This window comes from Myotis yumanensis, unplaced genomic scaffold, assembly GCF_028538775.1.
Source record: "Myotis yumanensis isolate MYYU_CA2020_CCGP unplaced genomic scaffold, mMyoYum1.0.hap1 SCAF_21, whole genome shotgun sequence".
In the NCBI taxonomy this organism is placed as follows: domain Eukaryota; kingdom Metazoa; phylum Chordata; class Mammalia; order Chiroptera; family Vespertilionidae; genus Myotis; species Myotis yumanensis.
In genome coordinates, this window is record NW_027223772.1 from 13,409,866 (window position 1) to 13,553,661 (window position 143,796).

A 143,796-nucleotide genomic window follows, 5' to 3' on the forward strand; every position below is an offset into this window, starting at 1 on the left:
CCCACCCAGTTGGGGTGCCTTAGTAACTCTGTAACCTGAGAATCAAAGGGTCTGGGCTGCCTATCACTACTTGAGTCAAGCAGAGACAGGGTTGAATCACACATGAGTGTTTATTCCATTGATGCCGGCAGTATGGGAGAGCAGCAGGTCATCCACAAAAACCTGCTCTCCAACCACCCCCCCTCCCGCCATAAACCAGCTGCTTATATAGGGTAGGACAAGGATTACATGGGGAAGTAGGGATCACAGGTGTGGGGAAGTAGGAGGCTGGGGTGGGACTCCGTTGTTTGGGCAACAAGGTTGTTAATCTTTCCATGATAATAGGCATTTCCATGAGAATGGATGGCATTCAAAGGTTGACTCCCAGGTCCCAGGAGCATACAACTCTCAGCCAGGTCAGAACGTCCTTCTTTAACCAGAACAAGGCAATCACAGTTAACAGAGCATGATTATAGTTCCCATGACCATAGTTAGTACTCAACATTCTATTTTTGCCCCTAACTACCCTGCCTGATTTTACTTCCTCCCCCCCTACTCCCCGCCCCCCACTCCCTAGGGCCCCCATATCTGTCTATCTAGCTTTCTTCTGCCTCCTCAGAATTACATGGAATCTACACTAATAAAAGAGAAACATGGTAATTAGCGTACGACTGCTACCCTTTTCATTGGCTAATCAGTGAGTATATGCAAATTAACTGTCAGCCAAGATGGCGGCAGGCAGCCAGGCAGCTGAGAACAGGATGCTTGGTTGCCCCAGCAATAGAGGAAACCAAGGTTCCCGCCTGCAGCTGCGGGGCTCTGAGCTCCTGAAGCAACAGCTCCAAAAGATACAATGTTTCAATTACAGAAGCTAAAAGATGGCGGTTAATCTGCATACTCAGGCTCCAAGCAGTAGAGGGAAGCCAAACAGCCCTGAAGCCACAGAGCAGAGAGGCCTCACTGCCCGGGGATCAGCAGAGCCGGGAGGCCTCCCGGCCACCTGGATCAACGGAGCCGAGAGGCATCCCGGCCCTGGGATCAGCAGAGCTGAGAGGCCTCCCGGCCCGGGTTTCAGCGGAGCCGAGAGGCCTCCAGGCCCCGGGATCAGCGGGGCCAAGAGGCCTCCAGGCCAAGGGATCAGCGGAGCTGAGAGGCCTCCTGGCCTGGGATCAGCGGAGCCTGATGGAAGCCCTGTGTGTTTATGCACCCTGGGGGTTCAGAGGTTCTGTCCTAGGCAGAGGCCTATGGCGAAATTTTCGACTCTGAGAAGCAGCCTACGGGCTGGAAGGCGGCTCCTCTGACCTCAGTGCTGGAGAAGACCATTAAGCAGAAAACTAAAGAAACTGATTTTACATCATTTCCCAGGTGTAGAACAGTTGGCATGTAAGCCCCTGACCAGTGCCCAGCCTCTCCTCTGTCAGTCTATCTCACTCTTAGGTACCATGTTCTTTGTTCTGTCTTAACTGCAACTCATTTTTAAACTAGATTGCTTTTAAAAGAAGACTAAATAAAGTTTCCCTTAAGTTATTTAGGTGGTGCTGGGGCTGCTGGGGGCCTGATAGAAGACACAAACACACAACGGGGGGCCTGTACCCAGCAGCCCCAAGGCCCGCCACCTTGGTGCTGGGGCTGCTGGGAGTATCAGAGACACAAACCCGCAGGCTCAGCACCCAGCAGACCCAAGGCCTTCGTGGCAGCACTAAGGAGCAGCAAGCCAAGCGGTAGGAAGCAGCAAGCAGGTGGGCAGTAACAAGGGAGGGGTCCCGGACTGCAAGAGGGCACATGCTGGGCTAAGGGACCCCCTACCCATCCCCAGTGCACGAATTTCGTGCACTGGGCCTCTAGTTGTATAATAATCATGCGTGAGTTTGAGACTAGAAGGGGATGCTATTCCTGTGGTGCACTGACCAAACCCTCGGGGCTAATCAAATCCATGGTTTAAGGTCTCCCTTGGGGATTCCCTGTGACTGTCCTTAGTTAGGTATCTCCTGGTTGCTTAGTGACAAAGAAGTCTGCAGTGGCTGCCCCTGAAGAGTGGAAGGAAGTGGGGGAGCTGTTAGGAAGGTGGTTATTCACCTTGCAAACACAGTTCTCTCTGGTTGCAAAAGAGGCAGTCTTCAAGCAGTGTTGAGTAGTTCCCTGACTATTTCTTTTTCTTTTTTTTCATTTCCCTGACTATTTCTACATTTGGGGAATGCAAGCTGGTTTGACCTCATGTGGGATTTTGGTTTTATTTGTTTGATTGGGTTTATCATTACACTAGACCCAGGAAGGGCAGTCCCTTCTTCTTCTATTTTGTTATCAAACCAAATATCACCTATGTCTAGAAACACTGTGCTTTAACCGTTTGAGTCCCAAGCAGCACGATTGCACTGCTGGGATTTTATGTCGAGAAAACATACGATTCGTTTGAGTCCCAGGGGGTATTGAAAAAACACTGTCGAAGAATCCCAAACAGCGCAACCGCGCTTTCTCTAAATGAGTATGAAAAGACCCAAACAGCGTGATAGTGCTTGTTTTATTTTATGTCGAGAAATACCAAGCAGGGCGATCACGCTGCTTGGGACTCAAATGGTTAAACTAAAACTGCTGACAGCCCCTCATCCCAGACCCCAAGCTGCAGATTTTCCTGAAAATCAGCTTCTGGGCCAGTTAATGAAGTTGTCTCTTCATAACTCAGCCTCCCATCCCCCACCTGGCCAGTCACGGTGGAACCAGGAACTCAAGGGACAGATTTCTTTCCTCACTTAACTCAGGCACTGCGGGAAGGAGGGGGATTCCCAGCATCTGCTGGCCACAGTCTCTGCTCCACTTGCTGAACTCTGTTCAGCAGAAACAGTCATTGTGACTACAGGTTCCCTCAAACTATCCCTACTTGTGTTTTAAGGCATACCAGCTCTTCTGTGTAAGGCTCTCTGCTTATAATGAATTATTTTAATTATCCTTACTACTTAAAAAAAAATCTTCTGCCTTAAAGCCCACCCTTGCCTAGCCATTTAGCCCTGAGATGCTGAGAGGGTGGGAATGAGGGCAGAGCCCAATTAACATCAGGGATTCCTGTTGTTGGAGTTGCACTTGATGATGACTTTCAACCCCAGTCCCTCTTTGGATGTTTCTAAGGCCTCCAGCACTTTCTCCAGAGGAAACCTATGGGTCACTAAGGACTTTACATTCACAGACTTGGATGCAAGCATTGAATTCGCCATCGGCCATGTGTTGCAGTATCGAAACACGACTTGATCTCCACCCCTTGGGGGGCTGCATGCACTATGGGCACACTGGCCATCTCAGAACCCAGTCCCACAAGCATCACGTCCCACCAGCACAAGTGGCGTAGATGCCAGCCTGGATGGCGGTCTCCACCCCAGCGTACTCGATGGTGACTTCTGGCTTGTGCCCCAGGAGAGCTTCCACTTTACTGTTGATTTCCTGAGGGTTCTCCTTGGAGATCTGGAGGACAAAGTCAGCCCCAACTTCCTTGGTTTTAGACTACAGAGAGGCAGACAGATTAGTCACCACCATTTGAGCTGCACCCATTGCCTTGGCCACTAGCAAACTGACCAGTCCAACTGGTCCAGCACCACACAGAAAGATCTTGTTCCTCAGGGTGACTCCAGCTCGCTGGCAGGCATGGATCACCACAGACAGTGGCTCAATCAGGGCCTCTTCCTGAAAGAGGACATTGTCAGGAAGCTGGGAGCAGAAGCTGGCATTGTGCTTATAGAACCGGCAGAGGTTCCCATCACGGGGGGCTGTGGCACAGAAGAAGATGGATGGTGACAGGTTAAATTGGCCAATCCTACAGAATTCATTGGTTTCTCAGGAAGCACCAGGCTCAATGGCAACGCAATCACTTGGTTGAAAGTGCTTTACCAATGATCCTACTTTTAAGACTGTTCCTGAAACTTCATGACCCAGAACCATTGGTTTTTTCACAACAAAATCCCCAATTCGACCGTGCTGCCAGTAGTGGACATCTGAGCCACAGATTCCAACAGAATGCATCTTAAGCAGCATCTTGTTTGGGCCTGGTTACGAAATATAGTTCTCCAGGTGCAGGTCCCCAGGTCTGTGTACCACCAGGGACAGGTTCAAGAGCTTGGCCGCCACCATGTCACTCTTCCCTCCTGGGTTAGAGCTGCAGTCCACAGGATGTGTGGAGGTTCTAGTCCAGGGGTGGGCAAACTTTTTGACTCGAGAGCCACAATGGGTTCTTAAACTGGACCGGAGGGCCGGAACAAAAGCATGGATGGAGTGTTTGTGTGAACTAATATAAATTCAAAGTAAACATCATTACATAAAAGGGTACGTACGGTCTTTTTTTTTTTTTTTAGTTTTATTCATTTCAAACGGGCTGGATCCGGCCCGCGGGCCGTAGTTTGCCCACGGCTGTTATAGTCTATTGTTCATATTTTTTATCTTTTATTGCTTCTTCTTCTTAAAAAAGACTCTTTAGCATCTCATGTAATACTGGTTTGGTGGTGATGAACTCATTTAGCTTTTTCTTGTCCGTGGAGCTCTTTATCTGACCTTCAATTCTAAATGATAGCTTTGCTGGGTTGAGTAATCTTGGTTGTAGGTTCTTACTTTTCCTCACTTTGAATATTTATTGCCACTCCCTTTTGGCCTGAAAAGTTTCTGTTGGGAAATCAGCTGGCAGTCGTATGGGTGCTTCCTTGTAGGTAACTAACTGTTTTTCTCTGGTTGCTTTTAAAATTCTCTTTGTCTTTAACCCTTGGCATTTTAATTATGATGTGTCTTGATGTGGGACTCTTCGGGTTCCTCTTGTTTGGGACTCTGCACTTCCTAGACTTGTAAGTCTATTTCTTTCACCAGGTAGGGGAAGTTTTTTGTCATTATTTCTTCAAATAGGTTTTCAATAGCTTGCTCCCTCTCTTCTTCTCCCAGTACCCTGATGATGCAAATGTTGATACTCTTGAAGTTGTCCCAGAGTCTTCTTACACTATCTTCATATTTTTGGATTCTGTTTTCCTTTTGCTGTCCTGATTGGGTGATTTTTGCTTCCTTATATATCAAATTGTTGATTTAATTCTCGGTGTCCTCTACTGTTGAATCCCTGTAAATTATTCTTTATTTCAGTTTGTGCATGCTTCATTTCTGACTGGTCCTTTTTTTATGTTGTTGATGTTCTCATTAATTTCCTTGAAATTCTCACTAAGTTTCTTGAAGTTCTCATTCAGTTTAGCATCCTTATAACCATTGTTTTGAACTCTGTATTTGGTAGTTTGTTTGCTTTCATTTCATTTAGTTCTTTCTCTGGAGATTACTTATGTTCTTTAATTTGTGACATGTTTCTTTGTCTCTGCACTTTGGCTGCTTCCCTGTGTTTGTTTCTATGTATTAGGTAGATCTGCTATGTCTCCCAGAATTGGTAGAGTGGCCATGTGGAGTAGATGTCCTATAGCGCCCAGTGACTCAGCCTCCTCAATCTCCTGGGCTGGGCATTCCAGGTGTGCCCCTGTGTGAGCTGTGTGCACTGTCTTATTGTAGTTGAGCCTTGATTTATGTTGGAGTCACTAGGAGGGATTGACCCCCAGGCCAATCTGTTGCAAGGATCGGCTGCAATTATAGCTGAAGACCCACTCCATAGGTCTCTGAGCCAACCCTATGAAGCAGGACTTGCTTCAGTGGGGCTTTGGTGCTCACTGAGTCTGCCCCCTGCATGTGTCACTTGTGGAGATGGTAGGGTTGTAATCCAGTGTGGTCCAAGTTGAACACTGGGTGCACTGGCTCTGGGGCCTCCCAAGAGGTGGAAAGTCAGCCTCTGCCTTTCCCCTGCCTGGGGCCATACAGCATGAGCTACAAAGCAATCTGCAGATGGCTGCTACTTGTGTTGAGCTTGAAGGTGCCCAGGAGAGGCCAAGCTCTGAACCAGGGTGGGCTGCTGCTAGTGCCAGGCCTAGGGCCACTTATTGAGAGGTATGGGGCACAGCTGCTGCTTGTTTTATTTTAGCAAAGTCCAAAGCATGAGGCAAGATAGGCCAGTTGTATGGAAAAGCCACTGGAAATGGCTTGGATGAGACTGCAAGAAGGGAGGGGCAGGGTCTCAGGGAATCACCAGGGCAGAGCAAAGGGTATGAGCCAGGTTGATGGAGATGCAGATATGGCCCAGCCTGTCAGCTCTGTGACAGGGATGGCTCAGCAAAGGAATGCTGGCTTCTGCCAGCACTTCTGTCTGGGAGCAGGCTGACCTCCAGCTCTTGCCCTGATTCCAGACAAGCTAGTTCATCCCCAAATGTCCCAGGTTCCTTTCAAACTGCTGCCCCAGTGTTGGAGCTCAGAAGGAGTGAGTCCAAGTAAGTCCATGTGCAGGCCCTTTAAGAGGAACTGCCTGGCCAGGCTGATGTGGCTCAGTGGTTGAGCATCGACCTGTGAACCAGGAGGTCACAGTTTGATCCCCAGTCAAGGCACATACCCAGATTGTAGGCTCATCCCTGGTAGAGGGCGTGCAGGAGGCAACTGATTACTGATTCTCTCTCATCATTGGTGTTTCTATCTCTCTCCCTCTCTCTTCCTCTCTGAAATCAATAAAAATATTTTTTTTAAAAGAGGAATTGCCTGGAACTCCAGAAGCATAGGTGTCACTCAGCAACAGTCACCACTGGTTTTTACCGCCGGAAGTTATGGGGACTTCTCTTCACAGCACTGGAACCCTGGCTGGGGTCCTGGTGTGAGGCAGGGACCCCATCTCCTCTGGGAAACCTCCATAGCCAAGTATTTCTTCCCATTTAAAACTGCCTCACGTGGGTGCTGGACCAGCTGGTTCCATGATTCCACCTGGATCTCTGCCCCTCTCCTACCAGTCTCCATGTGCTTCTAATTTAATTCCCTAGTTCAGTGGTTCTCAACCTTGGCTGCACATTAGAATCACCTGGGAATCTTTTTAAAATCCTGATTTCTGGGCCTCATCCTCCGGAAATTCTTTCTTTGTTACTAATGCTGTGGCCCCACCCCATAACAAAGAAACAGAATTTCTGGAGGATGGGGCCCAGAAATCAGGATTTTAAAAAGATTCCCAGGTGATTCTAACGTGCAGCCAAGGTTGAGAACCACTGTCCTAGTTGTAGTGTAGGACTTCTGTCCCGCTAGATTTCAGGTGGTTCTGAGTCATGGTTGTTCTGTATTTTAGTTGTAAATTCTGGTGTCACTGTGGGAGGTGGCGAGTACTGTGCTTACCTATGCTGTCATCTTGTCTGGAATTCAAGTTTACTTTTTTTTTAGGGAAGATTCTAGCCTAGGACATAACCACCTGCCACAAACTGCTTTTAGTTAAAAAGTTCATTTCAGGCCATACTTTGTGGTTACTTTAGGTGTCTGAGTTTATAAGGCTGCCCTCAGGCCTATCCTGAGCTTGTCAGGTTAGCATGTGGCCCCTTTTCATCCACACTTTGTTGAGAGATGTTCTGGGGTGAAAGAGGATTTTATTTGCAGTTATGTTTCCCCCACACTAGCCGAGAACAACTTGCAGGGCACCTGCCTCAAAGCACCTACAGGTGGGTGCAGGCTCTCAGCCCTACCCCAGGGAGCACTCCTCTCCCCAAGGTGCTCTGGAAAAGACCAAGGCCCAGAGGGAGTCCAACCAACTACTACCCATCAGAATCTCTGGGGTATGGCTAGGAAATCAACATGTTTTTAAAAACTTCCCTCTAGATTTCAGGGTACAGGTAGAGCTGAGATTTGTGGCTTTTAGAGACCACACAAACCCACTCTCACCGGAATCAGAGCTTCAGCAGTTATAAAGGGGTTGAAAATTTCCCAGTTCCCATGGGGAGACACCCATCTCTTCCTGCTCCAGGTCTCTCAAGTCTTCTCAGTCTTTATCCTTCCCAAGCCTGGGTCTCACCTTTCCTTCAATTTGGGGAACAATAGATTGCCATTAATTTTATTTCACTAAAGTTAGCTACAAGGGGGAAACCTAATGTAGCTATCCCCAGGAAGCACAGGGAAGGAAAAAAACTTGTCTTTGACCCTCACAGGGTCCCTGGCTTGGTCTGAAAATTAAACTGATAAAGACAGAATAACAGGAGAAAAGTATACATTTTATTTAAGGTAAGTTTTTCTTTCTTTTTTAAAAATATATTTTTGTTGATTTCAGAGAGGAAGGGGGAGGTAGAGAGATAGAAACATCAATGATGAGAGAGAATCATTGATTGGCTGCCTCCTGCACACTCCTACTGGGGATCAAGCTCACAACCCAGTCATGTGCCCTTGACCAGAATCAAACCCGGGACCCTCCACTCCGCAGGGTGATGCTCTATCCACAGAGCCAAACCAGCTAGGGCTGTAAGTTTTTCTTTAAAAATTTAATTATTGATTTGAAAGAGAGAGAGAAGAGGAGAGAAACATTGATTTGTTGTTCTACTTATTTATGCATTCAATGGTTGGTTCTTGTATGTGTTTGGTAATAGATTAGGGAGGTGGGAGAAAGCAAAGGACGGGGTGGGGGAACCTCTGGGATTGGATGAAAAGTAGAATGATATGCACACATCTTTTATATTAGTGGGTACAGGATAAACAGTTAATGATTAACCTTACATGTGGCTTGGGGTGGGAGTGGGGTCAATGGGGAGAAAAGAGGGAATATCTATAATACTTTCAACAATAAAGATAAATGTAAAAAAAATTAACATAAAACAATGAGAGGATTTATGGTCTCTGTCCTGGTGCGCTGGTTGTGTTGTGGACCAACATTTGCGAGAATAAGACCACCGACTCCAATTAGGTCTTAAACAGCAAGCGAGGATTTATTGAGCTGGCCAGTGACTATAGTTACAGAACCCTGCCGAAGCAGAGGCTGAACTGCAGTGACGACTACAGGAGTTACATTTTGTTATTAAATTCTGTGGACGCCCAGAGAAAAATGTGTCTTTCAAATTCTGGGACCCCAATATGGAGGAAACTCTCTTTATTTATACTTTTTCTAGTCCTTTGTCTCCCAAATTTGGAATGAAACTTCTGGGCCTTCTGAGAAAGAAGGCCTGCGTGCTGGGAAGGGGCCATGAGACCATATCTCAAGGCCTGGCCTGATGTCAGACCTTCCTATCTATGTGTTTTAGGAACAGACAGCACAGCATGACCCGTCTGGCCAAAGCACCAGATATGCAGCCCAGCACATCTTGTGCCTTGTGAGGTCTGGAAAAAGGGGAGTTACCCAGACTTTCCAAAGAAATGTTATCCTAGAAGCAAATGACAATAGACAGGATTAGTTAAGATAAAGATGGACCTTCGTCAGGGAAGACACTGATTAACAGGGAGGACATGACTACCCACCATAAACTGCTTTTAGTTTAAAAAGTTTTAATTTTAGATCATCCTTTGTGTTTACTTCAGGTCTCTGAGTTTGCAAGGTCGCCATGCAGGCCTTCCCTGAGCTACTCAGGTTAGCATGTGGCCCCTTTTCATCCCGAGGATCCTTGGTGGGGACAGAACCTACAATCTTGGTATATTGGGATGACACTCTAACCAACTGAGCTACCTGGCCAGAGCTACTTAATGGAAGTTTTACATGACATTGGAGTCTTCATAAATAAATGAAAACCCAAAGGAACCACTAACTTGAGTGTTTTTATGCTGGAGATGAAGAGTGAATGGTCATGGAGGAATATGACAGAACAATGGTAAAAAGTCAGTGTGGTGACCTGGGGGAGACAGCTGGGCCTGCTTCTCAGACTCTTCTCAGCGTCTCCTCTGCCTTGGAGATAAGAGGCTCCTTTCCTCTGGTACAAGGAAGGCACCTCTGATCGAAGAGTCTTATAACCTGTTTCAGGGGGTGGGGAGGCGGGGGGGCGGGGGGAGGGGGGCGGGTTAGAGAATCCTTCCAGGACCTACCCTACCAGTTCTCCAATTTCTTCAGCTTAAAATATTCAAGGTGCCAAGATGTCTTGAACCCCATCAAAAGGAATCATTACTTCAAGCTTTGTACTGAGAAATCCAACCATCAGATTTTTTCTAATGCCTCAAAGATTTAAAAAATTCTTAAGACCATGGCCCTGTTAAAGAAAAAATTATTCTGACACTTGTTAAAACAGCAATGAAAACTTTATTCAGCACTATGGCAATAAGTGTTGAGACTACTGGTATTATAATAGGGGAGAGAACTGTGGCCCAACTCTCAAAGCAGGGTTTAAAGCCAACAAACTGTGTGTGTGTGTGTGTGTGTGTGTGTGTGTGTGTGTATTTGGGGTGGGGGTGGGGGGGATGGTCAATGCTAGGAGAATCCCTAAGAGGAGACATCCAGGGTGGGGAATTCTTGCTAAACTGTCCGAGTAGAGTATATGGGGCGTTATTCAAGGCGTCCCTTGAGATAAACTTAACCGTGCAGGTGTTCAGCATTAAGTAGTTGCTAGCGAAGGGACTACTCTAAGCAAGCAGGACTGAGGGTAGGCATTATCATCTGAACTTATATTAATATAGTTAAGACTGCTGGAGGAATTACGCCACACAAGAATATGCAGTTGCAAATCACACAGCACTTTATTACTCACAAGGTTCCTGGTGCCGTGGGCTCAGACTTAACGGGGTCCCCGGGGAAGAGTGGCGTCCTCTGCGGGCAGCGGCGGATCCGTCTTTGGGTGGCTGGCCGTCTGGTTGGGTCGAGTCAGCGGGAGGAGGGCGACCGAAGTCTCACGATCAGAGGTTTGGCCGTTCTTCTGCCTTCAGGAGTGTGGATCAGGAGGATGATTGATGTCTGAAGTCGGGGACCCATTTTTTAAGCCTGCTCTGGCCCACGGCAGTCCAGGTGGCTATCTGTAACGTATGTCATCACACAAGTGTTAATCAGAGTACAAGCTGGTTATCAGTAACATGTGTCATTCCTATGGGTGGAGTACAGGAGGAATATGGGGTAAGTTTTATCTATGTCACACACACATAGGGAGGTGGTTACCTAAGTGGTCAAGTCTGACCCTTAATATGTCACTCTAGAGTTCACCCTAAAATTACAAACTTATAAACTAGAAAATTATTACTATTACATAAACCTATTTAACAGGATTCTTGCTAAAGACAGACTGGGATGGTCAGAAATCAAGGACACACAGGTAAACAGATACTGAAGAAATTCAAGACATACCACCCAAAATATGCACTTTGGTATATATTGGTTATTTTGAGCTGAAGGCACTTGCAAAACAGCAAATGCTAGGAGAGCCCTTCTCTGAACTTCACTGATTCACCTAAAGACAGATCCTCCAAAAAAAATTTTGTTGTCCTACATCCCCTCCCTGGGAGTTCCACCCACTAGGAGAGGGTACTAGAAGTCACCACTTCATCCAGACAAAGTTTGTCCCAAACTTCCCATCTGTTCTAAGGCCCAGTCATCTTTTTAAAAAATATCCTTGACTCTCTCCTAAGAAGCCCATATCCCCTATGCTTTGGGTGTACAAGCTCTTACTGCTTTTTTGGGGTCTTTATCCTATGATGCCTCCATGCATATAATATTAAAAATGAATACATTTGGACAGTTGTAATACAAATAAAAAATAAAATAAAATAAATGAATACATTTGTATGCCTTTTCTCCTGATAATGTGACAGTATATATATTTCATAGGCCTAGCAATGGAATCTAGGAAAGCAAGGGTGAGGAATTCTCTCCCAACTGACTCAACATGATTTTGGCTATAGCTGGAGTAGGCAGGCCAAGGTCAAGGCCCAAGGACAAGGCATAGTTGAAAAGAGGGCTCAGAGCAGCCTGTCTACAGTTTGGTGTCAATATCTGTTTCTACCACTTCATGTTCTAGCAAAAACTACTTATACCCACCCACCTGAACTCACTCCATACTTCTGACCATGCAACTCTCTATGCTTGAAATGCCTATCCATCTTTTGGTCTATAACCCACATTCAAGACATAAGTCAGCCCTAGCTGGTTTGGCTCAGTGGATAGAGCATCGGCCTGTGGACAGAAGGGTCCTGGGTTTGATTCCAGTCAAGGGCACATGCCCGGGTTGCAGACTCGATCCCCAGTGGGAGGCATGTAGGAGGCAGCCAATTGTTGATTCTCTGTCATCACTGATGTTTCTCTCTTTCTCTCCCTCTCTCAAGCCAATAAAAATATATTTAAAAAAAAAAAAAAGACATGTCAGCTTGGACAAATTCCTTGAAAAATACAATTAGCAAATATGACATAAGAACATCTAAACAGCCCCAAATCTATAAAGAAATATAATTTAGAATCAAATTTCTTCCATTTATTAGAAAGGCCCAGGTCTAGAGGGCTTTATTGGTGAATTCAATAAAATATTTAAGGAAGGAACAATGTCAATGCTACACAAGCACTTTAAAAAAATAGAAGAGAAGGAAATACTTCACAACTTTTTTTTTTTGAGGGCTGTGGGACCGATACCAAAACTTGACTAAGAGATTGCAACAAAATAAAATTCTGTTTGCTAGTATTTTGCATTTCTCTGTTATTTTATGTTGAAAAAAAAATTTTTTCAGAAAAGTTGTAAAGAAATGGCTCAATGAACACACATATACCCATCACCCAATTCTGTTAACCTTTTGCTGCATCTGCTTTATGTCTCTATAAAATAGATGCTTCTGAGTCATTTGAAAGTTGTAGCCAGAACTCTTGACTGAATAATTCAGCACACACGTCTCCGAATAATAAGGCACTCTCATCAACAGCCATCACAACACTGAAACACTTAATGATTGCACAATACTCTCTAATGCATATTCTCACACAAAGTTCTCCAACTGCCCCCATGTCCTTCATAACTTCTTTCCTTCAACCAGCTGTAGGATGATTTGCTAGTGGTCCCCTGTGGAGCAGTTCTCTAACTTTTCTGTTCTCCTTGATACTGACTTTTTAAAGAGTCCGGTGGAACTAGATTACCCAGATAATCTCTCAATCTGGATTTGTCTTATTTTCCCCGTGACTAAATTTATTTTAAACATTATTTTGGCTGATATACTTGGGTGATGTAAAAACCCACTTTTGACATTCAGTATGCTGAGTAAGGCTTCAGAGGGCAGCTGAAATACTTTTATTTTTCCGCTGTGAAAGCCATAACATTTATTGAAGAAAGAACGTATGTTTGTAAATCACAGAGCTGCCTGGGCATACATTCCATTGTTCCTAATGCTGTTCCAACAGCGGAGATACTTCTAGCAGGAACTGTAGTTGCCTCCTGGGGAGTGTGGCCCTTCAAACAAAGGGCTGGCTGAGCTCCTGGGCCTTGAAAGCTCTAACGACCGTTACTAGAGGCGACATTTGAACCAGGGTTCGTCTCCAGACATTTTTGGTTGTGATACCGTTGGGGGGATGGGGGTACTACTGGCATCTGAGTGGGAAGAGGCCAGCGATGCTGTCACACATTCCCCCTGAAAAAGTATTATCTGACCCCGAAAGTCAACAGTGTAGAGGTGGGAAAACCAAGGGAGCTACTGACTCCTTGGCACCATTCCTTCTTGTTCCTGAAAGGCTCCACTATTGTCTGGGCCATCAACACTAAACACACACACGGAAGTAACCATCCCCGATACCTCCCGCTAAGCAGGAGATGCACTGTATGCGGTTGTATCTAAACTGGCCCTCCAGCCGGCCTGGGAGCTTCCTGCGCCTGCCCATGCGTCGTCCGAGATGAGCTCGGTTCCAGCAGGCACAGGGCAGGAGCCATCTTATTGGGAAGAAAAGGTGCCAGTGAAACCCCAAGAGCACTGCTCACGAGCAAGTGAGCTGCAGGTTAGAGCACACAGAGTGCTTTCCAGTAACAAGTCCTGCCACTCAGCCCAACACGACTGGCAGGCTGAGCCTTTGCACTCGAGGAACCGCGTCTGCCCAGGGACTGGCTGGAGGACACCGGCTAGTGTGTGCGTGTGTGTGTGTGTGTGGGGGGGGGGCGGTCAAGAGAAAGCGCTGAAAGGGGGTGTGGGGGTGTGTGGAGGAAAACCAAGTTTGGACGAAGGGGAGAACACTGGCCAGGGTTAGGATTCAAACCGGGAGCCAGCCTCCAGGTCCCGCACTCAACTCCTTAGGAGTCAGAACTGCCCCGCCCTCTCGCTCCTCCTCCTGCAAACACCCACCCTGACGCTCAAAGGGCGCCTGGGGCGAAATAAAGTCAAGCAAGTCCACCCGTGGCCATGGCACGCGTGGCTCCCGGTCTCAGGGGAGACGGGCGTGTACCCCCGTTGCGGTGGCGGCCGGGCACGGGGGGAATGTCGGTCTCGCAGACGCCTCCCTTCACCCCTACTCTCCAGGTAGGGCAGGTGAGCGGACGGGCCCCGGTCAGAGCAGCGGGGCGCCGGGCGGCCGAGGGGTCCGCGTGGGCAGGAGCCGTCGATGGGGGCCACGGCTCAGACCGAGGGCACCCTTGTGCCAGTGTCCGGCCTCAGCCGAAGGGCAGCGAGCGCCGCAGGAGGACTTGCTGCTTTAATCCAAGGACAGGAGAGCTGGCCATTCCGTTATAGGCCTCCCACTGAGCGGAACACCGAAACTTCCCGGGAGGCCTGCCGTCGGCGTCAGTAGCGCCCACTGGGCTCTCGGACCTCCCCCTCCGAATACCGCCCCTTCCCGGCACGCACCTGGGCCCCTGCGGCCCCGCACGGCTAAGTGAGCGGACCCAAGCCCCGCCCCGCCGCCCCGCCATCAGGTGGGCAGCGTCAGGCTGGGCTCCGCTGCAGGTGACGGTCCGTCCCACCGCCCGCCAGGCCCCGCCCCGCCCACCGCTGGGCTTTGCGGTGCTCCGTCCCGCCCCGCCCTGCCCCGCCCACCCTGCCGCCAGGTGAGTAGCTCAGGCCCCGCCCATCGCCTGGGGCGCCTGCGCAGTGTGGCCCGTCGGGCCGAGGCCTGGCGGCGCGGCCGGCGCAATCGACCGGCGCAGTGCGCGTGCGCCGTGCGGCTGAGGACGGGCGGCGGCGGCGGCGGCGGAGCGGGGGCGGGGCGGCGCCGTCTGGCTCGGTCGGGCTGGGGCGGGAGCACGGCGCGGGACGGCGGGGCCCGCGGGCTGAGGACAGCGGCCTCAGTGGCCGGCAGGTAAGGCCGTGTGCCGCAGGGGAGCGGGCGTCGCGAGGGGGGGCGCGGCGGGCTGGTTGAGGGGCGGTGGCGCCCGGGGAGCGGCGGGCCACGGCGCATTGTCCGGGCAGCGAGTGGCGCTGTACAGCGCCCCCTGCCGGCCGGGCCGCGGGCGGGGGCCTCCGGCCGTTCGCCTTTGTTCACCGCCCCCGCCAACATGGCCGCCGCCCCTGGCCCGGCAGCTCCGCGCGCTTTGTTCCGGGCGCCGCGGCCCCGGGCGGGCGGTGCGACCTGGGGAGGGGGCCGATGCGGCGGGCGCTGGCGGGGGCGGGTGGGGTGAGTTGCATAACGCGGGCTGGGCTGCGGCTGGGAAACCGGACCCCCAGGCGGGGGAGGGGCTGGAGGAAGGGGGAAAGGTACGAGTCCCCTGGGTCTTGGGGGGCGGGCGGGAGAGGAAGGGGGGAGGAAAGGATGTGGGGAAGGGGGCAGAGATGTGGGGCGGGGAGGGGCGGGGCGGGGACGGCCTGCGGGGCCCGGGGCTAGGCTGGGCGGGATCCCCGTGGACGCGGTGGGACCCCGTGGGGCCCCGGGAAGGGAGGGGCGGGGAAGAGGTTCTGCGGTGGTAACCTGCAGCCGGCGCGGTCCGCGGGTCTCGGCGGTGGGCCTGGCGGAGAAGGCGGCTGCTCGGGGCTTCCCGTGACGCCCACCGCCCCGTTCCCCGCGCGGCATCCCGCGCCCTCGGCGCCTGGCGCGGGACGGGAGGCGGCGAGGTCGGTGCACTCGCACCCGCCGACACCTCCTCACGATGACCTTGAGCGCATTCCGCAGCGTTTGGGGAAGCCTCCCGTGACGCGGACACTGCGCTGCGCCGTGGGTTCGGGTCCGCCTGCCTCTCCGGGGGAGGGAGCGGCGACCCCTTTCTCTGTAACGAGACCGGGTTTTAGGGACGGTCTCCGCGGTTCTGCAGCTGTTTTGTGCCAATTTGCTGTCTTTGATTTGGGGTTCGGATTCCGGGTTTTGGAGAGGGTTTTTCCTGCATATTGAAGTGGCGAGTGCGGATTATTTTACGTGTACGTCACAAAGCAACTCGAGATAAACATTTCACTGTTTTAAAGGCTTACATTGCTTAACGTGACTTGAGTAGGCATACCTACAGGTATGGTAATAACCTATATAACTTCTGCTGGAATTTTCTGGAAGAAGCGTTGTAAAGGGAGAACACAGTAATTGTTTTCTACATAGCTTTGTTAGGAAGTGAAAATTAAACCTATATTTGGGGATGAATACTAGCGACAGATGGAGTTTGTGAACACTCTTAAGAGGTTATGAACTTTGGTTGCGAAATTACAGATGGGGCTTAAGTGAAATGAGACCTCCAGCTCCCTTCTAGTAAATGGGCAAACGCCAAAAAATTGTAGTATCTTAAGTGATACTAATTTACAGAACGTTTATTATCGGGCTGATAATATATGTAAAGGTTGCACAAAATGCCAGAATTATCAGTAGTAGGCATCAGTTTCTTGTGAGGAATAAAATAGAATTTCTTTATTTCTAATATTTTGAGTGGAGAAATAGTCACTGTTAAAATATTGTGAAGTGGGTAAGGAAAGAGTGTCTCTGGTCATCAATTTACGTTCAATTTAGGATTTTTAAAAAAGACTTTGGATGATCCCGAGAATTTCCCTAGTACTGTTTCTAACCATACCTTTAATTACCAGTTCAGAATACAGTATTTACTTAGTTCTGGACTATCCGAAGCAGTGTTACTTAAGGTGAATTCTTTGTGACTGTACAGATTGTTCCCAATTTATGGTTTTTTGATTTTACAATGACGTGAAAGCAATTCCTGTTCAATAGAAACCGGATTTCAAATTTTGAATTTTGAGTTGTTCTGGGCTAGTGAGCCGCAGCTCCCAGGCAGGCACCTGATCACATCAATACTCTACAGTGAACTATGTTGGCAGTGTTTTTGGAACCTTGTTTTGGGTTTTTGCAATCCATCATGTCTATAAAACATGTGTGTGCCCATCTGTGTGTCCGGTTTCTGGTGAGAAAGATGAAGCTCAAGATAATTGGCCTACTGCCCTACCGGTTTGGCTCAGTGGATAGAGCGTCAGCCTGTGGACTGAAGGGTCCCAGGTTCGTTTGCGGTCCAGGGCACATGCATGGGTTGCAGGCTGATCCCCAGTAGGGGGTGTGCAGGAGGCAGCCGATCAGTGATTCTCTTTCATCATTGATGTTTCTATTTCTCTCTTCCTCTCCCTTCCTCTCTGAAATGAATAAAAATATACTAAAAAAATAATTGGCCTACTGTAGGCTAATGTAAGTGTTGTGTGCACATTTCAGGTAGGCTAGGGTTAGGCTAAGCCATGATGTAGGTTAGGTGTATTGAATGCACTTTCGATTTATGATATTTTCAACTTACAATGGATTCATTGGGATATAACCCCATTGTAACTTTAGGAGCATCTGTAGTTCTAGGAGCTGTTACAGGATAGACGAAAGGTTCCTTGGTCACCTAAGTTTGGGAAACAATGCTATCCCTTTCCTTCTAGGGCAGCGGTTCTCAACCTGGGGGTCGCGACCCCTTTGGCGGTCGAATGACCCTTTCACAGGGGTCGCCTAAGACTATCCTGTGTATCAGATATTTACATTACGATTCATAACAGTAGCAACATTACAGTTATGAAGTAGCAATGAAAATAGTTTTATGGATGGTCACAGCATGAGGAACTGTATTTAAAGGGCCAGAAGGTTGAGAACCACTGTTCTAGGGTCACAATTCACATTTTTACATTTGGGCTGTGAGAAATAGTGCAATAGTGTTTTCCATATTTGGCCTCAGATCTCTTTTTGTTTTGTTTTTAGTGTAATATCTATTAATGCCCTTGAAATCTAGGTAATGTTGGTCATGGGGGTCCTTACAGTGTATTTTATTTTATTTATTTATTTTTTATTTATTTATTTTTTCTTTTTATTTTATTTATTTATTTATTTTTTATTGCTTAAAGCATTACAAAGGGTATTACATAAGTGTCCTTTTTTCCCCTTGGTATGTTAGAAATACATGAAGTTACTAATATGGATTATTTTAGAGAATAAAAATAATGCCGTTTGGTATTTCTTTGGTTTAGCTGTTAGGATTTTAACTGCTGAGAAAGCAGTTAATATATATTCATGTAAATATTTCCTTATGCTTATTAGATGCTTAATTAAATGTGTTTTCTTTCTTCTCTCTTTGAATAAGAATAAATTGGGAGACGGGAATCAATTATTTTGTCCAAGTATTTTGTTCAGTTTGGAAGACATTATGGTATTGTGAAAAGGAGATGAGCTTTGGAGTTGGACATAGAGATAGAATGACCTTTCAACTCAGAAGAGTTGGGTTGAAATCCAGCCCCATTGGTCCAAAGTCACATAGCTGATTCATCATGTAGCCCTTTTTTTAAAAAAAAATATTTTTATTTTTACTTATGGATTTTAAGTATAGAGATAGACATCGATTTGTTTTACTTACGTATACATTCATTGGGTGCTTTTTGTATGTGCCCTGACTGGGCATTGAACCCCCAACCTTTGTTGAGAAATAAAATTTGTGTTGATATTATGCTCTAACCAACTGAGCTACCTGACCAGGGCTCACCTTTCCTTTTTGAACTTCTGATTCCTCATCTGTAAACTGGGATGAAACCTGTTATATAAGGCTTTTATGCGAATTAAATTAAATAGACTGTAGAGTTTACAATTCCTGAAAAAAAAGCAGCTGAAGCCAAACATTGTTGACTTCCTTCTCCTGGAGTCTTTTCCAGAACAAGTTATGTATGGGCATAATAAAGTTGTGCCCTTAGAGACCTTAACAGTTTGTAGGGAAGATACACCTGTATATAAAGAGAACATTTTATGCAGAGGGTATTGTGAAAGAGAAGGTGATGCTTCTACAGAATACAGAGTAGGAGAGGATGGAAGGGATAGCAGGAGAAAAGGCATGAAGAAAGTTTTGAGACAATCCTAGGTTTGAATCCCAGCCAAAACATGGTCCTCGTTATCTTTTACTCCTTTGGATGTTATGTTTATTTGTAGAATGGGATGGGGACACCTACTTCAAGTGTACATTTCAGTAGAGTGGCTCTTGGATAGTAAGTGCCCTATGGGTATTGATCATGATGATGATGTTCACCCCTGCTGATGCCACCCGTAGTTTGGGACAGCCCATGTTTCTAGGAATGAATTTGGGGCCAGATTTTAAATAATTATACATATCACCATAAGGCAGTTGGTGTTTATCCTGTAGGTGGGGGAAACCATGGACAGGCATTGAACAACATGAAGGCGGAGAGGAGGACTTGGAGTGTAGGATATCTTGTCTCCAGAGTCTGGCCTATTGGGGAAGGCCGGTGAAGTCATTTGACGCAGGAGGAATTGGTCTGGAATCACTAGACTGTCAAATGTGTTGACGTTTGAGGGTATTACTTTATTCAGATGTTGGATTAAATATGGGTATGATTTTATCAAAGTGTTGAGAGTGAAAATGAAAAGACTAGTAAAGCATTTTATTCCATTTCAGATGTTTTCAAGTTGCAATAGTGGCTTTAAAAGGCAAAGCAACTTTAAAAAAAACATTACATTTGTTTATAGTAAGTTGATCACTTTGCTTATATTTATATTCTTATAACTTAGGTTTAATTTCTTGATCTGTCCGAAAATAATCTATATGTTTGTAAATGGTCTATATCAGGGGTGGACAACCCCTGGCACACGTGCCAAACATGGCACGCCAGTAACTTTTGCTGGCACGCGAAACCCTCTCTTAAAATCTTCCATTTACAATTTTTTTTCTTAATATCGACTTTTTTATTTTTCAGATAAATTCAGTGTAGGTGCATCTTAGATAAATAATTTTACATAACAAGTTATCTTAAAGACCATAGACATGGATTGACGAGAGAGGGGAAGAGCAATTTCTATGCCTCTGCCTTAACTCTCCCTGCCTTCCTAGATCCGACCAGTGTTTTGGTTTCATCCACAAACGCTTGTGAATCTTTGTTCTCAGTGATGAATTTTGTTAAGTCTCACAGTAGGAGTAGCCTGACGGTGAAAGTAGTAGCTCGTGCATATCTCTGAAGGTCATGAAATATAAACCTGATGTAAATCTCTGTCATCAGTGATGCAGCAGCAAAAGTCCCACTGATAATATCAAAGGGAGTCATAAAGTTTTCTGTCGGACTATCAGTGTACATGTATACATTAAAAAATAAATGTATTTTTCATCATCATATACTGTGTTTTTGTCGCTCGAATGAATTTTATTATTTCTTCAAGGTTCTTCACATACGTACACCTTAAGAGATATCAAGTAGGCGTAACATGTTCTCAAAAAATTAGGGTTAGCACGCAGAAGAATTTTGAGTCAGAGATTTTGCTGGTTTTGGCATGCACTCACAAAAAGGTTGCCCACCCCTGGTCTATATGTTGTATATATGATCTTTATATCTGTCTGTATATCCTGACAGAAGTGATAATATCCTTTTGACTGCGTATGGGTTAGTTCAGTGGTTTTCAACCTCGGCTGCACATTAGAATCACCTGGGAATCTTTTTAAAATCCTGATTTCTGGGCCTCATCCTCCGGAAATTCTGTTTCTTTGTTACGGAGTGGGGCCACAACATTAGTAACAAAGACACAGAATTTCCGGAGGATGAGGCCCAAAAATCAGGATTTTAAAAAGATTCCCAGGTGATTCTAATGTGCAGCCAAGGTTGAGATCCACTGGGTTAGTTGGTTGTGTTTCTTTTTGCTCTTTATCTTTTGAGCATCACTGTAGCACCTGTTTTTGTGTGTGGATCCAGTGCGTTTAGCCAAGTAGTAATCACTCTTTTTCTTCAGTTTGTCTTCACTTGGGTATGGTGGTGTCCTTTCAAGGTAGTTTTCTTGCCTTGGATGCAGCTCCATTCATCTTTGAACTGTTTCTTGCTCCTGACACAAGGTGTCTGAGACACATTTTGTGTTTTTCCTGCCCAGTACCTGTTAGCTGGTTCTTTTTTATTTTTTCAAAGGGGAAGATTTCACTTTATTGTTACACCAATCTCACAAATAAACCCAATACAGCCAGAAACACTGAGCAGATAAAGTGCTATCAGCTGATTCATTTAACCTTTTTTATCTGGAGTGGAATTTAGGTACCAGAACCTAGTGGTATGTGTCCTGATTGCTACTGGGATGCCCCTGTTTTCACCGGACAGACTTGAGATAGATACGTTTTGATTTTATGGATATTTCCATTTTATACCATTGAAAAATTTACATTTTTAGCAATATTAGTTACTTTTCCCTACAATATAAATATAGTAGTTTGAAAACACTAATAAAAATGATTGTAGGTTTATATTTTATTAGTTATTTTTGTTCCTAAAACTTATCCACATAAGGATGTGTAGTTGACATTCTGAATTACAAAATCATTTTAAAATAATTTCTCTCTGATTATGTTACTGGTTTGATTATTTGGTTTATTTGCATGAAATTCTTAACGTTTAAGGATTGTTTTAATTTATGTAATGTATTTAGTATGTAAACATTTATGTGGTTTAGAAGTTAAGGCTGTATTACAAAGGTATGTTTACAGCTTCCCTTCCTGTCCTTTGTACCTGTTCCCCTCCTGCCCCATTTTTATTAGTTTCTGGTTTTTGCAAATATAAGTTTATACATTTATTTTTTATTTCTCTTCCTTTCTTAATCAAAGTCTAGAACTCTGTGTTCACTGTTTCTTCCTTTTTACTTAATGTATTCTGGAGATGACTTCATATGAGCTCTTTTTTTTTCTTTTGTGCTTGTAGTTTGTCTCCTAATGATGAACAGTTGGGTTGTTTATATTCTATCGCTTCAGTGAATACTTTGTGGATATATTGTTTTGTATTTGTGCAAGAATAGCTTTAAGATTTATTTTGGGGTAATAAGTCAATCAATATGTTTGTAATTCTGGTAATGTCAAAAATTATATTTAAAAAAAACATCTCATTATGTCACCCTTTTACTTAAAACTCTCAGTGGCTTCCTATTGCTTTAAAGACAGAACTACATCACATGGCCTCTAGGGCTTTGGGACTTCTGCCTCACTGCGCACTACATCTCCCCTTGCTTTTCTAGCTATAGCCATGCTAGTCCTGCTAGTTCCTGTGCCCATCATCTCCACCAGGGAGTGTGGCACTTGTTCTTTTCCTCTGCCTGGAATGCTTTTCTGTCCTTGTTTCATTATTCCTAGTCTTTAGAGCTTGTCTCAAACATAGCTTTTGCATGAAGTTTTTCTGTGTGAGTTTGTACATTTGTCCAATAAAAGTAGAGACAATAGTCCAGGAAACCCTCATACTCACTAAAACAGCCATCCATTTGCTGAAGATTTTTTTGACCAATAGGAGGAAGTCTAGGCCTCCTATTAGAGACGTTGCTATTCTCCCTGATGCTTATCAAATTTATAGTGCTACATTAGTTTACCTAATTTATGAATTTTTCTTTTATATATATATATTTATTGATTTCAGAGAGTAAGGGAGAGGGAGATAGAAACATCAGTGATGAGACAGAATCATTGATTGGCTGCCTCCTGCACAACCCCTACTGGGGATCGAGCCCACACATGTGCCCTTGACTGGAACCCTTCAGTCTGCAGGCCAACGCTCTATCCATTGAACCAAACCAGCTAGGGCGAGTTTTTATTTTCCAAAAAAGGCTGAGGTTAATGAAAGCAGAGACTGTTCCTGTTTTTGCTCATAATTATTTTATACTACTTTGCTCAATGCCTGGTTTGTGAGTGCTCAAACCCCTTGGACAGTAACTAGAATTGTCCAAGGGAAGGTGGAGGCTGTGTGTTTATGTCTGGTCTTCTGCACAGAGGTCTCTCAGTCGGTGGTTATTAGGGACCCAAGTTAACAAGGTGTAGGAGCTGACGGAGCAGCTTATAGACAATAAGGCTGTTATCTATATGGCTGATCCTGGACTTTGATGTTCACAGAGCAAGCATTTGGGAATGGAAGATGGATGTGTAGTGGGGAAGAGAATATGAACAAGCTAGAGGTCACAGCAGGCCAGATTGATAGCTGTGTTAGTTCTGTTGTCTGTGACCTTGGTTGTGTGGGTGACCTACAAGAGCTGGACCCTTATCATGGAGCTAACTACACACACTTGGCCCAGGAGGCAGAGGAGCTCAGGGAAGGGAAGGTACAAGAAGGTGCTGCAGCTGATGCAGGCCCAATCATGCCTTGAATCAGTGAGGTCGATTGGAAGATCAGTAGGTGCCCCTTTGCCTTGTGCCCTCTGCCTGCTGCACAAGACTCTCTCTTGTGGCCTGCTCAAACCAGAAATAAACAGGAGAGGAAATTCTGGGGAATGTGATTCAGCTAAGTTAAAACATTACAAAGCAAAATGATGAGTTCGGGTTTTAAATTCCCAACTCAGGTTCTACATAAAGTGAGTTTCTGTGTCTGCCCTAAAAGTACAAATTGAACTCCCAATTTGTAAGTGAAAGCATTGATTGGTAAGGAATGGGATCCTGAAAATTGAATTAAGAGCATATGGTCAGATTCTGATTAACCTGGAGACCTTGAAACCCTAAATTCTGCTGGACTACCTTTGCCAATAGCAAGTCTTTACATTTGGTGTCTGAGGAACTTAATCTTCATTCCCTGAAAAACCTGTAATTGGCCTCTCCTAGGATAGTCCAAGCAGATTTCAAAGTGTGAGGTGCAGTGGAGGATGAAGATGGTAAGTAAATGCCAGTACTCATCACCTCCCACAACCACATCAAAATTACTACTAAAATACAAAAGAAACATCATTCAGAATCACCTGAAAGCTGGCTGAATGGAAATCCTACAACTAGAGAAGTAAAGAAGAAAGTATATCAAGACTGGTAGGAGGTGTGGAGGTTCAGAATGGGCTGGTACAACACCCACATGTGCCATATTTTAATCAGGAGGGATATCTCTGTTGCAGAGCCCACCTGAGGGGCAAGAGATCCCAGCCCCACACCAGAGCCCCAGCCCAGGGTTCCAGAGCTGGGAAGAGAAGTCCCTATAACTTTGGGCTGTAAAAACCAGTGAGGATTGTGGCTGAGTGACACAGAGGCTGTTGGAGGCCCAGGTGTTCCTCTTAAAGGGCTGGTCCACAAACTTACTAGGACTCGATCCCTCTGAGTTCCAGCTCTAGGCAGCTTTTGGGGAACCCAGGGATGTATGGGGAGGAACTGGACTGTATGACATCTGAATAGGACTAAGGGCGGCTTTCTCTCAGATGGGGATCCTCGCAGGGGTAATTGCAGAGCTGACTGGCAGCCATATCCAAGTTTCTATCAGCCTGGCTCACACTTGTCTCTCTACCCTAGTGATTCCCTCAGAACCTGCCCCATCCAATTTGCAGCTTCACTCAAGCTGTTTGCAGGAACTTTTCCATATGAATGGCCTGTCCTGACTCAGGCTTCAGACTTTGCTTAAATCTCTCAAACAAGCAGCAGTTGGCGTCAGTGTGCCCCAAACCTATCAATAAAAGGTCCAAGACCTGACACTAGCACCAGCCTGCCTTACTTTATAGCTGGACCTTGCCTGGCACTTCATAAGCCCAATACAAGAAGCAGCCATCTGCTGACCTTTCTGTAGCTCCTTTGGGTGGCCCTAGGCAGTGGCTGACTGCACCTCCTGGGAGGCACCAGAACCAGTGCACCCGGTGGACAGCTTCAGACCATACTAGATTACAGCTCTACACATCCACAAGTGACACACTCAAGGGGCAGACTCAGTGAGCACCAAAGCCCCACTGAACCAAGTTCTGATCCATAAGAGTGTCTCTTGCACAGCTGCTCTCCCACTGTAGTCCCAGTTGGTCCTCACAGCCAATTGGCCTGGAGATCAATTTCTCCTGGTGACACCAACAGCAGTCAAGGCTCAACTACAACAAGACTGTGCACACAGCCCACACAGGGGCACACCTAGAGGCTGAGCTACTGGATCCTACAGGATACCTAATGGATAAGGCTGCTCTACCTAATACATAGAAACAAACACAGGGAAGCATCCAAAATGCGAAGATAAACATGTCAAATGAAAAGAAATGGAAGCAAGCAAACTATTGGGTACAGACTTAACCATTGTTACACGGGTACTCATGAGACCTTCAAGGGACTTAGTGAGACTTTGAAGTATCTTAGTGAGAATTTCAAGAACCTTAGTGAGAACATCAAAGACATGAAAAGGGATCAGTCAGAAATTAAGCACACACTAACTGAAATTAAGAATTATTTACAGGGATTCAACAGTAGAGGATTCTGAGAATCAAATCAATGATTTGGAATGAGGAAGCAGAAAACACCCAATCGGAAGAGCAAAAAATAAAAAAATATGAAGATAGTGTAAGGAGCTTCTGGGACAACTTTAAGCTTATTAACATTAGCATCATGGGGGTGCCAGAATGAGAAGAGAGAGAGTAAGATACTGAAAACCTATTTGAAGAAATAATGACAGAAAACTTATAAGTCCAGGAAGTGCAGATTCCCAAACAAGAGGAACCCAAAGAGGCCCATACCAAGACACATCATAATTAAAATGCCAAGGATTAAAGACAGAGAACCTTAAAAGCAGCAAGAGAAAAGCAGTTAGTTACCTACAAAGGAGCACCCATATGACTGTCAGTTGATTTCTCAACCGAAACTATGCATGCCAGAAGGGAGTGGCAAGAAATATTTAAAGTGATGAAAAGCAGGAACCTGCAACCAAGATTACTCTACCCAGCAAAGCTATCAGCTAAAGAGCTTCACAGACAAGAAAAAGCTAAAGGAATTCATCACCAGCAAACCTGTATTACATGATAAATAAACTGGTGAATAAAATAGAATCAGGTATGGAAACATGGAGTAGACTGATGAATCTCAGAGGGAAGCGGGGATGGGGAAGAGATTAGCCAAAGATCTTACATGCATATATGCATTACCTATGGACACAGACAATAGGGTGGTGAAGGCCTGGGGTGGGGTACGAACCAGGTGAAGGAGGGCATTGGGAGTAATAAGGGGGACATCTGTAATACCCTCAACAATAAAGGTTTGAGAAAAAAAAAGGTGAGTTGCAAAATATGACCCAGGAGGTGTGCTACCTTCTAAAAGGTTGTCTGGTTTGCCACTATATAGTTAGGAACCTGGAGAATATGAATGTTAAGGATGTAGGATAATGGTGGAAGGAGTTAAAGTTGGGTTAGACTGAATTTATTGATAAGGGCCTATAAGCAGAGATTCTGCATTCAGTGTTGTAGCTTGAGGGGTTACAAAGGTCCCCTGTTGCACCTGAAACCTCTCAAAATGTAACCTGTGCTAATTAAGCAAAGTTGAGCTGCTAGAACTACCTTGGTGTACCATAGAGGAAGGGTTCATAAATTTAGGGAGACTGGAGTGTTCGAGTGGATTTGTCATGAAAGACCTGCTTGCCCACCCTGGGCGATTCAGTGCTCATGCCTTATCCCACAGCTATGAGACATTTGTGAGGGGAGTCCAGTATTCTTTTTTTTTTTTTTTAAATATATATATTATTGATTTTTTACAGAGAGGAAGGGAGAAGGAGAGGGATAGAGAGTTAGAAACATTGATGAGAGAGAAGCATCGATCAGCTGCCTCATGCACACTCCCTACTGGGGATGTGCCTGCAACCAAGGTACATGCCCTTGACCAGAATTGAACCCGGGACCCTTCAGTCCGCAGGCCGACACTCTATCCACTGAGCCAAACTAGTTAGGGCCAGTATTCTTTTTTTAAAAAAAAAAAAAAAAAATTTTGATTGCCCTGACCGGTGTAGCTCAGTGGATTAGAGCGTCGGTCTGCGGACTGAAGGGTCCCAGGTTCGATTCCGGTCAAGGGCATGTACCTTGGTTGCAGGCACATCCCCAGTAGGGGGTGTGCAGGAGGCAGCTGATCGATGTTTCTCTCTCATCGATGTTTCTAACTCTCTACCCCTCTCCCTTCCTCTCTGTAAAAAATCAATAAAAGATATTTAAAAAAATATTTTGATTGATTTTCTTTTTTAGAGAGAGAAACATTGATGTGAGAACAGAATATTGATTGGTTGCCTCCTGCGTGCACCCTATTGGGGATCGAGCCCACAATCTGGGCATGTGCCCTGACTAGAAGCAAATCAGCAACCTTTTTGTGCACTGAATTGTGTCCAACCAACTGAGCCACACTGTCAATGGCCAGAGCTCAGTTTTCTTGAGAGCACTGGTCACTGTTTTCTGTAGGGCAGAAATCACAGCGGGAATTAGCTGAACTGAACTGCTGAACTGCAGTGGGGATAGTTGGATCCTAGGGTGGCAGGTCACTTTTTTATTTAGAATTAATCTCTGGGTTACAACTTGGTAATTTTCTTGTTTACTCTGGTGTTTAAAGTTTTCCTTTAAATTGACACAGTAAAAAAATAAATGTAATCTCATATACTTCCCATTTGTAATTATTTTTCAAAATTTTTGGAATATTATTGACGAAGTAAGGTTCACCTAAAATACATGGCCTTTATTTCTTTAAGTATTTTTATTGATTTTTAGAGAGAGAGAAAAGGAGAGGGGGGGACAGAGAAGAAACATCTGCATGACCCCTACCAGAGATTGAGCTCACGGGCATGTGGTCTGATCAGGAATCAAACTGGCAATCTTTCGGTACATGGGACAATGTCCCACCAACTGAGCCACACCATCCAGGGCCATGGCATTTATTATTATTTTTTTAAATATGTTTTTGTTGATTTTAGAGAGAGAGATAGAAACCTTGATGAGCGAGAAGCATCACCCACTACCAGGGACCTAGCCTGAAACCTGGGCTTGTGCCCTGACCTGGAATCAAACTGGTGACCTCTTGGTACATGGAACGACGCTCAATCCACATCAGCCGGGTTTTATTTTTAATTTTAATGTTTTTAATCCTCGACCGAGGGTATGTTTATTGATTTTAGAGAGAGAGGAAGGGAGAAAGAGAAACATCAATGAGAGAACGACACCAATTCATTGTCTCCTGTATGCACCCCAACTAGGGATCTAACCTGCAACCTAGCTAGGTATGTGCCCTGACTGGGAATCAAATCTGCAGCCTTTGGTGTATGGGATGATGCTTCAACTGAGCCACCAGGCCAGGGCACTATATGGCCTTTAAATAATTCATGTCATTGGTGGGACTACAATTTGGTAGAACATTTTTGGAAAGTGACTTCACTATATATACTTAATTTAAAATGCACATACTCTATTTGGCCTAGCAATTCCACTGCTAGGAATTGATTGTATAGATCAGCCGTGGGCAAACTACGGCCCTCGGGCCAGATCCGGCCCGTTTGAAATGAATAAAACTAAAAAAAACAAAACCGTACCCTTTTATGTAATGATGTTTACTTTGAATTTATATTAGTTCACACAAACACTCCATCCATGCTTTTGTTCCGGCCCTCCGGTCCAGTTTAAGAACCCATTGTGGCCCTCGAGTCAAAAAGTTTGCCCACCCCTGGTATAGATGCATTTGTACAAATATGCAAATATGTATGTTTAAGAGTATTGGGGTTAACAGGATAAAATAAATGATCTTTATACCCATTCTAAATTCACTACACTGCATCAAAAACAACATTTAGTATGACAAGCAAGTTGTACAGCACTGTATATTGTCTTGTATGCATGCATATGTGTGTTTTAAGATGTTCGTGTACTTGTAGTATGCTTTAAATATTTGCACAACAATATTTTATTAGATTCGTAGGAGTCTTACCAGTGGTTACCTCTGGGGGATGGGACTGATGGAGAAAGGGGGAGGAGGGCTCTGTGTAAGAAAGTAACACTTTAGCTTCAAACAGCTTCTTAATTTGTGTTAACATAGTAAATTCACCTTTGGGTTGGGGACTGTTGACTTCAGTCCTGTATTTTCTTTTGACGTTCAAAAAAATGTGAAATATATTGTAAGTACAGACGTAGTGACACATTTATGGTGTGTGACACACCAGCTGTGGAACTACCACTAATTTTATCATGCATTTTATTCATGTGGTCACAGTTGTCGTCTCTCTATTAATGTATGATTTATTCACATATTACTCATGGGTACTCATTCTCCTGTTAAGTATTAGCTTGTTTCCAGGTTGAGACTGTTAGTTCAGGTCCCCCTAAAACAAAAAGATGACAAGTTGGGATTAGATTTAGCTGTATTGAGGGAGGTGAGGCCAGGCTTTTTTATTTTATTTTTAATTTATTGATTTCAGAGAGGAAGGGAGAGGGAGAGAGAGATAGAAACATCAAAGAACCATTGATTGGCTGCCTCCTGCATGACCTCTACTGGGGATCAAGCCCGAAACACGGACATGTGCCCTTGACAGGAATTGAACCCGGGACCCTTCAGTCCCCAGGCTGACGCACTTATCCACTGAGCAAAACCAGCTAGGGCTTGAGGCCAGGTTTGATGCATGTGCAGGAGGAAGGGATGGAGAGAAGGTCTGGTGGGAAAAGTCTTATGACCACAGTGCAGTTCTTTTTATTTATTTCAGAGAGGAAGGGAGAGAAAGATTGAAACATCAGGGATGAGACAGAATCATCTATCAACTGCCTCCTGCACTCCCCACACTGGGGATCGAGCCTGTAACTTGGGCATGTGCCCTTGACTGGAATCGAACCCAGGTCCCCTCAGTCCGTAGGATGACGCTCTATCCACTGAGCCAAATCGGCTAGGGCTATGTACAGTTCTGAGAAAGTTTAAGCAAGGCCAGTGAGGAGTCCTTCAGCCAAAGTTGGGTCAGAGGTATCCCCGTATCTTGCTTTAGCATCTCTCCTACTAGAAAGTGTGTGTAAGGGATGCATGGTCTAGGGCAGCGGTTCTCAACCTGTGGATTGCGACCCCTTTGGGGGTCGAACGACCCTTTCACAGGGGTCTTCTAAGACCATTGGAAAACATATATAATTACATATTATTTTTGTGATTAATCACTATGCTTTAATTATGTTCAATTTGTAACAATGAAATTGGGGGTCACCACAACATGAGGAACTGTATGAAAGGGTTGCGGCATTAGGCAGGTTGAGAACCACTGGTCTAGGGGGAGGATGGTGATGGATTCAGCAGAGCAGCTGAGTCATTCACTTAAGCTCGCATGGTAGGTGGTCTAAGGCAGCGGTCGCCAACCTTTCAGACCTCACAAACTAGCATTGGTCGGTGGACCACCGGTTGGCGACCACTGGTCTAAGGGGCTCACCTCATTTCCATTTTCATGCTGGTATGGGACTTAAGTGAGTGGATGGGGCTTGCTGTGAACATTCAGGCACATGTTTCTGGCATGCTTTTCTGTTGTGTAGAATTGCTGGGTCACATTATGCCTGTGTTTAGTCTTCATAGATAGTACCAGACTTTTCCAAAGTAGACATACCAATTTCTGCTACAGTGAATACATTATTGTGGCTCCATACCCTCACCAATACTTGGCATTGTTAGCCCTTTCAATTTTAGTCATCCCAGTGGGTGGTTAGTAGAATCTTACTCTGGTTCCTGCCTCCTAAATTGAGTGTGGCCATGTGATTTGTCTTAGCCAGTGACGTGAGCAGAAAAGACTTGTCACACAAACTTCTAGGAGCAATAGTGAGATTTGCCACATCTTCCTCCTGCCAGTGATGGAGCTTCCTGCAGTGCGGGTCCTTTACCAAGAGCGCAGAGGGAGGAGAGAGGAAGGACGGAGGGAGAAAAGAGGAGGGCGGGGGAGAGCAGGGGAAGAAGGGAGTGGAAATTTGTTTCAAGTAACTAAAATTCCTGGGGTTGTTTATAACCATTGTATACTTATTAACTTAGATAAACCTTAAAAATAATTTAAGACTTTATGTTTCAGAGCAGTTTTAGGGTCTCAACAAAATTGAACAAAAAGTATAAGTTTTCCTGTACTCCCTGACCCCACACAGGCACAGCCTCCCATGTCCTGCACCACATTATACATTTGTTACAATTAGTGGACCTACATTGACACATCATTATTATCCCAAATCCATGGTTTACATTAGGGTTCACTTTAGGTGTGTATATTCAATGGGTTTTTACAAATACATAGTGTGTACTCACCATTGTAGTAAAATACAGAATAGCTTTGCTGCTCTAAGAATCCTCTCTTGTCTGCCTGTTTGTTTTTTTATTGATTTCTAAATTCCATTGTGATCAGAACACTGTTTAATTAAAGTTCATAATATTTTTTGAAGCTTATGACCAAAGAGATGATCAATTTTTGTAAATGTCCTGTGTATCCTTGGAAAGAATGTGGATGCAGTAGTGTCTTATTATTATTTTTATTGATTGATTTGAAAGAGAGAGAGAGAGGGCTTTGTTGTTCCATTTATTTAGGTTTTTAGGGGGGGAGAGAGAGAGAGAGAAAGAGAGAGAGGGAGAGAGAGAGAGAGAGAGAGAGAGAGAGAGAGGGGAACATTGGTGCGAGAGAGAAACACATAGATTACCTGACCAGGGATCAAACTAGCAACCTTTTGGTGCATGGGATGATGCTCTAACCACCTGAGCCACACTGGCCTGGGTGTTGTTCCACTTATTTATGCATTTCATTGGTTGATTTTTGTATATGCCCTGAATGGGGATCAGATATGCAACCTTGGCATATCAGGGTGAGGCTCTAACCAGCTGAGGTACCTGGCCAGGGCAGATGTGACTGTCAGTTCAACTTGACTAATCATGTTAAATTCTTCCACATCCTTAAACTTTTTTTTCCCTTTTGGTCTGCTGCTTGTATTGATTACCAAGATAAATGTATTAATATTCTTAGTTCTGGTAATTTCTGCTTTATATATTTTGAGGTTATGCTATTAGGTGCATATGTGCTTAGAATGACATATCTTTCTCGTCAATTCTGTTTTTTAAAAAAATTCCATTTGTCCTGGCTAGTGTAGCTCAGTTTGTTGAATGTCATCCTGTGCACTAAAAGGTGGCTGGTTTGATTCCTGGTCAGGGCACGTGCTCAGGGCCCATGCCCAGGTTGTGGGATGGGAGGCAACAGATGGATGTTTCTCTCCCCCTCTCTCCCTTTTCCTCTCTCTAAAAATAAATTAAAGGACTTAAAGTCATTGTATTCCTCCTTAAGGCAAAAGTATCATTAGAAGTAAAATTTTATCTTTTTTTAAAAAATCACCTGAGGATATTTTTCCAATGATTTTTTTTTTTTTTACTTTTTTAAGAGAAAGTGGAAGACAGAGAAATATCAATGTGAGAGAAACACATTGGTTGGTTGCCTCTATCAGGAGCTGGACCAGGGCTTGACTGGAATTGAACCTGGGACCCTTCAGTCCTCAGGCCTACGCTCTATCCACTGAGCCAAACTGGCTAGGGCAAGTTTTTTTTTAATCTTAATATTCATGTGGCTGCATTATCTTAGGTTATGTGCAGTGTATATATTTTTGTACCCTTTATTTTCAAACTGTCTTTGTGCTTATGTTTTAGATAATTCTGTTGTCGACAGTTGGAATTTTTAAAATCTTGTCTGATAATATTTCTTAAAATTGGGACAGTTGGTCTGTTGACAACATTTAACAAGATAATGGACATAGTTGGGTTTAATCTGTTAGCTTAGTAAGTGCTTTCTGTTTAGTGTACCTGTTTTATGTGGCTTTTCCTGTCCTTTGGGTGCTAATTTTTATTATTTTTTTCCCTTGTTAATTTGGAAGTTACTTAAAACGTGCATCTTTGACCTCTCAGAATCTAATACTTGGTTCTTTCCCCCTTTCTTTGGCACTTAAACTCTCTCATTTTCACTAATGTTGTGCTGTTATAATTTTCTGTATATTTTATCTTAAGGTATTAATTTGTGCAGTCAATAGCTTGTTTGATTTACCCTCTTCATTGCTCTTCATTCCTTGCTATAATTCCAACCCCTTCATCTTTGAACACTTTTCTCTCCCTGAAGAACACTTTGTTTCCCACCTGTTGTTACTGCTGATAGTGAATTCTCTTGAGTGTATGTTAGTCTAAATATGTCTCAAATTGACCTTCCTTTTGAAGGATGTTTTTGATGTGTATAGGACCCTAACTTGTCAGCTTTCTCCTGAGGCATTGAAAGAGTTCATTGAATTACATTTTCAGCTTCCATTCTTTCTGTAAGTCAGTTTAATATTTGCTCCCATGGTGCAGCTCATTCTTGAGTTAGTCTCTGTCCACTCAGACATGTACTTTTCGCTTATTTCACAGAGTTGCCTGCTCAGTGGCCTCCTTCTCTTTCTCTACTTGAATAAAACTTGCTTTATTCTCACTCCCATTCATCCTTGAGAGTTTTCCTGGGCGAGTGAAGGACAAGCGGAAGTTCCTGACATGGAAGTGGATGCGTAACATACTTCCGTGGCGAGCCAGCCGTGGGTCTTCACTTTCCTTTCTAGGCCCCTTTTCTTGTCACTGTTCTAGGTGTGGAGTTGAGTCTGAATGGAGTAAACCCACCATCAGAGTGTCTAGCCACCACCATTACTGTTGGATACAACAATTCCATGTCAAGATAATGATGCTTCAAGGCTTTGGACCCATCCCTGACTTAGAGGGCCCAGCCAATACCATCAGCGCTGTGCCCCAACTCCCTTTCCCTTGTCTCCCCTAGATCAGGCAGGGAGAGAGACTTCCATAGCCTACATAGGCAGGGACCACAGCTCCTGTCAGCAAGAAGCAGTTACTGAAGACAAACCCTCTTCCCTCATCACCCCTGAAAGATTTGAGGAATGGAAGTCTCTCGGTAGGGAATGAGGCAGGATAGAAAGAAGTTGGGGGTGGGGGGGATCCTCCAAGTGGAGTGAGGAAGTAGGAGTTGACATCCTCTCACCAGAGCCCCAGCCCCTACCTCCAGGCAGGATCAAAGGAGACTGTTAATGGCAGGAAACCCCTGTGGTGGTCCTGGAAGTCTTAACAAGGCCCCAACCAGAAGGCGGAGTCAGAATTTGGCCCCTCAAAACTTGGAGACAACCCCCACCTTTGGAAACACACAGAATCCCAAGACTAAGTGACCATGTGTGCAACTGACTCCTGAGTTGGCCTGTGAACAGGTATTTTTACACGGTGACCTAGCCTCCTCCTTTTTCTCTGTTTAAAATAAAACTTATTTTATCCTCCCTCCAAAATATAAATATTTGCTCCCATGGGTGGAATTTGTCTTTTTTATTTCAGGTGTTTATGATTTTTTTTTGTCTTTAGTTTTCAACTGTTTTATTGTGATGTGTCTAGTTGCATATTTTTACTTATATTTTGTGTTTATAAGTCCTACTGAACCTGTGGAAATGTCTGAGTATTCATTTTAATGTATTAGACCTTCCCAGTCTCTTACCTTCTCCATGCTTCATTCTGGGTATTTTCTTCTGATTTTTCTTTGTTCACTAACATTTAACAAGAGTAGCCAGCCTACTATTACCTTATTTATTGAGTTTACTGTATTTTTTTTACTACTGGAAAATCTGGTTCTTTGATAGTTTTCTACCAGAGCTTACTATCTTAATGTCTTATCTCTGAATATAATACAGCTATTTTATTTTTCATTTAGTAATTTTATTTATTTCTGTACCCTTCTCCCTTCCCCCCAACCTTAAATTACGATTTTGCAACTCCAGTATCTACCTTTTTATTTATTTATTGTTTGTTTGTCCTAGTTTCTATTTTGTCTCTTGCAGCTGGATTGCATGTGTGTGCATGTGTGCACATGCAGTAGATTATATTTTTTAAATAATTTGAAATTATTGGTGTCTAGGATGATATTTTCTAGACAGGATTTGTGCTTGCTTCTGCCAGGCATCTGAGGGAGTGGACAGTCTGGGGTCACCTCAGTTCAGTTCCAGGGTAAAGAGGAGTAGTGGCTGGCTGCAGTTCTTACCTGGTTTCTTTCCATTCCTTCAGCTCCTGAGAGCAATTTAGGATTCCAGCTCACGTGACATGGGTCCACCAGCCCTCTCCTTCCTTTGGTCGTCCCTGGGTTTGGGCTTTGGTCCCTCACCTTGTAAAGCTGTCAGCCTTTCAGCTGTTCCATAACACTTGCCAGTTGCTCTCAGGGATACACATGGTTCTAAATGTGGGGCTTACTTCCCTAGATTGTGCCTTTGTGAGTTCTATCTTCAAGCTCTTTGATGCTTTCAAGCATAGTTGTGGTGGATATGTCAGTATGTGTGCGTTCACATTTATGTTGTGGAAGTTGTTAATCATAAAAAGTCATGAAAATAGTGTAAAACAATCCCCTTTGTCTCTTTGACACAACTCCAGTGTTGTCTTCCTGGCTTTGATAATTTCCTGGCTTCTGGTATGACAAGGTGTTCCAGCCTCTGACTTGGAATTAGCCATTCCAGTAAGAAACCTTGATGTTCCTGATAGTTTTTGTTAGCAGTATTCTTTTAGATTAGTTTTTTTTTTTTTTTTTTTTTTTTTTTAGCTTTTAGAAGAAGTCTAAATTATTAATCCATTCTTACAAGGAGTTAGTTCATTCTTTATCTTGATGCCTGCAGATATTCTTTAAAGACTCATCAAGGATTCAGAGTTGTCTGTTGCCAGTAGCTTTAGGTGAGTGTTGTGCCATGGATCTTTTAGCAGTCTCGTGAATCAATAGTTATAAAAATAAGAAAACAATTTTAATGTAACATGGTATCTTTAGTAATGTGTTAAGTGATAAGACAAATTTTATATTTTAAGATACTAAAACGACACCTTTTGATGCTTATAAAAAACTAGTGGCCTGGTGCACGAAATTCATGCATGGGGGCAGGGGGAGGGTGTCCCTCAGCCTGGCCTGCACCCTCTCCAATCTGGGACCCCCTCAGGGGATGTCCGACTACCGGCAGTCAGACATCCCTCTCGCAATCTGGGACCGCTGGCTCCTAACCGCTCACCTGCCTGCTGGCCTGCTTGCCCCTAACTGCCCCCCTTGCAAGCTTGCTCGCCCCCAGCTGCCCCCCCCCGCCGGCCTGATCGCCCCCTCAACTGCCCCCCACTGAGGGCCTGCTTGCCCCCAACTGTCCCCCCTCCCCCGCCAGCCGGCTTGCCCCCAACTGCCCTCCCTTCCTGGCCTGATCACCCCTAACTGCCTCTGCCTCAGCCCTGCCACCATGGCTTTGTCTGGAAGGATGTCTGGAAGGTCTCCCGGTCTAATTAGCATATTACTCTTTTATTAGTATAGATACTAGAGGCCTGGTGCACGGATTCGTGCATCGGTGGGGTCCCTTGGCCTGGCCTGTGGGGATCAGTGGACCTCGGTGCCGCTGCAGCCCAGCCTTACCTGCCAGCTCGTTGGGCTCTGTCCACGTCGATACCACACAGCACGAAGTAGTGTGGTTAGCAGCAGGCGCCGGGGAGGAGCCCAAGCCCCGGCTGGCGCTGCGCCACTCCCACTCATACTGGCCTTGCTGCACCTGCCGTTCAGGCACACAGGGAGTGTCATGGGCCGAGGCAGTGTCTGGGGCCTGTCAGCTGAGTGGTGCTCCTGCTGTGGGAGCGCTTTGACCACCGTCCAGTCGCTTAGGCTTTTATATATATAGATATTGAGGTTAACATTGATTAACAATAATTGATGATAGGGAATATTAAGAGATTAACTCAGAGTTAGGTCAGACTTCACAGACTGAGGTACCATCCTTCACACAATCGCCCTTACTGCAGACATTAACTGCAAGCTCGGGGGGGTCCCTAGGTCACTACATTTCTGACCAGCTGGCTACAAATTTGGGGTTCCCAAGACTCTCAGGTTTAGCAATTTACTAGAACAACTCAAGTGCTATACTTATGAATTATAGTTTTATTGTAGCAGAAATGGATTGAAATCAGGACCAGCCTAAAGAAGAAATGCACAGGGTGAGGTTAGGGAGGGTCAGCAAGCTTTTTCAGTGGAGTTAGGACTATCACCCTCACGTGGATATGTGACTGCATGGAGTCAGAGCATTGTTGACCAGAGAAGCTCACTCCAGCTTCAGTGTCTAGAATTCTTATTGGGGTTTCCTTATGTAAGCATGTCAATCTCTAGTTTCCCTCCCTGGAAATCCTCTATCCTGTAGTTGGTCTTTCTGGATTGGCCAGCCCCCATCTGAAGTTACCTTGTTAACAGCACCCTGAATTACAAGGACTCCTGTCACTCAGGAAATCCCAAGGATTTAGAGGGTGCTTCCCAAGAACCGGGACAAATGCTAGCCAAATTCTTTGTTTTACAATAGTTGCCAATTTTGTTTTTTACAGGTTGATCACTAATGCCCTGATGGCTCATTCACTCTAGCTTAAGAGCTATTTTGAGAAATAAAATACTGTGTTGGAAAGATCTGTAATTTCTATGATTGAGAAAGTAAAAGGTACTAGTAATAATACTGTGGTATGTTGTGTCGACAAAAGAACATTTGTACTTATCAAAAATTTTATAAGCATTGATTCAAGTCAAGTTTGAGGACATGCCTGGAAGCAGGATCTTACTGATTGAGAAAATGCTCTGGAGAGAATGGCAGTTTCACAGCTCATTTTATACATTGGAATCAAAGGAGAGAACATAGGGAAGGTTACATGAAATCCATTAGTGTTAAATTAAGGACAAAGCAAGATGGGGAAAATCTAGGATTGAATGAAAAAGCAAACTGGAGAGAGAAATCGTTTGCATCGATGGGTGCAGGATAGTTAACATTTAATATTTATAGTAAATAGAGATGGTACGCTGGCAGCAAGATAACAACAAGAAGTCTCATGGTCTTGTACTCTGTGCCAAGATTGTGCCTCGGAGAAGACTGGAAAAGAAAATTATTCTGCCATTTTAAAGGTTTGTTATCCTAGATGCACGAAAACAATGGGCAGGCTTGCTTAAGGTAAAGATTAACCATTTACTAACGAAGCTATAGGCCTGGGGTGTGACTACCTGCCCTGACCTGCCCAGTTAGGAATTTATTATCAGACCATACTGTGTGGGTGCTTTTAGTCACTGAGCTTGTCAGGTTTATTGCATAGCCCTCTTTTGGTTCACAGTTGTATACACTTATGATGGCAGGAAATATGTGAGAATCTTTTGATCCTCTTTGAGATCATTACAGAAAGAGTATTGAGGTTCAAAACTACATTCATAACTGTTGGGAAATTTTTTTCTGGGCTGAGAGACCAAAGAAAGAGGCTGACAACTTGAGCATTACATCAAACGTTTATTAAGGGAACTTACATATGAGGTACATCTTGGGGCTGAGGCAAGAACGGATTTCCATCCTGTGTGCTTCATGGCGGATGCTAAAGGGTTATATATGGCAGGATGGGTAAGGGTGCTGGTGTGTGAGCTACCCCAGAGAAAGGAAGACACCATACATGCTTGCCTGTTCCAGGAACCAGCACCCCTTTGGTACAGGGGTGGGGTTGATTAGATAGGGGATTTACAAAAAGCAAACTGCTCTGGCTCAGCTAGATATGGCTGGAGATCCAGCAGCAGCAGTCATATCATAGAACTGTCAGTGTTTTAAAGATGATTGGGCAAATTGCAAGCCTGGATAGTTCAGTATATATATACTAGTAGCCCGGTGCATGAAATTCGTGCATATTGAAAGGGAATTAATTAGAGGAACATAATTTGGACTCACTATCTAATATCAATAATATGTGAGCGTGAGGCAGTCCGTGTTTCTGAAATTCAATGACATGAATTTTAGCTATTACTTTGCCAAATAAATGGAATTTATAGATATCATTTAAAAGAGCATTCAGTTTCATATTAAAAACTCTGGCTACTGCCCTAACCGGTTTGGCTCAGTGGATAGAGCGTTGGCCTGTGGACTGAAGGGTCCCAGGTTTGATTCTGGTCAAGGGCATGTACCTTGGTTTCGGGCACATCCTCAGTGGGAGGTGTGCAGGAGGCAGCTGATTGATGTTTCTCTCTCATCGATGTTTCTAACTCTCTATCCTTCTCTCTTCCTCTCTGTAAAAAATCAACAAAATATATTTTTAAAAAAACCTCTGGCTACCAAGTCAGGTCTGTTTTCAACTTTTTGCCAGTGTTGTAAATTGTTTGCAGTATCTGCCCATTTGGGGTTGCATGTCATAGTTATGAATAAATAGGGCTTGCCATACTTTGTTACAATTGCCATAGCATCCTGATATCACTGCTGCATATTTCTGGGACTACCCTCAGAAGATGATGGAAGTTTCATTTTACCAATCGGCACATTGTCATTTTCAGATCTAGATTTGAGATAATCCATCAAACCACTATATTTTTCAACTCTCAACTTAGATTGGTTTGCTTTGATGAAATTTATCCAATTGGCCTCCATTTTTGAATATGAATCCACGATAAACTGTTGAGTTAATTTTCCTGCATTTAAAATAGGGTTGAACATGTCCTGCACAGAGAGATGAAATCCATAATACTGCATTTGTGTGACTCGTGTCCTTAAATTTTGTCTAGTATTATTGTCGATTACACTGTTGTCTCTGAGTCTTAATGCAATATCTGTTCCCCAGCCTTTTTCACCATGTGGAAAAAGAACAGGATATGTCATCGCATCTAATGTAGGAAACAGGATATTGATTTGTTTCATTTTAGTGGCATTTGGATTATTGGGATCTCATTTACAATGAATGAACAAGTCCCTTTCAAAAGGAGGTTCTCCATCTTCGTTTCTGAATATGACAGCAACCTCGGTTACACGGGGAGAATTATATCTACCTGGGTCACTGTTAAGATCATATTTAATCGCCATTGTTACCTCTCTGGGAGCAATACCTTTTGCTGCTGCTTCAGATTGGGCTTCCTTTTCTACCTCATGTAGCATCTTGTACGATTTTGTTAATTCACTTATTTCATGCATGAGGTTGTTGATGTTGATCGTGAGTCTTTCTGAGCAGCCCTGGTTTTCTGGCATTGCTAATCTTTTACTTGTAGCTTTAGCTGTATCCAAAATTTAGAGTTGAGCAAACTTCCAAGAAACACCGTCCAAAGGATGTAAAGTTCCAGTATGGTGATAAACTTGTCTGTGTATTCTAAAACAGTATGGCCCATATCCTGATGGCGATGCAATATTTGCACCCATGGAAGCAAAAGCAAAAGAACTATTTATGGAACATATATTTTCTATGAAATTTTTACTGTCAGAATCTTTGTTTGTCATTAATCTTTTTAAATATGCCGGGTAATCTGGAAAATGTATATCATCTGGACAAACTTTCCCTTTGCTACAACATCGAGTAAATTTCCTATTGGATGGTTTTTCATCAGAGAAATTTAGTGATAGGCAAAATTCACATCGAACAGTCATTCCACCACAACTATGTTCAAGAATTGCATCCTCATGTACTCCATTTTCGCTGAGAAGGCAGTTCCTACCGGTATTGGTAGTACTTGTTGATGACTGTTCTCTAGACATTTTCTGTCACCGCCACCACCTTCTTTCAACTTCAAAGGCGCATTGGTCTTTAGACATTTTCTGTCGATAACGCCGGTGTTTTTCGGCATCAGAGCGACATTTTTCCAGTAGCTGGTGTTGATACATCCTGTTGCAGGCGCCGCCTTCTTTCAAGGTCAGACGCACACTGCTCTGCAGACACTTTCTGTCGATAATGCCAGCATCTTTTGGCTGCAGAGCTATGTTGTATCAACAGTTGTTCTTTAGACATAGTCCCACCTCTCTACTGTCATGGTCTGAGATGCAGGTGAATGAGATTCCTGGCTATCAGGCTGCTGAGAGCTGTCTGACCAAAGGCTGATTCTGGTTGATTCTGTGGGGGTGGGACTTCTGCCAAGTCCTCCAAACCTCCCGCTCTCTCCCCTCCTCCCTGGCTCTGCTCTCCACCAGCAAGGTCCCGGGAGCCAGCGAAGGTCCCGGGCGTGGCTACGGCCTCACCTCCCGGGGCCAGCGAAGGTCCTGGGAGCCCGCGGGCGTGGCTGCCGTTGCCTCCTGGCTCGCTTGACACCAGCGTATGCAAATTAACCACCATCTTTGTTGGGTTAATTTGCATAGTCACTCCGATGGGCTGGTGGGTGTGGCTTGAGCATAGGGGATTGGTGGTTAATTTGCACGTTTCTCTTTTATTATGTAGGATATATAAAAGCCTAATATGCAAATTGTTCCTGCAGGAGTTCGACCGAGAGACTGATCACTTGCTATAACGTGCGCTGACCACAGAGCGGATCGCAGAACAAAGGCAGGCCCCAGCCGGCAGCTGGAAGGCCCTGATCTGCCCTAATCACAGGCCAGGAGCAACTTTCCACTTGCTCCTGTATTACCTCTATTTCCTACAAACTGGAAATTAGGTCTAGCAAATCAAGTAGATTTAGGTGCAGCATTGTGGATCAGGGAAGTCTCTGACGTGTGGTTTGCTCGCTGTAGTGGTGCTGAACCGCTTATGCCTTCATCGTGCGGCAGCATTTGTAATCAGGTACTCTGGTGACCTGTGATGCTGGGCAGTATTGTGCTCCATCATCCTAGTGGTGTTGGCATCTGTTGGGCATCTGAATACAGGACTGTCTTTTTTATGGGCTGAAGTTAAACTCCATGTGACAACATTTCTGTAATGCTTGAAAAAAATTTGATAATTCCTACTATCCTGGAAATAATGAGATTTTGCTGTCAGCATGTAAAGTTAAATTGTTTTTCCATTTAGTTTGTCTTTTTTTTTATTTTATTTTACCAGCAGGTAATCTTTTATTTATTTATTTATTTAATTAAATCTTTATTGTTCAGATTATTACATTTGTTCCTCTTTTTTCCCCCCATAACTCTCTTCCTTCCAGTTCCCACCCCACCCTCCGCCCTCACTCCCCACCCACTGTCCTCATCCATAAGTGCACGATTTTTGTCCAGTCTCTTCCTGCATCTCCCACACCCTTTCCCCCTCCCAAGAATAGTCAGTCCATTCCCTTTCTATGTCCCTGATTCTATTATAATCAACAGTTCATTCTGTTCATCAGATTATTTATTCACTTGATTCTTAGATTCACTTGTTGATAGATGCATATTTGTTGTTCATAATTTGTATCTTTACCTTTTTCTTCTTCTTCCTCTTCTTAAAGGATACCTTTCAGCATTTCATATAATACTGGTTTGGTGGTGATGAACTCCTTTAGCTTTTCCTTATCTGTGAAGCTCTTTATCTGACCTTCAATTCTGAATGATAGCTTTGCTGGATAAAGTAATCTTGGTTGTAGGTTCTTGGCATTCATCACTTTGAATATTTCTTGCCACTCCCTTCTGGCCTGCAAAGTTTCTGTTGAGAAATCAGCTGACAGTCGTATGGGTATTCCCTTGTAGGTAACTGAGTTTCTTTCTCTTGCTGCTTTTAAGATTCTCTCTTTGTCTTTTGCTCTCGGCATTTTAATTATGATGTGTCTTGGTGTGGTCCTCTTTGGGTTCCTTTTGTTTGGGGTTCTCTGTGCTTCTTGGACCTGTCAGTCCATTTCTTTCACCAGGTGGGGGAAGTTTTCTGTCATTATTTCTTCAAATAGGTTTTCAATATCTTGCTGTCTCTCATCTTCTGGCACCCCTATAATTCTGATGTTGGTACGCTTGAAGCTGTCCCAGAGGCTCCTTACACTATCTTCGTATTTTCAGGTTCTTTTTTCATTTTGCTTTTCCGGTTGGGTGTTTTTTGCTTCTTTGCATTTCAAATCTTTGACTTGATGCTTGCGCTCTTCTGGTCTACTGTTGGGAGTCTGTATAATATTCTTTATTTCAGTCTGTGTATGCTTAACTTCTAGTTGGTTCTTTATCACAACATCGAGGGTCTCATTAGATTTCTTGTAGATCTCAATAAGTTTATCAGCGGCTTCTAGGTAGTTCTTGAGGGACCTTAAAAGTGTGGTTCTGAACTCAATATCCTCCATTGACAATTTTGTCCTGTTTCTTTGTCTCCGCATTTTTTATGCTTTCTTGGTGCACCCCCTAGTGGTCTTTGTGCACAGTCTTGTTGTAGTTAAGCCTTGATTGTTGTAGTTAATACTAAGGGGATTTGACCTCCAGGCCAACTGGCTGTGATAATCAGCTGTGTCTGCAGTGGGAAAACTTCTGTCATCTGGGGAGGTGCTAATCTAGCTTTTGCCTGAGGCTATCCGGCAAATGGCTCCGTGCGGGGGGGCTTGGGCAGGGCGGGTCCCAGGGAATCTACAGGGCGGGCGGAGCGAGCAGTTATGGCTGCTCTCAGTCCCGTCCCCAGAGGCTCTGCCTCTCAGAGTCCCAGCATCCGCTGCAAATCTCGGAGAGAAAGCTGCCCTCACGTTCCGACCCATGCCAGACAGTCCCGCTTCTCCCGTTTGAGTCTGGGTCCCTAGAGACTCGCCCAGAACTAGAGCTCAGAGCCTGAGACTCCCTCCCGATTGAAAACGACAACCACGCCCTCAGCCACCAGCCTGCTCCGCGCGTACCTCTGCACCTTTGTATTTTCCGCACTGCGCCTCCTCTGAGTCTCGGCACGCTGTTCTCCTTCCTTCTAGTTGAAGAATTTCCCCTCAGCCAGCCTTCCTGTGGTTCTGGGTGATGTCCGTTCTGTCTTTTAGTTGTATTTTTTGAAGTGGTTGTGCAAGGCAGCAAACTCCGGTGTTTACCTATGCTGCCATCTTGGTTTCTCCTAGTTTGTCTTATTTTTAACCACTTAGTAGAATAACATAAGGCAAAACTATTTTGGTTTTTTAAAATATGTACATAAGTTTTGCCCTTTCTAGTCAAAAGAGTGAGAAAGCTCTGAGTGAATTTTCAAAGTCTTATATGGCAACTTGACACAAAACGAAGCCATTGTTTCATTAGTTAATGCTTTTCAGTCTTTTCCTTTGGCTCAGTCTCTGTACATTTCTTTCTGGTCTCAACAGGAGTTGGGATAATATTAGACAGTTGGAATATTAATTGTAACTCAAATGGAGAGGGAATTTCGTCTGAAATTTTGCATTCTTATGTTGTTCAAAAAGCTCCGTGTGACCCAGCCAATATGGCTCAGTGGTTGAGTGTCGACCCATGCACCAAGAGGTCACTGGTTCCATTCCCTGTTAGGGCACATGCCTGGGTGCGGGTTTGATCCCCAGTGGGGAGCATGCAGGAGACAGCTGATTGGTGACGTTTCTCTCTCATCGGTGTTTCTCTCTCTCCCCCTTCCTCTCTAAAATCAATAAAAATACTGTGTTGTTGTTTTTTTAAGCATATTATGTCCTTCCCCTTATTGCAACTCTTCCTTCAACAACTTATATTCTATACTTTTTATTTTATTTATTTTAAATTTTTACTTTTGCCTAATTTTAAAAAATGTTTTTATTTTAGAGAGGGGGGAGGGAGGGAGGGAGGAGAGAGAAAGAACCATTGATGTGAGAGACAAACATGGATCGGCTGCCTCCTGCACTCCCCCTACTAGGGATTGAGCCCACAATCCCCCAGGTATGTGCCCTGACCAGAAATGAACCAGTGACCTTTTGGTGCATGGTACAGTGCTCAACCAACTGGCCATGGTGACCAGGACTATACTTTTTAAAAGTGTAACAAGTTCAACCTGAACATTTTAATGAAGTGATAAGCAGTAGAAAGTGGTAAGCTTAAATATCCTGGAGAGAAGAGTGAATACTTTAGAACAGTGGTCAGCAAACCGCAGCTCGCGAGCCACATGCGGCTCTTTGGCCCCTTGAGTGTGGCTCTTCCACAAAATACCATGTATGGGCGCACACATACAGTGCGATTGAAACTTCGTGGCCCATGCGCAGAAGTCGGTTTTCGGCCTGGACGAGTCTATTTTGAAGAAGTTTTATTCAACGTACCTATAGTTTAAGACTTAAAAGTTTAAAGTTTCTTAAGTTAATTTTAGGGAACGTTGTGGAGTGAAAGAAGATGTAGTGTCGAGGATTGAGAAAGGTATGTTGAGATAGGTTGGACATATAGAGAGGATGAACAAAAGGAGATAGACGAAACAAGTATACAAGACGAGTGTGGATGGGAGAGTTGGAAAGGGTCGACCTCAGCAAATGTACCTCAATCAGATTGAGGACGTTTTTTAGCAAAGGCCACCTTAGGAGTACCCTAATGAAGTTAATAACAATGTACCTACCTATATAGTTTAAGTTTAAAAAATTTGGCTCTCAAAAGAAATTTCTATCATCATACTGTTGATATTTGGCTCTGTTGACTAATGAGTTTGCTGACCACTGCTTTAGAACATTAGTCCTCTAAGTTCTTCTTGTTACAGAACCAGTGTAGCTTACTAAGATAGGCTACATTGATATTTGTGTAGATTAAAATATTCCTAAATTTTGAATTAGCCTTGTAAAGAGAAGTGGATGAAAGGAGTCCTCGGATGTTTTCAAAGTTGAGGAATACAACATCATGTACTAGGTGTGTCAGTTAATAATACGGATTTTGTAATAAAAGAAAACACGATAATTTCAAGAGAAACATTAACAGTGCTTTATTCAAAGTAATGTTCATCGCTAGCTACACATTTCCGCCATCTTTCAGGTAATTTGTGGATACCTTCCCAATAGAACTTTTCTTGTTTTGAGGCAAACCATTCAGAGACCCAATTTTCCTCTTCTTCATACGTTTTGAAGTGCTGCTCAGAAAGTGCGTGTGCCATGTGCCATCGATTGGAACAAGTGGGAATCTGAAGGAGCAAGGTCTGGTGAATACGGTGGGTGGGTTAATACTTCCCAGGCAAGATCTTTTAATGTGTCTTTAACTGGTTTTGAAGCATGTGATGGTGCGTTATCATGAAGCAAAATTACTTTGCCGTGTCTTCTGGCCCATTCTGGTCATTTTACGATCAAAGGGTGATTCAAATTGATTATTTGTTGTCGGTAGCGATCAGTATTAACGGTTTCACCTGGTTTTCACACCTTCCTGATCCCACCAAACGCAGAGCATTGTCTTCTTTCTGAAGTGATTTGGTCTTGCAGTCGATGTTGATGGTTGACCTGGATCAACCCATAATTTTGTGCGTTTTGGATTCTCAAAATAAATCCACTTTTCATCACCAGTCACAATTCGATGCAACAAAATACTTTCATGACGTTGAAGCAACATTTTACTGTTGAGTATTTGTCTTTCGTTCAGTTGATGTGGTACCCATTTTCCTTCCTTTAAAATCTTTCCCCTGCTTATAAATTATCGGAAATTGTTTGCTGAGCATTGTTTAATCTTTCTGCAAGTTGTTTTTGAGTTTGACACACATCTTCATCCAATAATGCTTGTAATTGTTGGTCTTCAAACTTTTTCGGTTGGCCTGGACGTTCTTTGCCTTTCACATCGAAATCATCACGTTTAAAGAGTTTAAGCCAGCGTTCACGAGTATCTTGAGATGGAGCATGTTCACCATAAGCTTCCCGAAGCTTTCAGCAGCACTTTTCTTCAAAATAAAGTAATGAATTAAAACTTCCCACAAATGCTCTTTTTTTGGCACGAAATTCGACATTTTAAGTGTAAAAATATCTATGATGTTAAAACCTTCAGAAAATTTGACATAAGTTTTGAAGCTTGCTGTCACTACAACAAAGTAGCATACATATCAGATCGCATATATATCAACATATGTGTAACTCCATCTATTGAAAAAAATCTGCCTTATTAACTAGTACACATGCTAATTATTGTATACCAATGGGAATTCTATCAAGTGCTAAGAGAGTGGATACAGAAGACAGTGATGGGTTAGATAACACAGTGAAAGGGTTGAATTTAAACAGTTCATCTACTACTGTAGCAGTAGAGGGTAGCAGTTGGTGAATTTGGTGGTGGGAAAGTATTTCTTTTGTTTGCTTCTGTTTTCTTAGCAAATAACAAGCTTATCTGTTGAGATTGGGGTAGTATTCTTGCATGCTTACTTGAGACATGAGATTTTAAATTTACAGTTTTTCAGCCAGGCTGACCAGCTTAAGCTGTGGCATGGTAGGCAGGGAGTTGGGTTAGGGCTTTGCCACAAAATTGACAGGAAGAGGAGGGAGAAAATGGAGAAAAGCAAGGAGTAAACTGAATTGGGACAATGAAAAAGTGGTCATGATGGAGGTAATGGTTACATCAAAGAATTGTTGGTGTGAGATTGTTAGTGTAAGAAAGTAGAATGATCAGAGGTGGTTTCAAGTGTGAGATGCTTGAAACAAAGATTCCGGAGGTATTGCAGTCATTGGCGATGAGTGGTCGAGGTTGTGACCTGGAGACAGGTGGCTTAAAAGGAGGGGTCAATACTTTGAAGTAAGGATTAAAGTTAAAGAATTGAGGGGGCAGGTTGTTGAAAGGATCATATGTTGCCAAGAATGTATGATAGTGGTGGAAAAGGAGGTATAGCAGGTACCAAAGTTCTTAAAGTGTATGCAGACAAGAGGATTAATAGGAAAAGGGGTGGCTGCCATTACTGGTTCACACCAGTCTAAACCTTTTATGACACTCCAGCATCACCCTTTTCTGATCTCTGGCAGCAAAATGCGTTGAGTTACAGTGGGTGAAGTCGGATGCCATATTGTGTTCCAGTTGACTTCTGAGAAACTATACTTTGGGGTCTTGCAAATGACCCAGACTTCCTCTTTGAAAGATCTAGCACTTCCTTTTTTTCCCTGGTTAAGAGCTGTCCTGGCACCCAGGTCTGAGGAAATCAAGTTAATTGCTTCTGGGCAGGGTGTGTTTTAGTTAATGTGATGCTTAAAATGTGATGTCACAGATATGGCTTACTCGGGTTATTTTGCTCTTGTGATGCTGTAGTAATGAACTGTTATTTCACTGTTTTACAGAGTGCTTATGATTTCACGTATTTTCGCTGAATTTGTAAAAGAGGCACGTCGATGATGGATTAACACGAACATTGAATTTCTGTGCACAGTTTCAAATTGGAGCATATTGAATTTTCACCCTAGTTCAGCAGCTCTGCTGCTCACTTAAATGCAGATGAATGAAGACCCCATTCGGGAAGACACCTGGCCAGCGGTCCAGAGCTGATGCAGGTAGGCAGTGCAGTTCTCTGCATACTTTACGTATGATAAACTGAAAATAGTTATAAAGTTGTAGAATACTTTCACATAATTCCTAGTGGTTTGCTCTTCTTAAAGCTTTGTGATTTGCAGTATTTCATACACATACATGCGAGAAACAGGTTTAGTTTTTTGAGAGGTAGGATCATATTAATTGTTGTCCTGTTGTAGATGTCCAGTAAATTTAGCAAGTGAATTGTAAATACCCAGTTAGTAGGATTACAGTCAATAAAGGAATTGTCATTTCATTTTGAAGGAGGAAGTGAAAATGAGACGAATAGATGAGCATTAGATTTACTAAGATTTAGGATATTTATAACAATTTGAAGGAAAAAAGATAAACTGCAGGTTTTGTGACAGCTAATACAACTAGAAGAGAAATTTAGACTTTGCATGATTTTTACCCATCCTCCAATCTTAATAGGCTACACTATAAAATAAGTAAGTGATGTTTTCTGTGGGACCGAGGTTCTTCTCCATTACAGAACACATTTGAAAACAATGTATCATAACATTTTAAGGTTCTTTGATAAAATGAATCTGAGAATTACGCTAGTGAAATTATTAATCTTACAGAAATGGTTGCTCTGTGATTTAGAACTATTTCTTATGTTTATTAACTATAGTATTTGGAATTCCTTTATAAGAGCCACAGGGATTCAGATTTTTATGTACCCTTCATTTCTTTTTTATTTTAGATTCTCTTTTATTGTATTACGTTATAATAATATTGATGTAACTGTTCAATATTTGTCAATAAGATTAACTTTCAGTAGTGATGGCAGACTGAAGTGTAAGTCATCTGAGAGTTTGTTATTCTGTTCCCAGCTCTCATCAGCCCTATCCTGCTCTCATTATTCATATGAACATTGGTGCATTTTGTAACTTCTTGAGTCTTGGTTTTTCTGATCTAAACAATGGAACTGTTAGGGTAGGTACTTGTTGGGGATATTATGAGGTGTAAACGAGCTTATGCATGTTTGGTGCTTAGCTAGGTTCCTGGCACATTATAGCTGCTGTACAAAAAGCATTATGATTGGTGACCATATTGTTTACAATGAAGTATTTTCTTTCTTTTTTTTTTTTTAAATATATTTTATTGATTTTTTACAGAGAGGAAGGGAGAGGGATAGAGAGTTAGAAACACCGATGAGAGAGAAACATCGATCAGCTGCCTCCTGCACACTCCCTACTGGGGATGTGCCCGCAACCAAGGTACATGCCCTTGACCGGAATCAAACCTGGGACCCTTGACTCCACAGGCTGACACTCTATCCAGTGAGCCAAACCGTTAGGGCGTATTTTCTATTTCAGTTTAATAGTTGTAGATACTGCCGTCAGGTTTTTGTTGATCAGTGAAATCTCCCACATTTGTCATTTAAATAGTTTGGTTTTCCTAAGTTCTTTTTATGCACACCATTCCAAATTCAACATTCTTATTTTTTTCATTGAGTTTGAAATCATCTTAGGAGGAAAGTGAGCTAATTAAGGTGACGTGTGTATGGTATAAGTAATTGAAAGAGCTAAACCAGGGGGTGTTACTATATTTGAGGGAGAGATTGTAAATCCTGTCAAGTACGTTGATCTTATAATTTCTGTTTTTATTTTTGGTGTTTTAGGGGTTTTCCAGTATAGTAACTTTTTATGCTTAATATATAGTAAATGAAATATTAGTTACCACTGTACTTCTAAGAAAATGTCTGCATGGCCTCTGCAGCAATCTGGTGATGTATTTATGTTGTTAAAAAATTTGAATTTAAGAGAGTTCACAGAAAGATTTTTATTGAAAGGGGGAAAGGACTGAGGTTAGTAGCCATTGGTGACGAATCATTCATTTCTATAAAGAAATCAAGAAAACTTCACAGTAATTGGCTTTTTGTAACTGAAAACTTAGGATGCCAGAAGCTTTTGCTAATTACTTTTAAGTGTTTTCCATTTTCACATTTCTTACATATGTTTTGGAGTGGTGTCTTCATTTCAGGTGCTTTAGCGGCCAGTGGAAAATTAAGTAAAGCAACAGTCTTTGTCAACACTGCATAAAAAAATGGGTTGATGGATTTTTTTCAATAACAAGACAAGCTCGTTGCTTTTGGTATTGCTAAATACACCTTCAGAATATACAGTTTTAAATAAGTTCATGGGAACATGTACTTTCCAGAAAGGAAGCCACTTTTCTGGAAGTCAGTAGCCCATGTGGTCTACCAAGTTATAAACCTGTTTTCCACTAAGTGTTTTTTGAGCTTTGCATTAAAAAATGATTTAATGGTAGAACAAACAATAATGTGATCTTACATTTTCTGACTCTTCCTTATTTCTTAGAGCATGTGGCATTAAGCTAAAGATAAGTAGGTACTCTATTGGCCTATTGTTAGGCCATGAGGTCATATTGTTTTCCACTTATGTGATAGAACCTATTTTAGAAAGATTGCTGACTCCTTGATCAGTATTGATTATAAAATTGTCTTAATCATTCTTCTTGTTAACAAAGACTAAGAGTCTGTTGCTGTTAAATCCCTGTATCAGTAATGAATGTGCCCTTTACAAATAAAGAAAATTCACGGAAAGAGGGTTGTTGTTTTTTCTTATGTAACAGGAAGCCCAGGTAGGCATTCCAGAGTTGGTATGGTGGTTCAGCCATGCCCTTAGGCTGGTGCCATCCCAAAGGCAAAAGCTTGGGGGCTTCAACAGTCCAGCTCCTTAGTCTTTTTCTAGGTGGATAGCTGGGCTTCTCACATGGAGGTTCTCAGAGGAAGTGTCCTAAGAGGAACTGGAACAGCTGCGTGGTCTCTTCTGTATGAGCCCCAGAAGCCTTACAGGTTCACTTCTGCTGTATTCTGTTCCTTGAGGCAGTCCAGGCGCCTGCCCAAGTTTCAAGGGAGGGAGCATGTGCTGTGCTGAATGAGAGGCATGTCAAAGAATTTAAATTGCCACCATGGTAAATACCGGGTAGTGTTTAACATAGAGTGTGAGTGATTCAATGAAAATTAGAAATGGAATTTTTACATTTTTAAATATAGTTTAATATATTAGTTTTATTTTAAAGATAACAGGTTTATATACCTAATGACATTGGGCAGGAAGTCCTATTGTACGGTATAACTTTTTTCATATATTTTACCTTTAGAGTTAGCCTCCATTTTTACTATTTTACCAAATAGCTGCAATTTTCCTCCTCTTATGGCATCTATATTATAAAAGGCCAGTGACCGTTACGCTGTAACGACCAAACGACTGGTCACCAGGAGGTGCATTGATGGGTCTGGTGGCGCGGCGTGTCTTGGTCTCGCGGCGTGGTGGGTCTAGGGTCCCGCCGGCACGGCGGGTCTGGGGTCTTGTGCGACTTTGCGTGCTGGGCCTCTAGTACTTTAATAAAAATTCACAGTTGAAAATGTCAAATAGTGCCAAAGACTTATAGCAAAAAGGTAGGCACTCCAGCCCTGTCTGGTGTGGTTCAGTTAGTTGGAGTGTCACCTTGTACAACAAAAGGTGGCTGGCTCAATTCCCAGTCTGGGCACATACCCAGGTTGTGGGTCCGATCCCCAATGGGTGCACATGTGGGAGGCATCCAATGGATCTCTCCCTCCCCCACCCTCTTCTCTATAAAGTCATTATTTTAAAAAATTATTCAACAGTTATAAGAGCTATTTTTTTTTAAGTTAGGCACTCCATTTATTCTGATTTTTACCTTCAAAATTTGTAAATAATAAGTATACAAATTTCTCTTGTTTTGACAATTTTAGATATTATATGTTGACATCTATTGAGGATTTTGGCTTGTTCACATAATATCTCCCTCTTCCATTAGACTCCTAATAAAGAGTTTGGCTTAAATTATTATTTTTTAAAAAAAATATATCTTATTGATTTTTTACAAAGAGGAAGGGAGAGAGATAGAGAGTTAGAAACATCGATGAGAGAGAAACATCGATCAGCTGCCTCCTGCACACCTCCTACTGAGGATGTGCCCGAAACCAAGGTACATGCCCCTGACCAGAATCGAACCTGGGACCCTTCAGTCCACAGGCCGACGCTCTATCCACTGAGCAAAACCAGTCAGGGCTTAAATTATTTTTATTGTGTCCAGCCCACGTGGCTCAGTGGTTGAGTGTCAACCTATGACCAGGAGGTCAGGGTTCGATTCCAGGTCAGGACACATGCCCCACTTGTGGGCTCGATCCCCAGTGTGGAGTGTGCAGGAAGCAGCCAATTAATGACTCACTCATCATTGATGTTTCTATCTCTCTCTCCCTTTCCATTCCTCTCTGAAATCAATAAAAATATTTTAAGAAAATATATATTTATTATCTCTTTTATAATCACTGTATAAATACTGAACCCTTTTGAGCCAAGTACATTTTTCAGAAATGCATATAGAAGATGGGTTTGTTTGTTTTTTTGAGACCTTTTGTTCACATTGTCTTTATTCTACTCTCATGCTCAGTCTTTGGTGGGGTATTAGATTCTAGGTTAGAAATGAATTTTTAAAAAATCCTCACCAGAGGATATATTTAGAGAGAGGAAGGGGGAAGGAGAGGGTGGAGTTAAGGAAGTGGGGAGAATGAGGAGAAACATTTATGTGAGAGAGAAACATCGATCTGTTACCTCTCGTATGTGTGCTGACCAGGAATCGAACCCGTGACCTTCCAGTGCATGGGAGGACACTCCAACCAGCTGAGCTACAACATCCAGGGCTATTTTCCAACCTTTTGTCCTGACTGGGAATCGCATCGTGACCTCCTAATTCATAGGTCAATCCTCAATCACTGAGCCACGCCTGCAAGGCTATTTTCCAATCTTTAAAAAAAATTTCAGTAAGGATTTAAAATTTCTTTTTTGTTCTATTTGTTTCTTTTTTTTTAATTTATTAAATTGATTGGGATGACATTGTCAGCATGAATATACAGGTTTCAGGTGTGGGTTTCTATGTTACAAAATCTGCATATTGCACTGTGTGTCCACTACCCAGAGTCAAATATTCTCCTGTCACCTTATATTAGGATCCTAGGATCCCCTTCTCCCCCACCCCCTTCTCAATGGCAACCACCACACTGCTGTTTGTGTTTATGAGTTTTAGTTTTATATCTCACATATGAGTGAAATCATATGGTTTTTAGTTTTTGTGACTGACTTAGTTCACTTAGCATAATCTTTTCAAGGTCCACCCATGTTGTTGCAAATGGCGCTATTTCATTCTTTCTTATGGCTGAGTAGTATTCCACTGTGTATATGTACCACATCTTCTTTACGCAGCCCTCTATCATGGGACACTTTGGTTATTTCCATATCCTGACCACTGTGAATAATGCTGCAGTGAACATAGAGATGCATATATCTTTGTGAGTACATGATTTCAAGTTTTTCGGGAATATACCCAGGAGTGGGATTGCTGAATCTTATGTTAGCTCTGTTCTTAATTTTTTGAGGAATTGCCAGACTGCTTTCCATAGTGGTTGTACCAGTCCACATTCCCACCAGCAGTGAATGAGGGTTCCCTTTTTCCACAATCTCTTCAACACTTGTTATTACTTGTTTTATTATTGGTAATGGCCACTCTAACAGGTGTAAGGTAGTATCTCACTGTAGTTTTTATTTGCATTTCCTTAGTTACCAGTGAGGTTGAACATCTTTTCATGTATCTATTGGTTTGTATGTCTTCTTGGGAAGGGTGTATTTTCAGATCCTCTGCCCACTTTTTGATTGGGTTGTTTGTGTTGAATTTTATGAATTCTATATATATTTTGGAAATTAAATCTTTGTTGGAGCCACTGTTTGCAAATATCACCTCCCATCTGGTTGGCTGCCTCTTTGTTTTGTTGTCAGTTTGTTTTGCTGTTCAGAAGCTTTTGAGTTTGATATAGTCCCATTCATTTATTTTTGCCTTTACTTCCCTTGCCTTTGGGATCAGGTTCATAAAATGTTCTCTACAACCCAGATCTATAAATTTGGTACCTGTATTTTCTTCTATGTAACTTATTGTTTTGGATCTTATATTTAGGTCTTTGATCCATTTTGAATTAATTTTTGTACCTGGAGACAAACTGTCATCTAGTTTCATTTGTTTGCATGTGGCTTTCCAGTTTTCCCAGCAACATTTATTGAAGAGTCTATCTTTACTCCATTGTGCGTTTCTGCCTCCTTTGTCGAAAATTATCAGTTCATATGCATGTGGTTTTATAGCTGGGCTCTCTATTCTGTTTCATTGATCTGTGTGTCTGTATTTCTACCATGCTGTGCTGTTTTGATGATCATAGCTCTGTAGTATAAGTTGAAGACAGGTAGCATGATACCTCTGCTTTGTTCTTCTTCCTCAGGATTGCTTTGGCTATTCGGGGTCTTTTGTGGTTTCATACATAGCTGATGATTTCTCGTTCTGTTTCTTTAAAAATTGACATTGGGATTTTGATGGGGATTGCATTAAATCTGTATATTGCTTTGGGTAATATGACCGTTTTAACTGTTGATTCTTCCAATCCATGAACACGGGATATTTTTACATTTTGTTGTGTCTTTTTGAATGTCTTTTAATAATGCTTTGTAATTTTCAGTATATAGGTCTTTCACGTCTTTTGTTAACTTTATTCCTAGGTACTTTATTCTTTTGGTTGCTATTGCAAAAGGAATTGTTTGTTTTTTATTTCTTTCTTTTTTTTTTTTTTTTGGTACTTCAGTTTTTATGTAGTTGAATAACATTTAGTGATCTTTTGTTTAACCAATCTTTTGTATAAATATAGAAATCTCGGGTATGTGAAAAGGTTTCTCAGGCCATACTTCTATTTCTGCACAGCTTTATAGGCAATAATCATAGTTGTCAAATTCTGACTATGCCATTGGCTTGCTGACCTGCACCGAGGGGTAAGACAGACACCCAAGAGAATGGCGTAGCTCGTCTGCAGACATGACTGCTGACACCTGCTGCGTGTGCACTTGCAGCACATGCACAGGTCATCCCTTCAGCCGTCCAAACGGCAAGATCCCCCAAACTCACATCTCCAGCCCCTGCAGTGATTCTAATCCCGGCAATATCTCAAGCTTGGATTTCTTGAGGCAACAGGCATGCTGTCACATAGACACAGACTTGAGCTGCACATTCATGTTTTCCAAGCATTTGGACAGTATGAAGAGCGACAACACCTTCCTGGGATCTGAGCAGTCCTGCGGGTTCCCGCCTAGATGAGCCCCGGCACCGCTGGCACGGCTGCGAGCAGTGCTCACTATGCTTTGGTGGGATTGCCTGCAGGCTTGGGGTCATAACCGTATAGGAAAGTAGCTGCTATTACAAGGATGGCTCCAAGGGAGAAGACACTCTTTGGCACAAAATCTTGTAGCCAAAAGTAGGATATCAGTGTTGATAATATTATGGATACAGAGGTTGTTGCAAATCCTTTTAAAATATTATCTGCATACTTTCTAACAGCCGCTATGACAAGGCCTCCCAGTGCCTGAAGAGCAACAACTTCCCAGGTCAGTCGGTTGTAGCCCTGGAAAAACCCATTCTGTGATACCAGTTCTCCATCATACACGTACACGACCATCAAGCCAAATATGCTCCCGAAGAAACCCAGTTGAATGTTTCTGATCCACACCGACTGCTTGGTTTCTCTTAAGATTTTCTTGAAGTACACCCCAGCAAAGCCACTGGAAAAGCAGGCCGTGAGAGGCCCACGAACTGCGAGCTGGCCGAGAGCGCCTTTGAGTCCAGCTCCTGGGCATCCGAAGGCCACTGTACAAAAGCCACTCCGGCCATCAGAATCATCAGGGAGAGCCACTGCACTGGTACACACCCAGCTTTTTACCCAGTATAGACACAGAGAACAGTGCCGTCATAAGGATTTTCAGCTGATACGTGACCTGGTAGGTGGCTGCATCGAGATTGGACAGCGGCACGTAGAGCAGGTTGTTCTGAAGAGTGTATATCCCGGATGGAATAGCAAGTTTGATCACTTCCATAGGCTTGTTAAGGATCTCATCCCGCAGTATTCGATTCAGTGCTCTCAGACTACATTGGCTGTCTTTGTAGACTAATAGAAAGCAGGCCATTATCTTCAGAATCTCAGCCACAACCACAGCCATGGAGGACAGGTACCAAGGCCCCTTCTCCTTTAAAGTCCTGGAGTAGCGAATCGTGAGCACCAGGCTGGTTGTCTGAAAGACCAGAATCCCCAAGGAAAGGTATTTGAGGTTGGCAGACAGTGTTTTATCTGCATCTGCCTGCCCCGCTTGGCCGGGCACCCGGGGCTGCTGTGCCCGCCGGGTCCCTTGCCTGTTTTTCATTTCTTTCTCTGAAGTTTTGTTGTTAGTGTACATGAAGGCAATGAATTTGTGCACATTGATTTTGCATCCTGCAACTTGACTGTATTTGTGTATTGTTTCTAAGAGTTTTTTGGTGGAGTCTTTAGGGTTTTCTATATACAGAATTAGGCCGTCTATAAAAAGTGACAGTTTGACTTCCTCATTCCCTATTTGGATGCCTTTTATTTATTTCTTTTGCCTTATTGCTCTGGTTAGGGCTTCCAGCACTATCTTACCTAATAATAGACAAACATGGTAATTGACCATACCTTTGCTACGCTTCCCATCGGCTAATCAGCGAGATATGCAAATTAACTGCCAACAAAGATGGCGGCTGGCAGCCACACAGCTGAAGCGAGCAGGAGGCTTGCTTGCTCCAGTGATGGAGGAAGCCAAGGTTCCCTGCCTGCCACGGCCCTGCTCTGAGCTCCGAAAGCAACAAAGTTTCAATTATAGAAGCTAAACAAACCCCAGATACCTGCTTTCAGCCGGCCGTGGCCATGGAGCTGGAGCGCAAGAGGCTTTCCCTCCCACCCGCCCTGGCAGCTCAGGCAACAAAGTTTCAATTATAGAAGGTAAATAAACCCCAGATACCTGCTTTCAGCTGGCCGTGGCCATGGAGCTGGAGCCTTGTGTTGCCCCTGGCGATGGAGGAACCAAGCCCTGTCCGGCTCTGAGCTCCACTCCAGGCAACAAAGTTTCAATTATAGAAGGTAAATAAATCCCAGAAAAAAAGGAGAGGCTGGGAGCTTCTGTCGCTGGGGAGGCTTGGCCAGCCTAAAAACGGCCCTCAACCCTTTACCCAGACTGGCCAGGCACCCCAGTGGGGACCCCTCACCCAGGCTGGCCAGGCACCCCAGTGGCACCCCAGTGGGGACCCCCACCCTGAAGGGCAAACCAGCCGGCCCCCACTCATGCACCAGGCCTCTATTCTATATAAAAAAAAAGGCTTGGGTTGCTCCTGGTGATGGAGGAAGCCAAGCTTCCCGCCTGCCCTGGCCGGCTGTGGGCTCCGCTCAAGGCTACAAAGTTTCAATTATAGAAGATAAATAAATCTCAGATACCTGCTTCCAGTGGGTGTGGCCTCTGCTCAAGGAGGGGCTGGGAGCCTCGGTTACCAGGGGCAACCCAGGCTTCGAGCCCGACCAAGGCTACAAAGTTTCAATTATAGAAGTTAAATAAATCCTAGATATCTGCTTCTAGCCCATTGGCGTGGCCAGCCTGAAAATGGCCATCAGCCCCTCACCCAGGCTGGCCACACCCTCATGGGGTGAGGGTCCCCGCTGGGGGGCTTGGCCAGCCTACAAACAGCCATCAGCCCCTCACCCAAGCTGGCCACACCCTCAAGAGGTGAGGATCCCCGCTCGGGGACTTGGCTAGCCTGTAAACAGCCATCAGCCCCTCACCAAGGCTGGCCAGGCACCCCAGTGGGGACCCTCATCTCATGGGGGCGTGGCCGGCCTGAAAACCACCACAGGCCCCTCGCCCAGGCCGCCCCACGCCCCAAGGGAACCCCCACCCTGATCCGGGACACCCTTCAGGGCAAACCAGCTGGCCCCCACCTGTGCACCAGGTCTCTATCTATACTAATAAAAGGGTAAAATGCTAATTAGACTGGGAGACCTTCTAGGAGACCTTCCGGACGTTCTTCTGGACAAAGCCATCGTGGTGGGGCCGAGGTAGAGGCAGTTAGAGGCTAAGAGGGGAGGGCAATTGTGAGTGATCAGGCTGGTGGGGGATGGGGCCTTTGGGGATAAGCAGACCAGCAGCGGGGCCAGTTGGGGCCAGGCAGGCCATCAGTGGGTGTCAGTTGGAGGTGATCAGGACAGTGGGGGGGGCAGTTTGGAGTGAGCAGGCCTGCAGGGGGGCAATTGGGGACAAACAGGCCAGTGGAGAGGGAAAGTGGGGGTGAGCAGGCCAGCGGGGGGGGGGGGGGGGCAGTTGGCGGTGATCAGTCTGGCGGGAGGGGCATTTGGGGACAAGCAGGCCGGCGGCGGGAGGCAATTGGGGGCAAGCAGGCCAGCAAGCAAGCAGAGTGGTTAGGGGCAATCAGGCAGGCAGGTGAGCGGTTAGGAGCCAGCAGTCCCGGATTGCGAGAGGGATGTCCAACTGCCGGTTTAGGCCTGATCCCTGTAAATTGGCAGTAGGACATCCTTCGAGGGGTCCCAGATTGGAGAGGGTGCAGGCCGGGCTGAGGACACCCCCCCTCCCCCGTGCACGAATTTCGTGCACTGAGCCACTAGTGTGGAATAAGAGTGGTGAGAGTGGACATCCTTGTCTGGTTCCTGATCTTAGGGGAAAAGCTTTGTTTTTTGCCATTTGAATTTGATGTTAGCTGAGACCTTTATTATGTTGAAGTACTGTCCTATTCCTGTTTTATTGAGGGTTTTAATCATAACTGGATGTTGCATCTTAGATGCTTTTTCTGCATCTATTGATAAAGTCATATGATTTTTATCCTTTCTTTTATTAATGTGGTGTATTACATTGATTAATATGTGTATGTTGAACCATCCTTGTGCCCCTGGAATGATCCTCACTTGATTGTGATGTATCATATTTTGGATGTACTGTTGTATTCGATTTGCTAGTATTTTGTTTAGGATTTTAGATCTGTATTCATCACAGATATTTGTCTATAGTTTCTTTTTGTGTGTTATCTTTGACAGGTTTTGGTATCAGGGTTATTTGGTAGCCTCGTAGAATGTATTAGGCAGTATTGCCTCTTTAATTTTTTATAAGAGTTTGAGAGGATAGGTTTTAAATCTTCTTTGAATGTTTGGTGGGATTGACTGGTGAAGCTATCTGGTCCTGGACTTTTGTTTTTTTGGGAGGTTGATAGTTGTTTCAATTTCCTCACTGCTGATCGGTCTATTTAGATTTTCTAATTCTTCATGATTTAGTCTAGGAAGGATATATAAATTTCTAGGTACTTAGCCATTTCTTCTAGGTTACTGAATTTGATGGCATATAGTCTTTCATAATATTCTAGTATGATCCTTTGTATATCTGTGATGCCTGTGGTGACTTCTCTCTCATATTTTATTTTGTTTATGTAAGTCTTTTCCCTTTACTAAGTCTAGCCAGGGATTACAAATTTTATTAATATTTTCAAAGAACCAACTCTTCGTTTTATTAAAATTTTGTAGTCTTTTTGTTCTCTTATTCATCTTACTCTGCTCTAATTTTTATTATTTCTTTTCTCCTTGCTGACTTTGGGTTGCTTTTGTTCTTTTTGTAGTACCTATAAGATGTGATGTTAGGTTGTTTACTTGGGATTACTCTTGTTTGAGATAGGCCTGTAATGATATAAAGTTCCCTCTTGTTACTGCTTTCGCTGCATACCAGAGGTTTTGATATTTTGTGTTGTCATTCTCGTTTGTCTCTATATATCTTTTGATCTCATCTTTTATTTCTTCTTTGACCCAGTCATTTTTTGATAGTATGTTGTTTAATCTCCACGTATTTGTGGGCTTCTTTTCTTCCTTTCTGCAGTTGATTTCTAGTTTCAAGGCATCATGGTCAGAGGATATGCTTGGTGTAATTTCACTCTTCCTGAATTTTTTGATGCTTATTTTGTGATCAACATACAGTCTTCCTTGATAATGTTTCAAGTGTGCGGGAGAAGAATGTAGAATCTGATGTTCTGGGATGAAATGTTCTGTAAATGTAATTTTGTCCATTTGGTCTGGTGTTTCATTTAATGCTGGTGTTTGTTTATTGATTTTTTGGTTGATCTGTCTAGAGCTGTCAATGGAGTATTAAGGTCTCCAATTATGATTGTGTTTTGATCTGTTTCTCCCTTTAGTTCTGTAAGTAGTTTTATATATTTCGGTGCTCCCTGGTTGGGTGCATATATATTAAGAAGTGTTATGTTTTCTTGATGTACTGTTTTCTTTATCATTATAAAGCAGTGGTTCTCAACCTTCCTAATGCTGCGACCCTTTAATACAGTTCCTCATGTTGTGGTGACCCCCAATTTCATTGTTACAAATTGAACATAATTAAAGCATAGTGATTAATCTCAAAAACAATATGTAATTATATATGTGTTTTCCGATGGTCTTAGGCAACCCCTGTGAAAGGGTCGTTCGACCCCCAAAGGGATCATGACCCACAGGTTGAGAACCGCTATTATAATGTATCCATCTTTGTCTCATTTTTCTTTATCTTGAAATCTATGTTGTCGTATATAAGGATGGCTACACCTGCTTTATTGTGTGTGTTATTTGCTTAGAGAGTCATTTGTCACCCTTTTACTTTGAATCTATCTTTGTCTTTGCAGCTTAGATATGTCTCTTATAGGCAGCATATGGTTGGGTTTTGTTTTTTAATCCATTCTGCAACTCTGCCTCTTTATTGGTGAATTCAGACCATTTACATTTAGGGTAATTATTGATGTATGAGGATTTCCTATAGCCATTTTATTTTTTGTTTTGTGGTAGCTCTGTGCCTCCATTGGTTCTTTTCCTTTATGTTTCTGTGTGATTTTTGTTTGGTGGTGTTCCATACATCTTTCATCTGTTTCCTTTTTTGTTTGTTTGTTTTTGTTTTTCTTTCTTTTTTTTTTTTTTTAAGCTATATGTCCTGGTTTGGGATTTTTGTGTGTGGTTACCATTAGGTGTATAAAGAATGAAGTTACATATATAATCTGTAGTTTTTTTCCTTTTGAGTGCATCTGATTTTCATTTTCCTTTGCCAGTTCAGACCTTTCCCCTTCCCTTGTATGTTTTTGTTGTCAAAAATTATCCCTGTTTATGCTGTAATTTTTTTAGTTATCTTTCTTGTAGTGTTGTTACCTTATGTTTTATGTTTCAGGTAGAATAACTCCCTTGAGTATTTCCTGCAATGGAGGTTTTCTGGTGATAAAATCCCTCAGCTTCTGTATGTCTGGGAATATCTTTATTTCTCTTTCATATTTAAAGGGTAATTTTGCTGGATATATTATTCACGGCTGATAATTCCTCTCTTTCAGACGTTTGAATATTTGGTTCCACTCTCTTCTGGATTGTAGAGTTTCTGCTAAGAAATCAGATGAAAATGGGTTTTCCTTTGTAGGTCACTTCCTTCTTTTCCCTGGCTGCTTTGAGAATTTTTTCTTTTAATTTTTGACAGCTTCAATACCACGTGCCTTGGAGAGGGCCTCTTTGGATTGAGGTAAATAGGTGTTCTTTTTGCTTCTTGGATTTGAGGATTTAGTTCTTTCCATGGATTTGGGAAGTTCTCATCCACTATTTGTTTTAATAGACTCTCCATTCCATGCTCCCTGTCTTTCTCCTCTGCAGTGCCTATAATTCTAATACTGCTTTTTCTGATGCAGTCAGATAGGTCTTGTAGAGTCTTTTCATTTTTCTTTATTCTCAGGTCTCTCTCTTCTTCCCTCTATGTTATTTCTTGATTCCTATCTTTGGTATCACTAGTTCTGTCCTCTAATTCAGCGGTTCTCAACCTGTGGGTTGCTATCCCTGAAAATACATCCTGCATATCAGATATTTACATTATGATTCATAACAGTAGCAAAATTACAGTTATGAAGTAGCAACGAATATAATTTTATGGTTGGGGGTCACCACATCATGAGGAACTATATTAAAGGGTCGTGGCATTAGGAAGGTTGAGAACCACTGCTTGGTTCTGTTTTCTATGCTCAGTAGATCACTCTTTATTTCCTTAATTGCATGCTTCATTTCCAGGATTTCTGATGGGTTCTTTTTAAAATTTCAATTCCGTTGTTAAAATACTCATTCTGTTCGTTGATTTGTTTCTGAGTGCACTGAATTGCCTGCCAGTATTTTCTCGCATCTGAGTATTTTCAGAACTGCAGTGTTGAAATCTCTTTCATTTACAGCCTACTTTCTAGGGATTTTTCATTTTCTTTCTGGTCATTTTCGTTGCTATGGTTTTTCAAGGTATTTGCTATCCTCCTTTATTTTTGCATTTATCTCTGAAGAGGTCTTTCTACTATATTCTAGTAGATGGTGCTACTAGAATTTTTACCTCTGTGGTCTCCCAGATTTGAACCTTCACAGCTTCCATAGGACAGTACAGCCGCACTGCTGGGGGTGGGTGGGGGGGGTATGTTTTATCCTCACCATAATGGTTGCCATTATGCCCCAAGCACCCATCCTGGAGATCAGTCACAGAGGGAAACAGCAATTCTATTGCAATAGCTCCTGGTTTACAGATAATATGCTCCTGGACCTGACTATAAGGGCAGTGGGAGGCAATTCTTGGGAGTTTAAGCAGCGGCAGGGTTCTGTGGTTCTCTTTCTCTGTGGGACAGAGGGGGTCTCTCAGGTATGTGTGGGGTAAGCAGGGATTTCTTTGTTGAATTATATATGGTAACTTGTTGAAATGTCTGTGGGAGAGAAAAAGTTGCGCCCTTACACTGCCATTCCTCTGAAGTCGCTATTATTTATTTCATAGATGTAAGTAGCTTATATCTCTGAGGCTCAATATTATATTTTTTAAAAGCTTTTCTTGAATTAGCTCTGCCTCTTATGTGTGTCTTTGTGTCTCTTTGCTTTTAGTCTCTGTGTTTCATCCGGAGGTTTCTCTTAAATGTCTTTCCGTCTAAGGCAGATCTTCTAGCAAGGCACAGAGAAGTTGATTGGAATCTGTGTGTGTGAAAGTGGGCCTTGTTTCCTGGTGGACTTCACATATATTATTGGGGCCTTCACATGTTACTATTTGTGGGTGTTTTCTCTATAGAGATTTCAGATTTCCTGCTTGTATGAAAATACCACATATCAGATTTCCTGATTTCACCCAAAAAAGTTATAAAGTCCTACTCCTTTACCTCTGTTGAAGTGGCACCCTCAGCAATGACTGCTGGTCTTTCAAAGCTGGGCTTATTAAATGGCTACGCAGCAGGGAGAGTGTTACCTCGACAGCTTCCCAGGGAAATTTCACAGGAGGAAAAGGTGCTCACAGGGGAGGAATGAGTGAATTGAGAGGGTTAGAGGCAGTGAGTGTGGTGTGGAGGGGCATTGTTGAGTATTGCTAATCCAGTTGAGTTGCTGGAACATACTTGTGTGAATTCAGATGTTCCAAAGATAAAGACCAAAGTTAAGTTAAAAGTTGGTAGTTTTGGGACATGTGTCTGAATGTGCTTCTGTTAGAAAAGTTTAGTTTGCATAGTTTTTCTTGTCCATCATGGTTTAGTGCAGTTTTTTATTTTGTATTGATTGATTGATTTGTAGAGAGAAAGGGAGAGGGAAAATCATTGACTTGTTGTTCCACTTATTTACAGATTCATTGGTTGACTCTTGTATGTGCCCTGACTGGGGTTTGAACCTGCAACCTTGGCGTATTGGTACAATACTCTTATCAACTGAGCTATCGAGCCAGGGCAGTTTAGTGTAGTTTAAATAACTATTTTGTGAGCCCTAGAACACGTAATTTGTAAATACGACTGTTTTCTCACTTCTGTCAACAAAAGAGATGTAGGTACCTAGTAAAGAATCTTGTTCTGTTTTCCACTGAAAAATCTGTGATGCTCAGAGAGGTGATATAACCCACTTTCCATTACAAACTGACATCAGTGACTATATACACACACCTATCTACTTTTCTGTTTTCCACTAAACTGTATGTCCTGGTGACCACTCCTTAGCAATGTACAGGGATCTTCCTCATGGCTCTTTTCAATTATATAAAATTCATTTGTGTGGATGTGGCATATTAGTTTGTTCAGTAGTCAATCATTTGGACATTTGGGTTGTTTCTACATTTCTGCTATCAGAAATAATAATTGCAGTGGTCCATATATGTCTTATTAGTGTTTTCATTGGGATAGATGCCCAACAGGAGGATTGAGTCAAATCTTTTTTAAAAAATAATTTTATTTCATTTTATTAATAGCAGTGAGGAAGGGAGAGGGAGAAATAGAAACATCATTGATGAGAATCATTGATTGGCTGTCTCCTGCACACCTCCTACTGGGGATCGAACCCACAACCTGGGCATGTGCCCTGACTAGGAATCAAACTGTGACCTCCTGGTTCATAGGTTGACACTCAACCCCTGTGCTACACCTGCCGGGAAAGATTGAGTCATATCTTAGTGCCTGTGTAATTCTGTGGGATGCCACCAGATTCCCCTCCATGACCTTGTACCATTTTCATTCCTACCAGCAGGCAGTATGGATATGTTTCTCCTACTGTCTTTCCAGATTAGTATATTCCCCACTACATGGATTTTTGTCCATCCAATGGGTGAGAAATGGTGTGTCTCAGTGTAGTTTTCAGTGTGAGGTTAAATATCTTGTCATGTAAGGACCTGTTTGGCTTTCCTTTTTCTGTCCTTATCTCATCCATTTTAGTCTCTCCTTTCAGAAACTCTTTTGAAAAATGTCAGTTATTAATCTTTATGATAAGACTAATTTATCTTCCTACTGTGTGGTGCTGGCTTCTTGACAGCTCCGTGAGTCCCTGGTCTCTTGCTTCATCTCTATGGCTCTCAGCCAGCTTCACAGATGCCCTTTTGGCCTTCTGCATTCCAGGGTTATATCTGTGGTTGCTTGGCTCATGTGTGTTTATGGTGCACTTTTCTCTCTTGGTTTCTTAAGAGTATCCTCTGAAACTTGGAGAGATTTGTGTGAGATGTGAATTCTGAGCCCATACATGAATGTAAATGTCAGTTGGTTTTCTTGGGTACAGGGTTCAAAATTATTTTTCCTCAACATTAAAGGCATCACTTATCTCTTATTTAAGTGTTGATGATGGAAGAATAAGTCTTAATAATACCTCTTTATTCTTTTCAAAAGGACTTTTAAAAATGCACTTAATTTTTTTGAAGAATCTTAAATTTACAACAAAATTGAACAGAGGGTACAATGATTTCTCATATACCCCTTCCTCTCCCTAGCCTCAACCACTAGTATAGTCTCACATGGGGATGTACATTTGTTACAATTGATGAACCCACGCTAACACAGCATCATCACCCAGGGTCCAGGGTTAACCTTAGGGTGCACTCTGTGTTATACATTCTGTGGATTTTGACAAATGTAAAATGACATTTATCCACAATTATAGTATCATACACAATAGTTTCACTATCCTAAAAATCCCTGTGCTCCAGCTGTTAATCCCTCCCCCACCCTCAACCCCTGGCAACCACTGACATATTTTTTTTCATTTTTTAATTAAGTTGACATTCAATATTTATTATATTGGTTTCAGGTGTACAGTGTAGTAGTTAGACACTTATATATATAACTTACAAAGTGATCCCCCCGGTAAGTCCAGTACATAGTTATTACAATATTATTGACTATATTACCTGTATTATACTTTATATGCCCATGACTATTTTGTAACTGCCAATTTGTACTTCTTAATCCCTTCAGCCCATTGGCTTTTTATTGTCTTCACTAGGGTCCCTCAGCTTGGCCTGCTGGGATCGGCCTGAAACTGGCTCTCCGACATCCCCTGAGGGGTGCCGGATTGTGAGAGGGCGCAGGCCAGGCTGAGGGATTCATGCACCGGGCCTTTAGTCTATATATATAAAAGCCTAGGTTACTGTTCAACCATTCGACCGTTAGCTATGATGCACACTGACCACCAGGGGGCAGATGCTCCTACCGGTAGGTTACCTTGCTGCTGGGGTCCAGCCGATCGGGACTGGGTGAGACAGGCTGGACACGCCCTAGAGTCCTCCCGAGGTCCCTCCCCTGCCCCGATCATGCACCATTCGGGTCCCTCAGCCTGGCCTGCGCCCTCTCGCAATCCAGGACCCCTCAGGACATGTTGGAGAGCTGCAGGCCAGGCCGAGGGACCCCACCGGTGCACAAATCCCTACACTGGGCCTCTAGTATGCATATAAGATCTTTGGTTAATCTCTTCCCGCCCTCCTCCCTCCACCTCCCCTCTGAGATTCATCAGTTTGTTCCATGTTTCCATGCCTGTGGTTTCCGCTTCTGCGTTGAGAGTCTGACCCCTGGTGGTCAGTGTGCGTCATAGCTATCAGACAGTGGGCTGGTCAGCTGGTTGCTTAGGCTTTTATATGTATAGATAGAAGATAGTTTTGCCTTTTCCAGAGTATCATATACTTAGACAGTAAGTAGTGTTATCAGATTGGTTCTTTCTTGGTAATATGCACTTAAGGTTTGTCTGTCTTTTCATGGCTTGATATCTCATTTTTTTTTTTAGTATGGAATGTATTCTATTGTTTGGACATAGTACAGTTTATTTATTCCCGACTGAAGGGATATCTTGGTAACTTCCAAGTTTTGGATGTTTTCAACTTGCTTGGGTTAGTGTTAAATGTAAGATATCCTTCATTTTTATAGCCGAATAGTATTCCATTGTGTAAATGTACCTCTGCTTTTTTATCTACTGATGGGCACTCGGGCTGTTTTCATATCTTATCTATACTAAATATAATGCTGCTGTGAACATAGGGATGCATATATTCTTTCTGATTGATGTTTGGTATTCTTAAGATAGATTCCATTTTTAAGTTTTTGAGGAAACTCCATACTGTTTTCTACAATGGCTGCACCAGTCACTCATATGCCAGCAGAGTACTAGGGTTCCCTTTTCTCCACATCCTCACCAGCACTTGCTATTTCTTGATTTATTGATGATAGCCATCCTGGCAGGAATGAGGTGATACCTCGTAATTTTAATTTGCCTCTCTCTGATGATTGATGTTGAGCATTTTTCCATATGCCTGTTGGCCATTTGTGTGTCCTCTTTAGAGAAGTGTCTATTCAGATCCTTTGCCCAGTTTTTAATTGGATTGTTTTCCTGCCTTTGATTCCTTCAAGTGTATTCTTTTTAAAAAATATATTTGTATTGATTTCAGAGAGGAAGCAGAGGGAGAGATAGAAACATCAATGATGAGAGCTCAGAGGCCCTGTTCCACTAACACGAGTGAGTGGCATTGTCACTGACACAAACACAGGTACAAGAAAGCTGTCGTTGTATCAGACAGCCCCACATTTCAGACTGCCACATGGCAGACAAGGCTGAGGGTGTTCCATGCAGTAGCTCATTTAATCCTTGTAGCAGTCCTAGCACGTACAAGTACTGCTATCACCGGGCTCCGGGAGCCTCTGTGAACCCTAGTGGCAGAGTCGAGGCTTGGTGCTGAATACTGTGTACTCCCAGAGGCACATCTGCAAGTCAACAAGTAGATGGCTCACAGGCACATACAAAACTCTGGGGATGTGTGATTGGGAGGACTCCATGGGCAGGGCCGTCAGGCAGCCCCTGATAATGTCACAGGTGATATGAAGGTCCTCCCCACCCCAGCCATCGTGGGGTACCCAACTACGTGACTGTACCTGAGTGTGGGGCCAGTGTATCCCTGTGGGTTGGGTATTTGCTTTCTCCCCAGCTGTTGCTGCTGGGAGGGGCCTGAGCCTCTTAGGAAAAATGGCTGCTGGGGTTCGGTAGTGGGGTGGGGGCGCTAATTGCAGGCCTTCTGGCCATCTCTTTTCCATGTGTCCCACCCCAGCCTCTCCTCAGGCAACTCCAGTCCCCAATGCCCTCTCTCCACAGACGCCTCAGGTCAGTGCCTGCAAACAAAAATCCTGTGCCCTGGGTTTTTTGTTTTTAACAAAACAAACCAAAAAGTGCCTTTATCTCTGACTGTGTTTTATGGTCCAGAATGTGGTCTATCTTGATGAATACTCCTCGGGAACTTGAGAAGGTGATGTTGGATAAAGTAGGTGATAGATATCAGCTATTCAGTTGAACCATGTCCTAGTTGGATCTGTCCATTTATGTGTGATAAAGAGGTATCGAAGTCTTCTGACTATGATAATGGATTTTCTTCTATTACTCCTTGTAGTTCTGTCAGTTTTGCCTCCTATAGTTTGATGCTCTCTTCTTAGGTATGTGTACATCCAGGATTGTTATGTAATATTGGAGAATTGACATCTTTGTCAGAGTGAAATGCCTTTGTCCACAGTGACATTTCCTTGCTCTGAAATCTCTTTCTGAAATTAATACAGCTGTGCCTGCTTTCTTTTGATCACTGTTAGCATGGCATATCTTTCCCATTTCTTTGTTTTTAATGTAAATGTATCTTTTTAAAAAAATATTTTGTTATTGATTTCAGAGAGGGAGAGAGAGATAGAAATATCAATGATGATTGGATGCCTCCTACATGTCCCCTCACCCCCCTAGGGGATTGAGCCCACAACCTGGGCATGTGCCTTGACTGGAATCAAAACCTGGAACCCTTTAGTCTACAGGCTGGCACTCTATCCACTGAGCCAAACCAGCTAGGGCTAAAGTGTATTTCTTATAGACAGCATACAGTGTGGTTTTGTTTTTGATGGAGTATGACAATCTGTTTTAATTGGTGTGTTTAGGCCACTGGTATTTAAGTTGATTGTTGGATTAGTATTTGCCATATTTGCTACTGTATCCTCTTTGCCATTGCTTCTTCCAATTTTTGTCTTCTAATCATTTTCTGCCTTTTATGGTTTTAATTGAGCATCTCTCTATATAAAAGCCTAAGTGACCGCCTGACCATCTGACACGCACTGACGACCAGGAGGCAGATGCTCAACGCAGGAGCTGCCAAGCTGCTGTGACTTGGTAGCTGCGGTTCTCGGGTGACACACCTGGAACCAGAGAGGAGGGAGCCCGATTCTGGGGTGTGTCACCTGAGGACACCCTCTTACAATCTGGACCCCTCAGGGGATGTGGGAGAGCCGGTTTCAGCCCAATCCCTGCAGGCCAGGCTGAGGGACTCCACCGGTGCATGAATCTGTGCACCGAGCCTCTAGTTTTACATAATTCCATTTTTTTTTTAGCATGTCAGTTACCATTGGCCCTTGAACAGTGTGGATTTAACTGTACAGGTCCACTTATACATGGATTTTTTTTTCACTAAATACTGTAAATGTATTTTACAACTTTTTAAATACCATTTTCTCTACGGTATTATAAAAATACAGAATACAAAACATATATAATATAACAGTATATAACATAAAGAGTGTTGACTCTTTATGTTATTGATAAGGCTTCTGGTCAACAGTAGGCTATTAGTAGTTAGTTTTGGGGGAGTCAGGAGTTAATATGTGGATTTTGGGCTCTGTGGAGTGTTGGCTATCCTAACCCCAGCATTGTTCAAGGGTCAACTGTATATGCTTTTAAAAAACTTTTTTAACCCTAGAATTTTCAATATACGTTTACAACTATTCTAAATCCACTTTAACATTGCAGTACTTCAATGGTAGTAACAATACCTTTTAATACAAAATATTCTAATTCCTTCTCTGATCCATTTGCTAATATTATTTTGAACAAAATGTTATCCATTCAGTTTTAAATAAGAAAAATTAAAGTTTATTTTATCTTCATTTATTCCATAACTTGGCTATTGTAAATAATGCTGCAATGAACATAGGGGTGCATATGTCTTTTTGAATTAGTGTTATGGATTTCTTTGGATAAATATCCAAAAGTGGGATTACTGGGTCATATGGTAATTCTATTTTTAATTTTTTAAGGAAATTCTATATTATTTTTCACTAGGGGCCCACTGCACGAATTCGTGCACCTTGAAAGGAACTGTGGGCCGAGAGGCTGCGGTGGGCACAGGGGCGGATCTCGGCCCATCCTCTGCTCACCCGCCTGGCCCCTCCCACTGATGCCCTGGTCCCCTCTCTGCTAGTATCCCCGCTCCTGCCATGGCTGCTCCCATACACTGACGGCACTGGCCCCGCTTGCACCCGCTGAAGGCACAGAGTGATTGGGGCTGGTGCCAGCAGCGGGTGTGAGCGGAGGCTGCTACCCCAATCACCCTTCAGGAGCAGGGAGAGGTGGAGAAGCCCTAAGGGGCGATCGGGGCCAGCAGCCGCCACTCGCACCCGCTGACAGCGCCGAGCAATTGGGACCAGTGCTGGCAGTGAGTGTGAGTGGCAGCTCCGGTGCCAGCTGCAGATGTGAGCAGGGCTGTCGCCGGAGGGGGTGTAAGAGGCAGCTGCCAGCCCCAATTGCACCTCAGGAGCAGGGGGAGGTGGAGAAGCCCTGAGAGGCGATCAGGACCAGCAGCAGGTGGGAGCGGGCCGGCATGGACACCAGGTGCAAGCACCGGACCGGACCATGGTGCATGGGAGCAAACAATTTTCAATAATCACCAGAAGCTCGCCCCATGACAGTGACCAGTGCCCTGCCTTGGTCCGGCAACCCCACTCACCTGTTCCACTATCCCACTGTGGCAGACACCTCCATGTTCCGGGTGCACCCCCTGGTGGTCAGTGCACGTCATAGCAACCAGTTGTTCGGTTCTGCTGTTCAGTCTACAGTGGGGCCTTGACTTACGAGTTTAATTCGTTCCATGATGGAGCTCATAACTCAAATTACTCGTATGTCAAATCAAGAAGTGAATGAGTGAGACACGTTATGCTGGGCTGATGTTGTGGCGTTCACTGTGACGTTCGCTGCGCCAACTAGCGGTGGGGTATCTGAAGCTGGCTCGTAACTCAAATTTTAGCTCACAACTCAAAGAAAAAATCGGCCAAGAGATAGCTCATATCTCGAAAAACTCGTTAGTCGGGACACTCGTAAGTCAAGGCCCCACTGTATTTGCATATTCAGGTTTTATATATATATAGATGGTGGCTGTACCAATTTGTAATCTCACTTTTTCAGTAGTTCATGAGCACCTGGTGTTTGTTGATTTATTGATATCTATCCTGATAGGTGTGAGGTGGTATCTCATTGTGGTTTTGATTTGCATTTCCCTCTTGATTGGTGATGTTGAGCATCTTTTCATATGTCTGTTGGCCATCTATATGTCTTCTTTGGGAAAAAAGTCTATTCAGGTCCTCTGTTTTGTTTGTTTTTTGGTGCTCAGGTGTATATTTGGGGATTAACTCCATATTGGATGTATCACTTACGAATAAGTTCCTTTCCCATTTAGTGTGTTGTCTTTTGTTTTGTTAATGGTTTCCTTTGATCTGCAAAAACATTTTTAGTTTATTTTTTCTTTTGTTTTTCTTGCCTGAGGAAACATACTTAAAAAAATACTGCAAAGAGCGATGTCAAAGAGTTACTGCCTATGCTTTCTTCAAGGAGTTCTATGATTTCAGGTATTACATTGAAGTCTTTAATACATTTTTAGTTTATCCTTGTATATGTTGTAAGAAAGTGATCTAGTTTTGTTTTGTTTTTGTTTTTTTGCATGCATCTGTCGTTTTCCCAGTATCTTTTGTTGGAGAGACTAATCTCTTTTTTTTTTATTCTTTTTTTAAAAAATATTATAATAAGTATTACAAACGGTATTACATATGTGTCCTCCCCCCCCCCCCCCACCCTTGACAATCCCCTGCCCTCCCTTACCCCCCAGAGTCTTATGTCCATTAGTTATGCTTATATGCATGCATACAAGTCCTTCGGTTGATCTCTTACTCCCCTCCCTTCTGCCCCCCAACCCTCTCTGGCCTTCCCACTGCAGTTTGACAATCAGTTTGAGGCAGCTCTGCCTCTGTATCTATTATTGTTCAAAAGTTTATAATGGTCTCTATTATCCATGAATGAGTGAGATCATGTGGTATTTTTCCTTCATTGACTGGCTTATTTCACTTAGCATAATGCTCTCCAGTTCCATCCATGCTGTTGCAAATGGTAAGAGTTCCTTCTTTTTTACAGCAGCATAGTATTCCATCGTGTAGATGTACCACAGTTTTCTAATCCATTCATCTACTGATGGGCACTTAGGCTGTTTCCAGATCCTAGCTATGGTGAATTGTGCTGCTATGAACATATGGGTACATATATCCTTTCTGATTGGTGTTTCTGGTTTCTTGGGATATATTCCTAGAAGTGGGATCACAGGGTCAAATGGGAGTTCCATTTTCAGCTTTTTGAGGAAACTCCATACTGTCTTCCATAGTGGTTGCACCAGTCTGCATTCCCACCAGCAGTGCACAAGTGTTCCTTTTTTGGAGAGACTAATCTTATCCCCATTGTATTTTCTTGCCTCCATTGCCATAGATTACTGACCATATAAGTGTGGGTTTATTTCTGGGCTATTCTGTTCCATTGATCTATGTGTCTGTTTTTATGCCAATACCATGCTGTTTTGATTACTGTAGACTTATAATATCTTACCTAATAATAGACAAACATGTAAATTGACCATCCCTCTGCTATGCTCACCAGCCAATCAGGAGAGTATGCAAATTAACCCAACAAAGATGGCGGTTAATTTGCATACGTAGAAACGAAGCGAAGACTGAAGGCTCCAGCTGGAGCCACGAAGGCCTGGGTCCCGGGTGTTGGAGGAAAACCGGTACTGGCAGCCAGGGGAAGGGAAGGCCTATTGCACGAATCTTCGTGCAACGGGCCTCTAGTAGTTTAATATCAGGTAGCATGATATCCAACTTTGTCCTTCTTTCTCAAGATTTCTTAGGTTAGTCAAGGTCTTTTGAGGTTCCATATAATTTTTAGGATTATTTGTTATAGTTCTGTGAAAACGCCATTGGTATTTTGATAGGGATGGCATTGAAATTGATAGATTGCTTTGGGTAGTATGGACATTTTAACACATTGTGTACCGCATAGAAATCTCTAAGACATACGCCAGGGACCGCACGTTTTTGGGCAAACTGCACGTTATTTAAATCATCATAATGCACTTTAGGTGTTGTTTTTCAATAATTATAACATTTTTATTTACAAAAACAAACAAAGTTCCTAGTACTTTTTTAACGTATGGTACTGCATAAAACATTTTCCTCTATGAAGAGGGACCAAACAAAATTTACATAAGTATCTAGATTCGCTCCTTTTTCCATGGGCGTGAAAAACAAGGACACTCGTGAGCGGTCCTTAACAGATGGCGCGCAAAACACGAGAAAACTGAGCGGTACAAAATGTGTTAATTATGTTAATTCTTCCAATGAGCACAATTGGTTTCTGAATTTCTCTAATAGTGTTGTTACTAGTATATAAAAAGGCAACTGATTTCTGAATATTAATTTTATATCCTTTACTGATTAATTTGTTAGTTCTAATAGGTTTCTTTGGGTGGGTCCTTTAGGGTTCTCTATATATAGTATCATGTCATCTGAAGTTTTACTTCTTCCTTTCCAATTTTGATGCCTTTTGTATCTTTTTCTTGTCTGATTTCTATGACAAGGACTTCCAGTACTGTGTTGAATAAAAGTGGTGAAAGTGGACAACTCTGTCTTGTTCCTCTTCTTTTTTCTTTTCCCTTCCTTTTCTTAAAGAAGATGCTTTCTTTTGATACGATTTTTATTCTTCATTTTGTTTCTGTGGTGTATCATACTAATTGATTTGTGGATATTGAACCAGCCTTTCATCCCAGGAATAAATCCCACTTGATCATGGGGTATGGCTATCTTTTTAATTAATTGTGAAGTTGCTTTGCTAATATTTTGTTGAGGATTTTTGCATCTGTGTTCAGGGATATTGGCCTATAATTTATTTTTTTGTAGTGTCTTTGTCTAGTTTTGGTATCAGGGAAATGTGGGCCTCGTAAAGTGAATTTTGGAGCTTTCACTGTTCAGTTTTTTGGAACAGTTTGAGGAGGATAGGTATTAATTTTTATTTGAATGTTTGGTAAAATTCACCTGTGAAGCCATCTGGCCCAGGGATTTTGTCTGTTGGAAAGTGTTTTTGATTACTTATGTGATTTTGCTATTAGTTATTGGTCTGTTCAGTTTTTTTGTTTCTTCTTGACTCAGTCTTGGAAGATTGTATGTTTCTAGGAATTTATCCATTTCTTTCAGGTTGTTCATTTAGTTGGCATATATAATTGTGTATAGTATTACCTTATAATCCTTTGCTTTTTTGTGATGTTTATTGTCACTTTTTTTCATTTCTGATTTTATTTATTTGGGGCCCCCTTCCCTCTTTTTCTGGATGAGTTTGGCTAAAGGTATATCAATGCTGTTCATCTTTTCAAAGAACCTGCTCTTGGTTTCCTTGACCTTGTTTTGTTTTGTTTGTTTATCTAAACTATTGCATTTACTTCTGCTCTAAAATTATTGTTTCGTTCCTTCTACTCACTTTTAGGTTTTAAAGTTCTTTGTCTAGCTCCTTTAGGTGAAAGTTTAGATAGAATATTTGAGATTTTTCTTGTTTCTTGAGGTAGGCTTATATTACTATAAATTTCCTTCTCAGGACTCTTTGGCTGTATCCCATTTATTTTTGGGTCATTGTGTTTTTAGTTTTCTTCTTGTAATGGATTTCTAGTTTCATACCATTGTGATGAAAGAATGTGCTTGATGTGACGTCAGTCTCTAAATTTATTGAGACTTGTTTTGTAGCCAAATATGTGGTCTGTCCTGGAAAATGTTCCATGTGCACTTGAAAAGAATGTATGTTTTGCTTTTGGGTGAAATGTCCTAAATATATCAGTTAAATCCATTTGGCCTAATATGTCATTTAAGGCCACTGTTTCCTTGTTGATTTTCTTTCTTGATGAAGTATTTATTGATATGAATGGAGAAGTCCCCTATTATTATTATATTTCTGACAATCTCCTCCTTTCTGTCCATCAGTAATTGCTTTATGTATTTGTGCTCCTATGTTGGGTATGCAGATGTTTACAGGAGTTAAATTGTTGGATTGATCTCTTTATCAATGTTCTTTTTTGTCCCTTGTTATAGCCTTTGTTTTAAAGTCCATTTTGTCTGAAATAAGTAGTTACTCCAGCTTATTTTTTCATTTCTGTTTTTATGCAATATCATTTTTACTTTCATTCAGCCTGTGTGTGACTTTTGATCTGAAGAGGATCTCTTGTAGACAGTGTATGTACATTTCTTGTTTGTTGGTTTTTTTTAAGCCTATCCAGCCACTCTGTGTCTTTTGATTGGAGCATTTAATCCATTTACATTTAAAATGGTTATTGCCATTTTATTGTTTTCTGATTGTTTTTGTAGTTCTGTTTCTTTTTCTTATTCTCTTGCTCTCTTGTATGTATGTGACTTTCTGTAGTGTTGCTTTTGGATTCTTTTCTATTTCTTTTGTATATCCTTACAGAATTTTAGTTTGTGGTTACCATATGCTTCATATATACCCAGCTATGTTTGAATACATTCTAAAATCAATACAATTTTATTCACTCTTTATATGTTTATGTTTTTGACATTATTTTTACTTATTTTCTGTGTGCTTATGTATATCCCTTAATTTATTCTTGAAATTACCCATCGTCTTCCAACTTTTATCTTTCCTTTTTTAAATCTTTATTGTTGAGAGTATTACAGATGCCAGGCCCCCCCCCCCCCCCCCCCCCCCAATACACACACGCACACATTACCTCCTCTACCTGGTTCCCACCCCACTGCAGGCCTTCACCGCCCTATTGTCTGTGTCCATGGGTAATGCACATATGCATATAAATTCTTTGGTTAATCTCTATCCTCCTCCTCCCGCTCACCTTCCCTCTCAGATTCCTCAGTCTGTTCCATGTTTCCATGCTTCTGGTTCTATTTTTTTAAAAAAATATATTTTTATTGATTTCAGAGAGGGGAGAGGGAGAGAGAGAGATAGAAACATTAATGATGAGAGGGAATCTTTGATTGGCTGCCTCCTACACATCCCCTACTGGGGATCAAGCCCGCAACCCAGCAACCCCAGCACGTGCCCTTGACCAGAATCTAACCTGGGACCCTTTAGTCTCAAGCTGACGCTCTATCCACCGAGCCAAATGGCTAGGGCATTTCTGGTTCTCTTTTATTTGTCAATTTATTTTGTTCATTAGATTCCTTGTTCGGTTTTGTTTTGTTTTGGTTTTTTGATTTTTAAGTTCAATTGTTGATAGATATGTATTTATTGCCATTTTATTGTTCATGTTTTTTATCCTTTTTCTTACAAATACCCTTCAACATTTCATGTAATACTGGTTTGGTGGTAATGAACACCTTTAGCTTTTTCTTTTCTGAGAATATCTTTATCTGACCTTTAATTCTAAATGATAGCTTTGCTGGGTTGAGTAATCTTGGTTGTAAGTTCTTGTTTTTTTATCACTTTGAATATTTCTTGCCATTCCCTTTTGGCCTGCATAGTTTCTGTTCAGAAGTTAGCTGACAGTCCTATGGGTGCTTCTTTGTAGGTAACTAACTGCTTTTCTCTTGCTGCTTTTAAGATTCTCTCTTTGTCTTTAGCCTTTGGCATTTTAATTATGATGTGTCTTGGCGCCTCCTTGGGTTCCTCTTTTTTGGTTCTTTGCTTCCTGGACTTGCAAGTCTATTTCTTTCAACAGGTAGGGGAAGTTTTCTGTCATTATTTCTTCAAATAGGTTTTCAATATCTTGTTCTCTTTCTCCTCCTTCTGGCACCCCCATAATGCTAATGTTGGTATGCTTAAAGTTGTCCAGGTGGCTCCTTACACTATATTTTTGGGTTCTTTTTTCTTTTTGCTCTTTGGATTAGGTGTTTTGTGCTTCCTCATATTCCAAATTGTTGATTTGATTCTTGAAATCCTCTACTCTACTGTTGCATCCCTGTAAATAATTCTTTGTATCAGTTAGTACATGCTTAATTTCTGACTGGTCCTTTTTCATGTCTTTGACATTCTCATTAAGATCCTTGAAAATCTCACTAAGTCCCTTGAAGCTCTCATTACTAGTAAGTTCCTTGAGCATCCTTATAATCATAGTTTTGAACTCTGTATCTAATAGTTTGCTTGCTTCCATTTCATTTAGTTCTTTTTCTGGAGATTTCTTATGTTCTTTCATTTGGGACATGTTTCTTTGTTTCTGCATTTTGGCTACTTCTCTGTGTATGTTTCTATGTATTAAGTGGAGCTGCCATATCTCCTGGACTTGGTAGAGTGGCCTTGTATACTAGATGTCCTATAGGGCCCAGTGGCTCAGCCTCTCCTCATCTGAGCTGGGCACTCTATGTGTGCCTCTTTGTGGGCTGTGGGCACTGTCTTGTTGTAATTGAACCTTGATTGCTGTTGGTGTCACTGGGAGGAATTGACTTCCGAGCCCATTGGCTGTGAGGACCAGCTGGGAATACAGTGGAAGAGCAGCTGTGCAGGAGATACCCCTAAGGAGCAGGATTTGCTTCAGTGGGGCTTTGGTGCTCACTGAGTCTGCCCCTTGAGTGTGTCACTTGTGGATGTGTAGAGTTGTAATCTGGTGTGGTCTGAAGTTAGCCACTGCCTGGGGCCACCTGACAGGAACTACAGAGAGATCTGCAGTTCCCTCCTATCTGTATCAGGTTTAGAAGTGCCCAACTGAGGCCCAGTTGTAAAGCAAGGCAGGCTGGTGCTAGTTCTAGATCTTGGGCCTTTTATTGATAGGTTTGGGACACACTGACACCAGCTGCAGCTTGTTTGAGAGATTTCAGCAAAGTCTGAAGCCTGAGCCAGGACAGGCCATTCATATGAAAAAGCTGCTGCAAACAGATTGGGGTGGGGGTGGGGGTCAAATCACCAAGGCAGGGCCAATAGTGTGAGCCAGGCTGATGGAGACTCACATATGGTGCCTGTCAGTCAGCTCTTGGCAGGGGAGGTCTCAGTATAGGAGGAATGACTTCTACGAGCACTTTTGTCTGGGAGGTAGCTGCCCCCAAGTTCTTGCCCTGATGCCAGACAATTTAGTTCCTCTATGTATATTCCTGGATCTTTTCAGGCTGCTGCACCAGTGCTGGAGCTCAGAGGGAGTGAGTCTGACTAAGTCCTTGCACTGGCCCTTTAAGAGGAACTGCTGGGACTCTGTCAGCCTCCGTGTCACTCAGCCACAATCCCTGCTGGTTTTTACATCTTGAAGTTACAGGGACTTTTCTTCTCTGCACTGAATCCCTGGGCTGGGTGTCTGGTGTGGGGCTGGGACCCCTTGCTCCTCACAGGAGGCCTCCGCAGCCAAGATATCCTTCCTGATTAAAAGAACATCATGCCTCCGCCCCTCCTACCACTCAGTGTGCTTTCTTTATTTCTCTAGTTGTAGGACTTCCTTCCAGCTAGATTTCAGGTGATTCTGAATGATGCTTGTTCTGTATTTTAGTTGTAATTTTGATGTGGTTGTGGGAGTATATGAGTATCACATTTATCTATGCTGCCATCTTGGTTTCCTCCCTCCTTTTGCCTTTCAGTCTTTGTACTAGGTTTGTAATTGGCTAATCCAGTGCTTTTACTAAGTGTTGCCCTTTGTCGGAATTTTTTTCTTCCGTGTATATATGTATATTTTTTCATTGATTCTAAAGAGAGGGGTAGGAAGAGGGAAAGAGAGAGAAATATTTATGTGAGAGAGAAACATAAACCAGCCACCTCTCGTACAGGTCCCAAATGGGATAGAACCCAAAACCTGGGCATATGCCCTGACTGGACTTGAACCCACAAGAAAAATACATGATCTGAAATTTTTAAAAAATTACTAAATGTGATTAATATCAGATTAGACTCCATGGATAAAAAGTATCCAAAATGGAACAACACCACCACCAACAACAACAAAAAACAACTGGGAAAATGAATAGCCTCAGTGATCTGTTGGATACATAACATAAATGAAACTGGACTTCACGAAAGAGAGGACAGAGGCATAAACGAAAAAACAAATCTGAAACATATAACCGCAGAAATTTTCCAGATGTGGTAAGTATACAACTATACAGCTTACAAGATCAACATAACCAAAGTAAGATAAAAAACAAGAAAAACCGTGCCAAGGCACATCCTAATCAAATTTCTGAAAACCATTGATTAAGTATTTTTAAAGCAGCCGAAGAATAATAGATACTAAAAATAGAGAAACAGAAAATACTAATTCCAGATTTGTTGTCAGAAACCAGGTAAGCCAGAAAACAGTGCACTAAATCTTTGAGGTGCTGCTGGAAAAAAAAACCAAAGCATTCTACCTGTGAACTGAGCATACCATATTCAGCAAATACCTTACAACTGCACGACCCTTTGGTTCATGGGACGGCACTCCAGCCACCACTGAGCCACCCCAGCCAGGGCTTTTGTTTGTGTTTGTGTTTTAAATTGATTTTAGAGATAGAAGAAGGGAGAGAAATAGAGAGGTAGAAACATCCATTGGGGATAAACATTGATTGGCTACCTCCTGCATGCCCCCTACTGGGGATCGAATCCATCAAAGACATTCTTCATTTTTGTTAGATGCTTTTGATCTCTACCATGTCCTTTTGATTTTTTGTATGGTCTTTATCTCCTGTTCTTCATGCTGCCTACTTTTTCACTGGAGCCTTTACCATATTATTCATAGTTGCGTTAAATTTCTAGTCTGATAATTCCAACTTTGCCATATCTAAGTCTGCTTCAGATTCCTGCTCTGTCTCTTCAAACTGTGCCTTTTGCCTTTTAATATGCCTAACAATTAATTATTTGTAAGCCAGACATGATGTACTGGGTAAAGGAACTCCAGTGAATGGGCCTTTAGTGAGGTGGTGGTGAGGTGTAAGGGAAGGGGGAAGAGATACATTCTGTAATGCTGTGATTAGGTCTCTGTCTTTCAGTGAGTCTATCACTGGGCTGTGACCTTCACAAGTGCTTCTCTGTATCCTCTCCCTTATGTGAAACAGGACTGCATGGGGGCTAGAGAGCTGGGTATTTACCTGTCCTCAGCTCAGTTAGGCTGTGATAAAATAGTTTCTTTTGAGGGCAGGCCCAGTTTAGAACAGAATGTTATGGTATATTTCAAAGGGGGTACTTTTCCCCTCCCTCTGCTGGAAGCAGGAGGGGATTTTTCAATGATCTTCACTGTGAGAACCTGATAGAGAGATCCTGGAGATAAAACTCTCCCCTCCATCTCTCCCATGGCTGTATTTCTCTGGCGTTTTTACCTCTTAGACTTATACACTGAGCCTCCAGCAGTTGGTCAGGTACTATTTGTGATTTCCTCCCCCAGCACTGGTTCCTTGGAGGCTCTTCTGAATGAGTTGTGAATCTGTGTATTTGCTTGTCTGTTTCTCTAGTTTTGGGTCAGCAGTTTGCTCTGTGACCTCACTTCTTTGGCCAACCTATGAAGAGTTGTTGATTTTTCAGCTTGTTCAGCTCTTGTTAAGACAGAGTAACGACTTCCAAGCTCTTAACATACTGTACTGGAAACAAGAAGTTCTCTCTGTTCTTTTTAATTTCAAGAACTTTTGTTTTCCCTTTTCATAGCCTCTTGTTCCCATTTATGACTGTAGTATCTTCAGTTCCTTGAGAATACCAATTCTTTTATTCATCTTTGTAGTTCTTGGACCATTTTGTGAACAGTGGTGCTACTTGTTTCCATCTTTCTCAGTTCTACCACTGAGGTTATGTGACTGTTGATCATTGTCCATTCATACCTAAGAATTAAGAATGAATTATGAATGGCTTACCTTTTTCTTGAGTGGTCAATAGAAAATTGTTTCTGCCATGCTACTCTTCTAAATGGGAAAGTCAACCTTGTGGGGATGTGTGGGGCCAGGATAAGCTTTGTAGGATTCAGGGACAAGGATGTGTCTATTACGTTGGGGGCACACCAAATGCTAAACTCAGCTGCCCTTTCCTTGTATGTTCAGCATGGGAAGGGAGGGAAAGGATCCTGATGCCTGGTGCAGTGGTAGTAGAACTTGCTTTTGCATTTGTTATCTCCTCATTCTTACCTGCTGACACCCAGAGGCGATCCAGGGATGCTTCAGGTAGATTTGCCCTCCATCCATTCTGTGTCTTATCTTCGCCCCTGAGCTGCCCACTTCTTTGCATGCATGAAGACATGCAGGGTGAAAGTGGGTGAGCATGGCTCTCCCAGCTCATGGTCAAGGCTCACCATCTTTATCTGTGAATTAAAGCAGACAGTCTTACACAGACCAATTGGCCGTCTGTCTTCTTTTTCAGTTAACTTTTTAAAGTTGTAAATATAACAGTAGTACAGAAATTTTTGTTTACAAATGGTCACCTTAATCTAAGTCAAGGAGAAAAATAACTCAGAAGCCTTCTTCCTCCACTCAGGGGAACCTCTGTTCTGAGTTTATGGTGAAAAGTCCTTTGTTTTATTTGTATTGCTGATACTTACCAAGTAGTGTAAATTTTGATCTATATAGTAAGTACTGCTTTTGCTGTATTCCACATATTGGATAGATTGTGTTTTCATTTTTTAAAATTCAGAATATTGAATTTTCATTGTGATTTTGTGATTGAGCCATGGATTTTTTTAGAAGATTGTTTAATTTTCAACACTGGGGTCTTTCCAAATTTCTAGTTTAATTCTGATGTGGTCAAAGAACAAACATCATATGATTTCAAGTTGTTTTAAATGTATGTATTGAGAGTTTGCATTATGAGTAGCATATGGTGCATCTGAGTTAATGTCCCATGTGAACTTGGGGGGAAAAAATGTGTATTTAGCCATTATTGGGTTAGTACTCTATAAATGTCAACTAACTCAAGTTGACTGTGATGTTCATGTCTTCTATATCCTTTCTGATTTTCTATTCATTGTCATATTAATTACTGGGATGAAAGAGTTTAAACTCTCTAAGTATGGCATGTCAACTTTGTTGTAAATTTTGTCATTTTTTTGCCTTATGTATTTCAGTAGTTTGTAATTAGGTTCTAAACACATTAAAAATTGTTATGGCTTCTTGAATAATTGACCCTTTTATCATTTTTTGTTGTTGTTAATCCTCATTCAAGGATATTTTTTCTATCGATTTTCTAGAGAGATTAGAAGGGAGAGGGGGAAAGAAACATTGATGAGAGACATTGGTTGGTTGCCTCCCGCACGCTTCCCCACCAGGGTGGGGATTGAACTTGCGACCCTTCTGTGCGTGGGCTACTGCCCTAACCACTGGACCACCGGCCGGGGCTGGCCCTTTTTATCATTTTGAAATAACCTGAAGTTAATTTGTCTGATATTAATTCTCTTTTTAATATGGTCTCTTAATTGGTGCCTTTACCTATGTCCCTTTAATGTGTTATCGATGCTGGGGGTTTGAAAGGTATTTGCGCAATATGGTATGCTGAGTTCACAGACAGGATGCTTTGTTTTTTTCAGCAGCACCTTAAAGATTTAGTGCACTGACAACAAATCTGAAATTAGTATTTTCTGTTTCTCTGTTTTTAATATCTATTATTCTTTGGCTGCTTTAAAAATACTTTGTTGGTGGTTTTCAGAAATTTGATTAGGATGTGCCTTGGCACGGTTTTTCTTGTTTTTTTTATCTTATTTGGTTATGTTGATCTTGTAAGCTGTGTGGTTGTATACTTACCACATCTGGAAAGTTTTGCAGTTATATGTTTCAGATTTGTTTTTTTCATTCACCCCTCTGTACTCTCTCTTGTGGAGTCCAGTTTCATTTATGTTGTGTCCCACAGGTCACTGAGCTATTTATTTTCCCAGGGGTTTTTTTTGTTTTGTTTTGTTGGTGTTATTCCATTTTGGATACTTTTTATCCGTGGAGTCTAATCTGCTATAAATCACATTCAGTAATTTTTTAAAATTTCAGATCATGTATTTTTTCCCAGTTTTATTTTTCCCTGCTATTTTTCTATTTTAAGTGTTTGTGTCTTGTATTTTTTTCATTACAAATTATTTTTTATTTTTAGAGAGAGAGAAAGGAGAGAGAGAGACATCGAGTGAAAGAGAAACCTCAATCGGCTGTCTCCTGAATGCCCGGGGATCGAGCTCACAACGCAAGCCTGTGCCCTGACTGGGAAACAAACTGGCATCCTTTCAGTGCATGGGATGACATCCAGTCAACTGACCCTTACCAGCCAGAGCAAGTGTTTGTGTCTTTCAGATATTTGAGCATATTTATTATAGTTCTTTTCACCTCTTTGCTCACTAATTACACTATTTTGGTCATAACCTGCTTGGTTAAATGGTTACAGTTTGCCACTCTCTTGTCTGTCTAGTAGTTTTTCCTGGGGCATTAGACCTTTGAAATTTGTTGTGGAGTGTTCAGTTTTTGTTGCTGTCTGCTGGTTAATATTGGAGCTTGTTTTCGAAGGATGGATCTGTAGCAGCTCTTTTTCTTAGGGCTTCTACAGACTTCCTGTTAAGGGGCACCTTTTTTTGTGTTTTACTGACTTCTCCAAGTGTTCAGAGATGCAGGCAGATGGACTTTGAACAACAACCTCATGCCTTTGCAAGTTAATATCTTTCTTCTCCTCCTCCTCCTCCTCCTCCTCCTCCTCCTCCTCCTCCTTCCCCTTCCCCTTCCCCTTCCCCTTCCCCTTCTCCCTCTCCCTCTCCCTCTCCTTCTCCTTCTCCTTCTCCTTCTCCTTCTCCTTCTCCTTCCCCTTCCCCTTCCCCTTCCCCTTCCCCTTCCCCTTCCCCTTCCCCTTCCCCTTCCCCTCCTCCTCCTCCTCCTCCACCTCCCTCCTCCTCCCCCCTCCTCCCCCCTCCTCTCCCTCCTCCTTCCTCCCCCTCCTCCCTCCTCCTTCCTCCCCCTCCCCCCTCCCCTCCCCCTCCTCATCCCCTCCTGCTCCCCCTCCTCCCCCATCCTCCTCCTCTTTCTCCCCCTCATCCTCCCCCTCCCCCAGGGCACAAGTTAGTATCTTAAGGTTCCCCACCATGTTTGGAGCCCCCTCTGAGATCTCACTGCTAGCACTCTGTCCATAACTCCCAGCACCTCACCTTCCCCAGCTCCAATCTGACTCTTAAGGTAGGAAAACCACAGTGCTTTTCTTGGTTCCGTATAGCATCATCCACAATTGTTTGGAATGTAGCCCAGCTTGGTGTGGGACTCTGCCTGGCTTTCTGCTCTCTGGTTCTATATTCTTTCAATATCTGGGTCCAGGTGTTTCATATCTTCTGTCCTGATTTTTAGTTGTTGTGTGGCAGGAAGACAAATTCTGTAACTTTTAGTACTTTATGGTTAGGATTGTCACTGTAATTTGATTATTCTTGCCCACATGATTTTGGTTTTGTGTTTTATGGCTAATTTGGGGAGATGAACTGTTTGTTGTTCATCATTTTATCTTCTCAATCCCTTACATCTGCTTTTTGGAAGTTCAGTAAATGAATGGCTTTCTCATAATTGGCCATCTACAGTTTATTTTCATTTCATGCTTTATGTCATAGTTTTCAAAATTAATTTTTTTCTTGCGATTGAACTATTTTTTTAAATCCAATTTTCATTGTTAATTTTTTTCTTGCGATTGAACTATTTTTTTAAATCCAATTTTCATTGACTTATACTCACTTCTCTTTTAGGCCATGCTGGTGTATCTGCAAGCATGATGAAGAAAAGGACATCCCACAAGTAAGCAATTCTGAAACTTGCTTTTCAATAGCAGGCTGTGGCCTTTGGTTACGTGGAGTATGAGGTCAGTCTTGTGAGGCCCTCTCCCCTGAAGTGAGGAGATCTTCATGACACACAGCAGCCAGCCTCACATAACCTTACTGCACGCTGAATCATGGAGTGGGTCATATCCCTGACCATGCCCTTGGTCTTGGCCTGGCCTACGTGTGCCTAGGTCTGTCCTTCCAACCTGTAAAAGCCTCTGGGCTCTGCTTCCCCCTCCAGCGTGATGGGAGCTGGACTGGTAGGAGAGGCGTCACTCGTGGCAGGTTGCCATGAACCTCTCCCACTCTCTTTATAGAAGGGCTGCACTTCTGGCCTGCAGGTTGGGTCTTGGGTCTGCTGTACAGAAACCATAGCTTATGCTTGAGGGCCTGGCTAGCGCACTGCCTGGCACACTCACTGCTTTATAACATTTTCAGATGAATGAAGAGCTTGCAATTTAGAGAAAACATCTGCATGTTGAAAGATAATTAAATAGCCATGTATTTTTAGTGACACGTGTTATAAATCCTAAATTCTATAGGTACCAGACGACTGAAGCCACTTTTTCTCCCTCAAATTGTTTTATGTGTGTAATATAATATGTCCAAGGAGAAATTTGGGATACTATTATCTTAAAAATACTATCCACCTGTATTATATTATATTCAATAGATTTCACAAGTATCCACCACTACTGGCGGCTGCTACTACACCATGGAAACCGCTCTAACAAATCAGTTCTGATAGTATAAGTCTTAATCATAGATTCCTTGACCCCAGCACCCCCGGAGCCTCTCATAGCAGTTGTTTCCAAATTATTCCTATTGAAAGGCTTATGCCTTTGGTCACTGCCATAGTGGTTGAAGAATGCAAGAGGCCTCTGGGCTATTGTGGAAAGTCTGCATGAAAAACAATTCCTTTCAGTAATTATTGGTGATTAAAGCAAACCTGTCCATTTAAATGAACATGTGAGTATCTAATGTAAATGTCTGTGATATTCAGTTCATGAAATGACCTGGGAAGTTAAAATGTGAAGGTAAGTATGCTCTTGTGTCCCTGAGGTTTGATAAAGTTCTTCTAAATTTCATTTTATTTCCCATTACTGTCATGGCTCTGCCATATCCAGTGATCTGATAACTGGTGTAATATATCTCCACTCAGCATCATATTATTACCATAAATGGTAAACCATTTCTTGGCATAATAGAAGGTGATGATAAAAACTTAAATACAGTGGGGAATAAAAGAAATTACACATTAACTTTGCAAGACCAGAACAGTTCATGTAAAACAGATTTTGCTACTTAGGTTAAAATAAATGCCTTTGAGAATGTAATGTATATTTTGTTTTATCCATTTTTACATATTTCTGGATAGAGGTTTTCAGGCATTCATGGATCTGAGATCTTGGCCTGTTAGGAATGCATTTTGTGTGAGAGGTTTCATTTGCTTCATCCTAAGCTATGTTTGTTAACTCATGGCTTTAATATACTAGTTACCTTTTTCCCTTAAAGCACAAGGAATTAACATGTACTATTAGGTTTTTGCAAATCATATGTGTACGAGTTCAAAGGATTTTCGGTCCTGCGTGTTCTGTGACACGGGGAACTCCAGCCAGTGCTTTAATAGGAGATGTGCTTGTCTCACAGACTAGAAGAAGCCTGAACAGGCTACTCTGTAGCAAAAGGGAGAAGTTGAAATGTAAGGAAACGTTAACATTTTCCTGTCTTTCTAATCTCAATGCAAATAACAGAAACAAGGACCTAAATAAAATTCCCCATTTCACCAATGGTGGCAGTTAATAGTAGCCTTTGGAGTGGTAGGCGGGGCTATGCTGGTGGGGAGCTCCCTGCTCCGAAGCTGGCTGGCACCTTGGCTTTGCTGAGGGAACCAGGGCTGCGCAGTGGCGGGCTCAGCAGGCTGCTTTGTCTGCCTGGTGCTCCGTTTACTCATGGTTAAAATCAGTGTTGGATTAGAATCATGAATTTTCAGCTTTAGCATAGAGTCCTTTCTGCAGATGAAATGTTCGTAGAAAAGCAGAGCTGGAGCCTCACTCTCCCCTTCCTGCCACACTGTGGCTCGCCTCTGGCGGCCAGGTCTGTCTCCTGGCACATGTTAGCATAGGGCAGCGGTTCTCAACCTGTAGGTCGCGACCCCTTTGGGGCTCGAACGACCCTTTCACAGGGGTCGCCTAAGACCATCGGAAAACACATATATAATTACATATTGTTTTTGTGATTAATCACTATGCTTTAATTATGTTCAGTCATGAGGAACTGTATTAAAGGGTCGCGGCATTAGGAAGGTTGAGAACCACTGGCATAGGGCATCTGAGCAATAATCCCCTGTGCACCCGCTTCTGCTTGCTTGAGGGAGAGTCACAGGGACGCACGGCAGAGGAGTACAGCAGTCATTGTCCTGAGCACAGCAGTTCCTGTGCCGTGGGTGCCCGGGGGTTCAGGGAATCGGGTCTGAGGTGCTTAGAGCAGTGCCTGGGCACCCAGAAACCTTATGTAGCTGGGTTTTGTTTTTGTTTTTAAAGTAAATGGAAACAAAGTTACATGTGCCTTCCTGCAGGCCAGACTCCTCGCCACATTTTGGGGACAAGGTTGAGACAAGCCTTGCCTGACTTCCCAGGAGGTTGTTTGGGAAATGCGTTTGCATGGAAAGGACATCCTGAAGGGAAAGTACTATAGTTGGGGAGACTAAGGTGAATTTAGCTATAGAGGTTCTTTGTTTCAGTTTTCAAATGTAAGTCTCTCTGTTTCTTCCCTAATTTGAATAGTGGATAGTTTCCATTTCAGGGAACTGTTGGAAAGTATGACTGGGCGCTTTCGTCTGTTTGCTACTAACATACATCTGGAAAATGGTCAGCTGTTACTTTTGTACACTAATTTGACCTCTCTTTCCAGGGAATGTTTTTCTTCAAGACATAACACTAGTCACTGACAAAGATTGTCATCGTACTCCTCCCCCCTCATATACCTGCTATAGTTTCTTGTAGTTTTCATGGCATCCCTCTCAAGTTGGAACCATGAGCCCCTCTATGCATATAGAGGTTCCGTAACTTGTCCCAGGTCATACAACTAAGAAGTGACTGAGTGGAATTCAGAACAGGACAGTCTGATTCTAGAACTCATGTTCATTACCACACTTATTTCCCAAACATGTTTTGTTGTCTCATCTCTGAAAAATGTGTTATTTCAGTCATAAACAAACTAGATAACTGTTAGAGCAAATGTTTAAATCATTGTGCTGACAGTTTTAAATTGGTCAAAACATGTAATACTTTAAGTCAACTTGCAGTACCTTGGTTATACCAGTGAAAGTGAATACTCTGTTATTCACACCAGTGAAAGTGACTAGCCCTGTGGAAGACCCTGGGGCACTTGGACATCTCAGGTGTTTTCAGGTACACTGTGTAGACCCCAGGAATGAGAGAAACCGTAAGGATTGGGGTGGAACACTTGACTTCTTTCTCTCTCCTGTTTTTGTATTTGTCACTCAAAGCTGGGAATGATAATATTAGTATAGAATTTTTATCAGGCAACAGGTAATCAGAAAAGCAGGCTTTTTCCCTTTCTACTTGCTGATGTATATCTTGCAAAAGACCGTTGTTTTGATTTAATCAATATTTTCTTCTGAAATCTGCTGGAACAGAGTAAGGGAACTGCTTTTATATCACAGTACTAAATAGAATAAGGCAAGTGTGTCAATAATCTCTACATATAAAACCCTAATATGCAAATAGACCGAACAGCAGAACAACCGGTTGCTGTGACGTGTGCTGAACACCGGGGGGCGGGGGGGGGGCGCGCGGAACATGGTGGGCATTGGCCGTGGCGGGATGGTGGAGCAGGTGCGCCAGACCAAGGCGGGGTGCTGGTCATTGTCATCGGGGTGAGCCTCTGGTGGTTAATGAAAATTCTTTGCTCCTGTACACCACAGTCCCGCCCAGTGCTCGCACCTGGTGCCCACACCGGCCCCACTAGCACCTGCTGCTGGTGGCTCTGGAGCTGCCACTCACACCTGCTCCCGGCTCCTGACGCCAGCCCTGATCACTTGGCGCCATCAGCGGGTGCGAGAGGTGGCTGCCAGCTCCAGTTGCCCATCAGGGCTTCTCCACCTCCCCCTGCTCCTGAGGGGCAATCGGGGTTGGCATCCACCTCTTGCACCCACTGCCGGCAACAGAATTGCCGCTCACAGCCGCTGCTGGCACCCGGTATCAGTCCCAATCGCTCGGTGCTGTCAGTAGGTGCGAGCAGTGGCTGCTGGCCCCATTGGCCCCTGAGGGCTTCTCCACCTCCCCCTGCTCCTGAGGGGCGATTGGGGCAGCAGCCACCGCTTGCACCTGCTGCTGGCACCGGCCCAAATCGCTCCGCGCCATCAGCAAGTTTGGGTGGGGCCGGCGCTGTCAGCACATGGGAGCGGCAGTGGCAGGAGTGGGGCTGCTGGCAGACAGGACTGGGGGCCGCGGTGGGAGGAGCCAGGCCAGACTGAGGGACACCCCTCCATGCACGAATTTTGTTCACCGGGCCACCAGTCTATATATATAAAAGCCTGAGCGATAGGCTAGTAGCTATGACACACACTGACCACCAGGGGGCAGATGCTTAACGCAGGAGCTGCGGTCACTTGGCAGCTGCGTTTCTTGGGTGATGCACCCGGAACCAGAGAGGAGGGAGCCCAATTCTGGGGTGCGTCACCCGAGATCCACCCTCTTGCAATCCGGGATCCCTCAGGGGATGTCGGAGAGCCGGTTTCAGCCCGATCGCCACAGGCCAGGCTGAGGGACCCCACTGGTGCACGTGCACTGGTCCTCTAGTATATATATATCAAGAGGAACATAAATCAAAATTACCATATTTAAGGAGCCCCCGTTTTAAATGAAAAAGTTACTTTAAATCCTTAATCTCACATTTCTGCTTGTGCTGCTCTTTGATTGCATGGTCTAGAGGTGACCAAAGGGTGCTTGTGTTCTTTTCACACTTTCTTCCAGTAGTCTGACATGTTCTATTGTTTGCTTCTATAGAGACCATTTCAACTAAAGTGAGCTTTAATTTTTGTTAAAGTTTTTTTTGTTGCTTTAAAAATCTAAATTAGCAATTAAAATAAAATGTAAGGACTTGATTAATATATAATTTTTAACTTTCTAGTATGAACATTTTACTCTTGCCATTATCCAGGGATTGCAGCTGTTAATAATTGAATGCCTATTTTTAAAAGTCTTTTCTACATATCTGAATGGATAGTTGTGTGTATAAAGTTTTTCATGTGTTCACATTTTTTTCATTTGTAGGTATTTAAATGTCTTTAAATCCTTTTCTATGATTTTAATAGCTATGTAGTTATTTCATTTTAAAGATACACTCTTATTTATTGAATCAGTCGGACCTGTTGAACATTTTTATTTTCAGTTTCCCCTATTATGAACACTTGCCCAAAACATCACTAGCTATATCTTTGTGCTCATTCATTATTTTCTTTTGATAAATTTCCTAGATGTTGAATCACTGGGACAGCAGAGTGCCACATTGTTTACCAAAAGGGTTGTATCTATTCAATGAGCAGAGAGATAATAATATCTCACTATAATTTACGTTAAATTAACTCTTCAAAATTTGCAGTTTTTGTTATTATTAATATGGAAAGGTCATTTTACCAGCAGAGCAGAACACTGAGAAACTTCTGAAAGATACAACGCAAATGGGGACAGATTCATAGAAAAACTAAGCAGAGCTGAGAAACTCGCAGCCACTTTCTGTTGAAAACGAAAACCTCCAAAAAGTGGGTATTGATGCTAGACCAGTGGTTCTCAACCTGTGGGTCGCGACCCCTTGGGCGGTCGAACAACCCTTTCACAGGGGTCGCCTAAGACCATCCTGCATATCAGATATTTACATGACAATTCATAATAGTAGCAACATTACAGTTATGAAGTAGCAACAAAAATAATTTTATGGTTGGCTCACAACATGAGGAACTGTATTTAAAGGGCCAGAAGGTTGAGAACCACTGCGCTAGACCCTTACTGCCCAGGCCAGAGACAGTAAAGGCTGGCCATGCCTTCCAGAGTCACTCTAGACGAGAAACCCGTTGCTCTCGTCCCGCAGCAGGTGCTCACTTTACCTCCCTGACTTAGGGTCTCTGTGCTCACTCCTGGCTGCCCTATATCTGCCTGAACCACGGCTGCTTCATCAGAAACTGCACTTAATTCTCCAAGGCCTGGACCTCGACTTGTCCTGAAGTCATATACCACAGCCACAGATACAACTCTTATCTTGCCTTGCATTTTAAGTACGCGCATCAGGAGTCATCAGTTACCAAGGAACACTGGCAGCATGACAGGAAGTCATACATAGAACAGGAGAGCTAACCAGAAGTCAGCAGTGTGAAGAAAACCACCACTCAGGTGGTACCAGGCCCGCACAGAAGGCCAACCCAAGAATTCATAGAGGAAAGCAGAAAAGGAAGTGAACATTATCTTTAGGGATCGGGGGCATGTTCATTAAAAAAAAAGCAACTTCAAAATTAGATAAGGAAGCAGTCAATTTGTAGAAATTAAAAATACTATGTAAGATATTCAGGCTGAACTTCAAGTCTATCTGTTTTAACTAATTCAAGAAAAATTGAGGAGTGTTCTTGTTTTTTCAAATTTTTTAGTGAGAGAGGAAGGGTGAATGAGAGAGGGAGAAATATCGATGTGATAGCGAAACATCGATTGGCTGCCTCCTGCACACCCCCTACCGGGGATCAAGCCCCACAATCAGGCATGTGCCCTAGCCCCGAGAATCGAACTGACAACCTTGCAGTGCACAGGACGATAGCCAACCAACTGAACCACAGCAACTGAGCCAGGGCTTGCTGAGGAGTTCTTGATGAACAGTATGAAAGGGAAGTTCAGTCACAGTGGATAGATCTGGAAGTACTAGCATTCATTCATCTAATACGAGCTTCAAAAAGGGGGTGGAAGAGGAAAATAAATAATGAAGATGATTTTGCACAGGTTTCTGTAGTTTGACCAAGTGCTAGTGAGGGACCATTAAAAACATATCACAAGCCCTGGCCAGTGTGGCTAAGTTGGTTGAGTGTCCTCCCGTGCACCGAAAGGTTGCTGTTTCGATTCCTGGTCAGGTGCACTTGATACTTGTTAGGGGGGCCGGTAGGAGGCAGCTGATTGATGTCCTGCTCTCATATCGATGTTTCTCTCTCCCTCTCCCTCTCTCTCTAAAAATAAGTAAAAATGTTTTTAAAGTGTTTAAAAAACACATCACAAGTTCTGGTGGTAGCTCAGAATCCAGGAACAAAGAAAAATCTAAAAGCTGCTCAAAGAGATAAATGAGTTATTGTCAAAGGAGCGAGGATCAGATTGGCATCTGTTGTCTATGACTCTGGGAAATAGAAGAAAATGAAAGTAATTTTTCCAGTAATAGTGCTGAGGGGAAAAGGATGTGGAACCTGACTTGTGTACCTAGGTTATTCAGGGATGAGGGCAAAATAATACTTCGATGCGTGCAATAATACAGAGTTTACATTTATGAACACTATTTGATTCATCAGAGGATATATTGAAAGACAAAATAGAAGAAAATATGTGGAAACATTAAGGGAAAAGGAACAAAAATCCTTTTTTGTTTATTTTAAATAAGGCAATGGTTTAAAAAGTTCTTAAGATAGTAGTAAAAGGAAAAAAAACAATTTGGAACAAAAGTCTAAATTTCTGCAATGTGGTAAAAGTGGCCAGCTGATGTTACTATGAGCTAATGTGTTTGGTTTTTTAAATTTTCCTTTCTTCTTCTTCTTTTTTTTTTTTTTACTAAGAATTTTTTTGTTTGTTTTTAGTTGTGCTTGGTTTGGGAAAGGGAAAGTGTAGGTCAGTGATGGTGAACCTATGACACGCGTGTCAGAGGTGACACGTGAACTCATTTTTTTGGTTGATTTTTCTTTGTTAAATGGCATTTAAATATATAAAATATCAAAAATATAAGTCTTTGTTTTACTATGGTTGCAAATATCAAAAAATTTCTATATGTGACATGGCACCAGAGTTAAGTTAGGGTTTTTCAAAATGCTGACACGCCGAGCTCAAAAAGTTCGCCATCACTGGTGTAGGTTTTGATTTTAATTGTGGGTTTTTAGTAGAAAAATGTAAGTATAAATTTGATATTTTTGAAAGTTAGATAGAGGTCATTGCTATAAGATTAGAAATAAGAGCTGTAGATAAGGTTTATTTGGTGCAAAGAAACCTCATTCTAACTGTACAGATTAAAGGAAGAAAGGGATGAGGAAATGAAAGCAGACACAAAATAGCATGTTGGAACAGACCCAGGCATATTACTTACCACAGCAAAAATTAATTAAATTCCCTTAGAGAAAGTAAGGAAATAAAGTCTGTGCAAAAGAAAGGGTTGCATGTCATCAGAATGAAAGGATGCAGGAGCCACTTGAACAGAGATGCCCACTAGCCATGTTAGTCTCTGTACAGTTCAGAAGAGAGGGAAAGACAGCTGTGACCACTTTGAAGGTGAGTGGGAAGAAGATTTTTGTTCTGAAATGTGGTGACTGAAGGAATGTCTGTGTCCCTCTTCAAGAGCCAACCGCACAGAAGAATGCCACCAGTAAGTGCGGAAAGGATGAGCAACTGAACTGGAAACCGCTGCTCTGAGTTTACCAGTTGCACTTTTCTGCCCTCACTTGGCTAAGTTTATATTGATGTGGTTTTTTTTATTGATTTTTTATTTAATTTTATTTTGAGAGAGAGAGAGAGAGAAACAACAATGTGGAAGAGGAACATTGGTTGCCTCTGCATCCCGATCTAACCCACAACCTGGGTATATGCCCTGACTGGGAATTGAACCCTCCACCTTTTGTTGTTTGGGGTAATGCTCCAACCAACTGAACCACACCAGCCAGGACTAAGTTTATATGTTTTTGTTTGTTTGTTTTCTGAGTTTATATGGTTTTGTTTAGAAGCATGGTAACATAAATTTCATGTCTCTGAGTCTAGGATAGAATATCTTTTGGATTTTAGTCAGTGTTCTCCTAAGCAACAGAACCAGTGTTGTGTGCATGCCTGTGTGTACACAGAGAGAGTGCTTAGAGACCCCGAGAGTATGTGTACACAGAGCGAGTGCTTAGAGCCTTGAGAAGAGCTGATGTGCAGCTAGTGTTGGAAGGCAGAATTGCTTTTTTCAGGGAGAACAGTTTTTATGCCTTCAACTAATTGGACATGGCCCACCTGTATTATGGAGGAGTCTGCTGGTTTACATGTTGTTTTTCTACAAAAGTCCCTTAACGGTGGGGGGTGCGGGGGGGAGTAGAGGAGCAACCTGAGTACTGTGGCTCAGCCAAGTGGCACACTAAAATTCCCCATCATACTGGTGAAGATGCTGTATTTGCTTACAATTTTGGTCGTGAATTGCAAAATGGTGCATATGACTGAATGCCTTCCTCTGTAAGGTCGGGAACTCACCTCTGACTTGGCTGTGAAGAAAGCTTCATCTGTACCCAGCATGGATCACTAGGACTTTTTGCCTAAGATCAAAAGATAGGTAATTGGCTGTCTCTGATGAAATAGCCTATCTAATAATAGACAAACATGGTAATTGACCGTACCTTCGCTACACCTCCCATGGGAGAATCAGTGTGATATGCAAATTAACTGCCAACAAAGATGGCGGTTAATTTGCATACGCAGGCTCCAAGCAGTGGAGCGAAGCCTGACGTTTCTGGGGCCGGTGGAGCAGCAAGGCCTGACGTTTCCGGGGCCGGCGGAGCAGCGAGGCCTGACGGCTCCGGGGCTGGCGGAGCAGCGAGGCCTGACGGCTCCGGGGCCTGCTCCGGCCAGAACTCGGCCAGAGTGAAGGCCTGGGCCCCGGGTGCCAGAGGCAAACCGGTGCCAGCAGCCAGGGGAAAGGAAGGCCTATTGCATGAATCTCTGTGCAACAGGCCTCTGGTATACTCTATAAAATGCCTGTATTCCAAAGAAATGTAGTCACTGTCACCAGGCTTTTTCCACAGAGGGCCAGTTGGACGTAATGGCACATTCCCAGGGATTATGAAAAGGTCTTGAATTTCACTTTCTTTTGTTGTTTGAGTATTAATATTTTCAATTTACAGACTTGATAGTACTTCATTGTTTTTTTCTTCTCTTCCACGGAAGTTTACATGCAGAGTCTATTTATTTACTTATCCTCCTGGTGATACAGGTTGGTTCCTTCGGTGAACAGTTAGCCATTGTCTCTGCCCTTTCTCTCCGTTGAATGTAAGGGAGTCTGTTCCAGGTTACATGGAACTGTTTCTACTCTACAGTTCTTTCCTCCCCTTTAGAGTAGTGTGAGCTCTAGTGTCAGAGAAGATAACAGTTACATACTATTCTAGTTCTTTTGTTCCCAGGATTGTTCTGCAGTCAGATATACTCATAGCTCACTATTGGCCCCAGGCTGAATCTTTCCCAAGTGTTTCTTGAGTATCCAGCTCTGTCCTGCGACTTCTGTAGGAAGCATCTGTGAGATCAGTGTTCCCCAAAATCTCACCCATTCACAGCTTTGTCTGTGGCCTTTTACTTTTGAGGTCAGTGTAGAATTCTTGGCGTATAATAAAATCTTTGGCTACATTTTCTTTCCTGCGAACCTAAAGTTTTTTTATCCCCTTGTCTTGTGGCCGATAGTGTTGCTGTCACGTTCTGATTTTCTTTCCCTTACACATGTAATTCTTTTGCCTGGGTGCCCAAGAAATGTTTTCTTTAAGGTTCATTTGCTTTACTAGAATGTTTTAGTGTCTGTAGCTCTATGTGCATTTGTACATTTTAAATCTTTTATTTCAGGAAAATTTTCTTGAACTATTTCAGTATTCTGTTTCTTCGGTTTTAGTTTTGGGTAATTCTGTTAATATTGAAGTAGAAATTTCATACCTGTCACCATCTCTTAATTCTTACATTTTTTGCCTCATCTTTACGTCATCTATTTCCCTTATGTGCCCCACAGTGTCTATTTCTTTTTATATTCCTCAAGTTTAGTCATTTCTGAAAAGTTTTCAAGTGTTACTTGTTTCCTGACCCGTGCCTGGTTCTCCTCGTGCCTGGTGTAGCTGTCTTGTTGCTCTGATCAGGCCCTGTTTCATGGCCTCTGTGTGTGCCTAATGTTAGGGGGTCGTTTCCTCTCCCTTGTGAACATAGTTTGGGTCTGCCTCCATGGCCTGTTGGCGCATCATTCCGATTGTCACCCTGTGTTGGTTCCATCACAATCCTCTCCTTACTCCTGTACATGAGAGGGAGAGACGGTTCCAGGTCAGCTGCAGCTGTCTGTCTCTGCCTGTGGCATGCTTGAAAATAGAGCCTCTGAGTAGCCTTGATGAGACCTTTTGAGGGCTGCCTCCTTTGGGACTTGCCCTCAGCTTCTGAACCTCCTTTCCTGTGTCCTGTGGCCCCATCCTCCTCATTTAGGATGTTGTCCCCAGCAGTGCCTCCTCAGTGCAGGCTCTGCCTTCCTGGAAGGCAGCTTGCTGGGTGTTTGCAGAGCCTTGAGGGCTGGGGTGGCCCTGGTGTTTCCTGGTTTCCTCACACTCTGCATGGGACCTTGGGAACCTTTTTCCGTCTATTGAAGTTTCCTCTGCGGGCCCTCCAGATGGCGTCCGTCCCGACTGGCTTAGGTAAAACAGGCCTGATCGGGGCAATTCTGATGGTTTGCTGTAACCTGTTTCTCTGTTTCATTAAACACTAACATTTACCAAACTGGTCTATTTAAAATATATATAATTGTAGTTTTAAATATTACAGCCTATAATAAATTGGTTTCTGTAAAGTGTATTTGTGTTTATGCCAGTTGTTCCTAACTTTTATTCATGATATACCAAATAAGAGCTTTTGCCATAAAAGTGTGGGAGGGGCCCTGGCTGGTGTGGCTCAGGGGTTGAGCACTGACCCACAAACCAGGAGGTTGCTGGTTCAATTCCCTGGTCAGGACACATGCCCGGGTTTTGGCTCGATCCCCAGTAGGGGGTGTGCAGGATGAGGTCCTCTCTCATTGATATTTCTCTCTATCCCACTCTGTTCCCTCCTTTTTAAAAATCAATAAAAACATGTATTTTAAAAAAGTGTCGGAGGAGAATTCTTTTCTCTCTAAATTTTCTCATTCTTGGCATAGACTGTATTCAGGTGCCAGCTTGTATTCAGGCCAAGTTGTGCCCCCTTTGAGTATCGTTGGATATCTAGGTGAAACAAATATTTTTTTTCCTAATAACAAGAGCCAGGTGTATTATTTGTAAACATTGTATGTAGATTTTTCAATTGTTAATAATCCAGAAAGAATGTAGTTTGGTGTTGCCCCAATAATTTTTAATATGTGAGTACTTTTGACAAATGTGTTTAAGATTATATGCTTTCTAGAGAAGTAATGGTGGTATAATACATGGATATAAGCCCATCTGAAATGCAGTTTTAAGAATAAACTTAAATGTCTAGTTTATTTTTACTGTTTAAGCTGGGGGGTGGGGGTGCAAAATTATGTGAGCATTAGAATGGATGAAAATGAGTAGTTATACATTTCTTTATAATTTTTTTTTTAATGTGTTTTAATTTTTACTGAGTTTTTTTTTTAAAGAGAGGAAGGGAGAGAGAGAAACATCGATTGGCTGCTTCCTTCATGCACAGGCTCTCCTCTCCCCCACCACCACCACACGCACACACGTACACGCACATGATGGAGCCCTCAACCCTGGCATGTGCCCTGACCGGAATAGAGCCGGCAACCTCTCTGTCTGTGGAACAATGTCCAACCAACTGAACTACACCGGCCAGCGCTATACTTTTTTTGTTTGTTTGTTTACTAGAAATGCACTTATATTCTATAATGCTATATACAGGTGCCTCTTTCTTTGATTAACTGGGATAATTGTGAGTTGATTGTACTAGGAAACTTGGCTGAAAAACTGATGCTTAATATTGGGGCTTGAGTTGCTCCTGAGTAGTCGAAGTTTTTCTGCCTGTCCACACTTGGGGTGCACAAGAAGCTCCTACTGCCAGCCCACCGTGGACACACATGGTGGTAGAGAAGAGCCCCCTCTGTGAGCCACACTGCATGGCTGTGGGACTGCCTGAGTGGCACCATTAGCTAGCACAGTCCGGTGGTCTAGGGAGAGCATGCTAGCTAGCAGCAGTTGTGTTGGGTGCAGTAGTGCATACCTTTGAGCTGATACCTTACGTGTCTGTGTATGTGTGAATACAGAAAACACCGGAGCAGCGTGGGGCCGAGCAAGCCCGTGTCCCAGCCTCGGCGGAACATCGTAGGCTGCAGGATTCAGCATGGGTGGAAGGAGGGCAGTGGCCCTGTCACCCAGTGGAAAGGAACCGTTCTGGACCAGGTGCCTGTAAACCCTTCTTTGTATCTTATAAAATACGATGGATTTGACTGTGTTTATGGACTAGAACTTAATAAAGATGAAAGAGTTTCTGCGCTTGAAGTCCTCCCTGATAGAGTTGGTAAGTTCTCTTTACTATTTCTGCGTTTATAAGCTTTAAAGATAATTACTTAAATGGATGCTTTCTGATTATTCTTCTGTATTATTGGTATTTTTATTTTTATTGGAGGGCAAGCACTATCTATTTACATCAGTCACCTAATACCACAAAAATTGATCAGTGCATGGTCTAAATCTACAGTTCCAGGAACTGTGGGGGATATAAATACAGGGGTGGACAAAAGTAGGTTTATAGTTTGTATGGAAAAAGACATGCAGGTTATGATTATTACTGTGGCTTTATTAATATAAGAGAATGCCACTCATAACTAACTGTAAAAAAACAGACTTTGTTGTTTTTAATCCTCACCAGAGGATATGTTTTTATTAATTTTAGAAAGGGAGAGAAAAACATCGATGTGAGAAACATTGACTGGTTGCCTGCCATATTTGCCTTTACCAGGGATCAAATCCTAAACTCAGGTATGTGCCCTGCCTTTTGGTGTACAGGATGATGCCCAGGGCAAGACCAACAGATTTTTAAATATATATATATACATTTATTGATTTTTTTACAGAGAGGAAGGGAGAGGGATAGAGAGTTAGAAACATCGATGAGAGAGAAACATCGATCAGCTGCCTCCTGCACACTCCCTACTGGGGATGTGCCCGCAACCAAGGTACATGCCCTTGACTGGAATCAATCGAACCTGGGAGTCTTCAGTCCGCAGGCCGACACTCTATCCACTGAGCCAAACCGGTTAGGGCAAGACCAACAGATTTGACAGACTTTTGTTGTGGTAAGAAACACAACATAAAATTTACTATTTTAACTATTTTTAAGGTTACAGTTCAGTAGTGTTATGTATATTCATTCACATTGTTGTGACACAGATCTTTAGAACTTTTTCATCTTGTAAATCTATAATTCTATCTCCCTTGAACAACTTCCATTTTTTCCCTCCCCTTAACCGCTGGCACCCACCATTCTAGTTTCTGTGTCTATGAGTTTGATTATTTTACATACTTAATAAGTATTATACAGTATTTGTCTTTGTGACTGGCTTCTTTCTCTCAGGATAATGTCCTCAAGGTTCATTCATGTTGTAGCATGTGTTGGGCTGTCCTTTCTTTTCAAGGCTGAATACTGCTCCATTACATGTATAGACCGTGTTTTGTTTATCCGTGTGTGGACACTTGAGTTGCTTCAACCTTTTGGCTGTTGTGGTCCGTGCTGCTATGAACATGGGTGTACAAATATCCCTTTGGGAGCCTGCTTTCAGTTCTTTTGGGTGTATACCCAGAAGTGGACTTGCTGGGTCATATGGTACTTCTTTGTTTAATTTTCTGAGCAACATACATACAATTACTGCTTTCCATAGTGTTTGTAACATTTTACAGTCCCACCAACAGTGCACTAGCATTCCAGTTTGCCTACATTCTCACCAATGCTTGTTATTTTCTGTTGGTTTTGATTTGCATTTCTCTGATGATTAATGATTTTGAGCATCTTTCCTATGCTTTTTGACCATTGGTATGTAATTTTAGCAGAAATGTCTGTTCAAGTCCTTGCCCATTTTTTTTATCACGTTATTTGATTTTTTTTGTTTAGTTGTAGGAATTCTTTATATATTCTGGAGATAAATGAGTTTTAATTTAAATAACAGTATGACAAATTTGCTGATAATGATTTTAGATTCTACATTGCAATTAACCTTTAAGGAGCTACCACACGTTGAGATTTGATATAGTATGATAAAAGACTATCTAAAAGACTGTCAGGAATTATATGAAAAGATTAATAGATCAAAAGAATATATAACAGGAGGAATGCTAAAGCAGATATAAGAATCTAGCTGTCGACTTTTCTTACTAAGTTTTTGTTAGAAGATAGTTATTTTTCACTAAAAATATGTTTATATAGTTGGCCAGTGTGGCTCAGTTGGTTGAGCATGGTCCCATGTAGCAGGAGGTCTCAGGTTCAATTCCCAGTCAGGGCACATGCCCAGGTTGTGGGCTTAATAACCAGTAAAGGGATATGCAGGAGGCAGCCAATCCATGTTTCTTTCTCCTCAATGTTCTCTCCCCCCCGCCCTTCTTCTTCTCTCTGAAATCAATAAAAATATTTCACTAAAAAATGTTTATGTAGATATTTTTAAATAAATATTTTTAGATTTGTCATTTATAATTTCTACTAATTTCTTATAATTTCAATATCAGTAGTTGATATTGATGTCATCTATATAAACAAATGGCTCTTTGGGGTCCTCAAATTTTTAGGAATGTAAAGGAGTCCTGAGATCAAAAAGTTTGAGAACTTTTGATATGAAGAAATTTGTTAGATTTTGTTTTAAAATTATACACAGTGGGGAATTCTATGTACTTTTTATTAATTATCCTATAATTAAGCAAAGAAAACCACTTTATGTTTTTAGAATATCCTGATAAATTGGATAAGCAGTATCTCTACCAAGAAATTCTAATCTTTGTTCCTTTGAATTTTATTTAACTGAAAGAAAAGCACTCACGAGTAAAATAGGTTTGCTTATTTATTCTGAAGACATTTGTCTAAAACTGAGGAGAAACCTTAGAATCAGTGAGAACCTCTGCAATTCCCAGTGTTAAAGAAATGAAGCTTGTAATTTTTGTCTACCTCTTTAAAGAAGGTGGAGCAGGGCTGCAGAGGCTGACACACCAGTGGGGAGGCCATGCTGCTAACCACACAGGCCGCCCAGAACAGCCCGCTCTCTAGAATAATTAACTCATGCAACAAATAGGAACCACTGTGAGCTTGGTATTGGAAACACGATGGGAAAGCCTCTGCTTGCATCGTGGTAGGCTAAAAGCAAGTCAACAAACATGTAAAACAGGATAACTGTAGATGATGATAAATGCCATTAAGAAATAAAACCGGGTGAGGTGACTGGTGACTGTGGCTGGTGGGGCTGCTTTCCCCAGGGTGATCGTGGAGAGCCTCTGGGAGGAGACCTGCTCAGGAGCAGCCCCTGAAGGTGTGGGGGCAGCACATGGTCCAAATGAGGAGACCAGGGGGTGTTCCAGGAAAACAAAGGTGTCCATGTCGCTGAGGTGAAGGCAGTTAGGAGGGAGGTGACAATAGGGGTGAAGAGGGCCCAGAGGAAAAGTTGGCCCATGAGAAGCAGTTCATTATTCAAATTATGTGAAAGGAAAACATGGGTGCATTTTAAACAAATGAACATGCCGAGCCGGTATGGCTCAGTGGTTGAGCATCCACCTATTAACCAAGGGGTCAGGGTACATGCCCTGGGTTGCAGGCTGGATCCCCATTAGGGGGCATGCAGGAGGCAGCTAATAATGATTTTCTCTCATCATTGATGTTTCTAGCTCTCTGTCCCTCTCCCTTTCTCTCTGAAATCAACAAAAATACATTTTAAAAAACAACAGCCCTGGCCAGTTTGGCTCAATGGATAGAGCATCGGCCTGTGGACCTAAGGGTCCCCAGTTCGATTCCAGTCAAGGGCATCTACTTCGGTTGCAGGAGACAACTAATCGATGGGTTTCTCTCACATCAGTGTTTCTGTCTTTCCCTCTCCCTTCCACTCTATAAAAATCAATGGAAAAATAGCCTCAGATGAGGATTAATAAAAAGAAAAGAAACAACAACAACAAAAACCCAAATGAACAACACAATCCTAAAACTGCCACAAAGGTCACTCTGGTTGCTGTGGAAGTAGATTGAAGGAGCAAGAATAAAATAAAAACCTAAATAGGTTAATTTCTTAGTTTTAATAAATGGTCTGTGGTTATTTATGTAAGAGGTTAATATAAAGGGAAGGAAATCCTAGTTTAGATATAGCACCAAGAGAAGATGAGTTCAGAAAAATTTAGAGGAAAAAATATTCTCAAAATAACTGACTTGGGGCAATAAAATAGTTCTGATGGAATCAAATCTGGGCTAGGCCCAGCAACGTAAATTTTGGTGGTGGTTCTTAAAACCCACCAGAGGATTCTGATGCTGGCTAGCGTATCGTGTGGACACCATTTGAATAAGTTCAGTTTTCACAGTACATATTCAGTAAAACCCTTTACAGACCATGGTTTTCTTTTGTTTTTGTTCCTAGCAACATCTCGAATCAGCGATGCACACTTAGCCGACACGATGATTGGCAAAGCTGTAGAGCACATGTTTGAGACCGAGGATGGCTCTAAAGACGAATGGAGGGGAATGGTCTTGGCACGTGCCCCTATCATGAACACATGGTTTTACATCACCTATGAGAAAGACCCCGTCTTGTACATGTACCAGCTCTTAGATGATTATAAAGAAGGGGACCTTCGCATTATGCCTGATTCTAGTAAGTATGAATTGACAACTTTTATTTTTGATTATTCAAAAGTAATTTGAATTTTAGAGCAAGATACTTGCTAAACTATTTTGCAGATACATTTTTAATTTTAATTATTAGGGATAAGTCACACATAAGCATAGGTTGTGAAAGTTTTACCTCTTTGCCAAGAGTAATTTACTTTCTGTGGCTATTTCCCTGCTGTGGACTTGGGACTTTCATATGGATGATGTGGTATGGGGCCCTTTGCGACTGGCTTCTCTCACTCAGCACTGTTTTCAGGGCTCGTCTGTGTTATAGCATGTGTCAGCACTTCTCTCTTATTTATGGGCAAATACAGCTCCTTGTGTGCATAGACTCTATTTTGTTTGTTTGGTCATCTGTTGATGGACATTTGGATTGTCCTCTACCTTATTTACTATGAAGACAGAAGCTATAAATATTTGTGTGCGAGTTTCTGAATGGGTGGGTGTTTTCAGTTCTCTTGGGTATATATATAACTAGGAGCGGAATTGGTGGGTCATAGTGATCGCGCTCTGTTGAATTGTTTAGGGTACTGCCAGACTGATTTCAAATGACTGCACTGTTAATGCATTCTCATCAACAGTGTGTGAGGCTTCTGGATTCTCCAGCCCTCACCAACACTTCTTGTTATCTGACTTTTTTATGTCATTGCTTGTGAAGTGATATCTAATTTCCCTGATGACTAAAGATCTCAAGTATCTTTTCATTGTATGTCTTTGGAGAAATGTCTATGTCCTTTGTACTTTTTTCAACTGGCTGGCTGTTGTGGGTTGAAAGAGTCAATATTCTAGGTACAAGTCCTGTCAGCTACATGATTTACAGATACTTTGTCTCATTCTGTGGGTTCTTGTTCACTCTCTTGATGGTGGTCTGAAGTCCATTTTACCTTTGTTGCCTTTGTTGTGTGTGTCTTTGGTGTTGTATCTTGTAACCTCTTGACAAATCCAAGGCTACAATGACTTACCCTTCTGTTTTCTTTTAAGAGTCTTAAGTTTTATTTCTTAAGCTCTTCTATTGAGATCTTTGATATGTTTTGAGTTAATTTTTGTTTATAATGTAGCTTACGGGTTCAGCTTTATTCTTTTGCATGTGACAATACAATTATCTGAGCACCATTTAAAAGAAAACAAATACCAACACAATTCTTTTCCCTATTGAATGATTTTGGCACCCTTGTTGAAAATCAATTCATTATAGATGTATGGGTGTATTTGTGGACTTTCACTTCTTTTCCATTTGCTCATATGTCTGGTTACAATTGATTAAATTGTTTTGTGATAAGTTTTAAAGTCCAGAAGTGTGAATCTGTCACACACACACACACACACACACACACACACGATTGTTTTGCCTCTTCTGGGTCTCTTGAAATTTCATATGAATTTTGGAATCAGCTTATCAGTTTTTGCAAGGAAACCAGCTGGGACTCTGGAAGGGATCATGTTGAATCTCTAGGTCAGTTCAAGGAGAACTCCCGTCTTGACCCGTGAGCATAGGATGTTTTTCTATCTATTGAGATTTTTATTTTCTATCTACAGTGTCTTGTAGTTTTCAAAGTATAAGTTTTACACTATTTTCTGTTAGATTTCTTCTTAAGTTTTTTATTCTTTTTAATGGTATTGTGAATGGAATTAGCCTGTTCTTTTTAAGACTACTCCATATCCTTTCTTCACACATTGGAACCCTGGACAGACACAGACACGATGTTAGTAATATGACTGCATCTCTATTACCTTTATTTTTTTCTATTGATTTTTAGAGAGAGAGAAACAGAAACATGGATTTGTTGTTCCACTTACTTATGTATTCATTGGTTGATTCTTATATATGCCCTGACTGGGGATCAAATCCACAACCTTGGTGTTTAGGGATGACGCCCTAACCAACTGAGCTACCTGGCCAGGGCTTCTGTTCCCCATTTTTCAGTTCTTTCTGTGAACAAGCTAGTCAGTGAGCCTACTCACATGTTCATCAGGCCCTGACTTTCTACCTTCTAGATTGTTTTTTTAATGTTTGTGTACATTTGTTACAGATGTGTAATGGAAAGTATTCATATAGGCAGGAGTTACCATGAAAGCATTTCTCAAGAGCATTACTCCAACCTGTATGAAGTTATTTTTTTAAAAGAGATATATCCAGTCAAAGTAAGTGTTGTGGACTTGGATGATAGAAAGTGTGTGGTCATTTGCACATTACCCATCTCCTCTCCCATCCCAACCACTTCTCCATCCTGTCTTCTCTCTCCAGACTGTTAAGTACTTTTGCGAGTGGTATGGAAGCTTGCTTGCCATTAGAAACAGTGTTGATGCTCTGAGTCAGAGCTCTGCAGTGGCCTCTGTGAGTCCCTTGTTTCTTTGCTCATCTCACTGTAAAATGTCTGGGAACCATGCCTGTGGGATTCCTTTGTAAACATGAAGGGCCATGAAAGTGGTGGTATGATGCTGCTGCTTGAGGGAAAAGCATTTTTGAAGAGATTTCAGCTTTGGTTTCCTCTTCATTTATTTGTTTTAAAAAAAGTATTGATAAGATATGTGTGCTCAAACATTTTAGTTGTATTTTTTGTGTCTCTTAGTGCCAGAGATCAGAATAGGGTTTGGATCATGTTATTCAATAAGAGAATTTGTTGTATTCAGAGGCAAACTACTGTTAACATGATAATGATCCAGACCAGGATCCCTATAAGAATAGAATGGTACACTGCCAACCATTGTGCCGGGATGACCCGCTTAAGCCTGGATTGCCCTGAGAAGACCAGATGTCCGGTTGCCCTACCTGAAGGCCCTGCCCTCTGCTGGTACATGGGAGAAAGCGCCAGTTCTTCAGGACCTATAGAGGCTTCTAAAAATAGAATTGTTAACTCCTACCTTCACCTCCCCTTTTTTCTCTGTTACTTTGTTTCTTTGTTGTTGGTGGTGATGGTTTGCTCTCGTTACATGTGTATTCCTAGAACAGAGTTCCTGCTAGGTCATAGGGCCGTGTTCCTTCACACTTAAGTTTTCCTGGGGACCTTTTAAAAAAATACAGGTGCTTCAGCCATCCTGGGAGACTCAGTTGTAATTTGTCTGGGGATCATGTTCACTTAGCTTAGCACCTAATTTTAAAGCATAGGAAATCTTTTATATTGAATTTATTGGGGTAGCATTGGTTAATAAAACCATAGAGGTTTCAGGTTTACAATTCTTTAATACATCATCTGTAGAAATAAATCTCTTTTGTTTGTTTTTTTTTTTTTAATATATTTTATTGATTTTTCACAGAGAGGAAGGGAGAGAGACAGAGAGACAGAAACATCGATGAGAGAGAAACATCGATCAGCCGCCTCCTGCACATCTCCCACTGGGGATGTGCCTGCAACCCAGGTACATGCCCTTGACCGGAATCGAACCTGGGACCTTTCAGTCCGCAGGCCGACGCTCTATCCACTGAGCCAAACCGGTTTCGGCGGTCTCTTTTGTTTTGAAACTGGGTTGGGAAGACAATGTGTAATGCAGTGAAGTTGAGGATAAAGAAGCTTTAAGAGCAGAAGTACTTAGGCATTTTAAGTGTGTAGCATATTCTTAGTTATCCCTGTAGGCATTGTCTGCTTTGAAGTCCTATTTTAGAGTAACTCAGACTTATTTTTAAGAAGGCATATAATTATTTAGATTTTTTCTCCTTACCCCCTTTCTTCATTTAGTCCTTACCTCTTCAAGTAATTATAGCCGTAATTAAACATGAGCCAAGGGGATTTCTGGTGAGCACTCTTAAATTTGTTTACATGTCTAGATCTTGGGGATCAGCACACTGTTGTTGTAAGTGAAGTTTTGTTTATTTTTTGTTTTTAGTTTCAATCCTCACCCAAAAATGTGTTTTTGTTTTTATGGATTTAAGAGAGAGAGAAACATCGACTGGTTGCCTCCCGTACACATCCCAACCAGGGATTGAACCCACAACCATTTAGTGTATGGAACAATGTTCCAACCGACTGAGTCACCGGTCAGGGTAGTAAATGAAGTTTTACTGGCACACAGCCCCACCATTCATTTATGTATCATCTGTGGCTGCTCTCACACCACAAAGCAGAGCTGGGTAGTTCCTACAGAGACCACATGGCCTCAAGTCTGGCCCTTGAAGAAAAAATGTGCTGACTCTTGGTCTAGATAAGATAAACCAGGATATTAAAAATGTTTGTTAAAATAGATATGAGTTGGTATGTTTCTAAAAAATGGCTATAAATTATTTTTCTCCACTATTTACATATAGATGATTCACCTCCAGCAGAAAGGGAACCAGGAGAAGTTGTGGACAGCCTAGTAGGCAAACAAGTGGAATATGCCAAAGAAGATGGCTCTAAAAGGACTGGCATGGTCATTCATCAAGTAGAAGCCAAACCGTCTGTCTATTTCATCAAGTTTGATGATGATTTCCATATTTATGTCTACGATTTGGTGAAAACATCCTAGATGTCGTCATGAACTTTGCCAAATTTGTGGAACTATTAAATGTATAATTTGTAGACATAAAGACTTTCTGCTTTCCAGTTTAATGAAAGCTTAAATGTCCCTGCGAACCCACAATCTCTGCCAGCAGAACGGGTTTTGTTCTGAATAGTACAGATTTATGTGAACACAAAGCCTTTTGTGTAAGCAACTCCTTCCTCTTAAAAGAAGTCTGTCTGGAGGGGAGTTACAGGTAAAAGTTAAACTAGTATCATTGTCAATTAAAACTGTAATCAATTTTATCCATTTTCCCCTTCACTCTTAACATTCTCTTATTCTGCTGCCACAATGCAAGCATAGTTTGGTATTTTTGTTACTGCCTTTTTTTGAGATATATATGTATCAATATCTACCTATGTCTGTGTGTATACGTATATAATATATATATATGCACACACAGATCTTTGCGCGCGTGTACGTGAGTGTGCGCACACACACACTTTATTGGCAGTCCTTTCTTTGTGGATTGGATGGGGTTAAATCATTTTCTCCAGTTTAATAGGAGCGCTTGACCCAAGTCGGTCATATTTGACATATTAATGCTGCTGATTTAAAATTAAATTTGGGCACAGGAAGCACATAGGGATGCTCAGCTTGTTTCAAAGTCGAAAGTTCAGAGCACCTTTTCCAGTTTGGAGGCTTCAAACCATAAGTCCAAATATAAATCACTTCCCAACAGCTAATGACCCACATTAGAATTTTATAAGACAGTTAGAAATCTGGGTAAAAGGCTGCCTTTAAGTCTAAGCTTTGTAAATTCTTTTGTTTACATATTTTATCAAATCCTTTTTTTTTTTTTTTTTTTTTTTTTAAGCAAAGCCCAGGTGCTTGGTCCACACAGTGTAACGCCAGTGTATTTTGGACGCACGTTGGGTCCATTATTTGTACAAATCAGTAACCTGGATTTTGGTACACAGATTTAAAAGCAACAGCACATCACTCACCTGCGTGTATGTGGCGAGGTCCTGGAAGAACATAGTACTTTATATGAATAATGTAAGTTGAAGAATGATAATGTTGCCCTCGAACAAGTTCTCTGGGACACTTGCATTTTTATTGCTACTATTACTGATATATGATTATGGTCCAAAGGCTTTTTCCCCGGCTTTCCCCCACAAAGAATGTCTAGGCAAATACCAGCTACAATCTCCTGACATCTCTCGGGGTGCTGTATGTTCTTGCTTATAATGTGCTGCTCCTGTGGACACTGTTACACCAGGATCAGTGGCCCATGCTCTTCTGTTGGTGTGACTGATAGCGTCCCTTCGCCACAGAATCCTTCCCTGGCTTATTCCTTCAAGGTGGTTTTAACTAAAAAACTGATTGGTTTAGCAGCAATACACCCATGTGACACTTTGTTTTAGATAAGCCATGGCGGTTTGAAAGGTAGGATAAAGGCCTTACATGAAACTAGTCTCTTGGGGAGATTGGAAATCTTACCTAAGATTTGGGTAGAAGGCTAAACACTCTTGCTGTCAATCGACCTCCATCATGGCTGTCCTTGATGTCAGAGATTTTGTAGTTTAAAGGTCTCACGTGTGGTTTGCATGATGCCCACTTCGCTCCAGGAAGGCTGCGCCGAGTGCTGTTGGATGGTAACCCCGCACACCATATACGTACACACCACGTTTCCTACAGCGTATCCAGCGCCTCATCACAGCAGCCAAGGGCGAGCTTCTCCATGCAGTGAGTTACCTAGGTCTTAGGTACTCCTCCCATGTCTGAACTAGTGTCATCTGCACGCCTGTCCGCTGCTCTCCTGGTGGCTCTTGTAAGAGTGCCTGCATGTGAATCTAAGGCCAACCCCGGCTCCCCAAACCCAAGTGGACATGTGGCCCAGAGAGTGAGTGTGTCTGGCGCGTGCACTACACAAACAGCACAGTGACTTCGGGCTGAAAAACAAAGCTCGCTAGAAGTGTCCTGCTGAGGGTTGGGTCAGTGGAAACATTTCTAGCATTCCTTAATGACTTGCATTGTGCTATTTCCACAAGTACCTTTACCAGCTTCTCAGTACCACATGGTCTGCCACTCTTGATGAATGTGACAAGTGATTATTGTTATTATTTTAATTATTGTTCCATTTTTTGCCTTTAAGGGTGAAAGAAGGGGAAGGGTTTTTGTTGTTGTTTGTTTTCCATCTTTTTTTGTGTGTGTGTGGCTTATACCACACTTCCTGATGCTGTGACTAATTCTGCTCCCTAGCCAAATATATCAGGCTTCATTTTAGGCTCATGTTTCAGATCTGCATGCATTGCTTGCGTTTTCCTGGTATCTGAATGTTGGCTCCTTGTTCTAGGAATCCAACATTAATTTCCAAAATTATCATGGGACTTGTGACAACACAAGACATGAATCTGTATAAAATGTATTGGCCTTCCTCACTGACCTGCTATAGTATTATCGTGTCGTGTGTGCGTGTGTGATGTCTGGCTGCCATGTAAAGCTTCGAAGGAAAACCTTAAAGCAGACCATCCCTTTTTGCATGCTCTCTTCTAAGTAAAATGTCCAATGTAACTAATGAAAAGTGCATGTTAAAGATATTTAGGTTTTTTTTTGTTTGTTTTTTATCTTTGTTTTTACTTGTTTTCAGTTTTCTGTATATTTGCTTACTGTGCTGTTTTAGTGGTTGTAGGATAAAATGCACTGGTGAAGCAAATGTAGTGCCAACAGGAGGTGATTTTCCAGTTGTGTGTGTCATGCAGCATTTGAAGGGACTGTGCATCTTAGAACAATCACAGTGACCTCTAAACCAGATTTCATTTCTATTATTTTACGTGCCAAACCCCGAAGTGCATTGGGCTTGAATCTCTGAACGCTGTGGACCCATTGGAAGACTTTTGATTGTCACAAATTGTAGTGCCTGAAAACATTCTTAAGCTGATTGTCTTTAAAAAAAAAAAGAGAAAGTTATCTAAAGACAAAACAGAAACAAATAATTATGGTCGAAATGTCTGTGGTTCCTTGGAAATGCTGCGCTTTTTGTATTTTCCATCATTGTAGTGCAGTTTGAATGAATGTGTATAGTTCAGAGGTCTTCGTGTTCACATCTTAAAAGTAGGTAATGACCTCATCTTTCAAGCTTGAATTCATTTTTAATTTTATTTTATACAATGTGTAGACAGTTCCCTGTTCTCTGCATTTAGAAGTATAAACTATATAAATCTGTTAATTCTGTAAGTAATTTTTATAATTATGATGTAACTCTATCCTATCCTTAAAACATTTAAAATAAACCCTTTATGTGCAACTTTTGACTGTAAATTTTGTGCTCATGAGCAAAATGTGATGTGTAAAACCTGCTTCTAAAAAAAGTTTTTAAAGTTTTACTTTAAGATTTTAAGTGACCTTTTTTACCCCTTTCACCACGTGTAAATGTTAGATATACATAAAAACAAATAGAATTTTTATTTGAATGATAATATTTAATAATATCTGAAAGGAATGGGGGCATTAATCAGTATCCCAAATATATTATATACATACTTCCAAATATTAAAGTTTGTGATTTGCCATGAATAAGAAATTTTAATTTATCATAAAATTTTTAACTTGTTTAAATAGAATTAAATATGTATTTTATACTTTCATATCTATTCTTGCTTTGTATGCTGCTTATAATGCTTTATGAATACTTAAATAGCAATCTGTAAGATTCTCTAGTAAAAACATCTTCATTTCTCAGTGGTAAGGACAAAGAAATGTAGGTACTACTGTGACCTATATGTACTCTGTTTTACCCACCGGCGTAATTTTAATCAGTGAAGTGAAAAGTAGAGTTTATGATGTGCCTTTATTAGATTCGTTGTTTTTATGTTTCCTGGTTAAGTTTGACTTGTCTTGCACAGCCAAGGGGATGCAGGGCGGCCTCCCGGCCTTGGCGGGAGGCACTATAGACAATGTGGGGGGGAGATGAACCTGGAAGCGCAGGTGCTCACCCTGGGCCGGCCCTTAGTTGTAGTCTTGTGGTGACGGAGCTACAGTTCAGGAAACCTTTCTCCCAGAAACTAACACAGCAAGTGTAGTCTGAGTGTTGGTGGTTGCTGGCTGCTCTTTGTCAGGTCTCATCAGTCGGGTCTGTTGAGAGCAGTCCTCCCTCTTGGGGACTGCAGGGATGGCCCTGCCTTCTTGTTCCCTCTCAGTACTCAGCTCTGTGATCAGAACAGCACTCGCAGAGGCTCAGTAAGCACCTTGCCAAGTACTTTCCTCCATTATGTCATTGAATTCTTAATCCTGTGAGGAAGGCGAGACTTTCCTGTGTTGTGCAGGTGTGGGGAGGGGATGTTGAGTATGTTGTCCAGGATCACAGAGGCTGTCAGGACTCAGACCCTCAACGCTGCTGTGTCAAAGCCTCAAAGTTACATTACTGCAGTGGGATGATCGGAATAATCTATCGTCTAATTTCTGTGGATAGTTTTTGTGTAACCTTAAGTATAAGTTAATAGTAAAAACTTCTTTATTTCCAAATTGCCTAATAAAAAGTCATACTGGTATTAGTCACTAGAATGTAGGAATCTATGTCTCTGTATAGTAAGAATTAGAATCCAAAGTTATTTTTTTCCAGCAAAAATAAATATTTTATTTTGGAGAGAAGTCTGCTCAAGAGATTTAAATAATTTCCATTACAAGAATGTAGATAGCCCTAGCCAGTTTGGCTTAGTGGTTAGAGCATCAGTCTGCAGACTGAAGTTGTCCTGGGTTTGATTCTGGTTAAGGGCACATGTCCAGGTTGTGGGCTCCATCCCCAGTGGGGGGTGTACAGGAGGCAGCCAATTGATGATTCTCTCCCATCATTGATGTTTCTATCTCCCTTTCCCTTCCTCTCTGAAATCAATATATATATATATATATATATATATATATATATATATATATGAATGTAGATAATTTCTATTTCAAAGACACTTTCCATTGTCATTAAATTAATCCTATATAATAAAGAGCTAATATGCTAATTAGGCCAAACAGCAGAACGACCGTCCGACAACCTTCCGGATGAAGCCGGGGCTGTGAGGGCCGGCTGGGGCTGCGAGGGCCGAGCCCCTTGCACAAATTTTGTGCATTGAGCGTCTAGTATTCTTATAAAATGTGGATTTGTTTATGTCCATAGCACATATTTTCTTTTTTTTTTAAAATGTTTTGTTGATTTTAGAGAGAGAGGAAGGGAGAGGGATAGAGAAATAGAAACAACGATGTGAGAGAATCATCGATCAGCTGCCTCCTGCAACCCGGACATGTGCCCTGACCGGGAATCAAACCGGTGACCTCTTGGTGCACAGGCCAACACTCAATCACCGAGCCACACCAGCCAGGCCATAGCACAAAATTTTATACATAATTTTTATAGTAATTCGTTTGTTTTATGTCATGTATTTGTAAGTTTGTTTTTAGTCTTCTGTGTTTCAGAGAACTCAGTGAGTCTTTAAATTGTTTTGCCAGGCATTCTTAGATAGTCTCTGCCCTTATGCTGGCCTTAAAACTCTTTTAAGTTTTTGGTAACCAGTGGCAGATGGCTTTCGGGTATTGCCTTGGCACATCATTTTGCATAAATATGACATTGAATTCTTTCTGCTTCACTTTTACGTGAGGGCACTGGACCAAGTGGCGATGGTAACACTGAAGTATGGGTGGGCCCTTTCCAGGTATTTATTTTTTACATTGGTCGTTAATAGGTGAGCAAGCTGCCAGCCACATTGTAGGCACATTTCTGCCTCCACTTTCATCTTCCTCCATTGCTTTCATTTACGCTTGAAAATTCATGCTCTGGGGGAATGTAAGAGCTGGAAGTAACATGTGAACTACCTAAAGTCCTTCATAGGATGGACACATCCCTATAACTTTAAAATTCCGTGTCTTCATGTTGAATCCCCTGAAGCAGATTATGATGTGAAAAGGACAGAAGAGAGGTCTTTTAAAACCTTGATGTTAACATGAGTTATCAACAAATTGAGTTGAATTCAGCATTCTGAATTGCAAAATAGCTTTAAAGCTTTTGCCTTGAATTTGTCTTTTAATGAACGGATTTGCAAGAAATCTGGTAGTTACTCCCATGCTCTGTATACACACACCTGTGATAAGCTGTGGGCATTCCCACTAGAAAACCCAGAGAGGCCCCTGGTGACATGCTCTTTTCCTGAAAGTTGTTCCTGATTGTGGACTTGAGTTCACTGTGTCTGTTATTTACTAGGGACATCATTTTTACCATAGTGTTGCATTGAGTTGTCCTATAATACTATGGTAAGTAGTTCTAACCGCTGGGTGTGTGTCTTAATTTCCCTGGAATCTGATGTGTCACACTTGGAGAGGCAAGATTGTGGTCTTTTTAGAACAGCTCTGCAGGGGAAATAGAAGGTTAAAGACTCAAAAATGTGCCTGATCGACAGAGTTCATAGTCTGATCGCCCCACAACTGCAGGGACTGCCTCTGAGCAGTCCACGGGGGAGATAACACACCAGAGCCCAGGGAACTATGATGTCCGTTTGTTTAATTCACACACATAAAAATTTACAGAATGGCTCAGCCATCGTCATTGGCCCTATTTTTTGTTTGGTAATTGTATTTTTTAAAAGGGTCATGCTCTGATTAACTGCTTGTGGTAGACCACTGAAGAAGTGCTTTGTGATAAAATTCTACACACGTGTAACAACTTGGGCTGCTGTAACAAACAGCACATGGCTTCAACAGCAGACATTTACTCTTTCTGTTCTGGAGGCTGGAAATCCAAGGTCACGGTGTCAGCAGGGTTGGTTTCTCGTTAGGCCTCTCCTGGGCTTGTAGATCACTGTCTCCCTCCTGTGCCCTGACATGCCCTTCCCTCTGTGTGTGTCTGTCCTGGTCTCTCCTTTTTATAAGGACATAGTCTCTATTAAGGCCCACACTTAGGACCTCATTTTAGCTTAGTCACCTTTTTAAACACCCAGTCTCCAAATACAGGCACATCTGTCTATATATATAAAAGCATAAGTGACCGGCTGGTAGCTATGATGTGCACTGACCACCAGGGGACAGACACTCAACACAAGAGCTGCCAAGTGACAGCAACTTTGCTGAGTGCCCTCTCGCACTTTGGGGCCCTTCGGGGAATGTGGGACTGCTGGTTTCGGCCGATCCCCGCAGGCCAGGCCGAGGGACCCCGCCATTGCACAAATCCGTACACCAGGCCTCTAGTTTTGGTACAGAAGGGATAGCTCTACATAGTACACTAAAACGAATATCGAAAGGAGCCAGCTCCCTGAGTTCTAGATCTGTTTGCCCACTTCCTGCTGGTGTGGTCCAGTCAAATGATTGAGCCCTTCTCACTTGTTTTCCTTGTCTGTATATGGGGAGCATCCTGCCCTGTGACTCTCCAGTGCGATGCTGACGTGCGTGGTGCAGGCCTGAGCCTCCAGGCTGGCATCGAACCAGGACGCGGTGCCTTGTACAGATAGCAGCTTTGTTATTTAAGACCTTGCCATGTGTGCTTTGTTTTGTTTTTTTTTAATCTTTGAGATCACACTTTAGTTCCACATAGTTTCATTTATTATATAATGCCTGGAAGATTCTCGTTTTTATGTTTTTTCAGAAAACTAGCATCTGCATATATAACAATTGTAATAATAAGCACCCTTGAGATATTAGTGGGATGGTCCATCCACATTTTTTATTTTAGTGTAACTGAGGGCTAGACTGTAAGTCTAAGCTTTTTGAATAAAGGTACGTATCTGTTGATGTTTTCACATCATAGCGGTTACAAGCACTAACCTGCTTTTGTTTAGTGTTGCTGGACTTTGCAATGTCAGGCAATGGTCCGATTGGTAGTAATTTAAATAGCAGGTCTACTTTCAGAAAGAATTACTATCAAAGAGGGAAGCTGCCTTTATTATTAAGTATATTTTTTATTGGTTTCAGAGAGAGAGACAGACATCAATGATGAGAAAGAATCTTTGATCGGTTGCCTCCTGCACAACCCCTACTGGGGATCAAGTCCGTAATCCAGGCATGTGATTAGATCAGTGCTCAACCACTGAGCCACACGGGCCGGTTGGAAGCTGTATTTTAAAAAGGACAGTTATGCCCAATGAATTGTAGCTGTGTGTGCAGTGGGGGTAGTGATCGCTGCTTTCCACCCCTGGTAGGCCTTGGTGCACTGTGTTAAATCACTTCTTTGCCCTCTCCCATGATAATTTGAAATCGGTCCCTCCGTGGAGAAGTTTTAAAAGTAGATTATTATGGCTTTTTCGCAACGGGTTTGCTGCCAGAACACAGGTGTTGTGAAAACCACCATTAACTCAAACCCAAGATGGGAAAGGAAAAGACTCACATCAACATCGTCCTCATTGGTCATGTAGATTCCGGCAAGTCTACCACTGCTGGCCATCTGACCTACAAATGTGGGGCATCGACAAGAGAACCATCAAGAAATCTGCCGAGGCCGGTTTGGCTCAGTGGATGGGGCGTCGGCCTGTGGACTGGAGGGTCCCGGGTTCGGTTCCGGTCGGGGGCGTGTGCCTGGGTTGCGGGCACATCCCCAGTGGGAGATGTGCAGGAGGCAGCTGATCGATGTTTCTCTCTCATCGATGTTTCTGGCTCTCTATCTCTCTCCCTTCTTCTCTGTAAAAAAATCAATGAAATATATTTAAAAAAAAAAAAAAAGAAAAAAGAAATTTGAGAAGGAGGCTGCTGAGATGGGGAAGGGCTCCTTCAAGTATGCCTGGGTCTTGGATAAACTGAAAGCTGAACAGAAGCGAGGTGGAAATTCGAGACCGGCAAGTATGTGACCATCATTGATGCCCCAGGGCACAGAGACTTCATCAAAAACATGATTACAGGCACATCTCAGGCTGACTGTGCTGTCCTGATTGCTGCTGGTGGTGGTGGTGAATTTGAAGCAGGCATCTCCAAGAATGGGCAGACCCATGAGCATGCCCTCTGCCTACACACTGGGTGTGAAACAGCTGATTGTTGGTGTTAACAAAATGGATTCCACTGAGCCACCCTGTAGCCAGAAAAGATAGGAGGAAATTGTTAAAGAAGTCAGCACCTGCATTAATAAAATGGGCTACAACCCTGACACAGTAGCATTTGTGCCAATTTCTGGTTGGAATGGTGACAACATGCTGGACCAAGTGCTAATATGCCTTGGTTCAAGGGATGGAAGGTCACCCGTAAAGATGGCAATGCCAGTGGAACCACACTGCTTGAAGCTCTGGATTGCATCCTGCCACCAACTCGTCCAACTGACAAGCCCCTGCGTCTGCCCCTCCAGGATGTCTGCAAAATTGGTGGTATTGGTCCTGTCCCTGTGGGCCGAGTGGGGACTGGTCTTCTCAAACCTGGCAGGTGGTCGGTCAGCTTTGCTCCAGTCAACATTACAACGGAAGGGAAGCCTGTGGAAATGCACCATGAAGCTTTGAGTGAAGCTCTTCCTGGGGACAATGTGGGCTTCAACGTCAAGAACGTGTCTGTCAAAGATGCTCGCCGAGGCCATGTGGCTGGTGACAGCAAAAAGGACCCACCAGGGGAAGGAGCTGGCTTCACAGCTCAGGTGACTATCCTGAACCACCCAGGCCCGATCGGTGCTGGATGGTCACACAGCTCACACTGCTTGCAGATTTGCTGAGCTGAAGGAGAAGATTGATCGTCGTTCTGGGAAAAAGCTGGAAGATGGCCCCAAGTTTTTGGAATCTGGTGATGCTGCCATCGTTGATATGATTCCTGGCAAGCCCATGTGTGTTGAGAGCTTCTCTGACTACCTTCCTCTGGGCCTTTTGCTGTTCGTGACATGAGACAGACAGATGCTGTGGGTGTTAAGAAAGCAGTGGACAAGAAGGCAGCTGGAGCTGGCAAAGTCCCCAAGTCTGCCCAGAAAGCTCAGAGGCTAAATGAGTATTATCCCCAATACCTGCCGCCACCCAGCCTTAATCAGTGGTGGAAGAACCGTCTCAGAACTGTTTGTCTCAATTGGCCATTTAAGTTTAATAGAAAAGGCTGCTTAATGATTACAGTGCATCATCGTAAAACCTTCAGAAGAGGAGAATGTTTTGTGGACCATTTGGTTCTTTTGTGTGTGTGGCAGTTTTTAAGTTATTAGTTTTTAAAAATCAGTATTTTTTAATGGAAACAACATGACCAAAAATCTCACAGAATTTTGAGACCCATTAAAATAAAGTTTAATGAGAAAAAAAATAAAAGTAGATTATGTTTCTAGGAGGGTGCAGCTTACAGGCATTAAAATTCACTGTAGTTTTTGGACATCCCATCTTAAATTTCTGGTATGGATAGTAGCCTTGGTCCCACACTCTAAGAAGAGCCAGCTGCTTTATTTAAAGCCACAGAATCTCATTCAGGTTAACGTGAGCTCGAGAGAAATAACCAGCACGATTGCCAGGGGTGTGATGAAGGCCAGTGCAGCTGGGCCACTGCGTGTTTCTCCACGCGCCCGGGGAATGGAGGCTGTGGGTTCCGAGAGCGCGTTTGTGTCCTGAGAGAGCGAAGCTGCGGAGCTGCTGACAGCATTGATGACTCACCAGGTTCTGCTCACTGCCTGCTCCACAGAGGGCTCTGCTCCACCGCTGCCGCTTAGGTATCGTAATTCTCAGTGAAGCCAGAGTGGTGTTTGGCTTCTCGAGGACACAAAAAGTACAAAAAGTTGCGTTGTATTTTTAGTTTAGTCCTAATTCTCCCAGCTGACTAGCCGACAGCATGTTGGTCCTTTGGCGTCCACAGAGCTGCTGCTGCCCGCCTCTCCCAGAAGAGGTCAGGTCCTGGCCGGTCACGCTGCGTCTTCCATCCGCTGTCTCGGGTTTATGCGCGCACTGTCCTAGTTGGTCATGAATTGCAAGGTGAAGTTTCAAGTTGCTTCCCATTGCTACCCAAACCTTGTTCCTAGTGTCTATGTCTTCATAATCTAAAATATCCTAAAATTGTTTGTTTCATTTTCCTGTTTAAAAACAACTCTAGTTACAGCGTCAGGCTGGAGCAGGGTGGAATGCTGGGTGTGGTTTTGGGTAGACAGTCGTCGTAACTTTAATTGGGTGAATTACCCAGTTCAGTAAGGCTCTGTATTCCTATCTCTGCCATCAGTGGGCAAAGACCAGCTGCATATCTCAAACCAAGGTGGGGCTTTTTGTTTCTTTTGTTAATCCTCACCTGAGGATATTTTTTCCATTGTTTTTCAGAGATAGAGGGATGGAGGGAGGGAGAGAGAGCGAGACACTTTGATGTGACGGAGACACAGATTAGCTGCTTCCCTCATTCGCCCTGACTGGGGATGGGGAATGCCCTTGACCAGGAATCGAACCCACAACCCTTCAGTGTGTGGGTATTTTCATGTTTTCCTTATACTGTGGAGAGAATCCTGGTTTGTTTCTTAAATTGACTTGAAAGAGAAAGAGAGAGACATCAATTTGTTGTTTGTTTAATTTACGCATTAACTGCTTCTTGTATGTGCCCTGACCAGAGATGGAAGCCACAACCTTGACCTATCAGGACAACGAGCTACCTGGCCAGGGCAAGAGAATCCTAATTTTGACTTAATAGTCCCTTTTATAACCAACCATATTACCAATATTCCTTTGCTCTTTGTGAAATCATGATGTCTATAAGATAAAATTGTCATACCTTTATTAAGGATTCTTTTTAAGGACCATCTATATATATATAAAAGCTTAATATGCTGCTAATTGTCCCTCCAACCGTGGGACTGTTTGACCAGTTGCTGTGACGTGCACTGACCACCAGGGGGCAGACGCTTCGCCCAGTAGGTTAGCTTGTTGCTGGGGTCTGGCTTATCAGGACTGGGCGGAAAGGGCCGGACATGCCCTGGAGCCCTCCCTCGGCCCCTCCCAGGCCCTGATCGTGCACCGGTGGGGTCCCTGGGCCTGGCCTGCACCCTCTCACAATCTGGGACCCCTCGGGGGATGTCGCAGAGCCGGTTTCGCCCAATCCCACCAGTGCACGAAACCGTGCACCAGACCTCTAGTGTTAATATAATTTTGTGCTTTTTTTAAAAAATACATTTTTATTGATTTCGAGGAAAGGACAGGGAGAGATAGGAACATCAATGATGAGAGAGAATCATCGGTCAGCTGTCTCCTGCATGCCCCACACTGGGAGGTCGAGCCTGTAACCCAGGCATGTGCCTTGACCAGGAATTGAACCGTGACCTCCTGGTTCATAGGTTGATACTCAAACACTCGCTTTTCTTTTTATAATCTTTAAAGGGAAGACTTTAGGAATTTTGTTTCATGAAAATTGTTAGATGGTTAAGTCCTTGTTCACTGGCAAGTACTGTCTGGAGCAATCTTTTGCAAAAGTGCTGGATTTCTGAGCCTGAGAAAACAATCCCCACGAAGGGAAGGATGTGAGCACAGCACTGAGGAAGTGTCCAGGGGACTCAGCATTAGCACACACTCCCAGGGCAGAGTCTCTCCAGTTCGCTGCGTGTCCATCGTTGCCAGCACGGCTTCCGAGTGCCCGCAGCACATGAAGTCACCAGGCAGAGTCAGGATGAGCCTCCACTGTGCTACCCTCCACCAGGGCTCTCTGCCCGCTGCACAGCCTTTACCAAAGGCCAGGCCTGTGTCCCAGGCACCTAAATGTTGGTGCTGTCACCTGTCGTCACTGCTGTGAAGTCCAGGGAGCAGCCCAGGCCTCATGGCCAGTGGTCATGAATCCTATCAGCTGGACACTGAGATGGCACTCAGACCTCAGAAGTCAGGATGCCTCCTGGCCCCCAGGGACCCTGCTGCCCAGCCTTCCCTCAGGCTGTCTTCCACTGGGAGCAGTGAGAACTGCTTTCTTTGTTCTAAGATCTGTCTTGTAGCTGCCATCTCAGTTACACTCCTGTTGTAGATGTCACAGGCCCAGGAAGAAGGGCTTCACAGCCAAAGAGCCGCCCCAGTGCCCATGTGGCTGTGGCTGTGGCCGTGCTGGATTTGCAGCTTGAGGAGTTGGCCCTGCATTGCAGTTGGGAAGAGCGGTGTTTGGTTGCAGGGCCTGGTGGCAGTCAGGAGGTTGGCCGGCCAGCCCCGCCCCCTATGGGGGGGGCAATTGGGCAGGGCCTGCTGGGGGGAGGGGCCATGGGAGGTTGGCCAGCCAGCCCCACCCCTGATCGGGCCAGTTCACTGACCACAGTGGGTGTCATAACAACTGCTCATTCCAGTCGTTATGGCATTCCAGTCGCTAGCTTTATATATATATGGACTAGAGGCCCGGTACATGAAATTAGTGCATCGGGGGCCCTCAGCCCAGCCTGCACCCTCTCAAATCTGGGACCCCTTGTCGGAGGTCCGACTGCCGGTGTAGGCCCGATTCCTGCAGGATTGGGCCTAAACTGGCAGTTGGACAACCCTATTGCAATCCGAGACCACTGGCTCCTAACTGCTCGCCTGTCTGATCGCCCCTAACCACTTCTGCCTACCGACCTGATCACCTGTAACCACCTCTGCTAGCCTGATCGCACCCTAACTGCTCCCCCCTGTCGGCCTGATCGCCTCCTAACTGCTCTCTCCTGCCGGCCTGATCGCTCCCTAACTGCTCCCCCCCTGTCGGCCTGATCGCTCCCTAACTGCTCTCCCCTGTCGGCCTGATCGCCCCCTAACTGCTCTCTCCTGCCAGCCTGATTGCCCTTAACCGCCTCTGCCTCGGCCCCCACCACCGTGGCTTTGTCCGGAAGGACGTCCAGAAGATGTCCAGTCTAATTAGCATATTACCCTTTTATTAATATAGATAAGAGTCTTAAAAGACTAGAACTGTGGACATGATTAAAGCTGTTGTTTGGGGTTCTGTGACTGTGCTGTTCAGGTTGCTGAGATCATCAGCACATGGCATTCCTGTGTTTGTCATTCACAGCAGGGCTATGCTAGTTCCAGTGACCCTCATCTGCTGTCGGCCATTAGGAAGACTTTTGGTGGAAAACAGGCCTCACGCTTTCACATTCAAATGATGGTAATTTCATCAGAAACGAACTCAAGACTCTTTAGATTACTTCATTTTGGTCCTGGAAGGATACCCAGTAATAAGTTTTAAAACAAAACAAATAGACCCCTGACTGGTGTAGCCAAGTGGTTAGAGCATTGGCTCATACACCAAAGGGTTGCAGGTTTGATTCCCAGTAAAGGGCACCTACCTGGGTTGCAGGTTCAATCCCTGGCCCTGGTTGGGGTATGTGAGGAAGACAGCAATCTCTCTCCTTTCCACTCTCTCTAAAAATGAATGGGAAAATATCCTCAGGTGAGGATTAACAAAAACACACACACACACACCCCAAAAACAACAGAGAACCTGCAGGACAGGGAAATCCTTGTATCAAATGATTTTTGCCTGCAGGATGCTGTCTCATTCTCTCACACATTAATTTAACTTTGGGAAGTGGATTGATATTTTATAATTCTGGAAGATATTATTTATTACAAAAAACCAACTACTTTAAATAGGAACAAAATAATAGTATTTCAACACAATTCATTTGTCATGTACACTTGGAATTTCTCTGAATAATCACCTTAGCTGTGTGTTTGACAGAATTCATGTAAGAGGTTGGAACTTGGCCTACAAACCATCTGAATTACCACATAGGTGTCTGTGTGCACAGGGTCTGATGCTGAACACACCAGTGCTCACTTTCTAGATAGCTCAATTAATCTGATTACTGCACTGTGCTGCATAGGTAGAGGAGAGAGGTCTTAACATGCTTCAGGTTTTTAGAAGCTGAGAGAACTTGAATTGGTTTACTCCAACCTATGTTTTATATTAAATTCCTTGTTACCTTTTTGCAAAATCTATAATTGAATATTATACAGGAATTGATAAAATAAATTGAACATCACATCCTAAGAAGTGCTAAGCATAACACACTATATCCAAATTAATGGACACAGCTAAGCAGTGCTTAGAGGGAAATTTATAGCTGTAAAAACCTGTATTACAAAGATCTCAAATCAGTAGTCTAAGCTTCCATCTTAGCTAGAAAAAGAAGAGCAAAATAAATATAAATCAAACAGAAAAAGATTAATATGGAAATCAGTGAAATATAACAAAAACAATAGAGAAAAAATAATGAAACCAATAGTTGGGTCTTTGAAAAGATCAACACATTTGGCAAAGCTTTAATTACACCGACCAAGAAAGAAACACAAATCACTGTCAGGAATGAAAGGGGGGACATTACTACCAACCCTACAGAAATGAGAAGAATTGTAAAGAAATGCTATGATTTACTTAATTCCAACACCTGGGACAACTCAAGTGAAATGGACAAGTCTTAGACAAATGACGAAAACTTAGCCAAGAAGAATTAGAACATCTCAATAGATCTATAGCAAAGAAATTGACTAGAAAGTAGACTCTTCTTGTGAAATAAAGCCCAGGGCCTGATAGCTTCACTGGCAAATGCTACCAGACATGTAAAAAAGAAATGCCTTTTAAATATATAAAATAAATATCAAAAATATCAGTCTTTGTTTTACTATGGTTGCAAATATCAAAAAATTTCTATAATTTCTATATGTGACATGGCACCAGAGTTAAGTTAGGGTTTTTCAAAATGCTGACACCCCGAGCTCAAAAGGTTCACCATCACTGGCCTAGATCTTGCCTGTTTTGTTCGTTGCTATGTCCCCAGTAGTTACTGCAGTGTCCATTCCATATTGAGCACTTAATAAATATAAATTGATTAAGTGAATGAAAAACCTAATTGAAATACTGATGCTTTAAACTCATGGCTAGAGTATTTGCAGGTTGCATTAAATATGCTTGTATATTTCTTAATTGCTACTTTTTACAGAAATTAATTATTCAATATAAATACTAAAGTAGTGAAAAAAAAAAAAAAAAGAAATGCCAATGTGAGTCTTTCACAGACTCAGAAAATAGAAGAGGGTATACTTACCAGTTCTATGCTATGAGGTCTCTATTACCCTGACACCAAAGCCAGACAAAAACATCACAAGAATACTACAGACCAATTTCCCTTGACTGTAGATCCAAAAAACCTTCAACAAATCCAGTGACAAAATCAAGTCAGCAAGGTTGTAAGATAAGAGAGTTATGTATAAAAATTAATTGCATTTCTCTATATACAATAAATACAGCAATGAACTACCCAAAATAGAATTAATTCCACTCATAACAGCATCAAAAAGGTTAAAATATTTAGGGATAAATTTGATACAAGTGTAAGGTTGTACCCTGAAGCCTACAAATTAAAGGAGGTCTAAATACAGGGAGAGACTTTCCATGTCCATGGCTCAGAAGACTCATTAAGGTGGCAGTCCCTGTAAGAACCCCAGCAGGCGTTGCTGCTCCTAAAATTTTAATGGAAATGCAGAAGACTCAGAATAGCAAAAAGAATATTAAAAAATAAAAAAATTTGGAGAACTAATACTTCCTGATTTCAAAACTTACTGTGAATCAACAATAATCCAGATAGCATTGTACTGGGATGGGGATATATGTAGACTGATCTGTCTATCTACCTACCTACCTATCATCTATCTCAGTGATACAATTGAAAGTCCTGAAATTAATCTTTACATTTATGGTTAATTGGTTGGTTTTCCTCAGAGGTAGGAAAGTAATTCATTGGAAAAAAAGATTGCCCTTTCAACAAATGAGGCTGGAATAATTGGATATTCACATTTGAAAAGTTGAATTTATACCCTTCATCATAATGAACTGTAGGCCTAAATGTTAGAGCTGGAACTATAAAACTTAGAAGAAATCAGAGATGAGAATATTCATGACCAAGCTTTCTTATATACAACATCAAAACCACAATCCATAAAAAATAAAGTTGATAAATTAGACTTCATCAAAATTAAAATCTTTTGTTAAGAAAATGAAAAAAACCACAGACTGAGAGAAAATATTTGCAAATTATATTGATAAAGGATTGGTATCCAGAATATATAAAGGACTCTTTAACAAGAAGACAGTCCAAGTAAAAGTGCAAAAGATTTGAGTAGACTGCTCTGAAGAAGATATGCAAATGGCCCATAAACACACAAAGATGCTCAACATCCTTAGTCAATAAGGAAATGCAAATTACACCCGAGATACTACCTCCCACTCACCACCACGACTAATCCAAGAAACAGGCAGTGACAAATGTTGGTGAAGGTGTGGAAAAGCTGCTGCAACTCTTTGGATAACAGTTCAGTAGTTTCTTTAAAAGTTAAATATAAATTTACCATAAGACTAAGTTCTTAGGAATATACATATCAGAATTGAAAGGCAGTATGTCTGCAGAAAATGTAATATTATAGCAGCATTGTTCATAATAGCCCCAACTTCCACCAGCCAGTGAACGGCCAGCACAACGCTGTGTCCACACTGGGACACTGCTCAGGAAGAGGAATGAATGACACACGCAGCGTAAGGAACCTCAAACACACAAAAATGAAAGAAGCCAGATGAAAAACATTACACGTATGATTTAATCTACAGGAACTGTCCCATGGAAGGAAAATTAGACATGGAGAGTTGATTACTGTTGGCAGAGCAGGAAGGGGTATTCTTTAAGAAGAGGAAGAAGTAGAAGAAGAAAAAGAACAAAAATATGAACAATAAATGGCAATAAATACATACCTATCAACAATTGAATCTAAAAGTCAAAATAAACAAATAAGAAATCTAATGAACAGAATAAACTGGTGAATAAAATAGAATTAGAGGCATGGAAATGGAACAGACTGATGATTCTCAGAGGGAAGGGGGGTTGGGAGTGGGAAGAGATTAAACAAAGACCTTATATGCATATATGCATTACCTATGGTCACAGACAGTAGGGTGGTGAAGGCCTGGGGTAGGGCAGGGACCAGGTGGAGGGGGGTAATGAGGGGAATAAAAGAGGGACAAATGTAATAATCTCAACAATAAAGATTTAAAAAAATTAATAAATAAGAGAAAAACAAAGGAAAGCTGGTAGGAAGGAAAGGCAGGAAGATGAGGAAAGAGCTCCATGTGCTCACTGCTGGGTGGCTCTGGGCCCCGGCGGGAGGCCGCTGCGGGAGTCTGCTTGCCTGGGGACAGCAGTGCTTGCTGGGTCTGGGCTGTGAGGCCTGCAGGTGGCCTTTCCGATGCTGACTGAGATTCTGCCTGGAACTGAGGGAGGGGCTCAGTCCGGAAGAGGGGTGGCCCATGAGAAAGGCAGAACCGGAAGAGGCAGCAGGCAGACCAAAGAGGCAGTGTGACCAGCAAAGCAAAACACCACACACACACAGAGAAACCCCCCAAAAGAGCAGCTGAGTATGAAACCTTGTGCATTTTATGTTGACTCCCCATTGTTTGTTACCCAAAACCTTGTGCTTTAGGCTAAGGTAGCTGGGGATTAATTGTGTCTGCCATGCTCGGGGGCCTGGGAGCTCTTAGGGTGAGGACAAGTGGAGAGGAGGACTCAGGTCACCCAGGCTGAACGGAGACCCTTCCTGTCACTCCTGGGAGCCTCATGCAACAGGAAGGGCCCGAGAAGGCCCTTGAAGACTGCGGGGAGAAGGCCTCTAGACAGGAGGGAGGGAATGAGTCACCCTCCCCCGGGCGCCTTCGAGGAGCCCTGAGGGAGAAGTACACACACACACACACACACTCTCTCTCACACACACACACACACACACACACTCACACAACGAGTCAGGGCAGCCCCGGAGGAGGAGGAGGGGCCCCTGGTGAGTACACAGAGCTCTTTTTTTTTTTTTTTTTCACAGAGCTCTTTTCTCAGCCTCCACTGTGCTCCCCCGGGCGCCCTGGAGGAGAGGGAGGGCTGCCCCAGCGTCAGCCCTGGGGTGGCTCCCTAGGTGGGCTGCTCTCCTGGGAACAGACACCTGCCCCTCAGCTCACAGCGTTTACACAAATAATCGGATATTTCTCCCGTGGGTGGGTGGGTGGCACTAAAAGTTTTGGAATGTTTTCTCCACTCCGTTCACTGTTGTGATATAAGAAAAAAACGCCAAACAGATCAAAGTAGAGTTTTGATATTTAGAGTTTAGGGACATTCCATTCATCTTGCTTCTGAGATTTAGCAAAAGTCATGGGACTCCACATACAAGATTTACTAGTATACTGCTCACAGCCCCTCTTGGTTTTTCCCTCTGATTTCACTATACAGTGGCACCACAGTTCTCAAACTTAATTCATTCGGAAGGCTGCTGAGAAGTGATTTCTTCGAAAAATGAATCATTTTCCCCCATTAGAAAGAATGTAAATTGAATTAATCCATTCAAGACCCCCAGATAATTCCCTGTTTTAACTTTCTTTAATCTATAAATAAACACTTTAAAACAAAAATAATCCCTAGCTAGTTTGGCTCAGTGCATAGAGCATTGGCCCACGGACTGAAGGGCCCTGGGTTTGATTCCAGTCAAGGACACACACCTCGGCTGCAGGCTCGATTCCTGGCCCTGCTTGGGGCGCATGCGGGAGGCAACCCATGGATGTGCTCATCTGCTTCTCTCTCCCCCTCTTTCTCCCTTCCACTTTCTCTAGAAAAATAAACCAAAAAACTATTCACTAGTTTTGTGTTTTGTCTGCGTTTTAACACTTGCCTGAAGTGAAACACGGCACTGTCAATGAACAGATTTATCGCAGGGTTTGCTACTTCTTTGTCAGGGTGATATTTCTCAATAAAGCTGCATTTCTGCTCATTTCCCAGCATTCCCTTGATGAGTGAAGTAGGAATGGCCTCCTTCCCTCCTCCTCTGAAGAGACTCCTCAGCTGCTGCCTGTGGCTGCTCCTCTGAAGGTCCTGGAGCTCCTGGGTGGTCAGCTCAGTGCTGTGTCCTCACCAACTCCTCCCCATCGCCACCCACCTCCAGGCCATGGACTTGCCCAGGGACACAGTGTCCCCACAACAGACAGGCTCCCTCACAGCCCGCACAGGCTCTGTCAGCAACAGGCTCCGGCCACAGTTTCTTCTAGCTCAGCGGTTCTCAACCTGTGGGTCGCGACCCCTTTGGGGGTTGAACGACCCTTTCACAGGGGTCGCCTAAGACCATCGGAGAAAACATATATAATTACATATTGTTTTTGTGATTAATCACTATGTTTTAGTTATGTTCAATTTGTAACAATGAAATTGGGGGTCACCGAAACATGAGGAACTGTATTAAAGGGTCGCGGCATTAGGAAGGTTGAGAACCACTGTTCTAGCTGTTTGCGTGGTCCTGGAACACACTCGCCCATGCTCTATGAGCCTCACGCAAGTGAGGATGTTAAAACGCTCCTTCCAGGACCCCCTGAGGGTTAACTTAGTCTCACAGGTCACCTCACAACACCTCTGCCCTGGCCGGAGGGCCCAGCTGGTTGGAGTGTCGTCCCAAACACCAGAAGGCCTTGGGTTTGATTCCCAGTCAGGGCACATACCCAGGGTGTGTGTGTTTCTCTCACGTTGATGTTTCTCTCTTTCGCCTTTCCTCTCTCTCTGAAATTCAATAAAAACATATACATTTTTATTGAATAGAGAATATTCAACAATATACTGGGTGAGGAGAATAAAAAGAAAACCACCTCTGAAACAGGACCTTTGTGTGGAGTTAGAAACGACCTGCTGGCCCGTGGGCTGGGGCGGGAGCTGCAAGTGGGGAGGACCTCGCAGTGGGGAGCTGTGCTCCTCCAGCAGCTCTGCTCCCAGCCTGGGGGCGGGCAGCAGCCCCCGCCAGGACAGGAAGTGCCCCGAGGGCATTTGTGTTTCCCAGAGGTATGTCTTCACACATGGGGCAAACACTTCATGAATCCACTCAATAAAACACTGCCTGTTTCCCCAAGCTTTGCTAGGAGCCCTTCATGTCGAATTCAACTTGTTTTTCATGACATTGTTTTTCTTGAAAACGCGAGGGTTTCAGTAGATGCTTCCATTTGAAGTCCACTCCATCCCACACTGCAATCAGTCCAGCCTGCCCTCCGCTGGCTCATGTCCCGGCACTGACTCCTGCCGTGTGATGTCGGTCCTCTGGGCATTTTCTCCAGAAGAGGCCTGTCTCATCACAACTGAACACTCGTTGGGAACAAGTCCCCTGGCCCTTAGGGATTGTTCAGATTCCATCACGAAATTACCCGCAGCTGCTTTGTTAGAGCCGGCAGCCTCGTCGATGAAGGCCCTCTTTCTGGCATCTATCCAGGCCTAACGAGCCACGGAGCCACCATCAGCCCTTGTCCGGGTGTTCAGGGCAGGCTGCAGCATCTTTGCTTTTTCACATGTCACTGCCTCCGAAATGCTGTCACCTGCTGCTTGTTCTTCATCCAAATCAACAACAATTTCCTACCCCTTCAATTGCCTGTGATTGTTGTTTCGTGAGCACTTTCACAGCCTTAGCAACATCAGCACTCTTGATGGCCTCTTTGTGTTTTAAAAGTGTGCTAATGCCCTAACTGGTTTGGCTCAGTGGATAGGGCATCGGCCTGCGGACTGAAAGGTCCTGGTTCCATTCCGGTCAAGGGCATGTACCTTGGTTGTGGGCACATCCCCAGTAGGAGGTGTGCAGAAGGCAGCTGATCGATGTTTCTAACTCTCTATCCCTCTCCCTTCCTCTCTGTAAAAAATCAATAAAATATATTTAAAAATAAATAAAATAAAAAGTAGAAGAATCTGTCTTTAAAAAAATAAATAAAAGTGTGCTAATCATTGATTTCGCCACACCATACTCGGTAGCCAGATCAGACCTCGAACATCTCTATCATATTTGCAATTATTTCTTTTTTAAGTTCTATTGTTGTTCTCACAACTTTCCTTTTCACTTTGTTGCTATCACTAACCTTAGGAATCAATATGACTTACTGTACGTATCTATAATAATAAAAGCATAGTATGCTAATTAGACTAGACAGCCAAACGACCTTCCGGATGTCATTCTGGATGTCCTTCCAGATGAAGCCGCAGCAGCGGGGGCTGAGGCAGAGGCAGTTAGGGGTGATCAGGCAGGCAGGAGAGGGGTTAGGGATGATTAGGCAGGCAGGCGAGTGGTCAGGGGCAATGAGGCAGGCAGGCAGAGTGGCTAGCGGCAATGAGGCAGGCAGGGGTGATGAGGCAGGCAGGCAAGCAATTAGGACCCAGCGGTCCCAGATTGCAAGAGGGATGTCTGACTGCCAGCTTAGGTCCCATGGGATTGGGCCTAAACTGGCAGTCGGACATCCCCTGAAGGGTCCCGGATTGTGAGAGGGTGCAGGCTGGGCTGAGGGGACCCCCCATGCAAGAATTTCATGCACTGGGCCTCTAGTTTGATAATAATAAGTAGCAGCAAAAGCAAAAAATATTCACAGCACAATTTCCTGAGATGTTAACAATTTGAGGTTTAGTGGTGAACTGACCCATACTCATGCACTCTCTCCTTTGTTTGTCACCTGAGAGACATGTAACTGACCATACAGGTATCAGCACAAAAGGATTGTTGGGTTGAGAACTGAAGTTTTGTTTGACAACGGAGACATTTTCCGTGAACAACTTGACCGAGAACCAACTTGTTGGAGATGGGAGACTTTGGAGAATCGAGGTTTGCCTGTAAATTCCTACTCTTCTAAGATGACAGTGAATGGGGGCTTTGGTAGCGCTCTTCATGGGCCATCTGTCCGGCAACAGAATGTGAACTTAGCCCTGGCTCTGCCAAGTGCATAGTGTCCCAACGTGTCAGTCTCATGGTGCAGAGAGCGGAGGGGTCAACCTCGCTCCAGGTGTCTACCTCCACCCCCTCCGCAGCCCTGCCCCTCCCTCTTCAGAGCAAGCACAATGAATTGTCCTCATTCGCCTAGGGTTTTTGTTTGTTTGTGTGTGTGGGGGGGGGGGGGGGGGGAGGTTGGGGGCGGGGGGAGGGTGCAGACAGGGTGAGGTGCCTGCCCTCTGAGTCTGAGGGCAGGGGGTCATCCTGTCCTATTTCCATGTTTGATGTTTTGTTCATCATGAACTTTTGGGCATTAGTTTTGAGTTTTTATTTTTTAAAATATATTTTTATTTATTTCAGAGAGGAAGGGAGAGGGAGAGAGAGATAGAAACATCAATGATGAGAGAGAATCATTGATTGGCTGCCTCCTGCACGCCCCACCCTGGGGATGAGCCCACAACCCGGGCATGTGCATGTGCATGTGCCCTTGCCAGAAATCAAACCCAGGACCCATCAGCCCACAGGCCGACGCTCTATCCACTGAGCAAAACCGGCTAGGGCAATTTTGAGTTTTTAAAATATTGCATTAGTACCCCGGCCGGTGGCTCAGTTGGTTGGAGCATCCTCCCATACACTGAAAGGTGCGGTTTGGATCCCCTGTCTGGGCCTGTGAGCGGCAACCAATCCACTTCTCTCTCACCCTCTCTTTTGCTCTCTTTCTCTCTCCCCCTTCGTCTCTGAAAAATCAATAAAAAACCCTTGGGTGAGGATAAAATAAAACATTGCATTGGGATAGTATTTTTCTTGATCACTGAGTTATGGCTCCTTAAATTCTGTGCCCAGGCTCGTGTGCTTCCACCCCGGCTGGAAGCTGAGACTTTGCTCCCAGGCCTCACGGGTGCGGGACACTTCACCCTTCCGCTTCTTTAAGAAGCTGCCTCACAAGTACATCGTGATGTCAAATGTACTGTGAGTGCTGATTGCTGACGCTGGACTAATGGGAACATTGGGCTTCATTATACTATTTCTACTGTTATGTATTCTTGAATATTTTCATAATAAAAAATTAAAAATAAATAAAGATTTAAAAGAAGCAGCAGCAGCTCCCTCAATTGCAGGACTCCCAGGCCAGGCGCAGGATGTCCTGCAATCCCGGGAAAGAACGGCCTCCACCCCGCCCTTGCCCTCCGGACAGAACCTCCAGGGCCTGCTGGTCGGTGAACACCAGGCAGGTGGGGCGGGACCGAGCGCAGGGGGGGCGCCGCGAGGTGGAGCGGTGGGCAGGCGCAGGGGAGGGTCGGACAGGAGAGGAGCGCGTGGGCGGAGAGCGCGGAGACTGCGGGGCGCTGCGGGGATGGGAAGGGAGGGGAGAGGGGCGGGGCGGGGCGCGGCGGGGATGGGAAGGGAGGGGAGAGGGGCGGGGCGGGGCGCGGCGGGGCGCTGCGGGGATGGGAAGGGAGGGGAGAGGGGCGGGGCGCGGCGGGGATGGGAAGGGAGGGGAGAGGGGCGGGGCGGGGCGCGGCGGGGCGCTGCGGGGATGGGAAGGGAGGGGAGAGGGGCGGGGCGCGGCGGGGATGGGAAGGGAGGGGAGAGGGGCGGGGCGGGGCGGGGCGCGGCGGGGAGAGCGCTAGGGCTCTAACGGGGCCACTCGCTGCCGGAGGCGCGTCGCGGAGCTGCTGCGGTGGCCGCTGGAGCCGCAGGCGTCCGAGTTGACCCGCCTCCTCCCCAGTGCGGACGCTGCTGCCCCAGTCGCCGGCCGCGGCCGGTGTTGATGCCCGGGAGGGTCTTGCGCCACCACCGCACGGAACGGGGAGAAAAGAAGTGACCACCCGCCGCAAGCGACCGCCCGCGCCCTCCCCGCCAGCCATGGTGGACGTGCTGGGCGGGCGGCGCCTGCTGGCCCCCGGCGGCGCCTGGGTGGAGGCCGAGGCGGCGCTGCAGAACAAGGTGGTGGCGCTGTACTTCGCGTCGGGCCGCTGCGCGCCCAGCCGCGACTTCACGCCGCTGCTCTGCGACTTCTACGCGGAGCTGGTGGAACAGGCGCGCCCGCCCGCGCCCCTGGCCGTGGTCCTCGTGTCCACCGACGGCAGCGCCCCGGAGATGGAAGGGTTCCTGCGGCAGCTGCCCGGCGCCTGGCTGGCGCTCCCCTTCCACGACCCCTACCGGCAGTGAGTGTGGCCGCGGGGTTCGCCGGCGCCCCGCATCTCCCGCCGCCCCCCCCCCCCCACCACCCCGCGTCCCGCCCTCCTGTCCCTGCAGCCAGGAGCCCCGGCCCGGGTCCACGTCGTTTGGCGCAGGTTCCCAGCGAGGCTGGAGCGGTTCGGGGACCGGGGCGGTCGCTCCCGGAGTCCGGACGCTCCGGCTGCAGAGCCTGCCTCTCTCCGAGCTGCGCGGTGCTGCGGGGCGCGGAGCCCCACCTCACGGGGGGACTGAGTGTGAAGGGAGGGGACTCGGGAAGTCCCTCTGTCAGAACCGGAGCCGAGGGGTGGCTGCCCAGGCCAGCGGTGCGGGGCCCGGCTCGGAGCCCGGGAGGGGAGAGCCCAGGTTCATTTTTACTGCGCGTGACTGGCATGTCCTCGCCGGCAGCGCGGTCCTGCACCAGCTGTGGGACCGGGTGCCGGCACCCGCGGAGGAGAGGCCAGGGGTGACACAAACCCCTGCCTTGAAGCATCTCGCGTTCTTGTTTAGAGACGTGACAGCGCGGACGCTCAGCTTTGCTGGGTTTCAGAGTTTGTGAGTCAACTAGAAATTGGCCGTAGTTCTCCCCTGGCTGCGCACGGGCACCGCAGCGGGGTTGGGGGGTGGGGGGTGCTTACGGGAAGAAGGAGGAGGGGGAGGGAGGACTTGAGGGTGGGTTGGCAGAGGGAACGTGGCTCGGGCCCTCGCGTGGGCATCTTGGCGGTCCCTGTGGTGTAAGCTCCAGGCTTGGGTTAAATCGGCTTCACGGAGTGCATTACCCGGCCCCTCGGCGGGCGCACGGGAGGTTTCTGGGCTTTGTTTACAGAGCACCTGTGCATTTCCCTGGGGATTATGGTTTCCCTGTGGCATGAACCCTCCCAAATTAATTGTCCTCAAAGGGCATTCTTTCTGGGCAATTAAAAATGGAAGCTACCTTTGCAAGTCCCCTGGAAGTGTGATTCTTTCTCCAACACCTGCTTTCATGACGGGAGGGGGAGGTGAGCCGGGCAAGCCCACTTCTCTCACAGCAGGAGTAGCGACAGACGTCAAAGATAAGTCCAACTGACCGGACTCACTCGGCAAAGGGATGCATTTTAGCATCATGGCTAGTGCCGGTGGTAAAATGCCTTTTGATTTGCTTAGTATTCAAGTTACGCACAGCTTTTGAAATAACACAGTTTTGAAAGTGACAATTTCCTAGCTGGTTTGTCTCAGTGGATAGAGCATAGGCCTGCGGCCTGAAGGGTCCCGGGTTTGATTCCGGTCAAGGGCACATGCCCGGGCTTTGGGCTTGATCCCCAGTGTGGGTGTGTGCAGGAGGCAACCAATCACTGATTCTCTCTCATCATTGATGTTTCTCTCCCTCTCCCGCCCCCTTCTTCTCTGAAATCAATAAAAATATATTAAAGAAATAAAGACTGTAGGGAGCATCCAGGCAGCAGGGGGGAAGGTCCTACTGTGTTCAGAACATAGCACTCTGCTTGGTGCTACGGGGCTGGGGGGGTAACCTCCGGGCCCCTGGGTCATGGCGAGGGCCCTGGCCTGTCTTCCCTCGGTGACTCTTATTGGTGGGGTGTTCTCTGTGTCCCCATGTTGCTGATGGAAGTGGAGCTCTTGGGGTGCCGCACGAACAAGAACTTCTGAGGCCTCCACCGGGGGTGAGGTATGGTAGGAAGCTTTATTGATGATGTAACATTAAGGGAGTTCCCCACCGAGGTGCCATCTCCCTCTGCGCTGGAAGAAGTCCATATTCAGGTCTGGTCCAGCATCTGGCTGGCTTAGCCTGTGTTCCCAGCTGCAGGCCATTGCCTGTGGGGTCTGCGGCCACATGCCAGGCAGGCTAGCTCGGGTCACGGAACAAGCCAGTGCCAGGAAGCAGGAGCGAAGCAAGAGGAGAGAGAGAGAGAGAGAGAGAGAGAGAGAGAGAGAGAGAGAGAGGATTCCTTTGTCTGTGGTTTTTAACCAGGAGCTTATCCAATGAATCCTTCAGGATTTTGTGCACTTGCAGTGGCTCCACCCCCTCTAGCCAGTTATCCTTTTCCAGGTTAGACTGACAGGCCAGCGCCTTCCCTAGGTCACCCCGACTTCACTGCCCATGCATCCCTTTCCCCCTTGTTGGGCCCTTTCCCGCAGTGATCTGCAGGGAGTGGACGAGGGAGCGTGAAGTTGCATTTTGCTGGCGAAGCTGCCCAGATAACCGTGCTTACAATGTCTGGCCTCCCTTTTGCTGTCTTCCTATTTGTAATATGAACTGGTTAGTTACGATGGTAACAGCCGTCCATTGGTGACTGCTGATGGTGAGTCGTGGGAGGAAGAGAGGAACCCACCACAGAGCCCCCACAGGTCCCGTTGGCATGGCTGGAGGGCGCCACCGCCAAGGCCCCGGCAGAAGGAAAATGCCCAGGTGCTCACCTTGTCCTCAGAGCTCCTTAGACCTTGGCTTTGCAGTGCAGCCCCGGCAAAACCAGTGCGAGTGCCCCTCCTCTGCCTGGACAGGGACGTGCTTACTGGCATCCCTCAGCCGCAGGCGGTGTGGGCAAGAGGAGGGGTGACCTCCCAGGCCTGGCTTGGGGCAGCACCACTGACCGGCCACCCTGTCTGGCTTACTTCCCTGTGTTGTGGGCCCAGGAAGAAGTAACAACACATTTGCCAGCAGGCGTTCCTGTGGCGTGTGCCCTGCAGGTGAGACCTGCTCAGTGCTGATGTCACACGCGTTTTGTGATTGTTCCTTGACCACACTCACGCTCACTTGGGCTCAGGAGTATTCCCTCCTTGACCCCCCCCCCCCCACCTGCTCTGGTTCTCACCACTGCCCCGCCCACGGCCCCATGGATGGAGCACCTTGGCCTCCAGGTCACCAGTTGAGACGGATGGAGAACCAGCCGGCCATGGCTCATGTCCCGGGTAGAGAACAGCCCCAGCAGAGCCCTCAGAACCATGGGTGAGTCAGTGCATGGGCCAGGCTGCTCGACTGTGGCCTCTCCACCTGAGGGCCCAGCTCCTTCTGGACTTCCTGACCCAGCGCATCCGTCAGGCCCCGAACCTGCTGAGTCTGTGGCTCTCCAGTCCTTTCCTGTCTTTCTGATAATTTCTACTTCAGTTAGGTCCTGGACTGCTAGAATAGTCTAATCGGCCCCCCAGCCAACAAGGCACAGGCTGTTCTCTCTGGGCACAGCTCAGCATCCAGAGGGGATGGAGCTGAGTCCAGGGAGAAGGTATGGCTCCTGTGCGGCTCCAAGGTTACAGTTGTCCCCAGGCAGAGGCTGCCAGCGTGAGGATGTGAGGGCCACACTGTGACTCTTTCAAGATAAACTGGAGAAACAAAATGTCCATCCCAAACCTCCTCCTTGCTCCTCAAAGCCCAGTTTACTGTGTCAGAGCTTGGTTTAATGTTGCCAGTGATGAAAACAGCAGCAGCAAATCGAAGGGAAACACATATCCGCTTAGCTGGCGGGAGCTGGTCTGGAGGAGGGAGCCCCTGCGGGTGCAGCTCCAGGCTCCGCCTGCGCTGTCTGCTTCAGGCCCAGGCTGTGGGGGTGGGGGGGAGGTGGGGGGGTGGAGAGGGTGGGGGGGTGGGTGGAGGTGGGAGGGTGGGGGGGGTGGGGTGGGGGGTGAGGGGAGTGGGGGGGCGGCCCCATCCAGCCCCTCCTAGTGATAAGAGTGACTGTGGTGTCTTGGCTGCGCATCCTTCCACCTTCCTCTTTCCTCGTGCTCCACAGGGTGGCACTGGTTCTGAGTCTGCTTGTGTCTCCAGTTTGGGATTGTAGTATGCTCCATAGTGCTCTGTGTTCATTATTTTGTAGCCTGCATTGCTGTTTCACATACACTCTATGGCTATTTAGTTTTTAAGCTCATTCCAAACAATTACTTTCTGTTGGCTTCCAGTTGCAACGCCATATTATGGTCTGATGAAGTGGTCCGTGCACACTGATTATTTGACATTTAGTGAGACTCCCTGTGGCCAGAGCAGGGCTGGCTTGTCCCTGTGTCAAGGTGTTTGAAGTGGGAGTAGGTGCCTTGTGTGTGTGTTCCTGCCCCGGGGAGAGCAGTCGGGCCTGGTGCTGGAAACAGTCGGGACCTGGATGGAGATGTCCGGGGAAGATTTGCTAACACGAGGTCACGTGCATTTCCCCTTCCACTCAGGTCCACATCCTGAGGGTGACAGATGAGGGAAAGCAGATTGCTGTTGGCGGAGGCTCTTGTGGGCACTGGAGGGGATGGCCACCAGCCGCCCTGTCCTGAGGGCAGAACCTGGGCAGGGTGTGGGGAGATTTGCAAAACGAAGGAGGAGGCTCCTTTCCCTAAATAAATGCAAACCATTGTGTGAAAGGCCTCTTATGGGGTCACATGGCGGTGAAGTAGCCAAGAACAGTTTCATCCACAGGTTGTCAGCAGGCCCTTGAGTGGGAGGGGCAGAAAGCCGAGTAAGCTTTACCTTTACTTCGGACTCCTAGAATTTTAACTGTCACCATTCTATCCACCTGGTATGTTCATCCTCTGGAGATGTGGAGAGGAGTTTGAATGTACTGGGGTTGTGTGAGGCTTGGAGTTGCACTGCGCGGCACAATAGCCATCCTCGTTCCTTAGATTTAAATGAAATGAACTGAGATGAAAGCCACAGCAGCCACGTTGTGAGGGCTCCTCTGCCCCTCGTGTCTGGGCCCTGGTCGTGGGCAGCACGGGCCCGAGCAGCCCAGCTGCTGACGCTCTGGGACAGGCTGGCGGAGGGCGAGGACGACGCAAGAAGGCAGGAGGCTCCCGGGGCACCTGGCGGGCGTGGCCGGGAGGGAGTTGGCTGGGGGCACAGCTTCCCCGCCCGCTGACCCTGGCCTGCCCCCTTCTCTCCGCAGTGAGCTGAGGACCAGGTACCGCGTCACAGCCACCCCCAAGCTTGTGATCCTGAAGCCCAGTGGGGAGGTCATCACCGACAAAGGGCGCAAGCAGATCCGGGAGCGGGGCCCGGCCTGCTTCCAAAGCTGGGTGGAGGCCGCCCAAGTCTTTCAGAACTTCTCCGGGTGAGGCGCGCTCTGCGGGGACCCGGGCAGGAGTGGGGCCCGGCGCTGCGGCCAGCACTTGGGGAGAAGGGGATGGGGTGCAGCGGAAGCGCGCGGTGTCCCCGCCCCAGCCCGGCCCGGCTCCCGCGGCCTCCAGCTGTTCCCACTTCTTAGCGCCGCTTCCTCCACCGGCGCCGCTGCTGGCTCCGCGCTGCCCGAAACCTGTGCGGAACCTGTGCGGAGCCGGCTCTCCCCGCGATGCAGGAGGCGGTGTATGTCCTGGATCTCACCGCGCGGCTCTGTCTTCACCGCCGCAGCTGCCTCTCAGCTGTGCGGGGCTGCGCGGGGCTGCGCGGGGCTGTGCGGGGCTGTGCGGGGCTGTGCACGGGCTGTGCGGGGCTGTGCGGGGCTGTGCACGGGCTGTGCGGGGCTGTGCGGGGCTGTGCGGGGCTGTGCACGGGCTGTGCGGGGCTGCGCGGGGCTGTGCCGGGCTGTGCGGGGCTGTGCGGGGCTGTGCCGGGCTGTGCGGGGCTGTGCGGGGCTGTGCGGGGCTGTGCCGGGCTGTGCGGGGCTGTGCGGGGCTGTGCCGGGCTGTGCGGGGCTGTGCGGGGCTGTGCGGGGCTGTGCCGGGCTGTGCGGGGCTGTGCCGGGCTGTGCGGGGCTGCGCGGGGCTGTGCACGGGCTGCGCGGGGCTGTGCGGGGCTGTGCGGGGCTGTGCCGGGCTGTGCGGGGCTGTGCGGGGCTGTGCGGGGCTGTGCGGGGCTGTGCGGGCTGTGCGGGGCTGTGCGGGGCTGTGCACGGGCTGCGCGGGGCTGCGCGGGGCTGCGCGGGGCTGTGCGGGGCTGTGCACGGGCTGCGCGGGGCTGTGCGGGCTGCGCGGGGCTGCGCGGGGCTGTGCACGGGCTGCGCGGGGCTGTGCGGGGCTGTGCGGGGCTGTGCCGGGCTGTGCGGGGCTGTGCGGGGCTGTGCGGGGCTGTGCACGGGCTGTGCGGGGCTGTGCGGGGCTGCGCGGGGCTGTGCGGGGCTGTGCGGGCTGTGCGGGGCTGTGCGGGGCTGTGCGGGGCTGTGCACGGGCTGCGCGGGGCTGCGCGGGGCTGCGCGGGGCTGTGCGGGGCTGTGCACGGGCTGCGCGGGGCTGTGCGGGCTGCGCGGGGCTGCGCGGGGCTGCGCTCCGGCTCCTCCCGCGACCACGCCCCCAGGAGGAGCACTGCGCCTGGGCCCCGAAGGGTGCTTTTCTTTGTGATGTTTTCTTCTGTTTCTGTGCTCACATTTATTTTTAATGAATAATAGGATCATCATGTCCTAGAAAGTAGTGACAGTGTCAAGGCTGTGTAGTCCCGTCGTCAAGACCAAACCTCGCCGGCTCCGGCTCCGAAAGGACGCGGAGCCCCCGCAGGTCTGAAGCGCAGGAGGCGCCTGGCTGGGAGCAGTGGGTTCGAGCCTCCGCTCGGCTCGGGTCAGAGCACATACAAGAAGCGACCCATGGGTGCGGAAGTAAGGGGAGCAACACCTCTCTCTCTCTCTCTCTCTCTCTCTCTCTCTCTCTCCCCCCCTCCCTTCTTCCCTCCCACTCCTGTCCTCTCTCTCTCCATCAGTAAATTAAAAATAATAATAAAGCTCATATAAACTCTGTTTCTTAAAGAAAGAAAAGAGCACAAGGGGAGCCACAGGTTCCGGTTTGTTTGCAGCAGGTCCTGCCCGCCTCGCTGGGCAGCTTGCCCCGTGGCCGGGCCGCCAGACCTTCCCTCCTTTCCAGCTGCACTGTGAGGGGGGGGGGGGGGGAGGGCAGGTGAGGTACCCACACCCGCCCCCCCCCCCCCCCGCCCCCCGACCAGTCCCCTCCGCGCCCCACTGCGCTGGTCCTGGTCCGGGCTGGGAAGGGGAGCGAGCTGTGCGCAGGACCCAGGGACGCCCCAGCTCCCTGGCGGCCTGGAGAGCGCGGGGGGGGGGGGGGGGGGGGGGGGGCGGGGGCGGGGGAAAGGCTTTGGCCCAGAGGTGAGGGCTGGGCCCTGAGGGGAAGGCCGCGCTGTTGGCTTAACCAAAAGGGGGGGGGGGGGGCGGGGGGGCGGCTCCATGCTGTCACTTGGACCTCCCACCTGTCCTCTATCCCCTCAGGGGACCACCGCTTTGGGGACCAGGATTGACTAAAGACGTAGCTGATGGAGTTAATCTGGTCACCATTTGCCCCAGAAATAAAGCACGTAGGAGTGCAGTTCTTTTCCTGAAACAATATTCACTTAATTGTGGTATTTTTTGCAGCGTTACTGAGATGTAACTAACATTGGGTAAGTTTAGGTGCAGCTGTTGGTTCGGTGCATGTATAAATGACAGATGAGGGCCACACGGCTCAGCGAACGCTCCATCCCGTCATGTGGTCACCGTATCTGTTTTTGGATAAGAACACTTAAGATCTAATGATGATATATACACACACATATATTTTTGGTTAATCCTCACCCAAGGATTTTTTTCCATTTTTTTAGAGGGAGTAGAGGGAAGGAGGGAGGGAGGGAGAGAGAGGGCAGTGGGGAGAGACACTGATGTGAGAGAGATGCATGGATTGGTTGCCTCCTGCAGGCGCCCAAGGCAGGCCAGGATTGAACCTGCAACCCAGGTATATACTCTTGACTGGGAATCAAGCCCTCAGCCCTTCAGTGCCAGGGCTGGTGCTGTAACCACTGAGCATACTGGCCAGGGCTAATTATGGTATTTTTAACCACACATTCTCTGGGGGAGGGAGTTGTCTCTTGTAGATGGAAAGTCCACAAACCGTGTGTGTGTGTGTGTGTGTGTGTGTGTGCACGCGTGCACGCATGTGTAAAACCACAGCCACAGGCTTCTTAAAGACTGGATGCATCCTTCCTGATAAACATGCTCGTAGCTGCCACACGGGAGCCCAAGGCCCATGCCGCACGGGGCTGGAGGGACTGTGCTGGTGAGCAGGCACCTGCAGGGCGGGAGGCCTGGGCGGAGCCTCTGCACAGCCACCCCAGCCCTGCTGGCACGTGCCTTCTCCCCCAGGGCCGGCCCAGGCCGAGAGGGAGATGTGTCACCGACATTATTGTTAACAGAATACATTTCCTTTAATAACATCCCTGACAAATAATTTTTCTTAACTTCAGGCAGAGTGTATTCAGCTTTCTTTCAGCGGACGATGGCACTGGTGTCCATGCTAAAGTGCCTTTTGCCCTTGTATTGCAGTAGCAAACCATGGTGGGCAGCGAGGGGAAAGCCGTCTTCCGGAGGTAAGCCCTGTGGGTGTTTCAGCACTGACGCCCGGAGGCCTCCGATTGCCATCTTCACCTACAGCCTGAGGCTCTTGCCCTCCTGCCCCCCCCCCCTACGGCCCTCAGTGCAGTGGGGAGCTTGGGACACGCGTGTGGCTGTGTGTCAGCTCAGGCTGCAGCACGAAACACCAGGAACACTGATCTCTCACAGCTCTGGAGGCTGAAGGGTCGATCCCAGGGAGGGCTCTTTCCTGCTCGCAGATGGCCACCTTCCCCATGTGTCCTCATGCGGAGAGAGAGCCTGGCGTCTAACCAGGGCTCTAACCCCATCACCGGCCCCGCCTCAGGGCCCCGTCTAACTGCCCGTACACGGGGCAGGGCTCTAACGTGAATGTTAGGGGCTCCCGAACATTCAGAGCAGGGCTGTCGCCCCACCCAGACCCCGAGTCTCCCAGTGGGAGGAGCCGAGGTCTCAGGACTTCAGGACCAGGCCCCAGGGGTAAGCCAGTTGGTTCCCATTCCCGGTGCTGGTGGGGCCACCGTGTGGGGGCTGTTTGTGGAGCTTCCAAACCATTTCTTCTTGTTTCCTTCTTTGTTCTTCACTTAAAAGACCATTTGAATGTCTTCGTCAGGGAGGGAGACTACGTATGTGTTCCAGCTGTCCGTGGCCGCGAAGAGTGCAGGTTAAGCTTGCAGAGCCACAGGTTATCCGAGTCGTAAACTGACAAAATGCTTTAGAAGCGGTTTTCTGCGTTGAACGTGGGTTTCTAGTCCTCACAGTGTCTGCGGCTCAGCGTTGTTTCTGCAGCGTCTCCCTGTCTGTGGGGAATGAGAGAACAATGTGGGAGCTCTGGAGAAGCTGCCCTGACTCAGACCTAGAGGGGCCGTAGCCCCAGGGTAGGCGGGCGTGAATGTTAGCTCTACAGTCCTGGCTGACATGACGCCGCCCCACTCCACTGCTGTCCCCTGGCGTGGTCGCCCAGAAGACATCCCGGTTGGCAACAGTAATTAAGAGAATCCCAGTGATGACTTGCATTGTTTGGAAAACAACTGAGAAGATCCAGTCCATAACCCGACCACACATCTCACATCCCCTGCTCCGCTCCCCAGCCCCCCAAACCTCTGTGCACCCCGAGGCCAGCCACACAGCTCTGCTCCAGCCCCTCCCTGAACGCCTCATCGCGTCGCAGCAGGTGTTAGCGCTCTGGTTCCCTTTGCGTGTCCCCTGGCCTCACTCAGGCCCTGGGTGACCCAGAGGGCTGGGGAGGTGGCCCATCGACAGGGTGAAGGGCACCTTCTCTTCTGGCTGCAGAGTGACAGGGAGAAGGCTGGCTAGGGACACGGCAGACACGGCTCCTTCATGTGTCATATGAAAGGTTTCTTTTTTTAAAAAATATATATTTTATTGATTTTTTTACAGAGAGGAAGGGAGAGGGATAGAGAGTTAGAAACATTGATGAGAGAGAAACATCGACCAGCTGCCTCCTGCACACTCCCCACTGGGGATGTGCCCGCAACCAAGGTACATGCCCTTGACCAGAATCGAACCCGGGACCCTTGAGTCCGCAGGCCGACGCTCTATCCACTGAGCCAAACTGGTTAGGGCATATGAAAGGTTTCTTACTATTCCAGGTAAATAGAAACCTCTGGGGTCAGGGCTCCGTGGTTCAGGGCCAGCTGCCTCAGTGATTAGGCATAAATCATTTTTCTACATCCTTTACTCCCCTCGCTTCTCTTTCTGAAACAGAAAAGCATTTACTCTATTCTCCTTCCTTACACATGTGTCGTGACTTCACCTGTTATGAATAATCATCTCCAGCTCGGGGAGAAGTGCACTGCATGAATGCCAGGTTTTGGATATTCATTCGACAGCACCCGGTGCTCGTTGAGCCGTGGTCCGGCAGCTTCCCACGGGACGTGAAGGGTCTGTGATGATGGAGCGTGGACCCCAGGCTGGGCGCCGGCTGGAGAGGAGAGTGGGGCTGGCGGATCCGCGGGACGGCTGCGTGGCTGCCGCAGTACAGGCCCTTCCACGGGGGTGTCAGTGTCCCTTTCCTGCGAGCAGGTCTGAGGCTATTCCCAGGGGTGATTACTTCTCCGTGGTGAGAGCGCGCTGTCGGCTGTGAGAAGAGCCCTCCTCATTTAGGGACGATTGTGCCTCACCTTCTCTCAGCACAGCCTGCCCACAGCCTCCCCACGCAGCTCGCACACCTGGCCTCCTTACCTTGTCCGCTTGCAGCGTGTGAGGCCAGCACGGGGCTCTCCTGGGGACCAACGGAACCAGCGGCTGGAATAGAGGCCAGGCCCCAGGAAGAGGGGCGTGGTGACGGCTGGCCCGGCACCGATGGTGTGGGAGGGAGAGGTTGTGAGGCTTCTGGGTCACAGGGGACAGTTTTAACTGTGCAAACGTCTGTACAGGTTGCTGTCTTGTTTGTAAGTTTCCCCTGACAAGGCCGAGCACTCCTCCTCCCTGTCCCAGCTTCTAAAGGAACCAAGGAACCTCAGCCGTGAGGGCAGCCTGCCCCCGCCCCCCCCTCCCCGCCCCCGGGCTCTCCCGGCAGCCCTGGAGTCTCAGTAAGTCAGTGCCATTGGCAGAGGTCGGGCCCTGGAGGCCCTGCGTCAGGGGTGCTGGAGCACAAGCGGGGAGGTGCTGATGAGACACCCCCCCAAGCATGTAAACAGACGATCCTTGCTGTCAAGTTCATCCCAGTTACAGTCTCCACTGCCTTCAACTGTTCCTCCCACTTCCTGGTGTCAGGTGGGCAATGCCCAGCCATAGCCCCGGGCAGCCTGGGGCGTAATCCAGCTCTGGGAGCTTGGCCTTGACCCTGACTGGCCACGGCGGTTACAGATGTGCTTCCAACCCTCACCCTACCCAGAGCGCTGCGCTGAAAACAGGAAACAAATAGCAGTCTCCCCTGCACTCATGAACCTCTGAGTCAGAGAGGAACATAATCCCAGGAGGGTCAGCTCGTCTTTCTGTGTTCTGAGCGAGTCTCTCCTCCACATTTCAGGAAATACGGTCAGCATGCTGTCTGCCCCTCCCTCACGGCCCTCCCCCCCACCCCCCCATTGAGATGAATTTTGAGAATTGTTCATTGGGAGGATGGTGGTGTGTCTTTCTCCTGCCAAGACTTCTCAGGACTTGGTCCAACCGGGAGGAGATGGCAGGTCACTCAGGTCACAGGGCCCTGCCTTCTCCCTCAGCTCCCAGCACCTGTCTCAGTCAGCGGGGCCGTGTAACAAAGCACCACAAATCTACTCTCTCACAGCCTGGGTCTGAGAGCCTGAGCTCAAGTTGTCGGCAGGGTTGGCTTTGCCCGAGGGCTCGCTCCTGGGCGTGTCAGGGCTGCTTTCTCTCTGTGTCTGCACAGCCTTTCTTCTGTGCAGGCCGGTGTCCAAAGCAGACAGGTTGGAGAGGGCCCACCCTAGTGACCTCCTTTCACCGTTGTTACCGTGTAAAGGGCCTGTCTCCAAACACAGTCACACGCTGAGGTCTGGGGGCGAAGGCCTCAGCATATGAACTGCGGGAGGGTTACAACTCAGCCCACAACTCGCCCAGCACTCAGCCTCCTGGAAGCTCTCCGTGGGCAGACAGACCCAGCTGCCTGCACCTGCTTTCTCAGCACCCGCTCTCCTGGCCCGCCTTCCCGAGGTGCCTGCAGGACGGGGTCAGGGCGCGCGGGCTGTCCCCAGCCTGTGGTGTGGCCGGCAGGTGACAGGGCAAGTGCTTCTACCCTCGGAAGCAGCAGCTCCCTGGAGACAGGAGGCTGGTTCTGGGCAAACCCAGGCTGCTGAGCTCTGCTGAGACCTCAGAGAGGCCCCGGAGACCCTCCTGGAGCCGCAGAGCTTCCACCCTCCACGCCCGCCAGCCTCCCCAGCAACAACCACAGCAATAGGAATGCCAAGGGCCTGCTGGTTCCCCAGCTCTGGGCCTCGGCTCTGCCCCCCACCCCCCGCCCGCTCTCCTGGCCACGCGCGTGCCCCAGGCCAAGCGAAGCCTCCATGTTGCAGGTGTGATCAAGTAAGTCTTGGGAACCAAGAGCTTTGGCTGATGGGACGGTAGTGTTTGCGTCCGGAGGTCTCTAATGCCTTTGGAGGCGAAGCCAACCAAGCTGGGCCTGGAGAGGGAGCTGGGGAACCTGCCCAGGAACCATCATTCCCAGAAGCCGGCGGAGCTGGCAGAAGCTGCGCAGACAGGGAGCCTGCAGGCGTAATTGCAGGG

At 44.6% G+C, this 143,796-nt stretch overlaps 2 protein-coding genes and 3 pseudogenes across 5 annotated transcripts; 3 read left to right on the top strand and 2 right to left on the bottom strand.

Annotated features, from left to right (window-relative positions):
* Nucleotides 1-3,026: 3,026 nt before the first annotated feature.
* LOC138998879 (sorbitol dehydrogenase pseudogene) lies at nt 3,027-4,092 on the bottom strand (annotated as a pseudogene).
* Nucleotides 4,093-14,887: 10,795 nt separating this feature from the next.
* On the top strand, nt 14,888-109,860 carry SPIN1 (spindlin 1). 4 transcript variants are annotated; one of them, XM_070400786.1, is made up of 6 exons: nt 14,888-14,980; nt 47,635-47,844; nt 84,259-84,307; nt 97,555-97,808; nt 101,887-102,120; nt 106,378-109,860. In XM_070400786.1, exons 2-6 carry the CDS (start codon nt 47,793-47,795, stop codon nt 106,575-106,577), a joined length of 789 nt encoding a protein of 262 aa, XP_070256887.1. In that variant the 5' UTR covers nt 14,888-14,980; nt 47,635-47,792; the 3' UTR covers nt 106,578-109,860. The 4 variants fall into 4 exon arrangements, with proteins under 4 accessions (XP_070256887.1, XP_070256890.1, XP_070256888.1 ...); XM_070400787.1 differs by lacking the exon at nt 14,888-14,980 and adding an exon at nt 15,354-15,375; XM_070400789.1 differs by lacking the exon at nt 47,635-47,844 and having other exon boundaries at nt 14,938-14,980.
* Nucleotides 55,083-56,175, bottom strand: LOC138998864 (UDP-N-acetylglucosamine transporter pseudogene; annotated as a pseudogene).
* Nucleotides 109,861-114,731: 4,871 nt separating the features above from the next.
* Nucleotides 114,732-116,937, top strand: LOC138998796 (elongation factor 1-alpha 1-like; annotated as a pseudogene).
* Nucleotides 116,938-130,854: 13,917 nt separating this feature from the next.
* Nucleotides 130,855-138,090, top strand: NXNL2 (nucleoredoxin like 2). Its single transcript, XM_070400869.1, has 3 exons — nt 130,855-131,340; nt 136,201-136,365; nt 137,635-138,090. Exons 1-3 carry the CDS (start codon nt 131,039-131,041, stop codon nt 137,648-137,650), a joined length of 483 nt encoding a protein of 160 aa, XP_070256970.1. The 5' UTR covers nt 130,855-131,038; the 3' UTR covers nt 137,651-138,090.
* The last annotated feature ends 5,706 nt before the right edge of the window (nt 138,091-143,796 follow it).

Bases quoted from the DNA above. Each gene is read 5' to 3' on its own strand.
- SPIN1 (XM_070400786.1), top strand. From the start codon at position 47,793: ATGAAGACCCCATTCGGGAAGACACCTGGCCAGCGGTCCAGAGCTGAT. The intron at 47,845-84,258 runs GTAGGCAGTGCA...CTTCTCTTTTAG, and splicing joins GCGGTCCAGAGCTGATGCAG to GCCATGCTGGTGTATCTGCA. The intron at 84,308-97,554 runs GTAAGCAATTCT...GTGTGAATACAG, and splicing joins AAGAAAAGGACATCCCACAA to AAAACACCGGAGCAGCGTGG.
- NXNL2 (XM_070400869.1), top strand. From the start codon at position 131,039: ATGGTGGACGTGCTGGGCGGGCGGCGCCTGCTGGCCCCCGGCGGCGCC. The intron at 131,341-136,200 runs GTGAGTGTGGCC...TTCTCTCCGCAG, and splicing joins TTCCACGACCCCTACCGGCA to TGAGCTGAGGACCAGGTACC.